The 140,510-nt window shown below is 34.4% G+C and overlaps 18 protein-coding genes across 23 annotated transcripts; 10 read left to right on the top strand and 8 right to left on the bottom strand.

The window, feature by feature from the left end:
- The first annotated feature begins 753 nt into the window (after positions 1 to 753).
- On the top strand, positions 754 to 5,318 carry LOC102616781 (BRAP2 RING ZnF UBP domain-containing protein 1). 2 transcript variants are annotated; one of them, XM_052442407.1, is made up of 12 exons: positions 754 to 912; positions 1,682 to 1,999; positions 2,281 to 2,389; positions 2,490 to 2,604; positions 2,772 to 2,869; positions 3,095 to 3,201; positions 3,350 to 3,599; positions 3,749 to 3,802; positions 4,204 to 4,347; positions 4,496 to 4,560; positions 4,804 to 4,858; positions 4,937 to 5,318. In XM_052442407.1, the coding sequence occupies exons 2-12, from the start codon at positions 1,701 to 1,703 to the stop codon at positions 5,093 to 5,095; spliced, it is 1,455 nt and encodes a 484-aa protein (XP_052298367.1). In that variant the 5' UTR covers positions 754 to 912; positions 1,682 to 1,700; the 3' UTR covers positions 5,096 to 5,318. The 2 variants fall into 2 exon arrangements, with proteins under 2 accessions (XP_052298367.1, XP_006475890.2); XM_006475827.3 differs by having other exon boundaries at positions 757 to 917.
- Positions 5,319 to 7,375: 2,057 nt separating this feature from the next.
- LOC102617078 (topless-related protein 4) lies at positions 7,376 to 16,622 on the bottom strand. The gene is made up of 26 exons (XM_006475828.4): positions 16,389 to 16,622; positions 16,094 to 16,183; positions 15,779 to 15,958; positions 15,509 to 15,622; positions 15,241 to 15,399; positions 14,964 to 15,141; positions 14,755 to 14,878; positions 14,341 to 14,456; positions 13,683 to 13,851; positions 13,444 to 13,553; positions 13,286 to 13,355; positions 13,104 to 13,177; positions 12,851 to 12,946; positions 12,674 to 12,769; positions 11,880 to 12,007; positions 11,535 to 11,769; positions 11,277 to 11,441; positions 11,116 to 11,208; positions 10,745 to 10,891; positions 9,824 to 9,934; positions 9,541 to 9,720; positions 9,132 to 9,260; positions 8,945 to 9,040; positions 8,469 to 8,657; positions 8,161 to 8,327; positions 7,376 to 7,952 (listed from the first exon to the last, which is right to left on the bottom strand). Exons 2-26 carry the CDS (start codon positions 16,171 to 16,173, stop codon positions 7,754 to 7,756), a joined length of 3,405 nt encoding a protein of 1,134 aa, XP_006475891.2. The 5' UTR covers positions 16,174 to 16,183; positions 16,389 to 16,622; the 3' UTR covers positions 7,376 to 7,753.
- Positions 16,623 to 23,667: 7,045 nt separating this feature from the next.
- On the bottom strand, positions 23,668 to 27,147 carry LOC102617379 (uncharacterized). The gene is made up of 2 exons (XM_006475829.4): positions 26,905 to 27,147; positions 23,668 to 25,195 (listed from the first exon to the last, which is right to left on the bottom strand). The coding sequence occupies exon 2, from the start codon at positions 25,141 to 25,143 to the stop codon at positions 24,025 to 24,027; it is 1,119 nt and encodes a 372-aa protein (XP_006475892.1). The 5' UTR covers positions 25,144 to 25,195; positions 26,905 to 27,147; the 3' UTR covers positions 23,668 to 24,024.
- A 6,889-nt stretch (positions 27,148 to 34,036) lies between these two features.
- LOC127901319 (zinc finger BED domain-containing protein RICESLEEPER 3-like) lies at positions 34,037 to 35,266 on the top strand. The gene is made up of 2 exons (XM_052438398.1): positions 34,037 to 34,526; positions 34,662 to 35,266. The coding sequence occupies exons 1-2, from the start codon at positions 34,037 to 34,039 to the stop codon at positions 35,264 to 35,266; spliced, it is 1,095 nt and encodes a 364-aa protein (XP_052294358.1).
- A 9-nt stretch (positions 35,267 to 35,275) lies between these two features.
- Positions 35,276 to 37,031, top strand: LOC112499317 (zinc finger BED domain-containing protein RICESLEEPER 1-like). The gene is made up of 3 exons (XM_052440353.1): positions 35,276 to 36,179; positions 36,290 to 36,360; positions 36,714 to 37,031. Exons 1-2 carry the CDS (start codon positions 35,417 to 35,419, stop codon positions 36,355 to 36,357), a joined length of 831 nt encoding a protein of 276 aa, XP_052296313.1. The 5' UTR covers positions 35,276 to 35,416; the 3' UTR covers positions 36,358 to 36,360; positions 36,714 to 37,031.
- A 4,509-nt stretch (positions 37,032 to 41,540) lies between these two features.
- Positions 41,541 to 43,186, bottom strand: LOC102617957 (auxin-responsive protein IAA29). Its single transcript, XM_006475831.4, has 4 exons — positions 42,636 to 43,186; positions 42,257 to 42,537; positions 42,039 to 42,120; positions 41,541 to 41,893 (listed from the first exon to the last, which is right to left on the bottom strand). The coding sequence occupies exons 1-4, from the start codon at positions 42,998 to 43,000 to the stop codon at positions 41,842 to 41,844; spliced, it is 780 nt and encodes a 259-aa protein (XP_006475894.1). The 5' UTR covers positions 43,001 to 43,186; the 3' UTR covers positions 41,541 to 41,841.
- Positions 43,187 to 54,720: 11,534 nt separating this feature from the next.
- Positions 54,721 to 55,891, top strand: LOC102618239 (transcription factor MYB82). The gene is given in 4 exon segments (XM_006475832.4): positions 54,721 to 54,936; positions 54,939 to 54,992; positions 55,113 to 55,242; positions 55,376 to 55,891. Coding segments are annotated over 4 exon segments (708 nt in total). The 5' UTR covers positions 54,721 to 54,848; the 3' UTR covers positions 55,812 to 55,891.
- A 541-nt stretch (positions 55,892 to 56,432) lies between these two features.
- Positions 56,433 to 64,915, bottom strand: LOC102618520 (uncharacterized). The gene is given in 21 exon segments (XM_006475833.4): positions 56,433 to 56,796; positions 56,799 to 56,887; positions 57,751 to 57,851; positions 58,109 to 58,258; positions 59,046 to 59,162; positions 59,270 to 59,322; positions 59,325 to 59,340; positions 59,916 to 60,026; positions 60,117 to 60,215; positions 60,912 to 60,947; positions 60,949 to 60,972; positions 62,408 to 62,485; positions 62,488 to 62,625; positions 62,627 to 62,683; positions 62,685 to 62,813; positions 63,220 to 63,274; positions 63,706 to 63,790; positions 63,924 to 64,031; positions 64,143 to 64,194; positions 64,301 to 64,474; positions 64,640 to 64,915. Coding segments are annotated over 21 exon segments (1,971 nt in total). The 5' UTR covers positions 64,703 to 64,915; the 3' UTR covers positions 56,433 to 56,560.
- A 3,685-nt stretch (positions 64,916 to 68,600) lies between these two features.
- Positions 68,601 to 72,790, top strand: LOC102618798 (mitochondrial carrier protein CoAc1). Its single transcript, XM_006475834.4, is given in 8 exon segments — positions 68,601 to 69,436; positions 69,880 to 69,965; positions 70,071 to 70,225; positions 70,228 to 70,277; positions 71,488 to 71,620; positions 71,898 to 72,082; positions 72,310 to 72,441; positions 72,547 to 72,790. Coding segments are annotated over 8 exon segments (1,035 nt in total). The 5' UTR covers positions 68,601 to 69,244; the 3' UTR covers positions 72,649 to 72,790.
- Positions 72,791 to 75,056: 2,266 nt separating this feature from the next.
- On the top strand, positions 75,057 to 78,769 carry LOC102619101 (hypothetical protein). 2 transcript variants are annotated; one of them, XM_006475835.4, is made up of 9 exons: positions 75,057 to 75,288; positions 75,737 to 76,175; positions 76,268 to 76,382; positions 76,481 to 76,546; positions 77,024 to 77,112; positions 77,213 to 77,300; positions 77,441 to 77,671; positions 77,751 to 77,852; positions 78,002 to 78,769. In XM_006475835.4, the coding sequence occupies exons 2-9, from the start codon at positions 75,754 to 75,756 to the stop codon at positions 78,452 to 78,454; spliced, it is 1,566 nt and encodes a 521-aa protein (XP_006475898.1). In that variant the 5' UTR covers positions 75,057 to 75,288; positions 75,737 to 75,753; the 3' UTR covers positions 78,455 to 78,769. The 2 variants fall into 2 exon arrangements, with proteins under 2 accessions (XP_006475898.1, XP_052299261.1); XM_052443301.1 differs by having other exon boundaries at positions 75,057 to 75,380.
- A 2,176-nt stretch (positions 78,770 to 80,945) lies between these two features.
- Positions 80,946 to 83,549, top strand: LOC102619590 (protein IQ-DOMAIN 6). The gene is made up of 5 exons (XM_006475837.4): positions 80,946 to 81,410; positions 81,497 to 81,748; positions 82,140 to 82,367; positions 82,456 to 82,569; positions 82,661 to 83,549. Exons 1-5 carry the CDS (start codon positions 81,342 to 81,344, stop codon positions 83,363 to 83,365), a joined length of 1,368 nt encoding a protein of 455 aa, XP_006475900.1. The 5' UTR covers positions 80,946 to 81,341; the 3' UTR covers positions 83,366 to 83,549.
- On the bottom strand, positions 83,510 to 87,033 carry LOC102619882 (cytochrome P450 711A1). The gene is made up of 5 exons (XM_006475838.4): positions 86,595 to 87,033; positions 85,269 to 85,421; positions 84,384 to 85,161; positions 84,202 to 84,297; positions 83,510 to 84,121 (listed from the first exon to the last, which is right to left on the bottom strand). The coding sequence occupies exons 1-5, from the start codon at positions 86,852 to 86,854 to the stop codon at positions 83,792 to 83,794; spliced, it is 1,617 nt and encodes a 538-aa protein (XP_006475901.1). The 5' UTR covers positions 86,855 to 87,033; the 3' UTR covers positions 83,510 to 83,791.
- Positions 87,034 to 88,478: 1,445 nt separating this feature from the next.
- On the bottom strand, positions 88,479 to 91,156 carry LOC102620157 (heat shock factor protein HSF30). Of its 2 annotated transcripts, none has more exons than XM_006475839.3 (3): positions 90,506 to 91,156; positions 89,015 to 89,929; positions 88,479 to 88,924 (listed from the first exon to the last, which is right to left on the bottom strand). In XM_006475839.3, the coding sequence occupies exons 1-2, from the start codon at positions 90,824 to 90,826 to the stop codon at positions 89,096 to 89,098; spliced, it is 1,155 nt and encodes a 384-aa protein (XP_006475902.1). In that variant the 5' UTR covers positions 90,827 to 91,156; the 3' UTR covers positions 88,479 to 88,924; positions 89,015 to 89,095. The 2 variants fall into 2 exon arrangements, with proteins under 2 accessions (XP_006475902.1, XP_024953000.1); XM_025097232.2 differs by having other exon boundaries at positions 88,479 to 88,760.
- A 13,955-nt stretch (positions 91,157 to 105,111) lies between these two features.
- LOC102620636 (glutaredoxin-C6) lies at positions 105,112 to 106,343 on the top strand. The gene has a single exon (XM_006475841.4). The coding sequence runs from the start codon at positions 105,309 to 105,311 to the stop codon at positions 105,732 to 105,734; it is 426 nt and encodes a 141-aa protein (XP_006475904.1). The 5' UTR covers positions 105,112 to 105,308; the 3' UTR covers positions 105,735 to 106,343.
- A 2,400-nt stretch (positions 106,344 to 108,743) lies between these two features.
- LOC102620903 (probable ADP,ATP carrier protein At5g56450) lies at positions 108,744 to 111,901 on the bottom strand. Its single transcript, XM_006475842.4, has 2 exons — positions 111,283 to 111,901; positions 108,744 to 109,597 (listed from the first exon to the last, which is right to left on the bottom strand). Exons 1-2 carry the CDS (start codon positions 111,610 to 111,612, stop codon positions 108,962 to 108,964), a joined length of 966 nt encoding a protein of 321 aa, XP_006475905.1. The 5' UTR covers positions 111,613 to 111,901; the 3' UTR covers positions 108,744 to 108,961.
- A 725-nt stretch (positions 111,902 to 112,626) lies between these two features.
- Positions 112,627 to 115,642, bottom strand: LOC102621187 (beta-fructofuranosidase, insoluble isoenzyme CWINV1). The gene is made up of 6 exons (XM_052443461.1): positions 114,922 to 115,642; positions 113,974 to 114,833; positions 113,685 to 113,843; positions 113,335 to 113,573; positions 113,148 to 113,238; positions 112,627 to 113,065 (listed from the first exon to the last, which is right to left on the bottom strand). Exons 1-6 carry the CDS (start codon positions 114,974 to 114,976, stop codon positions 112,865 to 112,867), a joined length of 1,605 nt encoding a protein of 534 aa, XP_052299421.1. The 5' UTR covers positions 114,977 to 115,642; the 3' UTR covers positions 112,627 to 112,864.
- A 6,958-nt stretch (positions 115,643 to 122,600) lies between these two features.
- Positions 122,601 to 125,511, top strand: LOC102621479 (protein indeterminate-domain 7). 3 transcript variants are annotated; one of them, XM_025097626.2, is made up of 4 exons: positions 122,601 to 123,290; positions 123,366 to 123,762; positions 124,152 to 124,756; positions 124,834 to 125,041. In XM_025097626.2, exons 1-4 carry the CDS (start codon positions 123,101 to 123,103, stop codon positions 124,893 to 124,895), a joined length of 1,254 nt encoding a protein of 417 aa, XP_024953394.1. In that variant the 5' UTR covers positions 122,601 to 123,100; the 3' UTR covers positions 124,896 to 125,041. The 3 variants fall into 3 exon arrangements, with proteins under 3 accessions (XP_024953394.1, XP_024953393.1, XP_006475907.1); XM_025097625.2 differs by having other exon boundaries at positions 122,606 to 123,290; positions 124,152 to 124,752; positions 124,834 to 125,511; XM_006475844.4 differs by having other exon boundaries at positions 122,610 to 123,290; positions 124,152 to 125,511.
- A 4,084-nt stretch (positions 125,512 to 129,595) lies between these two features.
- LOC102621961 (ATP-dependent zinc metalloprotease FTSH 4, mitochondrial) lies at positions 129,596 to 135,311 on the top strand. Its single transcript, XM_006475846.4, has 7 exons — positions 129,596 to 129,849; positions 130,810 to 130,897; positions 131,247 to 131,510; positions 131,730 to 131,966; positions 132,071 to 132,195; positions 133,380 to 133,856; positions 134,190 to 135,311. The coding sequence occupies exons 1-7, from the start codon at positions 129,823 to 129,825 to the stop codon at positions 135,117 to 135,119; spliced, it is 2,148 nt and encodes a 715-aa protein (XP_006475909.1). The 5' UTR covers positions 129,596 to 129,822; the 3' UTR covers positions 135,120 to 135,311.
- The last annotated feature ends 5,199 nt before the right edge of the window (positions 135,312 to 140,510 follow it).

Here is a 140,510-nt window from a genome sequence, read left to right as displayed (position 1 = left end):
GTTTTCTCATACTTTACTTTTTTTTTTTATATTTTCTTCCAATAAAAATAATTCTAAGAAATTCGCAATACAGCTTTTGCCGTAACTTTTAAATTGTATTCAGTAGCTTCAAAATTTTTACAAAAAAAAAGGAAAAAAAAAAACGTGAATGAAAGGATAAAATCGTGGGTGAAGATAGCTACTACACTACCAGAGATTTTCTCAAATAAAGTTAGAATTATCTCAAATTATATTTATCTAAACCGAATGGACCCCTATATAGTCATAATATATGGATGGTAAAATAACAAATTAAATTATTGGATAAAATTATCATTCATTCAATAAAAATATCACATCAAATGACACGTCATTTAAGAGAATTTTGTTTTTTTCATAAATTGTGGGATTGTTACAGTCAAATAGGTGGTTCATAAAAATAATACACATTTTTTTTAAAAGAAAGAATTATAGACAAAATTGACGGCTCTAAATTATGATAATTGAGAGTCATGATCAGGTTTAGGGACGCAGGTAAATTGGTAATTATGTAATGGAATTGAGTTGGGGAGGTAAATTTTCAGAACAATCCATAACACGTAAATGTCAATTTTCTTTGGGAAATTGACAAAAAATAACTTAAAAGTTTTGGGTACTTTCACAAATAGCCACGCTAATTTTTTTTCTCATTAGGCTAATTAATTTTTTATTTTTACCAAATATCCTTGCTTTTGAAACTAATAATTCACTCTCACTGTCGGTGGCTTGATCATCCCCTTTCGTCAGCGCTTTTCTGGTAAGATCGATGGAGATTCAATGGGCTTTTGATAGCAGTATCACTTTTGATAGGACGCAGCTGCATTTCCAACGATTGGACGATGATTTTTTTTCAGTAATTGGGTGACAACTGCATCTCAAGATTTTGACATCAAAGTAAGGTATTTTTTTCATAACATTGAATCATCAATTAAATGTAGTTCAGTGTATACTTGGGTATATTTTATGATAGATGAGCATTTGGTGAATATTATTTTGTGTTAAGTTTTTATATTACAAATGGCACGTTAGGTGTTCGGTAAAAATGTCTTTTATACTTTAGTTGCCTCATTTTTCATAGATTAAGATGTTATGGATTGATGGTGGCTTGGGGGGATTGTCGCACAGCAAGTGTTTTCGGCTGACAAGCTCTTGTCACACGAACACACTTACTGTATTATTGTGCGAGACTCGAGCAATACGACAGCAAGCGACTTTTGCAATAGGTGTTTGTCGCACATTTTCTAGGTTCATATCCTAATTTATTTTTACTTAAAATACCCGCATAAATTTAAAATAATCTAAAGTTAAAAATACAAATTGTGTAAAAACAAATACTGACCTTAACTTCTTATGTTCCAATTGATGTTTTGTGAGTTAAAGATGGTTAGTTTTGGTGAGTAGATGGTGCTGAGTTTTAGTGAGATTTGGCTGAAAATGTGATTTGTTAGGCATTTTGTTGATAGGTCTGAGGGTATTTAGGTTTGTAAATTACATTTGTGGGTAGACATAATAGAAAATCTTAGGGCGTCTAATTTTGAAAAATTACCAAAACTTTTGGGGTAATTTTGTAAACTTCCCATTTTCTTTTCAACGGCATTTTCTCGGACAACTTCCCGCGAACATTTTACAATTTCCCTCAACCGTGTCGACTCACCGATTCCAGGCGCCAGAGTGAAAAGACAATGTTCGTTCTCCGAGTCCACACAGTGGACGACAACCACCCTATCACGATTGAAGAAGCCGGCTTCTGCACCGTCTCCAGTACTGCCACCCGATCAAGGGCTAACCCTAACCCTAAATTCAGCGAGCGAAGAGGATTGGTGCACTTGTTTCGAGGAACGTCGCAGAGTTATCAACAGAACCCTAACTCGCGATCCACGTGTATCTTTGTGGTTGCTGTCCCCAACTACCTCTCCTCCGATGAATTCGTCCGTTTCTGTGGGTCTCACATCGACCACGTGGAGGAGCTCATTTTCATCAGGTAACTATTATGTTCATCGCTGATTCAATTCCAAATAAGACGAGAATGAATTGAACCTAGGGTTTTGGCACTAATTGCTAGAAAATTGAAGGAAGTTATAATTGAAATTGTAATTTTTACTTTTGTAATAAGAAAATATTTGATTTACAACTAAGATAGGCGCTTCAATTAGGTAAAGGTCCTGTCAAGGTTTCTGGATTTTAGATATTATTGAATTTATTTTTTATTACACTTTCTATTCCCTGAACAGTGTCAAAGTTAATGTCTTCTAATACTGTTAGGAATGATGCTATGGAAGATCGATACAGTGTTTTGATCAAGCTTGTTGATCAGTTGACTGCTGATGAATTTTATAGCAACCTCAATGGTAAAAGGTTTTCTCCTGCTGAGGTCAGTTTTCTTCACTTTTGCTGGTTTATTCGCATCTTCGACTGATTTAATCTGGTATGTGATTAAATTGGGAACATAATTCTGGGTATGGTTTTAATAGGCTGAGGTATGCCACATGCTATTTATGCTTTCTGTGGAGTACACAGAATTAGCTGAGATTGCTAGCACACCGCCAGCAGGATTTACCGAGCTTCCTACTTGTCCGATTTGTCTTGGTGAGTCACACATTTTCCTTCTTTTTGTAGATCACTTGGATTAAGTGGTTTTTCATATGAAGTTCTGATTTTTGTTTAGGGGATTAGTGAGCCTAATTCCCCCTCCCCCCCCCCCCCCCCCCCCCCCTCTCTTGGGGGTGTTCATATTATTTATTTTGATACTTCAGAAAGGTTGGACCCAGACACTAGTGGAATTCTCAGTACAATCTGTGACCATTCATTTCAATGTTCGTGTACTGCAAAATGGACTGTTTTATCTTGTCAGGTGAACTAGTTCTCTCTCACCCATCCCTCATTTCTCTTTATTCTGGAATGCATATGTTCCAGTTCAAAGATTTTGGTTTATCGAATGATTTTATGATGAGAATTTTCCCATTTATTCTCAATATAATTCGATAGTAGGAAAAATAATTCGAACATTCTGACATGTAGCATACTATCAAATATTGAATCCATCTATTCTATTCTTATCTACTTTCTATGCCCTCAGGTTTGTCGATTTTGTCACCAGCAGGATGAGAGACCAACTTGTTCTGTTTGTGGAACAGTGGAGAATCTTTGGGTCTGTTTGATATGTGGTTTTGTGGGATGTGGAAGGTAATGCATTTATTGTAGCATTCTTCTTATGCTGATAGTTTTCAGTTTGAAGACTTTATTACTCAAAGTTTGTTGCCTATTTGTGAATTACGCTTTTTCCCAAGTTTGGACTTTTATCAATTATTGTTGCTCTTGTTTATGGACTCAGATATAAGGAAGGGCATGCTGTGAGGCACTGGAAAGATACGCAGCACTGGTACTCTCTTGATTTAAGAACTCAACAAATTTGGGATTATGTTGGTGACAATTATGTTCATCGGCTAAACCAGTCAAAAGCTGATGGAAAGTTAGTCGAAATGAACTCTCCTTGCATGTCACATGAAGCGCATTGTGGTACATGTGAATGTAGTGAGGATTCTGGAATTAGTGGGGCTCTTTTCAACAGCAAAGTTGAAGCCGTATGTTCCGCTATTGCAAATTCTTTTGGAAATTGTGAATATATTATCTTTATAACTGAAAGAGACTTGATATGATTATTTAGTGTTGTTGATAATTATTGCTCTTGCTAAGCTATCCATTGATATCTGGTTCCCATTCTTGATAATAGATTGTAGATGAGTACAACCGCCTTCTTGCCACTCAACTAGAGACCCAAAGACAAGTAAGTACATCATTCCCGGATGTAAAAACCCCTACTTGATTAGACCTCTTCTCTCTATTTTATTTCTTACTTTGATTTTTCCATCCCTCTCTCAGCCCTCTTGCTTCTTTGTTGATCTCCGATATCTACTTATATGCGGGAATATCATGAAATATGTATGCTGTTATGTGTATTTCTGTGTTCCTGCATATTCTGAATTGTAGTCTGATTGAATACTTACGAAAGGATTATTCAATTATTTAGGTATATGGAATCCACCATTTGACAAATTTGCAGGAATTCCCAAATGAAAATTTTCTTGTTTGATTGAAATTTTTAATCCCTGCATTAGTTCATATCATTCGGATAGCTATACACTTGCATTATTATTCTTTTCTAAATTCTTTTTTTTTTCCCCCCAGTACTATGAATCTCTACTTGCAGAGGCCAAAAGTAAAAGGGAGAGTTTGATCCCAGAAACTGTGGAGAAAGCTGTGGCTTCCAAGATGCAGGATATTCAAAATGAGCTGGACATTTGTGAAGAGGCTAAAAAGGCAGTTGCAGATGTAAATCCGTTAACCACCCATTTCAGATCTGTTATCCTCTTTTTTTTTGGGGGGGTGGGGGGGTGTTATTTAATGCTTTTGATTGAAACTTTTTAATTGTTATCGTATTTCATAGCAAGTACTGTCATTTTTATTTTTTGGCTTGTAGGTCAACAGCAAACTCATTAAGAACCAAGAAATTATGCGGAAGAAGTTTAAGGAAATTGAAGAGAGGTAAATTGTCTTTTGCTTATAAATGCAGCACAACCAAAATTCTGTGCTTAAAGCAATATTTTGGGTGGGTTTGTCAGATTGGAATGAGCAATTATATGCTCTTATACCTTCGCAGATAGGCCATACAATAATACTTGCTCAGAAAAAATGAAATAACAAGTACCCTCAACTTGTTGGGGGCATTGAGTTTGTGTTATGTGTCTACAGTAAGATAAGGGAATCATAAATATTTGCTTTTTGCAGGGAAATAACATCACTAAGGTTGAGAGATGCGACAATACTTGATCTGGAAGAACAGGTACATCATTACCAAAAGTTTCTTGTATGTGGTTGATTGAATTTACTGGTTTTTTAACAAATTATCTGATGAATGCAGATTAGAGATTTGACAGTTTACATTGAAGCCCAGAAAACACTTACTAACATGACAGATTCCGATGGCATCAAAGGAGGAACTGTCTTGCCAGTATCCTATCAGCAATCGTCTCCAACCAACACCCGAAGGCACAAGAAATCAAGTCGAAGAAAGAACTAGTTGGATTGTTTCTCCCATGATAACTGAGACCTCTACAATGGGGGGGATAGTTCTCATCATTAGTATAGTACAAGCTTGTAAACCAGAAATATATATGTTTTGTAGTGATATTCAAAGGTTTATCTTCTTTCCTGTAAATGCAGATAGCTAGTTTTCTCTGCCAATATCAGGGGAAAATAAGGGGGGTGGTTGTTGGAATACGAAAAGAAGTCACTTGGGATCTCGGGCATTCCTTTTTTTTTTTTTCATTTTATTTTTCCTGATGCCTAAATTTGTGGTGAATTGTTCCACCATCACAAAATATCAATCCAGAATAAGTGTGTGTGTGTGTAGCGTGAGTTTTGAACTCTCCTACACTGTCCTAAAGGTCAGGGTCCTCAGGGAGCATCGTCCTTAAAGAGACTTGAGATTGGGATTTTTTGTTCTTTTAATTCAGAGTGGTGCGCTGGTGCTACTGGCACCTCTTTAATATCCTCATGAAACCCTTTTCTGAAGTTACAATTTAAATTCATATGTAAAACTACATGAAAGGCAACACATACGAGAGAACGATGGCAATTGGAAGTAATTTACATGTCATAAACAATTTAAGTTTAGCAAATAAAGATTGTGATGTCAAACTGTAGCAAAGAATTTGGATCATGAGTTCGTAGTTGTTTTCAAACCGTGACGAATAATTGCACGACCCGTATGAACGCAAAGTTTCAGTTATAGAAGCCCGCCACCTACTTTTTATTTGATAGACATCCATCTCTTTCTTTTCAAAATTACACCAACGTTAGCACCATCTTTGGACACCGTATTTTGAGTAAGGGAGGAAAAAAAAGATTGCGAAGGCATCTTTTTAGTTATTATTATTATTATTATTATTTTGTTACATGCACTTAATCATTATTAAGCAACACTTTGTATTCATAAATAAACAAAAGCAATAAAATTTCTCTTTCATACAATTATTTTAGACATCAATTGGATAGCGATTAATAAGTAAATTCAATTTATTTCATCTTATTTATTTATCTTTCATGTTAAGAAGTCTCGCTTGACAAACGAAAGTATAATTTATATTGAAGTGAAAAGAGTTTGAAAAAAGGTTTTTGAAAAGAGTTTTTTTTTTTTCAACGAAAATAATAAGAACTTAGTGGAAGTTTCTATTGATTATCTAAAATTTTTTTTTAAAATACGATCTCCAGTGGTCCTATTTTGAAGAAAATATATTGTTAAAAAATGCGCTTTAAGCGTGAGTCAGGAATTTAAAAGTGTTTCAATAAGCATGTTTTCTGAAGCAGTTTTATAAACTTTGAAAGATTAATTTTTGCCGAGACTTCTTTCTCTTTTCAACCATACCAATTTACTCTCCATACTTGAATTTAGTTGTCTTTTATTTTTTTTTTATTATTTACCCTAATGACAATTCAATCCCACCCGTATGAACATAATTGAACTCTACACCCCTTGTTTTCAACACAATAAATTTTACCATCTCACCTCGACTTTGGTTATACCTTTAGTTATTCTTAAATTATACAAGACTAATCAACCTTAATTATGTTCACTCAAATATATAGAACATTACTCTCAACCCACACTACCTTACCTTGATATAGACATTTGTTTCAAATTAAAAAGTAGGATACACATTTATCTTAGAATTAAATTTTATATTAGAAAATAATAGAAGTATACTGATAACTCCAAATAGAATAAATTTCTTTTAAAAAGTCAACATTCCTACAACCTAAATTTCTTTTATAAGACTTTCTACTATTTTGCCTATAAGGTTGTTTATAGGGTTGCTTATATCGTTTCTTATACTCTCTGTGTTTTTGTCGTTAGAATAGCTAGATAATTACATCCAAAGACTGTACTTCATGCACATCTACACACATTTTCTAAATCGGTGTTTTATTTGACTTTCATATTTTTTTCTTCACAGTATTCTCTAATTCGTCCTCTAATATATTCTATTACTAATAATAAAGTATTGTGTATTCAAGTTGTCTTATCTTTTTTTTTTTTTTAAATATCAGGGTAATATTCCCCTTGGTAGGGTTATTTACGGAAAACGATAGGTAATATTCACATGAAAAATAAAAAATAAAAAAGGTAAATCCTCTAACATAGTTTCATTAAAGTTCATTAATCTTTCCAAGTGCGCTGAGCCCCAAATTTACCGTTAAAGGGGAAAAACGAAAAAGGGCTAAAGAAAAAGGAATTCTTATTAAAAATCAACCATTAAAAAGGTCATTCTATATGAGTAGAAAATTTGGAGAGACTTAATAAAACTAAGATTGTAAGTAAATTGCCAAATAATGCATTCATCCACTAGAAAACTGACACTATCCTTTCCAAACTTGTAAACACTAAAATAGCCAGGACAGCCATAAAATTCTTCCTCGGATCATTTTTTCATTAACTTCTAAATTTACACCATACTTTAATCCTGAAGGGGTACCCAATGATGCCTTGGCCAGAAGACAGTCTTGATCTCACTTTAAATACAACTAACAGAATGAGCTGGATATCCTAAAACTGTGATGCCTAAATTCCGCAACTTTCCCTCGAAAATCACATTGTGGCGGGACCAGGAACGGGGACTGCTAGGAAGAAATGCTTACATTCTTGAGGACTTTGGCGAAAGACAATGACATCTACTTGTCACCTTTGGGATTGTTCTGCACCAGCTACACCAGCAGTTGTGCTAGGCCCAGCACCATTTTCATTTGGGGGAGAGGTGCCCCATCGCCCCTCAGCCTCTAATGGCTCTATTATATAAACTCCGCCATCTGTCAATCCTAATGCAAACTGATTTGGGTCGGTTGGATTTCCGGCAATGACAAGAGGATACACTCTTAAGCTGTTATATATTAAACTGTTAGTCCAAAAAATTGGATGGTAAACATTGAAAAACAAGATATAAATCTATTAGCTGAATAAGAAATTAAAACATGCATAAAAACAAACCTTGGATTGGGAGGTAGATAAGCAGTAGGATTTATGACATTGAAAAACAAGATATAAATCTATTAGCTGAATAAGAAATTAAAACACGCATAAAAACAAACCTTGGATTGGTAGGTAGATAAGCAGTAGGATTTATGCGACATCTCAATCTAAGTGTTGAAGCGGTGAGAACACCAACACTTCCCTCTTCAAAAGCCACATATATTGACTGGCTATCACAGGAATATGTAGCATGCGTGATTGGACCACTTGCTTCTCTAGGGACAAACTGTTCCAAAAATATATTTGATATCACCAAGTGTCATCATTTCTAATTATAAACAAATCCAAATCATGTAGATGGCAGGAAAAGTGAAAAACTAGACTAAGAAAAATGGCACCATCAACTTGTGCAAACTAACTAGCCCACCTGCTTAAGGCATTCCAATTTAGGTGCTTCGTATATAGCTATCTGAGTTTCATGGACTGCCAACAGATGTGTCTGATCTAGATGAAACTGAACACGGGTATCAGCAAGAGCAGATGCAGTTCGTCCATTTGGAATTGTCAAGAATTTGCTAGCCTGCTTCTCCCACCCGTCTGTGCTCCAAACACAAAGCTGCATCGGGAGAAAAAGGGAAAATGAGCAATAATGAATTTATGATACCACAAAGCAACTATTAGGACAGAATTGTAACATCCAATTTAGAGAATTATTCTCCAGTCAAGGCAACCTTCTATTCCATAACCTAGAAACCTCAACATCAATTAATAGCTTAAGTAGGCTAACCAAAAGAATCAAGCGAGTCCTTTTGGCTTCCTAATCAGAGATTACTTTAGTTTTAGAAATTCCTTTGTCAGACACGCATATTGGCATGCACGCAAGCCCAGTTAATTATTTCTCACCTGAGAATCAGCTCCAGAAGACACCAGCACATTTAGCGTGTTAGAGAACGCAAGGCCCGTTATTCTTTTCTGGTGACCCTTTAACTTTGTTTTAACCTGAGAAAATGAAACATCCAGCTTTTTCAAAAATCCCATTACTATTTATGTATAAACAGTAGATAAAGGTTCGATTAAGTCAGATTACAACCTCGTCGACCCGAACGTTATAGATTTGGATAGATGAATCTTCCATGCCTATGGCAATGATGTTATTGTCCTGAGGATGAAATGCCAGAAATGTTGCTGCTGGTGGTGGGGGCATGAATGTTGTCATTGTCTAAAGTCATTAAATCAAGAGTGTGAATGAATATAAAACAAAAATATTTAAGAAAATGTGCAAAAACAATGTAAAAAACATATCAAAATAATCTTATGAAATAGTCACTTTTCCTAGATCTCACATCAATATGCCAAAATATACAACTTAACATTGTTACTCAATGAGAACTACTTTGCATTAATCTTAGAAAACTAGCCCAACTAGTCAAAATTTTCTACAAGATGCATTGAAAATAACTAATGAAGTAGACATGGTGAAACTAAAAGAAGATAAAGACCTTAAATGTCATCATATTGAATAGAGAGATTTTCCCTCCTGAAGCAGACATAACATAAGAGTCATTCTTTGAGAGCGCAAAACATGGAACGGCATCTTCAGGGTTTGTATCACTAATATCATTAGTCATCAATATTCCACTTGGAGGTTGCCATAATTGCGGTGCTTGATTAGTTGTGGCCTATAGGAGACAAAAGCTTCGTTAATGATATGCTTAAGGATGCTAATACATCAAATTTAAAATTGAAGAAAGGCATGAATTCCTAAAAACTAAAATGCAATACCTTTCCAGTCGAGTTTCGCTCATTTCTTGGCCATTTCCAGAGCTTGTGTACAGCATTGGATGCTAAGGCCAATATGGCTAGTCCTGAATTTGTGTAAATTAATCTAGAAACCTGAAGTAATTATTACCATTCAAAACCATTAGTAGAAAGTAATAAAACACAAGTAAAAATAATAATAACTTTTGCTTGAAATGTTTTAGCAAAATGCAAACCTTCAAAGTTATTGAATTTACCAGTGAATCAAGTGAGTAATTCCCATATTTAATATGATTTAGCATATTGTCCCAACTAACGACAACTCTCTTTCAACGTGCAATTTCTCTCATTATTAAACTTTCAAACTATCCAGAAGTTCTGCTCATATAAACAGAACATATGATTGTAAAGAACATTTTTTCATGAAAATACATAGAATTTCACAAGCATGCCTGCACATGTCTGAGTTTATATCAGCGTGAAAGATGATGATACAAAGACCTCAATAATCATGAAAAAGATTGTCATAATTTTAGCTTTTTCAAAAGAAAGTATAACAGTGTATAGTTCTGAAAATCCCACATCCTAAATAAATTTACTTTTTTTGGAGCAAATTTGATGTAAAAGCTCGCAATTTAACACCATCATAACCTCAACTAAAAAAAATTAATTACAGGACGTAAATTGGTATCAGGATACACACATGTACCGTAAAAATGAACAAAAACTTGCAATTTTGAAATTCATGCACATGCATAAATTCGATGGAACTAAAACAAGCAAAAGATAAAAATTATGGAAGAAGGGAAATCTGTGAACAAAAAATTTTGTATCAGAAATACTCAGGAGCCAATCACTATTTACACAGTCCAAGAGATTGTAAAGTGCCACAAGAAATAATAATAACATTTAAGGAACCTAGAAAGATTACAAAGTAAAGCATACCCTCATTGCTGTTAAATTATCTGGAAGTCTAAGGGATCGACATTGTGATGGTTCAGTGATTTCGGTCAGTTTCCAGATCCTTGACTTTTCAACTGCTTCATCGGCAATTTTTGGTTTCACATCAGTGAAATTTCTACTATCATTGCTCTACAGAAACTCAAAATTGAAAAGGTTAGATCACTGAACATATTCTTTTTTATGCATATCTACAATTGAATAGAATATAAATTTGCACTACTATCAGATGGGGTGGGGAAGGTAAAAGTTCTTAATATTAAAACAGAGAGATGTTCCCTTAAAAAAAAAAAAACCAGAGAGATGAAGCCTGCCTAGAGAATCTGGAAAAACCCATGGCCAAGATATGCACTCACCATTCCAACCATTGCAGCAGCTGGAGCAGTTCGCTCCCCAAGGCTTGTTCCAACATTTGCATTTGCAGAACCAAATGTGCCTATTGCAGGGGCCTGCGTTCAACATTGCATTTAGAAAACATATTTGCACAAAACTGTCTGTTCAAAATAGTTTAGCCAACCTTCACTATAGCAGCAGAAGCAACTCTAGAAGCATCAAATGTACGACTTTCCACTGTTCGTAGCAGCCTAATCCCATCTGCATTTGCTAGAATTTTAATACCATTATCATTTGTTGAGACAGCTAACAGAATTCCTTCTTTGTTAAATCTTATACAAGGTGAAGCCTGCAAGCAAATTTTTCAAGGTAAGGAAAGTTAGTCTGAAGAAAGTATTGCATCAACTAGATTAGGATGGGGTTGGGGAAATCCAATCATTACCTGTAATCCACCATCCGCATCAATACTTGCCAACAGATTAACATTGTCCATGTCCCAGAATTTTATCATAAACTCATCACCAGCAGCCAAAAACCTATTTTTAGTCGTATCAAATTGCACAACCCCCACAGAACGCTTCCCAAGACCATGATATGTGCGCTTGACTGCTCCTTCACTTTCATTCCATTCAACCAAGTATGATTCTCCTTCTTTATTTGTACCACATGAGAACAACCTATGAATAGCATTGGAAATTTGAGTTGCAAATTTGTAGGAGAGCAGAAAGCAACCTCCCATCACCCAAAAGAAAGTCAGAACTGTAAAATGCACAAAACATAAACAAACCTAGCTCCATCAGCACTGTATGCCATCATTGTAGATGAATGACCCGGTGCATCATAGTCTACTCTTGAGCCCAGGTTATCATACAACCATGCCTTTATTTTCCCATCAGTTGCTGTTGAGAAGATAAACTGAGCAATAGAAGCGAGGAAGAAAATGGAAAATTTAAGCAATATTACAATTGCAATAGCATAAAATCTTAAATTGCAAAAATCAAGGAAAACCATAAAATATTTATGATAACAGCATAGGAAAAACAGAAAAGAATGCAGTTAATATGAGGGTAAGGACAAAAAAGAATTATGTCCCAAAACAATTGCTCCTTAATATGCAATCCAAAGAAAAAAAAGGATTTAATGTCTATAAAATAAAAATCTTACTAGTATATTGTAACGTGTTACAATTTCTTTGTTTCTAAAGCCTACAATGTCTCAGTAAGAAGGGGTCATTTAGACAAGACTTCAACAGCAGAGCAAAAGACTGGCAGCAGGACTTCTAAATTTACCTATATTTATTGACCCAAATCAAATGTAATTCAAGAAGTCAAATTGGCCATCAGTATTATCGTTATGCAAACTACCACATAATCTGCTTCATCAACAATCAGATTTCAACTGTAACTTAAACCCAAAATCAGAATATGATATGAAAGATTTAGAAGAAACAAGAACACAGCCAACCGTGAACATTGCTAATCACAATTACAAAATCCTACTCTTCTTCTGCTAAGAAAAAGAGCTGATCTAACAGAAGAATAACCAGTGTCAGTCGCATCATGTAGTCCTATAGTCCATTACCTGAATATTCTCCTTGTGATGAGGACATATTGAATATACAGGTGATTCATGGCCCTCAAAAATGTACTGCTTAGTCCCTGTAACTGCATCCCACACCTGCAATCATTTGAAAATATATAAATTCTTTCATTTGAGCAGACTCATAAAAAATTAATGAGCTAATGAAGCAAAGCAAACCTTAATGACTCTGTCCTCGCCACAAGTGACAACACTCAACTGTTTGTTTGGATATGAGAAGGCAAGATCATTAACACTGCCAACATGAGCCTCAATCTAACATCAAAAAGGATATTCATCACAAACGTTTAGCATATTATGAATCGTTCAATATGTTAAAAAAAGTATAACATTCATTAAATTCATAAAGAGGCTACTTAGGAAAATGGGCTTCAACCCAAAAAAAAAAAAGAGAGAGAACTGTGACACAAACCTCTAGGTGGTTTCTTAATTCATCCCCACCATGGTAGGTGTATAAATGCACAATATGCTTTGAGTATGCAACACCTGCAGTAAGGACAAAATAAATCCATTCAAGAATCATTCTTCTTTATTATTGATTGAAAAAGTTTTCATGTAAACAATCAGATAATCACATGTTTACTTGAAACATACCAAAAAGAGTTCCATCAGGACTCCACATCACACGGTTAACTGATGCTGTATAATCACTTGACAGAGATGCCTGTAAGAGGAACAGACGATTATGGTCAACCCTATAAGATACAATTTCAACAAGTTAGATAGATCCTGTCCGGAAATGAAGGCCCCACCTGAAGAGGCATTGAACATGCTCCAAGCTCCCAGACCTTAAAACTTTTTACAGCAATCCTCTCACGGCTACCAACCTCCCACAACATAACATCACCCATGTTTGTCCCAACTGAAATGATTGAACCATGAGAAAGGGGAGAGTATGGTCAACCCCACCATCCAAAAGCTGATTGATGTAAACAAGAGAACTAAAGCAGAAACTGAGAAAAAAGTGTCCACCATGCCAGTGGAGTCTTACCAACGAGTAATATTTGTTGTACTGGATGAAAATCCATGCTCTTGACAGCTGAACCCTGATTCAGAGTCATAACAACAGTCTTGGGCAAGTCATCAGTAGAGTAAGAACTCTGACCGTGACTTTGGGGAGTGTATGCAACAGGCAGGATATTTACCGACAGATTATTGACCTGGAAAAAGTATCACGTAAACAGACAGATTATAGACAATGTTAAAACATCTGTAAGATGTCCATTCAAGTAAAGGCTTCTAGGTGGCCACGGCATCAAAGTTTTAATCAATGTATTAGCTGCATTAAATACTTAAGCTGACATAAAATAAGCAAACATTCTGCAACTATAGAAACACCAAATATAGAATCTAGAATCTTCACCCTCTATCTTACTCATGGTGTAAGTGATATTTCTAGAGATTTCAGGTAATCTTCACGCTCAATAGCATAATGTACCATATCTAAACACCGCTAAGTACTCATTGTGTAAGTGATATTTCTAAAAGCCATTGGATTTAGTAATGAGAAGACCACCTAATTTTCCCTAATCATGACACAACTTATAGACACCTGAACAATTGTACAAAGAAATAAATGGTCATGAAACACTTTCCATCACTTGAACAATGATAAAATACAAAAGAATGCTAAAATTGACCAGTACTACCTCATCGGATATTCCAAAGGGCCTTGATCTCTTCAATACATGTTCAGAATCTGCTGTTTGATAGTCCATAGCTGAGTTATTTGTAGGCGGGGTCCTAGGGCGTTTTAAGATGGCAGCTATCATAAACAAGGAGTAAAAGTAAATAAATTGAATAATAAGGGACCAAGAACTTGTACCAAGAATGCCTCATAAAAAGATACTACGAGAAGAGAAAATAAAGATTCAGAAAACACTTATTATCCTATTATTAAAATGATCACGCCTTGACGTTCTTCCCCCTTTTTCCGTTTAGAAGATTTAGAAGATCATTCCCTTTTTTTCTTGGGGATAAGAATACTGGCATATATCTCCATCTTTTAAATCTCTGTAATTTGACCACTGTGAAATATGTAATACTTAGCATAAAATAATTACCTGCATTGTTAGCTGCAGTTAGAGCTATGGGCCCTGCAGAAGGTGAGGGGTGGGGGACAGGAGAGGGATTAGCCATCCATCCAGCAAGAGAAGTTGGGAGAGCAGCTGGGGTGGGCTGAAATGGCTGTACATACAAGCAAAATTAAAGTACAGAAAAGTCAGAATTCAGATCATTGTAATTTCCTGAAATCCTTAGAAAGATCACTTACACCATGAGCACTTAGCGGTGGGAAAGCCCCAGCCTTTGGAACAGCACCCATTAAGGGATTAGTAACAGGAGATGGAGCCCGAGCACCATTTGGCTGTCCACAGGTGTGGTCCACAAATAGGGTCTTTATGTCAGGATTGGCCCTCGGGTTCTTACACAGTTGATGCTGCCAATTTAAACTGCATTTCAAATGTTGAGAAATGTGAATATCATGGTCTGAAAGCAATAACTAAAGTATAAGGGTCTGGACATAAGAAAGGAAAGAAATTATAAGGCACCTCTGATTAATAAGAGTCCGAAGCCTCGAGTTCTTCAAGGAAGGAAATTGAAGCTTATCACGGAAAAGAGGGTTAGCCTCTATCAATTTTTTCAATTCAGCAAGCATTATACCCCTAGCTGACTTAGTATCTCCATATTTTGAAAGCTGTTCATTATCTCTGCAAAGTAATATTGACCCATACAATTCGATAATACCATATAATCACCAATATAAAAGATACAGTAGGCCACAAAAAACAACAATTCTGCAAGACATATCATATGTACCTAAAGTTTTCCAGCGTTAGTAGCTGTGTGATCTCCTTGAAAAGGTCCTCATTAAAGGCTGAAAACACTTTCAAGTCCTTAACTAAAATCTCCACCGCTTTTGCACGATCCCGCCTACATTATTATTATTATTATTATTATTATTATTATTATTATTATTATTATTTTTGTAATCAAGTAAGCAAGGTAGCAACGAACTTCGAAAGGCACTTTCAGGTTGTAACAGAACAAAACAGTAAAGTTGACATAAATGAACTTGAAGAAACCTACTTGTCTAAAGCTTCAAGGTACTTCTGCTTTCTAATCTCGAAGAAAATCTTCATCGAATATCTATTATCATCAACCTTTGTGAACCCAGATAAATACTTCTCTACTTCATCCCACTCGCCGTTTGTCACCATATCCTCAAAGTACCTCATGTTGAAGAAAAAACCCGAGTCTTGCTCCAACCTAAATAAAATAATCACCATTATATAATTAAACCCTTAACCTGAATAGAGCGTCAGCAAATTACAACATATTCACAGAAACACAAAACTATAACATTTAAAAAAATGATTAAAAACAGTATAACTTGTAGCGTACTTGTGAACAGTCTCTTTGAATTTCTCTTCATCGAGAAATTGAAGTATGAGAAACACGAGTTCTCTGCTAAGCGAAGACATAATTCTATGCCTGCAACAAAATTAAACATTACACAGATCCAATGTAATACTTCACAAACAACGATCTCTAAATTGCGAGCAATAATCATATTCCAGTTCAGCAGCCAAAAAAAATATAATAATAATAATAAAATAAAATAACGAAATTGAGAAATTAGTAGTCAAAAACCTAAAAAGAGAACAAAAATGAGAGAGTAAAGGCGAAGAGTTGTTACCTGGATGAAATTGATAGATCGGAGAATTTTGAAGAAAATAGAGAGATACACGATGTCGTTTCAGTGGATTTGTGCTTGTGTTTCTCTCTCCCAGCTTTTCTATTGTTGTTATTATTACTATTTTTTTTTCTTCTTTCTCTTTCTTTCTCTCTTCTCTGTCTTAGCTCTTCTGGTAAGTATTTATAGAGAAAATTGGCTAGGGATTTGAAGAGGAGAGAGATGCAAGCGAAGAAACAAAGGTATCACAGACCTATTTAATACCGTGAGCGAGAGATGAGATGAGATGAGTCGGTATGATAAGTGCCTTGATAAGTCATTCTATTTATCAATGTGATAGGTACGTCCTAAAGCGGTGATAAGCACTGGGCCTTATGAGAGTTATTATTATTATTATTATTTTTTTTTTAGCATAGGAGAGTTATTATTAAATACGCTTGATTAAGCTCTCTTTAATGTTTTTGAGTTTGCCCTCAGCGATCAAAGCTTTGGTTTGGGGCCCACTTAGTTTGAACAAAAGAAGAGATCTTTCTAGCAATTTAGTCCCGTTCTAATCCGCTTCGACGCAATTAATTCTCTTTATATTACCGGATTTTAAGTTTTAACAAAATATTCAGTAACGAAGAAAAATTTGTAATTTCTCCAAACATCGTCAAATTTCATTCAAATTTTATCAATAAAATCAATGATAGGATTATTATAATTTTGAAATTAACAACGATTTATTTAGGATTTTATTTATAAATATGGAAACTTACGTATTGTTAAGTCTTAAGTTAGTGAAAATTCTATTACTTCCATAAATACTGTTTACCAAACTACTAAATTTTGACTAGTAATATCTATTGATAAACCCAATTTTAGCATTTGCTTAATTCAAATTATTAATCATAAATGGGAGAATCTATTTTTGGGTGGTGGTATAATAAATATAGACAGATATGGATTTTGGATTTGGTGCACCAAAAACAGGCCGATGCTGTATTTAATAGGAAATTAGCCAACGAATATATTTTTTTTTATATAATTTCAGATGTTGTAGACTGAAATCACGTGATAATTACTTCAACAGCAAGTTAACCGAAAAAAACTTTAAAAAAAAATAAAAAGGAAATTTTATTTTTTTTTTAAGAAAAATCAAAATTGGAAGTAATTAAAGGTTGGCCAGCTACTAAGGCGACGTGGACCCGTCATTCATTTAAGGAAAGAGATGAATTAAACCACTAGTTTATGCCCGAATTTTACAAACATGCTTACATGTGATTTAAGACTACGTTGAAGCGGTGTCGCGTTGCGGCCAATCTCCACTCGGCACATGTTTCTTCCTAATCACCACTTGTCCTCTGTGCACGTCCCATCAACAAAAAATGTTGCTAGTTTGAAAAAAGGAGTTTTCTTTTTAAAAAAAAAAAATTTGATAAACGAAAAAAAGTAATAATACGGCTATAAATTATTTTATTTAAGTCGATATGATTCAATAAGAGTTGTTGAATGAAAGCATCCCTCAACTCATATCATACATTTTTCTATTAATTTACATAAATAATAACACAATAAATTATGTTATAACATTATTACATTAATTTGTACGAAAGAAATTTAGATAAATTTTATAACACTACTTCAAATAAAAAATAATTTTGACTCAAATTAATTAATGTAGAATTAATTATCACCGTCAACACTAGGTACAAAATTTTTATCTTCAAATTTATATTGTCATTTACTTGTTGTCTTAGTGGATTTTTGAATTGGAATTCTAATATGTCAAGGACTTCATTATTTCTTTCTACACATCACTATCAACCCATTTTGTGGTTTTAACAAAAAAAATATATTTAAATTCCACTGGTGATATTTTTTTTCTTTTTTTCTATTTTCACCATACAACGTGAGTAGAATTCATGTTCATGTCATTATCCAGACACTATATCACCAAATATAATACAATTTATCCCTAAATATTTTTCTACGAGTGTCCATCCCATGGCCACGACTACCTTAATTTAGTTTGTTTACACTAATTTTCCCTTCTTAACTAGCAGCCGTTCGATTGCTTACCTTTACATATATAGTAGTTAATATATATATATATATATACATGGACAAAGTTTGGAGTTTGCTACCCCTGAAGTATCATATTTTCATATCGGACCCTGTTGTATGCATTATCAACAAAACCTAATTATGAAAACAGCACTTAGAAAGAATGAGATGATATCATGAGACATTTGTAATGATACATTAAAAAAAAGTTCAATCAACTAAGTATTAATATTTTTATTGGCAAATAAACAGTTCAGATTAATGCTATCGTCTTTGAAACCCATCATTTAACAACGTACTATATTCGTAACATTATACAACATCCCCTTAGTAATAGCAGCATGTCAAATGTGTGTTCTAAGGATACGTTTAAAAAAAAAAAGATTAAAAGGAAATGATTAGTAATACTATTTGATTTGAATTACTTTCTATTTTTTGAATAAAATAAGCATTCAAAATTTTACTAGTAAAAATAAAAAGATGAACATAAACAACCCAATTACATGCAGGGTTTATAAAGATAAAATGGCATTTGAGAATAACTTAAGGGTGCGTTTGTGATTGAGGTATTGTAGCTTTTAAGATATAATTACTATGGAAAAAAATTATAATTGATGAAATTATTAAAGGTGTAATCTTGCCCAACTTTAATACCAAACACACCCTAAATGTCTTTATGTGAATTTCTTTTAATATCATTAAGCGGTTCACTCCACCATGTTAGATCCCAAAAAAAAAACTCAAACCACAATTTAGTGAATCATTTTGGTATTGAATTTTCTTCATGATAGATATGTGAGTAAATAAAATTAAGATTTTTAATTAAATTGTAGACAATTCATCCTGCTAGTACGTCGACACCATTGGTGGCTAATCAACAAATAGTCCAATGCCAACCAATCAAGCTTGTTTATAATAATTATTATTTTTTTAATCTTTGAACAAATATGTTTTGTAGTACGCACCTTACTATTAATATTGATTGTTAAGTATTTTGACTATTGTTATAAGAGTCTAAGTATTTTAATTATTATTATAAAAAGTCATTTTCTAATAAGAATATTCTTACTTACTGAAATATTTAAAAGAATATAAAATTTTAATGCGTTTGGTATTTATTTCTTTACAGATCAACGTAATAAAAATTTTATTTATTTTAAATATCCTCAAACTTACAAAGAGATTATCATTATCCTGTATTTTAGTCAAACACGACTGTCAAAATTGCCTAACTTACACGCACCCAGGGGAGCAGCGAGTACAAAAGCGTAAGATACTCGAGCGCGTGCAAACAAAACGGTTTTATCTGTTAATTTATTTTTTTTCGGTAGGCGTGTGACAGACGTCTAATTAAAGGATAAAGCAGAACACACACATGTTAAATCAGAGAAAGAAAAGGGTTGATCGTTTTCTTTATCATCATCTCGTAACTTATCGTCTTACGATATTATTTTGTTATTCTCAAAAATCCGTTTTCTCGTTTCACGTACAACCGGCACGTCAATTCACTCTGACGCACGACATTTTATTTTAAACGGTTGTAATCAGACCATGTTTTGTATTTATCTGAAATAAGAAAAAGCGATAATCACATGCGCGAGTCCTCTCGGTAAAATCAATGCACATCACTTAAATATTTTTAAAACGCCCTTTTGTCAATTAAACATTTTCCAGTTTTGACTTTCAAATTTTGAGACTTCGTGGGGTTCAGATGACGCCACGTGGGGATTTCTTTTTTTTTTTTTCATATATATATATATATAGTAATATTCCATTTTGGAACGTTACAGGGAACATGCATCAACTATACTTTTTACGTGCTTTCCTATTTGAAACGCTTGTCGAAAAGCAAAAGGCTTTGTTGGGTAATTTTATATTTTTCCTTGAAGGAATATTTTCCTGAAGTTTCTTTCAAAGATTTGAGTAAATTTAAAATCTCAAAATTAGATCATTGAATCTCAAATTTCTTCGAAGCAACTCAATAGTTTGGCAAATGGCAACTAAATCACTTTCATTTCGGTCTACATGAGTGGGTAGAGGTACAGTTCCTCGTACATACATATTTATAAAGGTTGGTTGAAATATTATTTAATTTATCTTAAACTTAAATAATCAATTTTTCTTATTATGTAGTTGATTTAAGATTGTTAAAAGTTCACTATTATAATTATCGGTAAATTTATAATAAAAAAAACTCATATTTAAAAAAAAAAAAGTGGTGATATAGTCAGCAACACTTTTATATAAATAATATTGTACAGATTGATATCACAAATTTTTATTGGATGAATTAAAACGCGGTTGGACCTATGTGACTTATTTATATTTATTTTTATTTTAATCAATTAATTATGTCTTATCACATCAATTTGCATAGAATTATTAGTACAAGTATTTGTGATTATATCCGTACTGAAAAGAAGGCTCGCATATTACCATGATCTATACGTGGTGAAGACTAAAATCACGTAAAGCAATTGTTTTAACTTTCATATGCTTGTAATGTAAGTCAAAAATATACTACTTTGATTTGAAAGGAATATCAATGAGATGGTGCAATATAGATACCGCAGTATCACATTTCTTCTTCTTTTTTTTTCTTTTTTTTTTTATATAAATGGATCTATTATAAGTCTTTAAAGTTTATTTTGACTAGCTAATTAACATGAAGCATGATCCATTCGTTTATTTTCTTGTCAAATTGTCTGCCACGATATCAACATTTCACAACAGTTTTGTCATTTGGAATGTTTTTCCAAGTCACATATTTTCTATGCTAAATCTTTTTTTCATCTTATTATTTTTCTTCAAAAAGATATCGGACGAAAGATTGTTCTATCAATACGTGAAGATTAATACAGATGGAAAGGCAAAAGGGAATATGATGAGAGCCTCATCTCGTGGGAGTATTTTTAGAGTGAACTGTTGTTTTACGGGTTGTGTTTGTTATGCTTTTGGGTGTAAAAATTAAAAGAGCATCATTTTTTATGCTAGCTTTATAGTTTATGCTATTATTACTGCTGCTTTGGAAGTGGCTGTTGATAAAGCATGGTCTCACATTTGGACTGTGAGTGCCAAAACGTCAACAACTGTTGCTGCCTATTATGTCTAGTTCCAAAATTTCAGCCCCACATGGTCCTTAACTACGAGTCTCGTTGGAGGAATTGGTCAAGTCTCTCATATTTTCTTAAAGGTATAGTTCAATTGCAGATTATTTTCTTGAATATGAGCTTGAGTTGTGATAGTTACACTTACACTCGGTGGGTGGGCTGGATTTTTTTTTTTTTTTTATATTTTTTAGTCAATGTTTTCTACTATACAAGATAACTTTATTAATAAGTTAACTAAAGATGCATCGAATAAGGGGAGATATAATGGAGATGAAAAAGTTAATTACTATAAAAATTCTTTCCTAGTAAAATTTTTGAATTACCCAAAAAAAAAGGTTATCCATATTTTTTAAAACTTTTCTTAAATCATTTTTTTTTTTAATTTAGCAGTGATTGATACGTGAAATGAGAATATTAGCCCAAGCAAAAGAGTTAATGTAATATATATATATATATATATATATATATAAATGGACAAATTAACATGAATGGAAGTGAGAAAGTGAAATCGCTTTCAAAAGGAAACAGCCAGCTGAATTATAAAAAATAAAAAAAAAGACGCAAAAATATGTCGGCTTCTGCTGGAGTTCTCTCGGATGCTTCCTCGCACCCGCAACTGCACCTGCGCTGCGTTTCTGATTAATTATTTATTATTCAGTTTCAAGTTTTATTATTCTGTTCAGCACTCGCACTTCTTTTCTTCAATCCGTCAAAGACGGGGACTCCATTGTCCCTATTCTCCATTGTCTCCCTATTTTTTAATTGTTTAATTGGATATTCCAAGAAGAAAAATATTGTGCGTCTTCCTTCTTTTAATATTCCATTAAAATAGTCCACCATTCTGATACAGTAGTGTACTCAATAAATGTTAAAAAAAGAAAGAAAAAAGTCAATATAAATCTGCTCCAACGAAGGATGATAACAAAGAGATGTATAAGAATTATAGATAAGGTAGAAATTTATTTACTCATATAAGGTCATGATATGCATACAGCTCAAACTCTGAGTCCCAAAAAGGTGTGATGACTACTAATCAAAGTGGGGTTGTCGAGAAAAAAATTATTTAAATATATAAAAATGGATATAAAAATACCCAGTAAAATAATTTTACTCCCCTAGTATTATGGGAATGAACAATGGAATATGATCATCTTTTGATATGAGCTCTACTTAGCTTTTAAAGATTTTCTGTCATATATCTTTTAGTGATAATATATTTGTAAGATTTAACTTCTTTTATTTTTTTTATTTATTAACAATCAATCAATAATTAAATTATTTGTTCAGAACATGATCAGATCAAGAGAGAATCTTATCTATGAAAAATAGTCACTAACGTTTTGATTAGGTAAGCACCAAGTAGCAATGAGAAATTGGAAGGGACACCCCACCAAATTTTGGTTGGCCACTAAAGTCAATCGTCATTTATTCATTTGGGTTGCGTCAGCATTGATCGACTAATTTTGAAGGATCCGAAAAATACAAGCGAGCACTTAAGTTGACTTTATTGCTCCAATTCAAAGTTGTATTTATTTTAGTGGGAAGTGGGAACCTGCCCTCGTTTATGTATGAATTATAATGTGTTGGCCGCTCATTCTTCAAACTACTTAGTAACGGGCCATTAGTTTTAGGCTAATGTTAAGTTACATGCATGTAACTTACAACCTTCTCACATGAATAATAAATTATGTGGACTCATTCACTATTTATATGAAAGGGTTATAAATTATATGTATGTAAATTAGGAGATCCTTAATTTTATCATTTATGCATGGGCCATTAATTTCGTGCATGAATTAAAAGTGCTTACTTTTTGACAACGTCTGACGAAGTCTGATCGAATAAAATCTAAATATCCCCTCTTTTTAGTATTTGCTACGCAATTAAAACTACAAAAGTGCTTCCAGGAATTGCTCTCAAAAGCAAAGCAAAAGCACCCATGCACCGCACAACTATGCAAGCCCTCCACATTGCACAATACATCATTAATAGCTTTTTGCAATACTTGCAATGAAAAATCCATCTCAACTTTTCACATTAAAGGCAGAGTGGGGCGCAAAAGCACCTTGTTCTTGCTGTCTGTATTTGTAAAAGCATTTCGAATAGTGATATTCTACAACAGTAGCTCAGAAAAGTGATTCCCATAATAAAGTTTGGACTAATAGGATCATTGAGGTTCACAACAAAGAAACCGGCCGGTTCACTGTATCAAAAACCACTTTTGTTTTTTTATTTGAACATTTATATTTCGCCTGAAACGAGATCATATAGAGCAGCTATACTCGGATTGGATGTACAAGTTGCTGTTTCCTCGTTGAACTGAAAACTCCATTGTTGACTGTTTTAGATAACAAACCAGTAACACCTTAATGGTGTGAAGGGTACATGTAAGAAAATTGCCGAACAAAGATGAAGGATACATACAGTTCTGCAACAACACCTCCATGCTTTTCACTCTCTATAGAGGTTTTGCCAAACTACCATCATTCTCGTAAACAGCCGCCAGGAAGGAGAAACTTGAATCTATCAGCATTCTCAATCAAATAGGCAGGGAGGTGGACTGCTGAAGCCGATCGCGGTATTGAACCCATCTTCTTAATCAACTCTTTGAAGGTGTACTCTTCCGGGAGCATATCAAAAAGATCATCTCCCCTACAAATGAGTTTCTGTATTCTAGAAGGATTTAAAAACTCCAAGCGTTTCACTCTATCTGCATGGCTATAAGCAGTCATCTTAAATACAATTTCGTGAAGGTGACGAAAACAGAAGCTACAGTGCCATCCTGCATCAGAAAGAATGAAGTTCGTTTGGCGTGAATGCCGATACAGGGTCCCAGGGCCGTAAATGTGAACACTCGCCCGCCAGCTGCTGTAATCCACAGGGAATTCAAATGAGTACATGTAGTTCTTCAACTCAAGATGTAGAATAGGGGGCACCCCATCACACCATTGCAGTAGTCTCATGGTGTGTCGGCTTGGGATCTCATCAGCATCTGACATAATGAGTAGATCATCGTTTGATATCCCAGCATAACAAAGCAATCCATTTATAGCCTTGCGCTGCTCTGATTCACGAACAAATGGGTCTTTATCTAAACCAACTGAAGAAGATCGACCAGAATATACACCATGGACAATCTTCCCCTCTGCAAAGGCATATCGAGCTCGGTTTAAGGAGAAGAAGAGAGGTTTTGGAATGCCTGTGAAAGTGGTGTTAGACTCAAGGATTACAAATTTTGTAACATATGGATTCAGCTCCCGCCACCTGATCTCCAGAAGGTCTACCTCATTGTTGAAGATGATGCCATCAAATAAACGCCGTGGTTGTGAACGTATGGACCAACCATGGAGTTTGCAAAGATGTTCAATTGAAACATTCTCTGCATAATAGTGAGGCAGGTATTGGAAAGGCGGAGGCGGCTTGTCCCAAAGTGGGCGGAAAAAGTAGGATATTTTCTCACGATAGGTAAAGAGTGAAATCATGCAAATGGGCCCAATCATAAGGAGCACAATAAATAGCAACTTCGGCACAGACCCTCTTGAGGTGAGGCGAAGAGGCCGTTTGCCCATGCTTTGGTGTAGGAGAGGGGCAGCTACAACCATGTTTGTTCAAATTCAATCACTAGAAAAAACACCGTTCAGATTGTCTCATCACCTGCGAAACATTCATACTTTCATTAAAAAATACCACAAGTGGTAAGTTCAGTTTTGAAGGAATTGTCATCCAACAAATTTAACAAAAAGTGTGACTGTTAAGTAGGAGATACAGAGAATTTATAGTCCTCGATTAAGAACTCCGAAGAACAGAACAGAAAGAGAAAAGAAAAAAATTCATGTAGAACCTGACTTCAACTGTAATAAATTGATTTATCATGAATGGTTTTGACTATTCATGATAAAACATACAATTTGGATTGGAAGAATTGAATAATACAAGTCCAAGTATACCTAGCAGAACTAAAATTTTATATCCTTAGAGAAGTACAAAACTCATGGTTTCAATGTGACCATGGGCAAAGTGTCAAGACTCAATATATATAACCAAATTCTTAGCATCAAGCCCCTAGAGACATTTTTGCTGAATGTTCATGATGGCATCATTTTTGCCACAGGCATAGAGCAAAGTTATGCACCCAAACAATCAGCACATTCACAAGCATAAAGTTTTCACTGCCAATACAAATCAATTTGTGGCTGACAAATCAGTTCCTGGTGACTACTGCAATTGCAAGTTTACAGATGAAAACAACATCCCAATTTCCATTACGATTGTTCCACGCTGCACATTTAAGTTTCGAATATGATATAAAAACTAATTCTCATCTATTTCATACTAGGATAGTATGGTACTGCAATGAATCCATTGCGGAATATATATACTAGGTGTTTCAAATTTGCCGTGAATGACAGAATGTCAATTGAACCAAAACTGTATGAGACAAGAAAACAGGAATAAAGTGTTAAGCTCGTACAAGGATGAATATGCAACATACAGCAAACCAAAAAAAATGCTCACAAATGTTCCAATGATTCAAGACATAACATCAATATAGATTTCAATGCAAGACATATTTACTTCCATGCAGCCTAATCTCCATCTGATAAACAAGCTAAGTAAGTATAACCTTTATTATGATTTAGAGAGGCTAAATCATGATCCAGAAGAGCCAGCAAATAGAATCTACTCACAGAATTCCAAGAAGACAGCCACAGTGTTGTCATCAGAGTTATTTTGACAGTTCAAGTAAGCATAGAACACATTTTACTTGGTCAAGTTATAACACAAACAAGTTATAAGTACGGGTCAGATTTGAATTCAACTAGCCCAAATAGATTTGAGTAGCTTCTGGGATTGAATTATACCCCGTCGATACCAACTGGAGAAAATGAGTTGCAATTAAATAAATCATAAGACAACAACAAAGTGAAATTGCACGGTAATAAGAACACATGGAAAGAATAAGAAACCTGGATCTAAAATAACCGATTCCTCATTGGATCTATAGCTTCCTTAACAAAACAAAGCTACATATAATCAACCAGATAAAATTAAAAAGCCAAAAAAAGGGGAAAAAGAAACCTTCTTCATTCACATCAAACAAAGGTTGTGCAAATGCGCAATGTAATCACACAGCTGTGCTTATAATAAAAGCTTTAATCGATTCAAAAATGCCATCAATAACTTTACCAAAGACAGAGAAATTTAAAACAAAACAAAACAAAAAAAAAAAAAACCCTAAAACTAATCGCTGAACAATAATGTCGAAAGAGCAACGTAATAGACAAGATTTCGATGATATTAACCCGATTTGTGAAAAATGCAATGTGAAGTATAAAAAAATAATATTTAGAAAACAAACATGCCTCTGCACTTTGTAGTGTAGTTCAGAGACTGAAAGCATTCCCGCCAGCTTATGCGAATTTACGACTCAATCCCTGCACCATTTTCAGTTGCTGAACTGATAGAGTGAAACTGATTGTTTAATTTTTTTTTTTCTTTGGAAAATTAAACAAAAAAATAATATTGTTCACTCTCAGTCACTAGTATCCCAGGAGTGAACCATGCTAAAAGGAGTTTGGGTTCTTGAATAGATACAATTTTGTACGCTCAAGTAGACGTTTTATTTTACATTAAGCGGTCGCAGGAGGACACGTGTAATAATGGACGCGACTAAGGACATTTGCTAGCAACGTGGCGGGTGATTTCCGGGGTTGGCTTGCAGGGGATTTCCAGCAGGCGAACGTTATGCTGGCGGGCTGTTTTTAAGTTTAACAATGACGTGTCACTCAGTCGCAAGATTCTCTTGGACGATGAATCGGACAGTTTTCATACAATTACGGATTTGCCCATTTCCGAACCGCCGCTTGTGGCTTTGCCCGCGCCCGGCTTATCGACGATTTTGTTTTTTTTTTTAAAAAAGAATTTATTAATATAAAATCCAACATTTCCAAAAAATGACCGCAATTAGAAACTTATATTTATATATATAACTTTATCAATTCTGAAATAATTTTAAAACTTTTTTATTAAGTTACTGACCATTATTATAAATACAGAACCAGATAAATTAATCGTATTTGAAAAAAATATTAATTAAATGAATGTTATTTATTTAAATTATAATTAAACACGTTGGTAAAATATATTATTTAATCAAAAATTTAATTTATCTAGTATTAATTTATTTTTGCATAACAAAAGCAACAAGGTGATTAGACAGTGGATATAAAATCTTCATACCTGATTTTCGGAGGAAGAAAATACTTTCACAGAATGTTTTTTAGTTTTAAATTGGACTATCTTTTTGCCAAAAAAATACAGGGAGGCTCATTAATTTTGCAGAGGGATTTAGAGGAATGGCGAGTCCAGATATGCTTAGTATTTTCCAAGAATTAGTTAAAGAAGTTGAGCAGAACAGAGTCTGAGCTCATGGTTAGGGATATAATGTGTTTTAGAATAATGTTAGGGATATAAATGTTTGAGCCTCTCAACTTGAGTTTTAATGTCACGTGTTACTCATTTATTCAATGATATATTTCATAGCTTGTAAAACTATGTAATCACCATCCAATAGATGAATAGTATTAGGGGTGGGCATAAACCCACAACCCATAGGTTTATCCAAACTCAAACCAAATTAAATGGTTTGGGTTGGGTAAATTATTAAAATGGGTTAGATGTGGGTTTTATGTAGAAAATCATTTCATTATGGTTTGGGTATGGTTTACCCATGGGTTATGGACAAAACCCCAACACTCAAATTTTCAAATGAAATAAATGAAAATAAAATAAATGAACACAAATAAGTGAAAGACCACCATTAAATTTTTTATGGCGTGATTAATTGTCAACAGTTAGAAAATGAAAATAACAGTAAAAATAAATTTAAATTAAATAAATATTGTTATAAATAACATAATTTTTTTTTCTTATTTACAAAAATAATTCCTCCCACATGGAAGGATCATCATAGAAAGAGCAGAAGACTCTACTAATGACCAATAATAACTCGGCTTCGACTGTGTCCGATATGCTAGATGACGGCTAATTTTTTATCAATAATTGAATGTAATACCCATATTAAGTATTAAAACAAGGAATATATGTTTTGATATGAGCAGAAAAATTAATAATAAAATTTTTTCTTGTAATTATTTATTTTGTGAACATTTTTTTATAATAAATATTTTGTAATATTTTAAAATTAAATGTAAAAAGTATAGGTAAAATATTTTATTATTTATCTTATAATAAATTTTTATTTGTCAATCAAGTTTTCTTATAATAATTTTTTTATCATTTGACTAATAATTTTCTTATATATTTATTATAAGAAAATTTTCACAAAATAAATAAGTATAAAAAAATTTATTATTAATTTTTTTGTTAATATCAAAACATATATTTCTTATTTTTAATGCTTTATTTTTTATTTAGTTTCTATTCATGTGATTTATTTTATTTAGAATAAATATAAATAAAAGAGTAGTTGAAAATAAGGGTAATATTGTAAACTTATACTATTAGAGGAGTTTTTGGCCATTATAAAAGCAGAATGGGGAAAAATAATATATGTTGATTACTATAGGGGGGAAACTGGCAATCTCCCTAAAATTAAACATATAAGTAGACAACATAACGCAAAATTACCAAAACGATAAATAAAAAAAATATTGCATAATTAAATAAATAACAAGTGGCAAAATTTATTATTAGATTGTTAATGTCATGTTTGTGAAAGTTTATTATTAAAGTGTACGTTCTTATTTATTGAGAAATAATAATTTTTGTGATTAAACTTTATTTTGATTTTCTAGTATTCTTTAATTTAAGGATTAAGTTATTGTAAAATTTATAATTTTTATCCACTATATTTTTATATATTTTAATATCAATTTAATAATTAATAACAGTTAATAATTATTATAATTTTGATATAATTAAATTTTATTAAAATAAAAATTATTTTGATAATAAAATTCAAACCAAACCCAAATGGTTTGGTTTGGTTTGGGTTAAAAATATTTGGGTTGGATTCAAATTTTTATAGTTTGGTTTGAGTTAACTTAAAATCCAACCCAAACCAACCCATGCCCACCCCTAAATAGTATATTATTTGTGATTCAATTGAAACTTAAGTGTTGAGATGCCCAGCATTACTCCGTCATTTAATACTTTGGTTTTGAATTCAAATCATATTTTCAAATGACTCATTATTAATATGATAAGATTTTTTATCCCAAAAAAAAAAGATAAGATTTTGTTAGGAAATTGAGCTTCCTCCCAAGATCTCTCCAATCAATTTATCAAGCAACAAAATAATAAGAAAAATTAAATGGAGAATATATCAATCATACAACACAAGATTTACGTGGAAAACTCCAAATCCGAAGAAAAACCACGGTCGTTGTCAAAAAGACAACCAGAGAAAAAATATTCACTATGTGAAAAATTATTACAACCATACTTTTAGAAATAATTTTCTCTCACCCACAAGAACTTTATAATTTTAATTCCTTAAAATTACTCAAGCTCTAAACTTTGTTTCTTCACAAAACTGGATACAGAAACCAAATGAGCAGCACCCCTTTTTATAGTCAAAATTGGCTATTAAAATACTATTATATTTTCCACCGCCATTATTTTCTTCAACTCTTCCTTTTTCTTCTTCCTTGTCAAAGTTGTTTGCTTCTTTTCTTCATTCAAAAATTTGAATGTTGAGGCTTGCTTCTTTTCTTCCTTCAAAGATTTGAATGTCAACATTCAAATCTTTGAATGTTGACAATGGCTGGCACCCCATCTAAAAGGGCGGTGCCAGCTTACCTCTTTTCACATTCTCCCACTTGGAGATTTGATTGAGAACCAATCAATCTCCACACCAAGCTTACTATTTTCACCTTAGTCATAATCCTCACGATAGAGAATTATCATACTCCACCATAAAAGAATATACCACTTAGAATTAATTACCAATTCTAAGAATTTTACTTTAGCACATGTCGAAATATCCTATTGAAATTTATGGTGCAACTTCCATGTTGGCCTTTCTGGAAGTTTGTCAACCATCGACATAAATTCCATCACACACTCTGCATTAATGCCAACCATGCCTTATGTGTAAATCTTGTGGACCCGCTAGTAGTAACATATCCCCTTTCATGGTACCAGTGATATACCATAAGGATGTCACCATTATCCATTTTATAAGGGACCATCGTCTCTCACGATAATGAGAGACTTACCACTAGCAATACTATCAGTATCTGATCTGGAGCCACTTGCCGATCCTGCTCCATTTCTATCATGACAATCTCTTTTTAAGTGCCCCGATTGTCCACACCCCCAGCAGACTCATTTCTTCTTAGATTTATCTTTTTTTCAATTACCTACAACTGCCAAAGTCGAGACATCTGTAGTTTCAGTACTTTCACCACTCCGTCTTCTTTCTTCTGAGAGTAAAGTACTAGTAACTTCTTCAAGATCTACTGTTTCCTTTCCATACATCAAAATATGTGACAGATGTTTGTAGAAAGTTGGAAATGACCATAGTAATCTAAGCGCCTTGTCCTCATCTTCAATTTTAACTCCAATGGCTTCTAGTTCTAACACAATACCATTAAGAACACTGAGTTAATCAGAAATTTTTGTACCTTCAGCCATTCGTAGTGTGTGAAATCACTCCTTCAGGTACAATCGATTTGAGATGCTCTTTGTCTAATACAACTTTTCTAGCTTCTCCCAAAGTTCTTTCGCTGTAGGAATTTTTCCTACATTTGCAAGAACATTCTTTGCTAGACACAGTCATATGACACTTGCAGCTCTATCATATAATTCTTCCCAATCTTCATCACTTATACTAACTTTTCCAGAGCTACTACTGGAAGTAGGGGATGGCTTCCCCTTCAATGCCTTGTGTAACCCAGATTAAATCAACACATCTTTGACTTGAACTTGCCACAAGCTAAAGTTAATTCTCCCATCAAATTTTTCTATTTCAAATTTCACCGGACTTGAAAATTTCAATCCTGACATATTTGTTTTGCAGATCAGCTTTTACTCTTCACCACAGACTGTTTGGATTGGCTCCCACTGCTTCACGTGAATAGTACCGTATACGTGAACAATGCCCCTACACCAAAACTTCAATCAATGGCTCTGATACCACTGTTAGGAAATTGAGCTTCTTCCCAATATCTCTCCAAACAATTTATCAAGCAACAAATTAATAAGAAAAATTAAATGGAGAATATATCAATCACACAATACAAGATTTACGTGGAAAACTTCAAATCCGGAGAAAAACTACGGCCGTTGTCAAAAAAATAACCAGAGGAAAAATATTCACTATGTGAAAAATTATTACAACCACACTCTCAGAAATAATTTTCTCTCACCCACAAGAACTTTATAATTTTAATTCCTTAAAATTACTCAAGCTCTAAACTTTGTTTCTTCACAAAACTGGATACAGAAACCAAATGAGCAGCACCCCTTTTTATAACCAAAATTGGCTATTAAAATACTATTATACTTTCCACCGCCATTATCTTATTCAACTCTTCCTTTTTTTTCTTCCTTGTCAAAGTTGTTTGCTTCTTTTCTTCATTCAAAGATTTGAATGTCAACATTCAAATTTTTGAATGTTGACAATGGCTGGCACTAGGGGTGGGCAAAATATCCGACCCGACCCGATCCGATCCGAAAAATTTCGGGTTCGGATCGGATCGGGTGGTGAACAAAACCCGATCGGGTGAAATTGTCTCAACCCGATCGGATCATGATCGGATCGGGTGAAACCCGATCCGATCCGAAAACCCGATCGGGTTGAGAAAAAAAATTTGGCAAATACAAATTAGTAACATAATACAAAATACAAATACACACTCACATGAGTATACAACACAATCACTGAATCAGACAATCAGTAACTCACTTACTCACAGAATACAGAATCTACAGATCACACATCACAGAGTCACAGACTTCACAGTGTTACACTTACACAGACTCACGGATTTGCATTTTACAGTAATTCACAAAGTATTCACCTCACCGCAACAAAATAATTCAATAATTCACAAGAACAGAACACGAGCAAAGCAAAGTTTCATTTTGGCTCACAAACCCTCACTCACTCAAACAGTCAAACACTCACCAGTCACTGCCTCACGATATCACAAACCCTCACTGTCACACACAAATCACTGAAAGTCTGAAATCAGCACTCAAGCCGTTAAGCACAAGCAGTCAACCCACACCCATTCCCGCCTCACGACCTCCGTCGCTCACCACACGCAGCAAATACACACGCACAGTTCACGGAGCTACCTTCAATCGGCCACCACACGCAGCAACCGCTGCCGAGAACGACCCGAACTGAAGCCGAAGCTGATTCGCGAAGATCGTGACTCGATCTACAGATCTGCTGCAACTAAGCTCCGGATCCAAGCCTTGAATCCTCCACTCCACCATCACTCAGTCCGATTGAAGATCCACCCGGCAAGCTGCCTCCGATCCGCTCGAGTCTCCACCATTGGCATTCACGAGTCACGCCTGTTGAGTGTTGACATCCGGCCACCACACCCTCACGGTCACGCCTCACGGTCACGGGTCACGGCTCCAGTCTCAAAACTCAAAAGGTCTCTTCACTCTTTGTTTTGGAAGTTGAAAGTTTGGATTTGGAACTTGAACTCTTGAAGCCCGAACCGAATAAGCAAATCCGGCTTTTGAAGTTTGAACTTGTTTAAGTGATGGTATATCCGTATATAATATATAGTTATATATGCATTAATGATTAATTATAATTGTTATTTTTTATATGTTATTTGAGAAATGTTAATTGTAAATGTTAATTATATATTGTTAAATGTTATCAATAAAATGAAAATAATCCGGCATTAATTTTCTGTTACTTATTAATAATTGATTTTTTGTATGAATAGTAATGTTAGATTAAAAATTAAAATTAAATATTATGTTACAATATAAATTATAATTATATATGTCATATGATATGTGTATTTGTAGAATAGTTTCAACTTCAACAAAAAATTAACCAATTTAATTGCAGTAGTTTCAAGTTTTAACTTCAACAAATAATTAATCAATTTAATTAATTGCATGATAACCATTAACCAATAAGTAAATATTAAGTGGTTAAGCACATATAATGTGGGCATAATAAGAATTAAGAATTTAAGATACGGATATGTAATTAATATTATTTATTTTGGCCAATGGATAATTAGATTTATAAATTAAATAATTACTTTAATTTCTTGGTTTTCTTTTATGGAATATGCATCTTGAATTCTTGATCATATATAAACATTATGGTGGAAAATTGGAAATATCGATTTCAAAAAGTTTCATAAATTAAATTAACAATTATTTGAATTAATTTGTAATACTAATATTAAGTAGATTTTTTTTAATAGTCTTTTTTTGTTTTAATTTATGAATTAATGATTAATAATTATTTATTTGTATGTTTAGATGTCTGGACACTCAAGATCGAATTCAATGAGTGATGATGATAATCAAAGTGTTCAAATGGAAGGAACTCAAAAGGCAAAGCGGAAAAGACCAGCGATGAAGAAAAGATCTGCGACGTGGAATCATTTTACTCTGCTCGAGGACAATCCAAACAAATGCAAGTGCAACTATTGTGGTAGACAATATCAATGTCATTCAAGGCGTGATGGGATTACAAATATGAGAAATCATATACTGGCTTGCCTTGCATACAAGACATTCCGGGAACAAGAAGAGGGAAGTCAACAAAACTTGACAACTGAGGGTGGGGAAGGAAATGCAAGTAATATGGTTTTGGCTAAAGGGTGGAGTCAAGACGCTTGTAGAAGGGCAGTCACCAAAATGATCATTATGGGTGAGTTGCCACTTAGTTTTGTGGATAACAAAGGGTTCAGGCATTTCTGTAGTGCAGCCATTCCACAGTTTGTTATGCCATCTCGGAGAACTGTTGGTAGGGATGTTATGGATTTATTTTTGGAAGAAAAGATAATGTTGAAGAGTTTGATTTGCAACAACAAACAGCGAGTGTCTCTTACCACTGATTTATGGACTTCTGTTCAAAACATGAGCTACATGGTGATCACAGCTCATTTTATTGATAGTGACTGGTGTTTGAACAGAAGGATTATTAGTTTCAGTGTGATTGAAGATCATAGAGGGAAAACGATCGGTAAAAAGATTGTAGCTTGTTTACAAGATTGGGGGATAGAGAGGTTGTTTGCAATAACTGTTGATAATGCCAGTACAAATGATGTTGCTGTTAATTATGTGACTATGCAATTACTTGGTTGGAGGAATGATGATGCAATTGTATTGGCGGGTCAGTATATGCATGTGCGTTGTTGTGCACATATTTTGAACTTGATTGTTGTTTCAGGGTTGAATGAATTGCATGCTAGTGTTGCCGCCATCCGGAATGCTGTGAAGTATGTGAGATCCTCCACAACGAGGCTACAGGCATTTAAACAGTGTGCTCAACAAGTGAAATGTCCAAATGGAACGGTTGTTTTAGATTGTCCTACTAGGTGGAATTCCACCTATTTAATGTTGATGACTGCGTTGAAGTTTCAGGCAGCATTTGATAGAATGGCAGAGGTGGATAAACCGTATGAGGCATATTTTCTTGAGAAAGAAAATAACGTTAAGAGGGTGGGCCCGCCTGGACCTGAGGATTGGGAGAGTGCAGGGTGAATTGTGAAGTTTTTGAAGGTATTTTATGATGCCACATTGTTATTTTCTGCTTCTTTGAGTGTGACTTCTAATCTTTGTTATGATACCATTGGCTTAATTGAGAGCTCATTGACTGCATTAGAAGGAAGTAGAGATCCTTGGGTGGTGGCTATGGCTTATCAAATGAGGGAAAAATTTGATAAATATTGGGAGTCTTCAGGGAAGATAAATAAAATGTTGATTGTTGCCTCTATTCTTGATCCACGAGCTAAAATGGACTTTGCCAAACATATTTTTGAGATCATTTTTGCCAATGATGGTTGGAAAGTTGAAGAAATGACCAAAGCAGTGAAAGATTTGTTGAATGAGCTTTATGATGCATATAGTGCAATGTGCTCTAGTTCCACACCATTGATGTGTAGTGAGAGTGCTCCTAGTGGCAGTTATGGTGGTACAAGTTATTCTCCTTATTTTACAAATGAGGTTGGTTTGTCAGAGGGTCCTAGTGGTGATGGTGATGACATTTTCCGAGTTTCTCGCCCTTTCTTTGGGTATGCTCAGAAAGTGTTTGTTCAGAATGAGGGCAAGAGAGTAGTATCTGAGGTGGAACGATATTTGAGTGACCCAGTTGAAGATCCAAGCAATCTTAAGCTCAATGTTTTGCTTTGGTGGAAGGTTAATGGATCGAAGTATCCAATATTAGAGAAAATTGCAAGGGATGTCCTCGCTGTTCCTGTTTCCACAGTGGCATCTGAATCTGCCTTTAGCACAGGGCGTCGCGTCATTGACGAATATCGGAGTTCTTTGACCCCTTGTATGGTTGAGGCATTGATATGTACCGAAAATTGGTTACAAGCTAAACTTTTTGCTAATCCTGTCTATAACCTTCAGGAAGATATTAAAGAGCAGATATTCCATATGGAGCTACAAGAAGGTAATATTTTTCTCATATTTTATAAATTTAAGATGTATTATAACTTTATAAATAGCATCTACATGTACTTAAGTTACTTACTAATTTCATTTTTTTTTAACATTTTAAAGAGTTTGTAAGATCACAAGCTTCAACGGTGGAAACAGTGAGCGCTGATATGGGTGTTATGGATATTTGAAAGGTAATTCTTAATATATATTATTATTTATAATTTCATATTATATGTTTAGGTTGTAATTTACACTATAATAATAGATAATAGTTGTTATAGTTTTAATTTATAATTGTTTCATTTATTTTAGACACATTGAAATTGTTGGAATGGTATTACCTAGGAATTAAGATTATTATTAAATTTACTTGATGATGAATGCCATGAAATAAGCCACAATTGACTTAATTTTTTTTCTTATATTTAATCAAGTACACACATGAATTGGGCATATGTGTTTGTGTTTAATGTCCCTTTATTTGTCATGTGGCTTAAAGAAAGTAGTTAAATGATTATCTATTATTTTTTCAATTTTTTCCTAGGGGATATATGCTTCAATTCTTCGACTTGGAGTAGAAGAAATTGAAGTTAAAAGTTGTCAAAGTGCTTGCGAGGAACGGTGGAGTCGTAGAGGAAGTTGATCTAGATTTACATTTAAATTTTGTTGTGTTTTGGATTTTGGAACTTTGTCATTTGTGTTTTGGAAAATGGAAACTATTTAATTATGTTTAATTTTGTGTTCTAAAGATTAATGTTTAGATTTTAGAATTGGACATTGCGCTTTGGATGGAGACTATTAAATTTAAACTTTGTGTTAATTTTAATTTTATGCTTTGTGTTAATTTTTAATTTTGAATCATTTGAATTTAATTCTATAGTAGTTTTCTTTTTTTGTTGGTTGAAATGAATGGATGAATGAATGAGGGAGGACAAGGAAGGTGGGAAAGAAATATCTTAGTTAGCAAGGTGACAATAGTGAAAGAGAAATGTCCTTGTTTTATAAAGGACATGCACGTTCATGTTGTTATTGCCAGAATAAAAATGAATCAATCCCTTACGTTTGTTGTGTTTGTCTTTTGGATTAGATAAAGTGTATGCAAATTGCAAAGTGTATGTAAGTTTTCTTTTAAATGGTTGTATCTCCACTTCTCTAGAGGTCCCCATGGCAAAAAGCCAAAAAGAAAAAAAAATAGAAAAAAAAATGTTTCTTATCAAGTATCAACGTGTGGCCCCAGGACAAAATTAATGTGGATTCTAGTCCACTGATTGAGTTATGCCATTTGGTAGAGGGTTTTCTTTTTTTGTGATTTATTATATTTTAATATTAGATTTAATGGGTTTTATCTTTTACTATAAGACATTAAGAGTTTAAGACTTATTATTGTGCCACATAGCAAGTTGTTAAGGTTTTCTTTGAATTTTGAACAAACATGACCATAGGATAAGATTAAAATTTGTAAAAAATAATTTATTTTTTGATTGTGAAAAAATTTTGGACTGGAGAAATTCTAGCGTGATGTTTTAGGTCTTTATAATCTAATATGAAACCATTAACAAATAATATTTTAACATATGTACATAATTTCTAAATTTATAAGTTATTTTATTAAAAGTCATACAATTTCTTTTTCCTCTCTTTCACTCTCTTCCCTCTAATTAAAGATAATTAATGGAGTAATTCAATTAAAGTTACGTTTGATCCCCAATTGTCAAATTGCCAAATTAATTAATTTTAACCCGAATTGACCCGAATTGATCCGAATAACCCGAATTTAATCCGAACCCGAATTAACCCGAATCCGATCCGATTTCACCCGACCCGAATTAACCCGATTTCATCCGAATAACCTGAATTTAATCCGAACCCGACTTAACCCGCATCCGATCCAATCCGAACTCCACCCGACTTTTTAACCCGATCCGATCCGATCCGAATTAATTTGGATCGGATCGGATCGGGTTTTAAGTTCGGGTGAAGTTCGGATCAATTTTTACCCAACCCGACCAACCCGAAACCCGATCGGGTTGATCCGAACCCGATCCGAACTTGATTTTGCCCACCCCTAGCTGGCACCCCATCTAGAAGGGCGTTACCAGCTTACCTCTTTTCACAAATTTGAACTTTAGCTCTTAAGAAAAGAGTGTTTTGAATGATGTGGTATGTAATTTGTCATTCATTAAATGGTTGATAATTCTTTACAAAAATCCAAATCTTAATTATATAACTTACTATCCAATTGATGAATGTTGCATAATTTAGGATGAAATTAAGATAACAATGTAGGATATGGTAGTTACTCCTTAAGTGAAATCAAAGTATTTGTGTGTGTTTGTGTCTGTGTGTGTGTGTGTGTGTGTGTGTGTGTGTGTCTATAAGGGAGTTTTCTTTAGTGAAAACATCCTTACTTTATCACTAAAATATAAAAAATACATATTTTAATACATTAAAAATTATTATTTTTAAATGTTAATGTATTAAAATCTGTTTTTTTTTTGTTCGTAGCATCCTCACTTTAAGTGAGAATGTTATTAAAATAAGTTGTATTTTTTGTCTGTTAGTACATAGAATTTTTTTTTTAATTTTTATTAGTATTGTCTTACTAAAAAACGATTATATATAGATATATGTATATGTATATGTGTATACACATAGAGTCCTCGAGTCTAGGGATTTTTATTTTTTTTATGTGAACACGCTTTTAAGTCATATGATTTAATAGAGTTAGTTTTTAATGCTATTAAATAACACGGCTTAACAGGATATCAACATTAAAAAAAAATGAGGGTGTTTATAACTGAAAATAATTTTATATATAATGTATGTATGTGTGCGCAAGCGCGCGCATATTAAATTAATTTGCCCAATTTGAGTAACGGGCATCAAGTTCTCTGCATTGAAAACCCCTGTTATCAAATTAGTTGAAAAAAATGTATTTTATCTTTATTAATTCTTGTTTTTACAGTGACTGAATCAGAAATTTAAAGTTAAGAAATAAACATATACGGTAAATGATTTTTTTTTTAACTTTGAGAAGAAGCATTTGTCTAAGAATATTTTGCTCTTTCTAATACTATTTTTTGTTTTCATTTTCACTATTATTATTAAAAAAATGCTTTGAAATAATTATTAAAAAAATATTTTAAAACTAAAATTTTTATACGAGAAATTAATAATATAATATAATTTTAGTGATGGATCGGGGAGGACATTACAAGGATCTCCTTTGTCCATGAGTTATTTAAACCGAGGCCCAAAAGAAAAAGCAAAAATGACAGGCCGGTCAAGATTCACGGAGCAAGTCTGACAATGGAAAGCTGAGTGCCGGTGGGTCTATTGACACCGCTGCTAAATTCCTCTTAAAATTCTTTTTTTTTTTAATTCTAATTAATAAATTACTTAAATTTATAAAAAACTTTTAATAATTTTTTTTCATCTATTCAATTTCATAATTTATATTTATTTAAAATAATCTTTTTAACTTATAAATATTTAGAGTTATAGAGATAAAAATTATGTAATTTAAAGAAAATAATTTAACAACTAGTAGGTCAGAGACGTGATCCTCATACAGCCCAATAAATGAGGAAGGATTGTTTATTTTTATGTTTGAAGTCTTAATTTGACTTAATTTAAGATATTTGATATTGAGTGGGGCTATTTGCGCACCAAAAATTACTTTGAACACTCTAATTTTAATAAAAAAATTATAAAAATATATGTAATATGAATTACTATTAAGGACAATTTATTATCAGTTAATACTATTTAATTACTTTGAAAACTTATATAGCATGCTCATTATTCAATGTATACTTCTCATGCCTTCAATCTAAAACTTTTGTTTCTATCATCTTGAATTGTTAATCAATACTTAGATGAACAATGATGAAATCAATATTTTTTGAAAATATTTTAACTACAAAACATGTGTAATGCTTTTTATTTTTTAAAAATGAAATAAAACAAAATTACCCTAAATCAAAATTATAAAAATTTGATAACACTATTACATTCGGGGAAGAGTCAAGCGAGAACTCTCGACTCTCCAACCGAGTTGGTGGTGGTCGAAAAGCTTTAGCATAGCCTGGAAATTGTGGCAGTCTCCACCATTAGAAATATTCTTTTGAAATATCAGATCACCACCAAAATAAAAACAATTCTTTTTGAGTCCCAAAAACTCATTAATTGAGACAAAGAATGAAATCATTGCAAAAGAAACACACTTCATTCTCCTCCTCAAAATTGTGCACCATATGAGCAATTATCCAACAATCGTAATCATCATAATCCTTCTCATCAAGGTCCTTCCCAATATCCAATTATTGAACATAAATAAATAAATAATTAACAACTAAAATAGCCTTAAAAAATTCGATTACAACTTGACTTGAATATATTGTTATAAATATATATTAGACCTTCTAAAATTAGGTGTAGCGAGTAATTTTGCTGATATTTTTAAGTAATAATGTTAAACAATTTAAATAGTTTGAATAAGGATTTTTTTAGAATTTTAAAGAGTGTACAAAGTAAAATTTAATTTTTTAAATTAGTATATGAGTATACAAAGTAATAGAGTGTTCAAAGTAATTTTTAGAGTACAAATAACCCCACCCTTTGATATTTTATCTTGTTTGTTCTTGTATTTGAATTCTTAGTGTAAGACATTTGTATCTATATGGAAAAAAAAAATTCCTTTTTTTTTTATTTGAATGATAAAATGTGTGATGGAGAATCATTTTTCCCTCCTAGATACCCTTATTAAATGTATTTATTCCCCACCTACCTAATAGATGTCTATTATAAATTTCCTTGACCTCAAATTTTACTTGATATTAAATACTTAACATACATTCAGTTTGAATTTTAAATAAATTCTTTTATTATTAGATATCATCTCTTTTTTTGTATAAATGTTATATTAAATTGTAAAAAAATAACCAAAATTATTTTTATAAATTATATATTAAATGTTTGCCTTATAAATATTTATAACATATAAAATTGTTGTACTAGATAACACTATAAATATACACCTATTTAAACTTCAAGAATATATAACACTTTCAAGGTCTTAGGTGTAAAATTATTAGACTTAAGATGTTTTGAGTTTACAAAGACAAATAACTTATCGCTTAGACGTCAAGAGATTTAAAAAAAAAATTATTTTAATAAATTCATTCAGACCATTCAGACTTCAATAATATTCAAACTCATTTAGATTTGAGATTAAAGGGAAAAAAAAAAAAAATCGACCAAAGTCAGCATTTCTGAAACTGAAACCTTGCTGCGCTTTTCAGTAACTCAGAAAGTGTCATACATATCCACATAGCAAGTTTCACCCATGAAACAGATTGAAAACCTGAAGTGATAATAGAATAATAATAATAATTATTATTATTATTATAATATCAAAGGACAAAAGCAAATTATAATATAATAAGTTTGAGTCATGCTTTCTACATCAAGGTGAAAGATAATTCAAATGTTACAGAGCTAATTAATACTTGCAGAGTTGCTACTACACATTACATACAGTCATCCAAGACTAAACCGATTAAAAAAAAAAAAAAACCAGAAGGATGGGGTGGACTATCAAGGATTCAAATTAAGTATGCTGATAGGTGGCAGCGCATTTTCCATGTAATTAATGATCATCAATTAATGAATCAACCGCCGCTCCTGGACAAATTGAGGCGTTGCACTGTTTGAATGAAAGTTCTGCAATGCCAACATAACAAGAGTCCATGAATATTCTTGTTCGAAACTGCAATTAATTTTTGGGAAAAAAAAATGAAAATGGCTCATCTATCTTCATATTTCATATTCAAACATGCAAATGTTTGAATTTTTTAATCAAACACACCTCCAGGGGACATCTTTAGCAATAAGCCAATCTCCTTCTCTATCTTGATATGTGAGTTGATAATCGTAGGAATCTTCGAGCCCTGTTGTTACCAAACAGACAGCACACAAAATTACACGAACTTGTTAATTCATTGTTTCACAACAAATTAATTACTACAAAAAAGTATCATAGAAGAAGCGTAATCAGAGGGAGGCAGAGCTATAACAATGGCTTACATAGGCCAAACATGCCGATCAAGGTGTTTGTGAGCGTCTCAAAAGAATCGTAAAGGGTCAAGTCAATTTTCCTGGCAATGGCTACGCCCTCCATTTTCACCTTCACGTACATGGAATTCGACTGCCTCCCGCCACAAGCAGAGCCATTGTTTGCCACCACCGCCTGATTGTTCTTGACTCGGCCGCCAGGAATATGATGTTGTTGGTGACAAAGCTTCTTCCTCCAGTTCTTAATAGGCGGCCACCCAACCACATGTACACCATCTTCATCATCAACCGTCCTGAGAAATTAATCAAATAACTCAAAACCATCAATTTCCCAGAAGTAGCTAGACATGACATAAATAAGAAAATTTTAGAGAGAGTGAGTAGCAAGTACTTGTTACTGCCGAAGGAAGAGTTGTTGTCGAGGTCTCTGGGATCATCTTCATCATCAGGATACCTGCTGTTCCAGTTGAAAAGAGGCAGGGTTCGAGGAGGCACCGCTCTGACTTGCTCATAGTCGAAGGCATCATCGCAGCTGCGTTTCTTGTTGCCGTTACTACTATTAGTAGTACTGCATTTGCCAGGCACAGAAGCTGAGGAGCCAAAGTAACTGTTGATGTTCCATGAAGATGGGTCCGAGTCCTTGGGCTCGTACACGTAGCTGTTATTGAGGTCGAATTCGAAGCCTCTGACATGATGAGTAGTAGCAATGCTTGGAAGAGCGAGACCCAATTGAAGCTCCATCATCATGTGAATCATGTCTATAAAATCCAACAAACAACAAACAAAGATACGTCTTTGAGGTGAGAGCGAGAGTTTTGGGGTATAAGTGATCTGGGGGTTACTTGTTAAAATAAGTAAGATGATGGATGATGAATGATGAATGCTATATATGTGCAACGTGTGGGCGAGTTTTAATTAGTTAATTGAACGAGAGAGGAGATGAACACAATGGACACGGAGTGGAAAAAGAGGAAGGCGAGGTGGGCGGGTAAGCAGACAAGGTGCAGGCAACAGGTAACATATTGCTAAAGTGGGTCCGTCTCGATGTCCCCCTTTTAGCCGACCCCGTTGCCCGCCTTGTTTCCTTCCCTCTTGCCATTGTTTTCTGATCCCAAACACCCACTGTCAGTTTTACATGTGGTTGGTGCCCACGCGCACCAAAGCAAGAGCTTCACGGATTTTAGGTTTTAGCCCAGCCAAATTTCCAATAAACATTCATGTGCTCACTTTTTAAATATAAAATACCTTGGTCTTCCATTTTCTCTTCTTTTTTTTTTCCGTTATTATTACATGGATAGGTCTGAGTTGAAATTCATGCAATTATGTGATGTTTCGAAATTATAATTGAATTGAATTAATTCTTAGAATTAGCGCGAGAATAACAAATATTGACTACTTTTAATTTTATTAAATTATATACAAGTTGAAACTAATTTATATAAGTATTAGTTTGTTCTTGAGTTGATAAGATCTCTTAAAAAATATAAAAAAAAATTACGGATTAAAATTTTACCCACAATGAGTTAAAGGAAGATAAAAAAATAGTATATATTAAGCAAAGCATTATATATATGTGTGTGTGTATTTTTCTGTTACAGTTAGCGTAAATTTAGGGTGATAATTGCCCCTCAAATTGAGATTTTATTCAATAAAACAATAAAGGATAATTTTACTATAAATTGTTGAATTGATTAAAAAAATGTGATTTTGTCTTTGGTCAAAAAATCCCAAGGCGCAACTACGGTCTACCACACGCTCCGAAGGGGAGCGTGAATATGTTCAACATATTGGTCGCTGTCTCCCGTGGTGCCATAAAGATTGATATTTGATAGCACGTCTTAAAGCCAAAGTTGCCATTTGTATTAGGGTGAGAGATTTGATACTCGATAGTCAAAATCGTGGCCAAAATGCGTGGGCCCACCCCATTACCTCCCAGCTCATCTCTCCTTCGCATTTGAATTCCTAAACACGCCTTGGTTCGTGCCTTTCAATTTCACATCATTTGCGCAACCGGTACGCTTTCTTCATCGATCTCTCTCTATGACTCATCAAATGCAACGAACCTTCCCCCCCTTGCCGAAGCGAGAGATCCTTAATTAGAATTTAGAATCATATTACTTGTTTAATTTTTCCACTTTAATCCAATAACACGTGTTAGTTTAATTGTCACATTCGGAAATTCGTGAACGTGGCTACTGTATATTCACATTTGTAATTTATTATTCTAATCGAAGTACTTAAATGGAGATCATTTCCTCGGCCATTTTTTTTATGTAGTTCTTTTTGTCTTGTTTTAGCTTTTCAGACAGGAAGAAGAAAGATCAGCCTGGACAATGAAACCAAAAAAGCAAAATATGTCCCTATGTCTTATCCAAAACCTTACTAAATATACTCAACAATATCATAAAACAAATGAAAGAACAAAAAACCCATGTCCCTATGGGCTTTGTTTTGTTTATGTTTGGTTTTAAAATAAACAGAAATCATAAGATGCAACTGAAATTGTATGATTTTTGCTTCCATTTGAAGGAAATTAAAAAAAAAAAGCAAAAGCAAAAGCGGCCACCTAGACCCGGAAACACACTTCACTGTTCAGTCTATGTCAGTGGTACGCTCAACACGATTGAAAGTGAACCACTCGGATGTCACGTGATCAAGAGCCCCCCGCAACAGCCAGCAATCCCACGAGACGAATAGGACCGGGCAAGATGCACGTGGGCGGTACATGGTGCCACCCATGTTCGAACATCGGAGTCCATACGTGCCGTGCTATCAAGCTGGTTCCAGCCCACGTGTACAACTGGTCCGGTACCCAATTACTTCCCATGAATTGTAGCTAGGCTGTTGAGGACAACACAGCAGAGTGGCCCAAATATTTACCTGCCTTTCGTTAATGCACAGTTTGGCGTACCCGTTTGGTTCGATTTCAATCAATTATTTGAAAATAGACTCGACTTATTTAAGATTAAAAATATTAAGGTTTTGTTATTAAAAAAAAAAAAAAAAAACCACCCAATGTAGCTCTTGAGTGCAGGTGAACTAATTGTGAGTTCGAATAATAATAATAAAGAGCATGAATTGATATTTTAATAGGTAAAATTTTTTGAGACGTACAAACTTTGTTCTTCAATTTTGCATTATAGCCTTATAAATAGTTGTTCCATTGATATTTGAATCTGTACATTGGATTCTCCGAATAGAAGATGCCATTATTTGTAATTGAATTGCAGCACACGAGGGGTAGTGTGGGGTCAAAGCGAAGACTATTTCGATCATGGTAGGGCCATCTGACGGCTCGTGATCGTTGAATTTCGGCTGCCAAAATGTGTGTGTGTGTGTGTGTGTGTGTCATGTGGATTGTTTTAGTTTCTGGTACTCGGAGTCATTTGCTGACGACAGAGGCTTGTTAGAATGTTGGTCAATTTTACGGAAATTGGTTTACACGATTATTTAAGAGCTGAAAATTGCTAACAATCAGCCAGCACTTGGTTTGTTGTCGTGTTTCTTTACAATGAAGATTTTGGCCTTTTTATGGTGACAAGTTTTGGACCACCTTTGACAATTTTGTTAAATCTGAAATGTGGAGTGGATACGCAACTGGACTACAGCTGCAACCAAATTTCAAGCATGGTGTAGTTGGTTAATTTTGGAAGCCACTAAAGTGTTGTCACGTGTCTTAAAAAATAAGAACAACGTCTGGAATTCTTGAAGTATTAGAAATGACAGACTTCCAAACGTTACTTAAATTATAAGAACTCCTTTAATCATAAAAAATATCTAAGTCATAGTTGGGAAATTAAAGGAAAATTTGCCTCTTAGTATTGATGTGACAGGGCCTCTACTGTATTTGCGCCAGCTCATGCTATGGATCACCTACCAACAATAAGGATATCAACTCATGTGATAATCCTAAGGAGACCATTAGACCTGACTAGCCCATAAAAATGAATGAGTAGTTAACTTCGTTGAACTCTTTAAACAACCAATGAAGAGGCACCACCTATAAAAGAGCCCTAGAGCCCATTTGCCAAAAGAAGCTACCAATTGGGGAGCCACACGTGTTGTTCAAGGAAAAATAATTTAAATGACCTAATATTTGATCCAAAGACACAAGTAACATATTGCCACTACTTGAGGAGGGCGTGGGCTAGTGGGTCTCCTCTATGTGTCCATATGGACTCTAAGATGCTCTCAGGAAACTCCATATGAAAGGTCAAGTATATGACTAACTATAGCAATTATCATTTTTAAGAAGATCCTTAGGATCCTTATGAGATGATTTTTTTGGGGTATACCCATGGCGATTATCCTTCTTTGAGAGGATCCTTTTAACATATATTGATAGTCATTATCCTTTTTAAGAGGTTTCTTAAAATTTTGATGAAGATAATTCTTTTAGAGAATCTTTATGGCGAATACCCTTCTTGAGGAGCTCTTTAGAGCATTCAAAGGAGGTCTTTCAAGAAAAGAAACTTAAAATTAGTGGACCTATATTTTCTTAGTTTATTATTTTTTATTTAACACGTGTCTCCTTCGTATTGTTTGATCAAATTTATCCACCAACAGTATCAAAGGTAAACCTTACTAGTTCGGAGTTCCGTTGTGTGTGTGAAAAAAGTATTTAAAGACCTTTTTGGTATTCGTCACAAAAAAATGAGTGCATAACCAGCAGACGGACCGACATTGTCAGGGGTCGCAATAGAGCACCGGCATCCTCTGAAACAGGCAAATCATTTCATGTTTGCCTATCCCAAAGTAATCTATTTTAACCGGACAATCGAAGTCAGTGTATCAACACTCAAAAGTACAGTGATTCGAAAGAGTTTTTGACTAAAAGAATCCGGAACACATTTCGACTCACAACGCAAACGAATGAAATGTTATGAATAACACCGATGACAGATTAAGGACCGCTTTCGTCACACTTAAACACCTCAGGGGACAGTCACTCGAAATTAGTGCAGCAATAAAATAGTTCAGATATTCAACGGACAAGATACACTTGATTCTCTCTTATCCAATTCTGACGACCCTGTCGAGACACTCCTTTTAGACAATTCACCACACTCCATCAGACGCGGCACAAATAGAGCAACAGAAAGAGAAGAGCTAGTGGACCTAGGAAACGGTCCGTTATGCTCCATCTATCGCATTTATTTATTCTGAGATACTGGAGCGCTTCCAGGTGGGTCTCTAGGAATCTTCTGGAAGATAAAACTCAGTGATTTGAGTTTGTTAATGAATCTAATTTTCACTGAAAGTCATTAGATCGAGGAGCTGCCTTTTGATTGGTTACGGCTGTGTACTCTTCTTGGATCCTTGGAAGTTCATTGCAGGCTGTGTCCATCCCGTTGGGTTTTATTAGCCGAAAAGAAAATTCAAGCCGTAAATTGCAGGCTTGCACAAGCTTCCCTCTATTACGTGCCGCAGGATCAGGTTGTTGGTTATTGATTTGCATCTATCGATTGTTGTTTCCACGCTGGTTGAATGGGTCACGAAGACCTAAACTTAGTGCTTGGAGGTTTTCGGACAGGGCATTAACTTTCTCATCAAACTGTTTAGTCAACTGGTGAGTCAATTGTTGAGCCAATTGCTTGTCCTCGTCTTCAAGTTCCTTAACAGTCACGATGCCCAAGAACTCGCTCTGATGCCAGATGATAAGCTGCTACTAACAGTAAAACTAGTTAACTAAAATTGTCCGACTTTGGTCAAATAATTTAAAAGTCTAATTTATTTTCGCCGGCCCGAAAATTTTTTGAAGAATTTTGGGCGCCCGTAGTGAGTCTACGGCAATTTTTGTCGTTCCTAATCTCGAGCCTGGTATGGCAATAGCCCCAAGAGTCTCCACTGTCGGCCTTCTAGACAAGGCTGTTGGGCAAATTATGATTTTCAATGCGCAGCATTAAATGACAGAAAAACAACGAACAAAAGAGAAATTTGTGGGCAGAATTATATAATCTTTTTGGAAATTGAAAAACAAAAAATGTGTCATCATATGCGGTTCGACCGGAGCAACCACCCGAATGTACAATGCCAATTTGAAACCCTTTCTCATTCTTCGAAAGAAAAAAGTTAATCCATGCCCCGGGGCCCGGGGGGGACAAAAAGCCTTTCATACCATAATCGCAAAGAATTATCAGCCACCAAGGCCCGAATTTTGTACGGACGAGTTGTTTGGGCCCGGGTTCGCGTTTTCAGCACTCAGTGCAAAATCACTTAATAGACACTGGAGCACTACTGATATCATCATCAAGCTGCTGGTATTATTGGGCCTGCTGCTGTTGCTGTTGTAAGAACCCAATCACGGCCTGCTGCTGCTTTCGCGCGTTGCTCAAGTCCAATGGCGACCTCTCGTTGTAACAGTAGCAAAATCTCAGTCAGATCTTGCGGCTGTTGTTGGGCCTCCTGCTGCTGCTGCTGTTGTTGCGGTTGTGAAAATCTTATTTAAATCTCATAAGTGACCGCTGCGGTAATGACCCCTAATCATGGCCTGCTGCTGCTGTTGGACTTGATGTTGTAGCTGCTGGGCCAATCCCATCACGGCCTGCTGCTATTGCTGATGTAAAACTTGAACACGGCCTCATGTGGCCGTGCTAGCAACTGGACCTCGGCCGAAAAGGCGAGGAACTTATTCTATAAGTAATTTGCTAATTGGGTAATCTCTACTGCAAAGTTAGCTATGCCGCGGTTCATGCTGAATTTCAAGTTACTCTACTCAAAACTTAGCCATTTTTGCCTCTTAAAAAAGATTAAATTACCATAATTACTCTTTTTCTAATAAAATTAAGAAATTCTGCCACTAATAGATTGATTTGTCTGTGCAAGAAGCGATGGTGTCTGAATATTAATCACTACCTCTTATAACAATTCCGCTACTAATTCAATTTTATAATCAAACGGATAGGTAATTTGCTAAGTTATATAGGTAGGGGCGATGCTTAATTTTAAAAATTTTGAACGTCTTTTAATTTTAAGGTTATCAGTTATTACAATGCCCTGTAAGCAAATTAATGCTACACAAGTTTGAATCATTATCAAAATCATCCTCTTTTTCAAGTTATAGCTACTTACCTAAGTCCTGTTAATTTTTAGTTATGATAAAATTTTAGAACCCAATTTACATCCCTTCCCAAGTTCTTCATCTCTATTTTTCATTTTTTTTTAAATACTAATATATTATAATCAGAACTTTATTTATATTTACAGTTAAATAGCGATTGAGAATCTCCTTTGTAATTCTAGTATGATATAGTCCGAACAACGACCCTTACTTAATACTGGAGGGAAATCTATTATACCCTCAAATCGGGAAGCCAAATAAAGTTCTATTAGAAGGGGAAGCGAGTCCTAGTCATTGATGGGATTTAAACTCGTGTGCCTAAAATTATTGGGTGCATGAGTTACCAATGGGTTACGAGCTCATTGGCTTTCACTTTCTTTCTTTCATGCACACTGATTAGTGACGGCAACGACTTTAGCATTCATTTTAATTTTTTTAATATTTTATAATAATAATTATTATTTATTTAGTGAGTTGGATTCACAAGATAAGTTTCAAAAGTAACCCTCAAATATTAGTTTAATGTTTAATGCATTTACTTTTATTTTTTATTTTTTATTATTGCATTCATAATTCCCAACTCTTTAAGTATTGTGTTAGGCACAACTTTAGTAGTGTTTAATTATATCGGTATTCTTTTTTTTTTTTAACTTTTTGTTTCTGAATAAAAAAACTTGCATTTTTGGGATAATGAATACTGTATTCCCCATTGACTAAGTTTATATATATATATTCTTACATATTGATGAAATGTTATTTGAAAGTTTTGCAACAATTTTTTTTTATGAGATAAATAGTATACAGTAAGTGCTTATAAGTGTGGGAATCCATTTAAGACTATTGGATGAATTTGCTTTCCCTATTTGGTTTTTCTTTTAGAACAATGATAGAGATTCTAATAATTGAGTTTTAAATTTATAATCATATAGTACATGTATTAAATAAGTGCAAGAATTCATATCTATATGATATAATATGGATGATCCATCCTAAATTATCAAGTGTCAAATGAGTTTCTTAGTGTGTACCATTTGTTGTTTAACTTTTTTGAAGAATACATGTTTGACCTACCAATGGGGATAAGAAATTTGCAGGTATAGCACTCGAATGTATATGTGGGTTAAACAACTCTACATCAGTGTTGATGTTGATGTATGATGTAATGTTAAAAAATTGTTGCATCGGCGCTCATTTTCCCTATCTCGACCAAACCCTTGTGCTGCTGTTTTAGAAACTCATACAACAGATTTCTTTGGATTTGGACCAAGAGAAACATAGTTGGTAGAGGAATAATTCCTCTAGAACAAATGTTGTGATGTGCGGAAGCTTGAAGAATACTACATGGAGCAGGAGCGACTTTACTATATCTTCCAGAAGCCTATTGATATAATTCATCGGACGTTTGTTCTCAACATTCCTGGACCAGTAGCAGAGATGATGGAAGTTGAGTTCAAAGCTGATGCAGTTGCAGATTTGACAAACTATAGCTTGGACTAGTAGCTGAGATGATCGAGACATCTAAAGAATAAATCTTCATTGTGGTCGACAGAAGCGACAAATGCGGTAAAAGAACTAAAGCAAAAGTGTCAGTCACTTCCACCATTAAAAATACCTTATAAGGGACACCTCATCTTGCAAACATATGCTAGTAATCATTATTGGGGTGTTATACTGATTGAAGAATCCAATGAAAATAGGAGAGTTTGTGACTATAAATCAAGACAGTTCAGTGAAGCTCAACATCACTACCCATCCAAAAAAAAAGAAGCCCTAACAGTAATCAAAGGAATCGATAAGTTCCAATTATTGTAATTGACGTTAACACAAGGGGGGAATCCTTGTATGTGACTTTGCCTTGAGTTTGGGTTAGTGGGAAATATGAAAAGCCATATTTATCTAATATAAAAGTTTTGTATCAAGAATGTTCACTACTCTTTCATTTTTTTCAAAAAAATAAAATAAAATCTTCAAACTCTGGCCATAGCAGCTTCTAGCCTTGTGTATGATACGCCCCTGCATATAGAGTCCAATGGAGACGGGTTTAAAGATGTGCCCGAAAGCTACAATACATAACCACAACTCTTGTTTCTTGAATCACTTATCTCCTCGATCTAGAAAAATAAGTTGTCACGTTAGAAAATGTATACTGCCTATCAATATTATAAAGAATTAATTAGGGTTTTACAACTTTCAAATTTGGAAATCTACCGGGCCCGATAATCATAGAGCTCTTTTTGATTATTTTCTAATTAACTTCTGATTACTTTTTTATTTAATTAATAGCTTGACGCCACGCAATTTCCTTCTCAATCAAATGACCAAGAGATGAACGAATCCCATAATTAATCGGAAAATGAAGGTGAGAATGATTGGATTAATGATGATAGTTGATAGGGGCTTCAGCTTTCACTTTCCATTGTGGGTTCGTGTGATTTCCAACCCTTCCACAAACAAACAAACCAAAAAAACAAAAATCTTAAAAAGGAAGGTAAGCCAAGAATCACAATCACGAGTACTCCATTATGCCAACTTTATTAAAGTGAACCACGTACGGTTGTGATTGCTGAATAAATTTCTGCAACATCAGTCCGTCCCCCCGTTAAAAAATTTTGTTCTTAACCTCGAATTTTCCTCTCTCCCTGTGGTTATGATATAAATGATATGATATGCTTTACTAGGTATTTTCAAGAAAACTCTTTCCCACATATGCTAGTGACTCGATGCCCTTCGAAATCGAAGGTGGTGACTCGAATGTTGTGTCCGTCAGTCCATGTTTGTAGAATTTAATTGTTAATTGAATAGTATGGTGAAACGTTCACATATATAATTGCAGTATACACATGCATGCATGACATGAAGAAATGGGCTCTAAATCCGAAGAGAGATATGAAAGCAGCTTTATTCTTCTGTAAAAGGAAAATATATGCATACGTATTTCCCACTACATCGAGGAATTAACCCAGGTATGAACTGTATCGTCCACAAAGACTCGTCATTTTCTACCAAGCCCTCAGAACCGTGCTGGACTTAAGGACACGACAGGTTGTTTTACAATGTGATAACGGCTGATATTGATAAAGCAACAATAATGCACCCACAAGTCCTGCCAAAATCTAAGGATCAAGTTGGAGCATTTTTTTTTGTTTGAACAATAATGAATTAATTATCATCTTTGTCGGCCAAGTGACAACTTTTTTGTCGTTCAAAACTGTTCAAGCTCAATGATTCAATTAATCATTTGGTTTTTTTAATCTAAATATCTTTAACATTTCACATAATTTCTTTTCAGTTTAATTTGCTTTCATCATCTCCGCTTATTTTGATCGAAACCATCCATTAAGAGATCCTTATACTTCTATGTGGGAGTGAGTCCAAATCTTCCGTTTGTACTGATATGAAAAATTTTTATTTCTCAATATTTAAAAGTAAATTCAGTCTCTTCCAAACTCAAATATCTAAACCGAGCCACATTCAAAAAAACAAAAACAAAAAAAAAGAAAGAGATTATCGACAAAAACAAAAAGAATTAATAAATAAAGTTAAAGAGTTGCACTGATCAGACCCCATCTATTCGAGGCATGATCCATGCGATCGACAATGTTAAAGAAAAATGCATGGCAGTTGGGCAAAGTTAAAACTTAAAAGGAGACTTTGGCATCCACAAAGATGGAAGTGGTAGCTACTGTAGAAATTTTACAGCACTTACGAGATAGTGCAGGTGACAAGAACGATGCATGTAACTCGAAAATAAATGACTTTATATAATTCAAATATGTTCTTAATATTTTTAATTTCTAGTCGAACTTCGACGGTGCGAAAAAATTCATTAATTAAATTAGAAGACACATGGTTAGAGGACATAATAAATTTTATATCTCTTAAAATAATCATGCTATAAAAACAGAAAAGAAAAAACAACAAATACCATTGAAAACAAATACAGCTAATTCAAATCCTTGTTCTCCTTCAGAATCTTTAATACTGAGGGAGCATGATGATGAAAGCCTTTTGTGAGGGCATGTACTTGTTGTAGAATGTTCAGGAAAAGTATGAGCTTGTGTATAAGAGATTTATAATCCCACTCTGCATGAGACATAATCCCACCAAGAGTGAAGGACTCAAAATAAAAAATACATCACGCGCCGCAAGTAATAATCCTATGAGAGAGGGATTCGTCACACCCATAATATTCCATCATAAGATTTTCAATATAAATTGCTTGATTGCTCACCTCTTCCTCGATTGATTATCAACATTTGAAAATAAGTTCTTTGTTGTTATTATTATTATTATTATTATGTTAGTGTTATATATTTTGGTGGGTACAATTTCGACGCGTCACATGCATTTAAAACTACCAGTCAAATGACAAGGAATATGACTGTTTTTATTTGGCCATGAGACTGAGACAACAAACCTGATGGTGAATCCATTAAAGCTGAAGGAGCTGATGAAAAAGGAGAAATAATACCCCGAAAAGCAAAATTATATGACAGGGATGTCAAGAGAGAAAATTAATTTGAAACACAAAAAATAGCTCTCTTCAGTCTTCCCTGTCCTGTTCAAACGCAAATATTCCACCTGAAAAAGTCTTGCTCACCTGAGCGATTGGTACGTACCTGTAGAAAGTGGATAAATTTTATACAACTCAAGATATGCATGGCATATATTTTTATATATTGTGGGACTTAAAAGGCTGCATTTTCTCAATTGGACAGGTATTGATGCGTTCTCCAATATATCATGATCTGCTCAATCAACCGAATATATTATGAGCGACTCTTGTTAATTTATCGCTTCAATTGCCACTGTTGAAACTCGAAAGATTTCAATTATTGAGCTGTTAATATTTAAAACCCCAAAATTTTGATCGTTACTCACTTACAGTACTCATGCAAAAGCTTAAACTCATCATCAGTGTCGGTACTGCCCACAACTGATCCCAAGTGGCTACACGTGCGTGTCGAAACTTAAGCTTCAATAACATAACATTAATTATTTAATAATAGAAAGGAGAATTATGTATTCACAATTCACACAGTAGCCAGCCATTTGCAACTGTTGAATGGGTCCTTAATTTTTCTTGCTCCTTCATTTCATAAAATGTAGGGTCGTAGGGAACAGAGAGAGTGAGAAGTGGAAGCCAGATTTGCTTTGCTTTTACTTTTAAACTGGAGAGCAATCTCAATCTCTATCTCTGGGAAAGCTAAAGTGACATTAATAAACCAGGGCGGCCCCCCACGTCAATCCTTTAACATAAGCACAAGTAGTGACATATCCTCATCATCTCATGCACGATCAATGTAATGTTGTGTTACTAGACGACAATTTTGGATTAGCCATTTTTCACAATTCCACATTCACACACATGTATATGCTTATATAACTACAAATGTTAAATTAATGCTCTTTCATACACTAAACTGTACTACATATATAACCCACTTACCCTACCTATATATATGTATATAACTTCCTGCTTTCACCACAAAAATCCTAGTGAAAGAGTAAGTAGCTAGGCAGATGGGAGTCAATTTTAATTAAATGGGAAATAATAAACAAGTGAAAGTGAAACGACAGGAGGGCAAGGCTAAGAGAGGTTTGTGGAAACCAGAAGAGGACTTGATTCTGAAAATTATGTAGAGACTCATGGTGAGGGCAATTGGGCAGCTGTGTCCAAGAAGTTAGGTATGATTTATAATCAATTTACGGCAACGTGTATACATAATTTCCCCAAGTTCAGGTACATTAATCACTGTATATTTAATTAACATTTCTTTCTGTATCAATTAATTTGTCTCTCTGCAGGTTTGAAGAGGGGAGGGAAGAGTTGCAGACTCAGATGGAAGAATTACCTGAGACCAAACATCAAGCGCGGTGCCATCTCTCAACAAGAAGAAGACCTTATCATCCGAATGCATAAACTTCTTGGCAACCGGTGATTAATGTTCTTAATTACTTAATTAGTACACTTTAATTACTTTTTTTATTAAATTTTTTCCTTTGTTTTGGCTTTTTATTTTTATTTTCATTTCAAGATTATTATTGTTGATCTCGTGACATGCATGTAGATGGTCATTGATAGCGGGTCGACTTCCTGGTCGAACCGACAATGAAGTGAAGAACTACTGGAATACCCATTTGAACAAGAAATGCCGTTTTGGCAAAAGAAAAGCGACTGCCGTTGACATGGGCACCCACAACATTAATGGTGGTGACTGCAGGGAGAATAATGACGACGGCGGCAGCAACAGCAAACTCCCTGCCCCTCCAATGTGTCGCAATTCTCTAAACGCTTCTCAAGGATTCGAAGAAGAGAGAAATGACTACGATGCTAATACGTGGACTGAAGGTGATTGTGGAGGGAGCTTTAACAATTACTTAGAATGTGCGCTGATTCCTCCAATAATTCTACATTTGTATTTGATGATGAGCCTTTCATTGCCTATTTGGATTCCTTCCTTGTATTCGAGACCTTTGAGTGCAACCAGTAATCGCGTTCTCTAATGTCTCGAGTAGTGCATCTCCTCGTGCTTCAAAATAAATATATCTCGAGTCGTGCATCTCCTCATGCTTTAAAATAAAAATGTCTGCTTAGTACGTACTAGTGACTAGTGACCTAGCTAGGATTTTGCATCAGGTTACATACATTATTGTGTTTCTTCCTAAACCACTGATGCGTGGTTGCACTCTAATGTAATGTACGTAACGATGATTATGTAATGTAAAACAAGCACTGTCTATTCATCCCATGAAATCAGTCTCTTTCTCTCTGAATTGTGAACCATGTATCGGACTCAACAAAAGAGAGAGGAAAAAAAAAAACTTGAAGAAAATAATGCATGTCCTTTTACCCCACCGGGAAGGTGAAACTTAATGAAACCCTTTTATTTGATTGCACTCCACGCGCGCTGCAGTTTACAAATGAACAACTCGGCTAACACGAATAAATTTAAGAGCCAATTTTCAGAACTCGGAAAAACCCGTTAGAATCTGGCGCCTTTTGACCATTTCCAATTCAAAATATAGCGCTTTCGGCACACGAGCCAAAATAAAAATGCAGTAAGGACACAAACTGTTGGATACATCAAGGAATTTAAGCTAACGGAAGTTAATTAGGGCCCAGGATTTAATGGCAAAACATGGTTATTTTATCTGATATCTGTATTTTATAATGCTAAAACTGTCGAGAAAAATTAGCTAATTACATGATGCACTTAATATTTCCACATCCACAGACCCGAAAGGAATTTTATTCACAATACTTCATCTTCTTGTTGAGAATATAACAAACCATTGTCAATAGGCAATGAAGGCGGAGTTCCAGGAGGAATGCTCGCAGCACCGTTTTCGCCAGCACATATACACAAAGCCTCAGCATCTCTAAGGATTGCATCAAGGTCAATCCGACCACTCAGCTCATTAATAAATTTCAAGAGCGTGTCAAAGTCCATTTGCTCCCCCATTATCTTGTTGCGATACCGCTTCAAATTGCAACACATACATACAGGTGCAGATGCTCAGACAGATAATGAGTCCATAATACCTCCCACAATCGCATTGTTTTCTCATATTCAAATTCTCTGAAAAACATGAAATCATAAATCAGGAAAACTCTGGACATCATATTATCACATACAATTATCCATGCAATAAGAAAAATTAAGAATTCAGATGATTATGACGAGGTTAAGTGAGGGGCAAAAGCTCATATAGATATTTTAGCCCCCCTCCTCCCCTAAGATTTGAACTCGAATGGCCAACCAAAGAAAGTTACTTGAAATCCACTTGAGCAAGCCCTGGGAGCCAAAACAGTTAAAAAGCAAAGGGAAGTGACACTTTGGCAATAAAATTACAACTAAACTTGCTACCCAAGTTTCAAGGCACAATCAAATGCTCAATGACCATATTAGAACCAAGAAGCTCAAAACTCTTTTCTCTCTGTTGGTATCTACTCGGCAATCCATACACACAGAAAAGTCGTTAAGATAATTCCACTCAGGTAGCATGCTCTTTTCTATCCCCTCTTCACACAAGGCAAATACACTAACTTGTACAAAAATGCACACAATCATATACAGATAGCCACACAGCCAATGAAAAGTCTGATAGGGGATATCCTATTTCCACTCCCTCCTCTACAAGGATACTGAAATCGTGGAAATTCCTTTCACTGGTCTAGGACTTCTCTTTTTCCCTTTCCAATTACCTTGCAACCCAACCCCTCCCCACTCTCAAATTAAACATATCCCTTCAGACTTGAAAACTGGACCTCTTGCTTCCACTAGAAGAGGCTTATCAACTGGGCTATATTCATCAACCTAGGACCTGTTCAGAATATTATTCTATATTTGATGAAATAAAAAAGCTATCAGATATTACTTGAATGACATGTTCAAAGAACATATACATTATCAAACTGAACAATTTAATTCAGGCATCTGACCTTTTAAATTGTATTAGAACCCAGCGAAAGCAGAAGAAATAATTCAAGCAATCATTCTGCTTGAAATAGTTATGCAACGGATTGTCCAGCAACTCCACCAACTGCAACAAAAGTGATGATTAAAACTCGAAACTCATTCTGTTTGCCTAGCTAAAAAGTTAGTCAAGGAAAAGCTAAGACACCTAATCTCAATTCTTATAAAGCTGGTCACTAACAAATTATAGAATAATTGTCATCATTTGGAAAGGGAATCCAAGCGGAAAGTAGAGAATGTAAAATCTGATTTCAAATATTAAATGACAGATTATGCATATTCTTCTGTGGGTGAAACAAGAAGCTAAAAGATGAAGAGAGAGACCTTAGATAGTGCAAAAAGTTGGCTGTGCATGCCATTTTGGTCACGATTAAAATTAGGACCAAGGCGCTCCATCAATGCCACAAAACACCAAAATGATTGCGACTCATCCTCCATTACAAACAGTATTGGGGACAGCAGATCACTCATACCCTGTAAGACAGATAGCATAATATAAATGAAAAATCATGAGAGTACCAAACTGCATGCACGAACTGGTCATAGCCTATCTGATGCAGGATAGACAGTACCACAAAATAAAAATGATAAGGAATAATAGACAAGGGAGAAACAATAATATTCCATTCAATAATCATAAAATTTTGATTAAAAATGAAAAACGAAGCCCTATTTATGATGGCAAAACCCTAACTAAAACAAGAACTCAAAATCACAAGAAATCCACTTCTCATTATGTAATATAAAACCTACTCAAACAAAAAACTACTCTATAATACCAAAAACAATTGACTTTGAAGAAATAATTGCATACAGAATAGTTAATTTGGAAGATAATTCAAACAATCGAAAAGAAGGATTGATTATGCCAGTAATGCAGCTATAACTGCATTGGGAATTTCAGATAAAAGCCAGCCTTTGTTTCATATTTAACATGGATTTCAAAGCAAGACGTAAAAATAAGGATGCTACACTTGATCAATTTTCTTGTTTTACTTCAATATTTCTAAGTTACAAATAATAACCATGAAATTTTTCATGCTTATTCAATAGTTTTTGTGCATATGACACCAGCAGACTCAAAAGATTATCTGTCCAGCCTTCACTTCTGTTGCATTCCTAATGCTTTTCAATCATTCTTTGACTTATGCAAAGCAAATGACAATCACAGCTTGATGACTATACACAAGTGTAAAATCATACATTTTCATGCGACCACCAGCAAGGCTAAGAAAGATCACTCGATGTTAGAAGTAATTACCTGACAATAACCAAGATCAAAGTTATAGAAAGAGTATGTCAACAGAATATCACGTAGAAGATGCACATTTGGATTATCATCCCCATCGAAGAAAGTGACCGACCTATCAGTCCTCACCTAGAAAACAGAGAAAAAAACCCAATTAGAATCACCATTTCATTTTAAACTTCCTCCATAAAATAATTTACAAAGGTGGTGAATACTGGTTCTAGTTTCATACATACCACATCTTTATCTATAAGCCCTTTCCTCTCCCTGAATTTTGTAAACCTCTTGCCTGTTCAGGTGAGATACTCTGGCAGAAGAAATTATATCTGCATATTAAGCCTTCGAAAAACTCTCTAAAGAAAATCATAAATTCTAAACACACAAGAAACCATGAGAAGTGAAAAATAAGGTTGCTATCTAAAAACAGGTCCATAAAACCACAAAAACAACATTGAACAACACAACGTACTTACATTATATTTTCATCAAAAGGCTCAAAAAGCCATGGCACAAAGCAACGTGTTTACCTTAAAAGCAATGCATTAATTTCTCTCTCTCCCCCTCGGACAGTATATTAGCATTTTTCTTTATGAAAACGAAAGGAAAAGGAAACAACAAAGAGAAAAAGCAGAGCTAACTATAAAGATAGAGCACTAAAGCTGCAGACATAATGAAATGGAGAAATTTGAAGAGAGAAATAAAAATAATTATGACAAAGGAAAATATGACAACAAAAGAAAACCATCCAAAATTTGAGCTGATACAAGGGAGGGTTCTACAAAACATGACAGCACAAACACACAGATATACAAAATGAGAGAACAGCATTGAACAGGACGGAATGATTCTAAACAAAAGAATAAATGAATATTAACAGCGAACCTGCCACTGCCTCTTTATGTTCTCATACTCTGACTTCTTAATGCACCTAAGATACTCCCTCTCAGCATATGTTGAATCATATGCATAGTATCCCAACAAGAACGCCCAAACCTACAAACATAATCAAGGGCTTCATGAACAAGATACAAAATTAATGAAAACCAAATACTCAGCAGAATGTCCCCTACTAAGGATTCAAACCTCTCTCCGTAATTTGTGATCAACTCCCCCATAGAATATTCTTTTCCTTAAAGCATTTGAATCCATAACTCGCCCCTCATTGTCCAAAAAAGTTGTCCACTGAACATATAAAAGATATCAGCACAGCAACAATGATGCATATAAATACAACATCTGGCAAATATTTCAGGGATTCCAAAATTTTAAATCAAACATGTATTGACAATTTGGTGCAATTGCCTTAAAATATTTAGGTGTCATGGTTGCCATGTTCAAAGAATTAAAAATAAATAAATAAATAAAAGACCCACTTATCTAATGAGCAATACCTAATTACAAAGCAAACACTCAAAACAAAAGGGGTCATATGCAAACCTCTCACATTCATTTTCATAAAAAGTAAACATTCATGTTTTTTATACAATTTTGATCAAGTAACTCCGATTCTCCAAGAATATAGAAGTCATATTTTTTATTTGAAAAATAAATCCTCATATGATATCAAGCAGTGAAAATAAGAGACTTTGTGCCAGATGTAATTTGATTTTTGTCTCATATATAAACAAGAGGAGAATTGGATGTCATACACATCGCCGTGCACAAAAACAAAAGAATATGCATGTGCGTGTGTGCATTTGTGTGCGTGCGCTCTGCTGGACCTGCTTCAGGAAAACAGATGAAATAAATTCCTTTAAGGAGACAAAAGTATGACTGCCTTTAAGGAGACAAAAGTATGACTGATAGAAACTTCATGCTTACAGGGTCTATCCTCAAGAATTAAAGCTAGACAGAGAACTTAAAGAAGGCAGCCCTTACCTCTTCAGATCCCAAGGGAGGCTGTCGGGGTTTTCCCCCAAACTAGTGTTAGTTTATCGAACTGCCAAAATGAAACATAAACAAAAGCACACATGTCCACTCTCTAACATGAAAAGCCACAGATTAAAGCAATCAAAACATATCAAGCCATCTAACAAACGAAAACCAATTGGCACCATTGTCTATAGTCCCACAGTCAACAGTTACCAAACTACCAATGGGATTACTTTATACGCCTAACATCCCATAGAAATCAAATTTTGTTTTCTCATAGTTGAGTAGAAATCAGGTTACTTCAGCCTAAGCTGATGCAGAGGAAGATTTTAGGTTCAAAATTATCCAAGATCATCACCATTTTGTCATTCAAACAATGGGATGTTGCACTTGAGCTTCTGTACAATATTGGAGTCATATGTTGAGGAACATAGTAATCTTGGTCAGTCACTTTGCAATAACACGGACAGATTAAAAAGAGATTTGGCCTAAAAAAGAAAAAAGAAAAGGTCCACATGTATCCAAGACAGATAAGTAACTACAAGCATGCATGACTGTATATGCACCATGAACCAATCATGATTCTTAAAAATGGGTGGAAACACTGAAAGGAAGAAAAAAAATCCAAAACTAATAAGACATAAAGCTCCTTTCTATACCTCCTTACAATCAATTAGCTCAAAAGTTCCCACATTGGTGACAGCTTCTTCATCATGAATGTGTTTCCTAGATGAAATTTTCTGTTTTAAAATGGATAAATGTCTACATCAGATGGCCTTGGAAAAGAAGTCTGTATTCTTTTTCCAACTACAATATGCAAGTGGCCTGAGACCTGAGTTGCACAGAGTGCAAAAGCTCTGAACCAAATTTCAACCATACTAATAAAAATAATGAATAATCCTATACTGATATGGCAAAAGTAGAGGCATGTAGTGTAGTCCCAACCCAATAAAAGCTTCGAAAATGATCTGGACCCCAGAAAGTACATCTTAGCATCGCATCATGCGTCCTTTTTGCTGTCGTCCATTGCATGCACCTTGCATTCACTGTTGCTAAGGACACTAAGCATTCTACTATGCCCAAAATGCCTCACAGATAACATGAATAATAATAATTTATCAAGCAGTGAACCTATAAAAGTTGACCCACACTAAAAAGCTGGGTTTGAGATTTTATTGTGGATTCTCATTATATAAGAAAGCTATTCGCCCAAAGGCCAAAACCTAGCAGCTAAATGGACAGCCAACATCCAATTAACACGAAAATAAACAAAAGAAGAAATAACCTCATATCATGATAGTGGTAAGTCAGTTGATGCACACAATGGACATGATAACTTACTGTGGACAATATAATCAGCACCAGTAGAATAAATGAAGATGATGCAACAACCAATATAAAAATTTACAAGTGAAAAGTATTGAATCATTGAGGAATTACAGAAAGAGGAAGTCACAACTTAACCTGAAATAACTAAGAAGTTGCAAAAATCAAAGAATTACCTCCACAGGATCTGGGGCTACTGGGGATTTCATTAAACAATTGTCTCTGTATCATAGGATGCCTTGTGATCGAAATCTAGGGCAGACTGGCTATCAAATTTCTTCTCAAAAGCACCAAAGCCATTGCTATGATTTTCACGAAATAGTTGAGAAGTTGTTTCGCGGGCAAATTTCGTTACAAGAGAGAATTTTTCCAGTACTTGAATTGAAATATCCCGAGGCAGGATCTTGAGCCTTTTGCTTCTGTCTCCCATGGAATTGAGAAATACTGTGGACTATCATGGCCAAGGCCTCCATTGGTCCTCTCTAGGTTCACATTTGTAGGAGAGTCGCCAATTGAAACAGGTGTTGATGACCCACTTGCAATAGAAACTGCCCTAGGCAGCTCCAAAGAAGATAAAGTTCTCTGTTGCAAGCAATGAGAACATCCAGTGTTAATCATACCAAAACAAGACATAACGTTGATCGATCAAAGCGCGAAAATTTGAATAGCTAGGTAAACTTGACTAAATGAATTGTGTCGCTAATGAAAATGCAAAATAAAGAAATAAAGATATTTTTTCTAAAGACAAAACAACATAGATAATGGATATGTGCAGCTGAGCAGGTGCAAGTTTGTACATTCCTTTAGTTGGGAGAAAATTAAATTCAAAATCACAAGATTTTCACTGTTAAAAGAACCCATAATTCCCCATGTAAGAAATGTTTAACACCATATGTATGAAAATTGCAAGAGAGAGATGCATTGTACCAATGGATGAATATCTATTTAAACTGAGCGATTAAAACAAGTAAATTAGTTTGTTACATACCTGTAGACGGTTATCAAAATCATTAACAAGAAAGACATTTGCATCTTCTACTGACCTGGAAACATGATGTAAAGCAAGGGACATCAATGAATGGCATCATAGGCTTAAGATGAAAGTAATAGCCTTATAATAAATAAATAACCTAGATGGATTTATCTTCCGGCATTATACTCCAAAATGAGTTATGAGTTGGCCATACAGATTGTTAGTATAAGATATTCATATCCCACAGACACTCATATGATGCAACATTTCTGAACACGCAATCTAAACTGAACCAAAATTAACAGAAACTCTAGTCTGATGTCTACGTTTCACTTGAACAGTCATAGATGGATTTCAGATGCACAAGAACATATATGCATGTCAGCACATACTTGATTCGTTTAGAATCTAGTTCATAGACTAATATAATACAGATACACTATGCACATATACATATACGAGAAATTAAAGAAAATGGGAATATGATAATAAATCACCAACCTCACAAGTAAGACGTGTTGCTTTATGGTAGCGAGGAACTCCCTAACTCCTCCAGTGTAGAAGTAAAGAGGAGGAAAAGCAAGTCCTGGAAAAAGAGAACCCCATTCACTCCACTTATAGAGACAAAAAATAGTTCATATAGGCTTGTAAAGTGAAACAAAGAAATTTATTAAAGCTAAAATAATTTGAATTTATTAGAGCTAAAATAATTTGACAACCTGATGATAAAACAACAATTATGTACTGCCACCCAAAAGCCGGAGTGTGTCGGCGAATGGACCGCACTTCTGTAAATGGCACTGCCCTTATGGTATACAAATTCCTATCTACACATAAAAAGCAATAAAACAATAACAGTCAGCACTTATAAACATTTATACCTGAATTGCATACTCGATTAATTAATTTAATTATAACAAGTACAAAGCTAAACATACCTTTCTCAGATAGCCTAGTGTTGGAGTTTTGGCCTTTGTACGGAATCCAAGTCTATTGTAACACACAAAAACAAAAATTAAAAGAATAAAAGAAATTATAAGGATATCAGAGATAAACAACAAGTTAGTAATATTATAGTTAATTGCAAAATTGTTACCATGAAGAGAGAGGATCCTTGTTTAATTAGCTTTAATCTTCCGCTAATTCGTTCAGATGCAAACTGAGTAGGATGAATAGTCACGTTATCTTTCAAATAAACCAGTTCAGCGCCTTCCGATTCGCTCGACGAGCTTCTCTTGCTGCTATCGCTCCTCATCATGCTTGATGATCCCTATTTATAAACAAAAACCAAAAAAATAAAAAATAAATGTTCATCGAATCCCCGATTCATGGCAAAGTAAAATTCTTGTTTTGATTAAACGCGATCGGATCAAAACTAGCAAAAAACGAGAAAGCGATTGCCGTGTGTGAATGTGAATTAAAAGAAATTGCTTACTTGTTGCATAGACGCGGCGTAATCGGCGTCGTCTGATAAATCGTGTAGCTCCATTTCTTGCATGATTTTGCTGATTAATCAACTATATAGTGTAGGGATGAGAATGAGAGCGAGGGTACAGAGAGCAGTGATTTGATTTTGCTTCGTGATTAAGAATTGGGATCCTGGCCGATGCGAGAGGAGGGAGGAATAGCGAGGGAAGGTGTGGTGGGTCCCTGCTGCACAGTCATTTTCGGTATCTTCTCTTCTTCTTTTCTTTTTTTTCCTGAAAAATTACTATCCACTTATTTCAAAACTAAATAATAATTAATTAAGAAATTTATAAGTCTTAACTCTTACGTAAACTCAAACCGAAAGCTTGGTGACGTTCGAAAATTGAAGTATACAACGGGTTGCTGACTTACTGTTTACGTACTATGAAATTCTTGCTAACTGAGGTAACAATTATATTATAATTTAATACTTATATAAAGTTTAAAATAATAATATAATTTAATTTGAATATAAATTACAATATTTATAGTATTAATTAAATTAAAAATCGGATAGAGATAGATATAACAAATAATGACAACAATTAACTAAAGTTATTTTACTAGTTAATAACCTATTTTGATTCTAAGACAAACTAAACAAATTAATAATTATAAAGTTTATTTCAATTCTGATTTCTTTAGTTAAAGTGAACAATTTATTTAAATTATTCTTTACCGTTCCAATTCTAACTCATTTTAATTTCAGTGTATTTTTATTTCAACCAATTCTAATTACCGATTAATAAATACAGTAGCATTATTTTCAAATTTCAAAGTTTCGAGTGTCCATTAAACACTTACTAAAGATACTTGGAAACTCAAGTTAGCATTTAGTTAATAAGAAAAAAGATAAGGATTATAAAGAAGAAATGTAATTGAGCTGCTCTACAGGAGTATTAGAATCAATTTAGCATCTCTCTATAGCTGATGTGTTGGTCACAGAGAATTTGGGACGAGAGTCTAATGTGAGTCTTCAATAGACAGCATCCTTTTTTCATGATATATTGGCTCTTTATATAATGTGATATGCGAAGGGAAGTCACTCAAAATTTCCTTGAATTATCTAAGGCACTACCGATTATTAAGGTGCTATATTTTTTAAACTATAATTATTATAGGGAAAAAAATTGTAACCATAAAATAAAAAGTTAATAGAACATATAATTATGAGAAAAATAATAAAGATATTATAGATTTTTCGTCATATAAATGGTGGATCAAAGTAACTTAACTTACAAATTATAGTAATTAGTATTTACTAAATACTATAATGTTGTAGTTTAAAATTACGGTAATTCAACCTCAATATTATAAAGAACTTGAGTGTAACGAGTTTTATACTTATGGACACGTGGTAAAATAGGAAGGCCGAAGGTTTTTTTTCTTTTTTAAACCATTGGTGATGTAATGCAAAAGGTCTTGTGTTTTTTGTATTATGTTACAACTATTTTACACAAAGTCTATTAATAAAAGGACGAGGCTATTTAAACTCACTAATTTTTTTAACACTCACTTTTTTAATTAAAATAATTATTAAATTATAACTTATTATTTTAATTGACTATTTCTTAAAAATCATAAAATTACCTTTGATTAACTACTTTTTTCTATACTATAACTATGATAAAAGTTTGAACTATTTTTTTTTCTTTTCAATTGTTTCTATTTTTTCCGTTCTTCTTTTTTCTATTTTTTATTGCTGAATCAACTTTATCTTTTTCTCACTTTTTAGTGTAACATTATCAATTCTTACCTATTATTAACATTTAAAGTTTGTGCTTTTGAGATTTAACCAAAAAATTTCTAATAGATTTAAAATGGTACAAAAAATTTTATTTTTAATTTTTACATGATGGGTATTGTTATTTTCATTTTGTTTTAGATTATAATAGGGCCCAATTTATTAACTTTTTGACAATTTCGTTGTTTAATGCAAAATTTGTTTTCGTGTATCACAATAAATTTTGACGAGGGAAAGAGATGAAGGGACAGAACAAGGTCAAATAAGTTATTGATCAAATTATATTTTCACAATAAAAACTTTAACTTATGCAGTGATGGTATAGGACTTTATTTTTTAATTTTAGAATTTTGTTATTTCGGTATTTTAATATTTTCTATTCTTAATTAGATTCCATTATAGTATATGTATATGTATTTTATTTTTAGTTTTCTTTTTTAAGTTAATTTAATTCACCATAGTATATATATGGAACTATGGAAGTCTTGTTATTGTTTTTATGACTTCAATTATTCAATAAAATTCATCTTTTACAATTTCCCTTAGGAATAGATAAAAATCTATATTATAAGTTTATATTGTAAAGTGCTTTGAATTAGAGGGTCATTTAATTTTTATCTACATGTCAATTACTTCCCACTCCGTCGAGTGGAAAATTTAATAGGTTTAGATAATCCCATCTTTTATAAAATTAAGAGACATTCTACTCACAAAAACGCAATCAATACATATAAGAAAACCAATTACCGATTATTTTCATTGACAATTAAAATTTTTAATTAATATTTGGATTCTTTTTCATTCTTCAATCGAAATCCCCATGTCTATTATAGTATATGTAGTACTATTTTACCGATAAGTCACATACAAAATCTAATGGTTGGAACAATCCAACCAAGATTGAAATTCAATGTTTTATTATATAGCAGGCACAACGCACAACAACTACACTTTGACAACAATTCTAATTAATGCTGGACTTCATAATAAAGACGTAATCTCGTATGGACAAGTCAAAAGCTCACCAATTTGTGGATACACACATCACGCGCGTTTTAAAAAAAAAAAGAGAGAAATTATCTTGTACATTACTGTTTGTTTTGTTTGATGTACTTCTAATTATTAAAAATTTCTAATTTATTCTATGCATTATCTATATTTTTTTAATTTCTATTAATCAATTATTTTGTCACTAACACTGTTAAAAAATCTAAATAAAATGAGTATTTAATTTAGATTATTTCACTCTTAAATGTATTAAAAGACATTTCATCTTTTAAAACTTAATAAAATTCATAAATTTAATTAAAAGACCATTATTTAGAATAAAAAATAAAAAAATAAAGACGGCTATGTTTATAGTCATATTTCTTATGTAATTATAAATTTTGTTATTTTTCAAAGTTCCAAAGGGTAAAATAGTTTTTCAATGCATTCAATGATGAAATGTTAATTTTACTTAGATTTTTTAATTAATTTTTATGGTGTTAATGGTGAAGTAGTTGACTGATAATATAAGTGGTGCATAGAATATGTCTAAATTTTTTTATGGTTAGATGTATATATATGATAAAATAGAGAAAATGGAGAGATAATTTTAAAAAATTAATTTATTTTATAACTTCGTTAATAAAATAATGGTTAATTCCGCCCTGCCCCCAAATATTTCAACATTTTTCATCGTTCCCTCCAAATGTTTCAACAATTTCCACCTTGCACCTAAATCCGTTAATTTGACCGTTTATTCTAACGGTTAAAGGGTAAATTTGAAAGTTCATACCCTAAATATTATTTGATGATGATAAATTAATCTTATTTGATAAGTTAATTGATGGGATTATTGTTTAATTACCTTTAATTAATAATTTTTTAATGTAAAAATCAATTATTGGATTAGCATTTTACGTCATTTAATTCTTCTCCAATTCAAGATAAGGGGCATTTATGATATTTGATTAAATTTCAAATAGCTCCGTTAAAAATAACAGTTAAATTAACGGAAATGAGGATGCGGTGAAAATTATCAAAATATTTGGGGTGTAAAGTAAAAAACATCAACACATTTGGGGGCTGGGTGAAAATAACCCATAAAATAATCACGCGACTACATGGGAGCTCAAGTCATCAAAATTCACATGTGCCATGTGAGTTTTAATGTTGAAAAGAAGTGGTCAATTTTCAAACTAGAGCCCGTGACATGACACTCAATGTAAAAGGGCCTTCGAAGGAATCAAAGCAGTAGCCGATTCCAAACACGATTCGAAGAGTAAGGGCGAGAGTTCAAAGGGACCTTCCTCCTATTTGCCGTCTCAAAAGGAGAAGGAGAACGGCAATATAAAACATAGATTATAAATTCAAATAAAATAACCCCGTTCTCCGTTAGACGCAAATCAATTCAATTGATTTTCCGGTAGGTTCCGAAGCTCTCTCTGTGATCTGGATTCTGTTTGTGTGATTATTGATTAATTGTCTTAGCTGTGAATCTATTTGTGGGTATTGGATCTCGATATTTTTGTGATTGTGATATCATCATTTATGGAGGAAGAGTTTTGATTATTGAATCACTGGCGTTCAGTTTGTTGATGTATCTTCTTGTTATAGAAGAGAACTACCGGCTTGTGAACGTGCCCGAATTACTATTTCTGGGAGTTCTCAGGCCATTGGATTTTTCATTTGAAAGAAACGCCTATTGCTTTTGTGTCCCAAGAGATAGATGGGATAAGGAATTTTTTAAGCTGCAAAGTGGGTGATAAAAATTTAAATAATTTGTCCAATTCACAGAGGGTAAAGGTTACGTTTTAATTGGTTGAATTGGTTTGAGTCGGATTCATGGGTTCTCAGCAAGGCTCTACATTGTCAACGAATGTGGCTGGACTAGTTGATGGCTCGTCAGCTTGTAGAGAGGTTTCCTATGATGATAGTTTGCCTGTGTATGTTAAGGAGCTAATTGCTGGAGGTGCTGCAGGGGCATTTGCTAAGACGGCTGTTGCACCTTTTGAACGGACTAAAATACTCTTGCAGGTGAATACGGTTTTTCAGTTTCATTCACTCAATTTTTATGTTCCAGACAGTGTAAATATTTCTAAAGGATTGTATGAATGAGGGTAATTTTATCTGCATGGTATGTGCACATTTTATATTGTAGATTTTTTCTTTGGTTACATTGCATTTATTTGTGCTGATGGTTTGTTTATGTGTGGTTTTGATACTAATAGTTCTGGGGTCAATGTGTAAACATCAATTAAATGATCAAAATGTGTATTTAGCTTGGGATGAAAAAGTTTTATCTGTTAATGTAGTTGTGTTAGTTTATTACATTATGCTTTCTTATCTTTTGAGCGAGCTGGGCATATTGCATGTTAGCTCATTCTCATGTTGCTGAGTTATTTGTTTGAAGCTTATCATATATGATCTCTAAATAGTTCTAACTCTCTCATTATCACTTGCATTGACTGATTCTGTAGACTAGAACTGAAGGGTTCCAGTCTCGTGGAGTGTATCAATCCTTGAAGAAGTTATTGAAGCAAGAGGGCATTCTTGGATTTTATAAGTAAGATTGCAATTTTTGTCCTTCTTTTTGCAATTTTTTGCTTCCTTTTGAATATATATCCTTCCCACAGGAAAGTTAATATAATTTCTTATGTCTTAATTGCAGGGGAAATGGAGCTAGTGTTCTTCGGATTGTTCCTTATGCAGCCTTACATTTCATGACATATGAGGAGTATCGTGTTTGGATCATAAATAACTATCCGTCCATGGGATCAGGTCCTGTTATAGATCTATTAGCTGGTTCGCTAGCTGGAGGAACAGCAGTTTATGCACGTATCCTTTAGATCTGGCTCGTACAAAACTTGCTTATCAGGTGAGTGGTTTGCATAAGCGTTATTGAATCTTCTTACTCTTAGTTGAGCAAGTTGGAGGATATCATTGGATTTTGTGTTAATTGGAAATTGCAGATTGTGATTTATGATTAATGCTTAGATGTATGCCTTCCTTTGTTAATGATATTGTCATGTTGATATGTCGATACTGTAGGTGTAGTGTGCTAGCAAAGTCTTTTAACTGATATGCACCATAAATTACTGAAATATTCTACTGAAGGTTCAATATAGTTTTAAATATTTCATAATCCTATACGTCACTTTCTCTGGTAAGTTTACATGATTCATTTATCTTTCCACAATAATCGGTTGAAGGTAACAATTTTGTAGTTCAAGACGATAGTGGAGGCAGGAGCTCTAATTTTGGTGTTCCATGTTTTAGAACTTTGCTTAATACATATTGTTATGATGTGCATAATAACAGTATTTAATTAATTTGATTTATCATATACAGTTTGAACCTGTGAGAAGGGTACGGGGTAGACTATTGACCCAACATAAATGTAGGACAAATTCGCTTTCATTTCTTTTTCTTTTCTGGTATTTATGCTTTGTCAACTTTTGATCCTGTTAATCATTGTATGATGAGGCGTATATATAGGGTGAATGCATAATTAAATTTGTCGCTATATTTTAAAACCTTAGTGCTTCTAGATAACTTCAGCCCTATTTGATATAGAGGTTGGGCAGTTGTGGCTTTTACAGCACTAAGCTGTTTAGTAAACACTAATTACTGTAGTATCGAAGCTAAGTTAATTTGATCCACCACTTGTATGATGAAAACTTAAAATATCTTTATTATTTTTTGACAAAATTATTATTTAAAGTCTTATTTACTACACACTATTAACTTTTATTCCATAGTTATTAACTTATTTTTTCATCTCAATACCAAATAGGGTCTTAAGTTTTCATAAATCAGTCAGCTGGGCAAACGTAGCTTAGGTCGAACTAAGTTATGCCAGTAGTTCCCATTCTTTTTCTTCTGAAACTTGAAAGAAATGTTTATTTTTGTGTTATTTCTTTTGCTTCTTATAGAATAATTTATTTTTGAAATCATAAACACGTTTCAAGTAATATTTTGAAGACAGAAACTTTTTACTGATCAGCCAATTTTGTAAACAATATCCTCTTAATAGCAGAACATTTTATCTGTCCTTTGCTTGTAATCACTTTTAAATGGATATATAGGTCGTGGACACAGGAGGAAGTTTGAGGAGTGGTATTAGAAGTATATGTGCTCAGCCTGCATATAGTGGCGTAAAAGATGTACTTACAAGCGTCTATAAGGAAGGGGGGATACGTGCTCTATATCGAGGCATAGGTGCGTATGTCCTGTCCTGTTATGCTTTTTCTTTAAGATGGTTGGTTTTGCCACCAATACATGTAATCTTCAAATTTGGTAGGCTATATAGTTCTCTTGAACATTTGATTTTCCTTGTCTGTTCACGATTACTGCTTCGGTGAAAATTATCATCTTGTTTAAACTGTGCCTTTTCTTCCATGTGATGCCGTTGATATATTGCTAATTCACCCAAAAAAGGAATAAAAATAAAAAATTATTTTAAAAAAAAAAACTCAAGTTGTCTTTGTCTGAGCAGGTCCAACATTAGCTGGAATCCTCCCTTATGCTGGTCTGAAGTTCTATATATATGAGGAACTTAAGAGGCATGTCCCTGAGGAGCACCAGAAGTCCATTGTGATGCGCCTTTCTTGTGGAGCTATGGCTGGGTTATTCGGGCAGACATTCACATACCCCTTAGATGTTGTTAGGAGACAGATGCAGGTATCATATATATATAGTTGTTAGTCGGTGTTAGGGGTTGGTAATTCTATCTTCTCTAGTTATGAATATTATTGTTAAATGTAAATGATCAGATACCTTGCAGTAAGAAAGTTGAGGGTCCTGCCCAAAGACCATGTCAAATGGAATTATCAAGCAATAATTCTGGGTGTGGATGTATCTAAGTGGTATTGTAATTCTACATTATTTTGTGAAATGTTGTTTTGCAGGTCGAATACATGAAACCTTTAAGCAAAGGTGGTGATGTCAGATACAGGAACACATTTGAAGGCCTTGCCGCTATTGTCAGGAATCAAGGATGGAAACAGTTGTTTGCGGGCCTCAGCATTAATTATATCAAGGTAGTCATTTGAGATTATTCTGAGTTTGCTGTCACCTTAATCATGTAATCGTGCTTAAATTTGAAATGGCCTGTTTACCGACAGAGTTTCATGATTTTATTGTAGATTGTTCCTTCTGTGGCAATTGGTTTCACCGCATACGACATGATGAAGTCTTGGCTTTGCATACCACCTCGGCAGAAATCAAAATCAATCTCCGCCTCATAGATCCCTGTCTAAAGCTAAGACACACGCTGTAGCTAAGATTCATACCGACTAAAGAAGGCCCTCTACATAGGCATTAACATAATTTACATTGGCTCATTGAATGTTAAGAAATGAAATCTTTGATCTAATTTTTTTACCCTTATTATCCCTCCACGTTTTGAATGAAATTTACAGTTTTGGAGTTGGGCAAAAAATCTTGTTTGTAAAAGCACAACAGTCTCGAACATGTTACGTTACATGCCCTTGAATAAAAAAAATAAGTCGGCAATGGCACCAGCATTCAACATTCGAATCAGTTATTTGAGCGGTGCAATTTGCAAGAACCAGTTGTCTCGGATGCCAGTGGCATTGATTGATGCTACATCCGTATAATTAATAATGAACCGATTTAACATCTCCAACTAATGTACGCAGGATGGCTCGCCGTCAGGGCAGATGGGCATTTATAAAACATTAATACCTCACCTACTGCGAGTACGTGGATAGACAGATCATCTGTTAGGGCAAATGGGCATTTATAAAACATTAATGCCTCACCCAAGTCTAGGTGCTCTGATATACAGGAGAGGTGCCCTGATACGAAAGAAGAGGAAAGATGAAACAGAACGGCTAGATTAGAGTATTTCGAAAATATTTTATTAATTTTATTTTTTAAATATTTATTTACTTATTTATGTGGTAAAAAGGAGACGATCATTAATAAAATTTATAACTCTATATATAAAAGATAAAATTTAAAATTATACTTTACATATGACGAAAAGGCAACAATTAATTAAAATGTGAAAAGTAAAAGACTGATTAGTTACTGTTTTCTATACTGACTCATTGTCAGTAACAAAAGACAAAATAAAAAAGATTTTTTTACAGTTTTTCCCTTATCATGTACTGAGTAAAGGAAAGTCATCTGTAAAAACACAATGACTTTGACTGCTTTAACTTTGGTCTAATATTACTTGTATATTGCTGACTAACTGTACATTATGTTTTCTATGTTGTATGTTTCTTCACTTCCCAAATCATCCCACCATTCTGCTTTTCGTTTAACCTATTCCTACTGTTCTTTCTTAGCTCGAATTTCTGCTTTGAATTCTTTAACATAGTGCTTCAACCAATTTTGTCAATTTGGTTTTGGTGGAGAATGTTACTTCTGGGAGTGGATGCTTTGAGTAGATTTTTTGGGTTGCATCTTCAGTGATTAGGATATATTCTTCAAATTCAAAGTGACTCTAATGGAACGGTCTACCTATTACTTTATTAGTCCAGTGTTTAAGTTGTTGTTCTATACTAAATTGTTTACAGGATTAAGGACATTTTTTTTCATAAAGTGAACGTCTAAATTTATGAAATATGACTACTATTTTATGCTGGAGTGGTATAATTCTAAGCTCATCCCATTTCGGTGGTTTATTCTCTATGATTAATTCTACAAATGGGTCATTTGTTTTGGCAAAAGTGTTTAAGTCAACGGTTGCTATTTTTCTACCACTTAGAAGATGAGGAAAGAAAATATTTATAAAATCTAACTACGAATATAGGGATAGAGTCCGCAGCCGTACGTAAGGGGGTGCTGTCGTTGCGTCATTGATGATGAGATCTGTTACTAAGTCAACATATACAACGACACGAGTTGTGATTACAGCTTCGCGGTAACATACCATGAGAGGTAGTCAGTAAGTTGACTTTGAACGTTTTAAGTAATTCAAACCCCCATTCGCAAGATTATTATTAATTAAATTGTTTTTTTTCTTTCTTTCTTAAGTTCACTCAAATTATTAAACAGCCATTCTTTATTCCATTGATAGCTGTCATCTCTTCGATTTTTCTAGTGCTTTGTGCGAGAAAAATTTTCTCCTTGATCCTCTTCAGAGACAAGCTTTTACCAAACTATATGATATGATACGTTGGTAGTTTATTGAGAGCATAAGTAACACCAAATCTTTGAATAAAAAGTCTCAAAAAAAAGATCCGAACGTATTTTATATTATTTATTATTTTAATCGTGTAGTTGTTAAAAAATATTTCAATACAAAATACAGAATAATTTCAATATAGCCATGACCAACAAGTATGCATTTAAGAGGAGGCAAAGTCAAACGATTACGCGAGTCGTCAGAATTGAAATAACTCTGCACAGAGAAAGAAATGAACAGGACAGCAACCGCAATTGTATTTGCCCGTACAGTCGCATGCTGACTCACGAAAGGCCCACCTTGTCGCGACTTTGTTTTGTTTTGCCCATACAAAGCATGCTTGGCTTATTGGTGCTTCCTCTATCTTTCTCTTTAACTTCCTTGAAGCTACCCCGTTTGGCTAATCTGTTCACTTTTTTAGCCAAAAGATTACTTTGATTATTCAAGCTGCTGCAGAGCCCACCCCATATATATATATATATATATATGTATACATAAGTTGATCAACTTTGCCACTTCCACGTGCTTACTACTGTCTCTGCCCTCTCACCCTTTGCAGAGCCCACCCCATATATATATATATATATGTGTATACATAAGTTGATCAACTTTGCCACTTCCACGTGCTTACTACTGTCTCTCCCCTCTCACCCTTTTTGTAACTTGAGATAGAACTTGACACAGAGAGAGAGAGAGGTTTTTGGGAGCTCCTGGTGTCAAATTCTAGGTGCTCCACTCTTTTTCAATCCTCAATTTATATTGTAATGTTTATATGATATGTTCATTTCAACTGATTTGCATGTTCAGTAATCCGTTTGGGTATGTATTTATTTGGTCCATTGTTTCGTTAATTATTCTTGATAGGTTCAACTGTTCATCTTGTGTCATTTAATTATTCATGGATCAAGTGGATTATTGAAATGTCTCTTTAAATTATCTTACTTTTGAATATAACGTACAAAATAATTGAGCCATGAGAACGAACGATATTTGACTTTTCCAAAGTTGGTTTTTTTTTTCTTGCGTGTTTGAAAGGTTAGAAATTGTGCTGTATTTGTACGTAAGCGTTGTCACTGTCTGGTCCTGTATCCGTCATTAAAGAAGATGAATGAGCATCAAATTTGTTTTTTTATATAAATTTACTTATCACTTTATTTATTTATTGTGATGAGCAGGGTGGGTTCGATACTAAATGGGTCTTTCTCTGTCATTACTCGTTTCCACATGGAGTGAAATCTTGCAAAATTACTTTGGTTTCACGAACAGAGTTGAAAAAGTCATTAGAAGGTCCGCAAGCTTTGGAACCAAAAGCTTCAAGAAAGAAGATTTACAGACCCTTCACAAGTTTAAAGGGTCAGATATAATGATCATGGAGAGGTCCCTAAGCTTCAAGAATTGGGATTCAAACGTCCCTGAAAAAGAGAAGTCCAATTCAATTTCTTTCAAGGATAAAATGAATAAACCAACAATTTTGCTACCTGAGCCTGTCGTATTTCACTCTCCACGACCAGTTAGCGAGCTTGATGCTGCTGCTACTAAGCTTCAAAAAGTCTACAAGAGTTACCGTACAAGAAGGAACCTTGCAGATTGTGCTGTTGTGGTTGAGGAGCTATGGTATGTCTGTTGATAAAAATGAATTTCTTGGTGCTTGATTGAGTCTTTTTGTTATATTTTAATTGTTGCTTACATTGATTCGCATGCTGTAGGTGGAAAGCATTGGATTTTGCAGCTCTAAAACGAAGCTCAGTATCATTCTTTAACATTGAGAAGCCAGAAACTGCACTCTCACGTTGGGCACGGGCTAGAACAAGAGCGGCTAAGGTAATTTATTGGGTTTCCATAGCTAACAAGTTGCTGAAGCTAACATGCTTCTGTTGGTGATTTATGGAATTAATGATCCGGTCCTTCTCTGTTTGCAGGTAGGGAAAGGTCTATCCAAGGATGAGAACGCTCAAAAACTAGCCCTGCAACACTGGCTTGAAGCTGTAAGCCCACATGCTTCCATCAAAATTCTTATCAATTGCTCTGTCCTATTATTGTACAATTATTTGTCTCAAATTGTCTTATTCTTTTTTTTGAGTTGCCTTAGGAATAGTCCACTGGCGTAACTCAATTGAAAAGTCCTTCAAAAAGTCTTCAGAATTTGTTGCCCCAAAGCTGTGAAGTGGACTTCTAATATTTCATGAAACATTATGCTCTGAATTGTTTGAAACTCTATTCATTAAATCAATTGGAAATTGGCTGCTATAAACAAGTTTATCACTGTAATTTGATAATTTGATCTTTATTATAAATTTTCATAACTTTTATAGGCTTTTTGGAGGCTGGTAACTGATGTCTTTGCTAAATCCAAAACATTTTATGCAATTGGCTGGATTTGCATTCATGCCCTAGATTGTTACGCCTCAAGATTACGAATCACTAAAATTATGAGGCTTAATTGATTCTTTTTCATCATGCAGATTGATCCACGCCATCGTTATGGGCACAATTTACATTTCTACTATGATATCTGGTCTGACAGCAAGAGCACCCAACCTTTCTTCTATTGGTAAATATTCACATTCTAATAAACTTATTTAGCTATATGCAAGCGAAGCTTTCCCTTCTTTAACTATTCCATTCTGAACTTGATTGCCTTTAAACTGAAGGTTGGATGTCGGTGACGGCAAAGAAGTGAACCTTGAGAAGTGCCCAAGGAATGTTCTACAACGGCAATGCATTAAATATCTTGGACCTGTAAGTTTTGCCCCTATGCATCTTATCATGCATCTTATATTTTGACATGGATCCTCTTGCTCATAATCCAAACCCACCTACATGCATTCAAGTTCTAAAACCTTTTGTGAGTTCCATTAACCTGTATTTTGCACTTGCAGAAAGAAAGGGAAGAATTTGAAGTGGTTGTGGAAAGCGGAAAGCTTGTTTACCGACAAACTGGGATGTTTGTAAATACCAATGAGGATTCTAAGTGGATTTTTGTACTCAGCACTTCCAGAGCCTTGTATGTGGGGCAGAAGAAGAAAGGTGTCTTTCAGCACTCAAGTTTTCTGTCTGGAGGAGCTATTACCGCTGCTGGAAGGCTGGTAGCCCATGATGGGATTCTTGAGGTATGTTAGCTTACCTATCAACACTAATTTACTTCAGTTTTATTTGTTTTTTTGAGCTAATTTTTCTTGCCCTCTTCAGGCTATTTGGCCATATAGCGGTCACTATCTCCCAACTGAAGAAAACTTTAAAGAATTTGTTAGTTTCCTTGAGGAGCACAGTGTGGACTTGACCAATGTGAAGGTACTGTAATATCCAGGCCTAAAAACATCTCTTTTCTTGTTTGGCATGTGTATACCCATGTTTAAATTTTTATAAGACGTGTTTAATCATATTTTTGTTGATTACTTCAGAAAGTAACTTTGTGCTTATCATTCTTTTTCCTCTTGCAGAGATGTGCAATAGATGAAGACAGCTTCTCATTTAAAGCTACTTCTTCAGAGTCTATGCCAAAAGAAGCAGAGGTTCTTCCCACAATGGCAAAGTCAACAATTGCTGATACTGTGGATCTTATCCGAGCATGCACCACAGCTGATCGCCAACAAGTTAGTATCAGCACCAGTGCAGCCAACAAGGAAGCACCAGTGTATGACTTGTCCAAGCGTTTGTCTTGCAAGTGGACAAGTGGAGTTGGACCTCGCATTGGTTGTGTGAGAGACTATCCAACAAACCTTCAATTCCAGGCACTTGAGCAAGTCAATCTATCACCTAGAGTCACCCCGGGTGGCTCAAGGATCTCCGCTCCAATTCCTTCGCCGCGGCCTAGCCCGAAAATCCGTGTCTCGCCTAGGCTTGCATACATGGGACTTCCTAGCCCAAGGGTAGCCGTTGCTAACGCTAGTTAGACTTGTTGCGTTCAGAAAACAGCAAGTGGCCTTGGTTGGTTTTTGAGGATTTTGGCTGCTAAGTGGTTGAGCCTAAAAGGTTTAAGGCCTAAGACAAATTTAAGGCACTGCTCGTGCCAGTAGGTTGATCACATTCTTTGTTTCTATTGTTTGTAGTTAACATGACCATGAGTCCATGACCTTCATTCATTTATTTTATTTTTTTATTTTTTATTTTTTTTTTTCGTTTACTTAATTCTTTCTGCCATAAGTTGTGAATACGCTGTTGTAACAAGCATTGTAGTTGATAAAGCAAAGATATTTCCCTTCATGTTCCCTTGTCGCTGTCTTGACTTTTTAATAATTTCTTTGATTTTTTTTTTCTTTTTAATCTTTCTTTCAAGTTGACTAACTCGTGGTTTTCTAGAATCTAGGTGGCTGTTCAACAAAAGAAATCAAGAAATAAAAAGGGAAACATAATTTGGCACGTGAGAGAAAGACGGAACGTGTGGACCCCCACACGTGGACTTTCAATAGCACACTGTGTGAGTGGCTACGAGTAATTGACTCAAAAACATTGACCAACGGCGTGTTGATTTCTTTTGGGCCTTAAAGTTCCTGTCAACCTGGTCCAGGCCCAAATCAATAGCAGTCATAAACAAGTTCGATTGACATATAAAGAGTAAAGCGAGATTTGAGCCATATCAATTTCGAGTCCTTTCGTTGGGAGTATTCTTTTACCAGCTTAAAAAAATTTTATGCCACCCGTCTTAAGAAGATCATTTCATAAGAGAATCTTGATCTTATTTGTTAATGGGTGGTAGTGCTTCACTCCTGCCCCCGCGGTCCCACCCGTACAAAGATTGCAAATTTCTATTTTCACTTGAGATCAAAGCTTAAATAAGGAAATAAATTGAGAAGAGTGAGCGTACAAAATTGAAATCTTTGTAGGGATAAGAGTTAAAGGAAAACGACACTATGATCCTGTTTGTCTCAATACACAAGGGAGATTTCCAAAATTTAAATAATGGATATTTTAAGATTTTAATATACAGCCGACGACTGACTTTTATGACATATTTGGTTTGAAAAAATATAAAGAGAGAAAATGAGAAGAGAGAAAAGAAATAAAGGAAAAAATGTGAATTCCATATTCAATTAAATAATGAAAATGAGAGCGACATTTTTTTCATTCATTTTCTCTCTTCTTCTTCTTCTTCTTCTTTTTCTATTTCTCTTCCACTATTTCTTCCAAGACTTAGTCTCTTTATTTAGTTAAACATTTAAGTTTCTCTTTGTTTGGTTAATCACCTAATTTCGAATTTGAAAAAAAAAAAAAGACAGGAGTTAAAAATTATATTCAAGTTAGAATGCTCGTTTAAAAGTAATAATAAGGTACGTAGTTTATCCTTTTTTTTTTCCAAAATGGAGGAGATTAGGGACAAACCATGAGAGGTGGGTGTCTTTTTCCCAAAATCTAAATTGGACAATCTCGTTGTCACCGCCTCAAATGAAGTAAAGAACACAAAGCCCAACCCCTCAGCACTCGGCAGCACTCGGCAGCACTCAGCAGCACACAGTCTCTGTTTCTTTAAAATTAAAATTAAAATTAAATGCATCTTTTTTTCTTTTGTAATTCTCGAAGCCCATTCATTCATTACGCTGAACAGCGTTGTCGACACTGACTCCAGCTGATTCGTTGGTTTGGTTCGTGTAGAATCTTTTTTCCGCGAGGACTTGCATTGAAAGGGTAAACGTTATCAAATCAACTGCGACCTGCTCACCAGCTTTCATGCAACCTTTTTGTACTCTAGCTTTTAATTTAAAGCAGGCATTTATTACATTCAATTTCAAGGGGCAGCAAAAATATTCACACATTTTTCTTTGACAAGAAATACTCGCACATTTTATCCATTTCAAAAACTTTATACACCATCCACCATCTAAAAATTTTGGAAACACCAAGTTTTCTAACGGAAAGTGGGAATTGGTCATAGTTTAGTGAATAACAAAACCCATGTGCTATAATTTTTGCTAGGGGAAGTGTGAATGGAATTGTTATTTTTTTTTTTTAAAGATTTTTTCAAGAAAATTTCAAATTGCCAGCGATATAATGGCATTTTTCGAACATGCGACTCACGAATTCCTTCATTATTTAACTATGAGAACACCAATTGTTTTGAGTTCAAATTTTGTTTTGTCTCATATTAAAAAGGAAGATGTCAGCTACTGATTTGAATTTCCTACCAACGAAGACATGTGAACCGTCTGATTAAACGTGTCCAAACGAGCAGATCCAAAGTGGTCCCACGAAAAATCAAAAGCTCTACGAAGTAAATGTAAAATTGTATCATATTGCTGCAAAACACCGGATCTTTCACGCTGACTCGGGGAGATCCTTTGTCGGCTGGCACGTTGTCTTCATTTTGTATCTTTCCATGCACTGAGTGACTAAGAGGGAAAGTGATCGTGTCTTTTCATGGTTTCTTGCAAAGTTAGTGGGTCTAGTTTCGTAATTTTGCACAGAACACAGGGACAAAATGTCAAAAAAAAAAAAAAGGAGCCAACAGTTTTCCCAAGGAATTGGGCGGGACGAGAGTGCCATATCTCTCATCTCTGTGTTGTTTTTTCAATGTTTGAATTTCAAATATCAAACGGTTCAATATTTTTGGTCCGTGTACTGTGCAAGCGTAATCCACTAAGCCCACGAACATAACATAACATAACCCACTTCCTCTGTCTTGTCCTCTCTGGTTTTAGCGGTTTTTGAGAACAACCGGTTTTTCAACTTTCAACAATAATATTAATTTTTGAGCATTTCCCATTTTGTCTTTCTTTGTTTTGGTTTCAAAGTTTTAACCTTTCACCATAGCTACTTGAAAGTTGTAATCTTTCAGCTCTTTCGTTAATGGGCGCTTCAGGAGGAAAATGGGTTAAAGCTCTTATAGGTCTCAAAAAGCCTGAAAGAGATGATCAAGTAAGCTACACTTTCTTACATCCATTGCAAGTAAGCTCCAATATGTTCATGTACTTAGTGTCTGGTGCTTTATTTTGTACGTACAGGAGAAGGTGGGGAGCAAGGGCAAGAAATGGAGGCTGTGGAGGAGCTCTTCAGGGGAAATGGGGTCTTCATGGAGGAGTTTCAAAGGTATTAACCATAAAGCAGCAGCAGTATCAGAAGGGTCAGATTCACCAAGAACTGATGCATTCTCAGCTGCAATGGCCACTGTGGTTCGGGCTCCTCCTAAGGATTTCAGAGCTGTTAGGCAAGAATGGGCAGCTATTCGCATCCAAACTGCTTTTCGTGGCTTCTTGGTAATTGGGTTTCTCTCTGAGTGACTGTTAAGCAATCAAAGATAAGAAAGCTTCAGATTTGTTTAAAGTGAGTCTTTATGTACTGTGGAATATAATAAGTTTAGATAGATCTGCACAAGCACAACACTGTTGTAGATGTAATGGAAATAGAGTGGATCCTATCTTTGTAATTGAGGTTGTAATTGCGTTTTATGGGATATGCTGTTGTAAAACTATTTTATTCATACTCCATGGTTAAGGAATTAAAACTTTTAAGACATTTTAGCTCCTATTGTTCCATTTTATCATGGTGGGACGAGTTCAAAAATTAGGAGTAGGTATGAGTTGTGACTTAATGTGTCCACTGTTAAGCAATGTTGTTTCAATTGTGAGTATTGTCCAATATTTGTAGGCAAGAAGGGCTTTGAGAGCCCTGAAAGGTGTGGTGAGACTTCAAGCTCTTGTTCGTGGTAGACAAGTGAGGAAGCAGGCAGCTGTGACACTAAGATGCATGCAGGCTCTTGTTCGGGTTCAGGCCCGAGTTAGGGCACGTCGTGTCAGAATGTCCATAGAGGGGCAAGCTGTGCAGGACATGATGGATAAAAGACGCAGCCAAGCTGATATCTTAAAAGAAGCTGAGGTACCGTGGGCCTTGACTTTATTTCATAATTCATAAATTTCATGATGAATTTAGCAAGTTTTTAAGTTTTGGTCTTGTAAATTTTCAGGAAGGGTGGTGTGATAGTAAAGGAACATTGGAAGATGTTAAGACAAAGATTCAAATGAGGCAAGAAGGTGCATTCAAGAGAGAGAGAGCAATTGCATACTCTCTGGCTCAAAAGGTATAAACATCAAAACATGAGTATATATCCTTGAATTTTAAGTGCTATTCCTTTTCACCGGATTAAAAAAAATCTAATTCTTTGTTTTCAGCAATGGACTTCAAACCAAAATTCCAACAGCCGAACAAATGGCTCCATTTCCTCTCTAAAGAATCAAGAATTTGACAAGAATAGCTGGGGATGGAGCTGGCTGGAGCGTTGGATGGCTGCCAGGCCATGGGAGACTCGATTGATGGAACAATCGCAGGCTGATCCTTCAGACAGTATTCCACCCTTGAAGAGTTGTGCTGACTCACTTGTAGGTACACGTTCTAGATCTTCTGAACCATGCCCTGTGAAGATCAGAAAGAACAATGTCACCACCAGGATTTCTGCAAAACCTCCCCATATGGGACAAGCTACTCGTTCTTCTTCGAGCCCAAGTTCTGAGTTTCGATATGATGAGAGCTCAGCTTCATCTTCAATATGCACTTCTACAACTCCCATATCTGGAAACACTGGCTTAGCTTCTGAAAGAACAGAGGAGAGCGGTAATAGTAGACCAAACTACATGAACCTTACTGAGTCAACAAAGGCGAAGCAGAGAATCAATCAGCCATCCCACAGAGTTCAAAGGCAGTCCATGGATGAGTTTCAGTTCCTGAAAAGATCAGCTGCATTCTCTAATGCAGATTCAAAAAGTAGTGCTGGTTCTGAACCTTATTCTACCAATTTTTCTAGGCCATTATATCTGCCTACCCGATTGGATAAGAGTTCAGTGAGACCAAGGGAGCAGGGAAGTTGCTTGTATGATTAGATGGATTGATATGGTTTCTGAAGTTCAACAGCTTGTTGTTCTCTGCTTTTGAGAATGTGCATCAATGTTAGTGGCAGTTGTTCTATGATTAAGTTGTGTACTAAAACAGCCCAACAAGTTCTTTGGAAAAATATTTGAGAGCAGTTAGATTGTAAAATATTTCATTTATGGTGCTTGATTTAAATTTTTTTCCCCAACTTCTGCAATATAATTAGAATGAGCTTTTACAATTTGGCTGCCCAGTACTCAATCCATCAAAATGACTTATTGCTCCATCCCTGGTTTTATTTTAACATGACACAATTCCATGAAAGTTGCCTTGGATAGGGTTTGCATGCCATATCTATGATTCACAAAATTAAACTAGTTCTAAACAGCTTATGGCATGCAAGAGCTTGACAGAAAAGTTAATGTCATATAGTATCTTCATTTTCGATTTTTGACTGTTAGCTTTACCCCATGCTTGAAGTTGAGAACTATGCCGTATTCAAGTTCCAGAGGCTTTTCCATGTTGGGAGAATGTCGAAAAACACATTTCCTGTACAACTGTATCAGTGAGAGCTTTATTTCTTGTAAGGAAAATTTCTGACCAATGCATGCTCGGGGTCCAATTCCAAAGGGTATGAAGGCATAAGGATGCCTCCGTTTCTCTTCTTCACAATTTGGATCAAATCGCTCTGGCTTAAACTTGCATGGCTCTGGGAAGTTCTTAGGATCTTTTGCTAGAACTCCAAGCGCTAACCAGACCCAAGTGCCCTGTGCATCCAAAAATGTAAATTTACATCAATTTTGACTGAAGTATAATGCTGCTAATTGCTTAATGTGTTTGACAATACCTTGGGGAGATGGTAACCTCCTATCTTCACTTCCTTTGATGTTTCTCTAGCAACTAGTGGGGATACTAAGTAGACCCTCATTGCTTCTTTGATCACCTGCAATTTGAAACATTCGAGAATTTATGGCTTTCCATAACTGTACATTAGTATATTCTAATTCAAAATTCAATAATAAGACTTACCTGATTAAGATAGGGAAATTTGTGTTGAAGATCATGAGCTGTTGGCATCTGATCATGTGGACCAAATGCATCAATCTCTGCAAGCACCTTTTTCTCAACTTCAGGATGTCCAGCTACTAAGTATACGACTGAAGACAATGTAAAAGCTGTTGTTGCTGATCCAGCAAGCAGATGCTCATAGGTAACTGCACTAATGTAGTCCGGAGTAAAAATATTCTTTGACGCTGTCTCCGATTCCCTTGCCTTCAGTATTAGTGATAGGAAGTCCTTTGAACTGGTGTTGGTCTCTTCCATTCTCTTCGATACAATTTCCTCAAGCCGGCCGCTCAAATTCTTATTGGTCCTTGCAAATTTCCAGTCCATGGTGCCAGGTATTCTCTTAAGTATCTGTCTAAATGGCTCTTGAATTATGGGAAATAGTAGGCCTAATATGATCGAGAGAGAACCTGATAAATCCATCTTAAGCTGGGTTGTGGAGTAGATGTGCTGATTGATGAAGTCTGAAACTTCACTTGCATTGGCTGGAGTATCAACACTGGTAACTGAATCGCTGATAGGTTGTGGTTTTGACAGCCCAAAGTTGACTCCAAAGGCAGCTTGTCCTATCACATCCGTGGCCATTTTGAGAGACAGGTCGGAGAAAGTGATGTCCTCTGTAGAGTCAAGATTCTGAGTTGCAGATTCAATGAATGATTGCATGGTGGGCACCAAACTGGCCAAGTGAGATGGCTGGTAGACTGATAATATTGTGTTTCGCATGGTCGACCATCTCTCATTCCTGCAAGCTCAATAAGATTGCAATTAAAAAAGCCCATCTAGTAGTATGAATTCGTACACAATTGTATCGCCTATGATAAAATGTGTTTTAAAGGCAGAATTTAGTACTTGGTGAAAAAAAGCCCCTTCTGATGGAGAGGAGAAGCTGCAATGGGCGAGGGAATGCTTCTGTTTGGAATGTCTTTGAATTTCTTTATTCCAACTTCTCTACAAAGTTCTGCATCCGCTACAATTATCAGCGGTTGCCTACCCATATGAAACCTGTTTCATAGAAATAACAAGACCAATCTTTAGTTCCTTTTTATCACAATATTACTGTGTTACCTGAAAACAGAACCCCTCTTATCTTAAGATAGTCTTAAACTCATCAAATCTACATTCATGGTCTTTCACATTCCAATAAGAATTACACAGTTGTTCTAATCTGAAGAGGCATTATTTAGGGGTTGTCTTGATCATAAGATGACATAGTGTACATCATTGTTGACAGAGAACATCCTGCAAACACTCGTAGGAAATCAGAATGCGTTCTGATCATCAATTTGACGCACCGTGTTACATAAACAATCAACATTGCTGCTCAAAAGGCGACCTCGTGATGACTAGTTTAGCAATTTTGTAAGACGCAGACAAGTGGTAGAGGACAGACAAATTGCTCAATATACTTGGGCAAATCTAAGCAACCATGGAACACGGCAATGATATTAATGTCGAAGGACATTCTTATGAATGTTCGAAAGTCGACATGATTTTATCATGATTCTCTGACTCCTGTTTAATATTGAGGTTGGCAGTTATAGTTTATTGATCCACAATTTGTATGGTGAAAAATTTATTACATCTTTATTTTTTTTGTCAAAATTATTATTTAAAAATCATATTTACTATATAATTAATTTTTATTTCATAGTTATAATTTTTTTTTTATAATAACTGCATCTTTTAAATTACAACGCATCAATATCAAATAGAACCTCATCTTAGTGTATATGTATATATGTTTCCTTTGAATGTCAAGTTCCAATTATGTCAATTCCCATCCAGTTTTACCAAGCAAAGAGGATGGAGAAATTCAACTAATAATATCGCCCTATAATATCAAATTAAACATAAAAAAAATGAAGCAAAAGTTTTAAAATAGAGAATTCTTTGCAGTACTCCCCCCCCAAAAAAAAGAAAAAAAACAAAGTGTTATTCGATGCTTTTCTGAAAGTGTTCTGCTCATAAACATCCGCTCAAATGAAACAGTAATGGTCAACGAAAAAGTTATCATTAATCAACAAAGACTAGTCGCATGTATCATCAAAAATGCATCAGCAAAATAATAAAAAGGCAAAGAACAATGGAGTACTCCACTGAAACATTGACAACGACAATACCATCTTCCATCTGTTGCACAGAATTTTATGTCCCGAAGAAAAGCTGCAAACTGACCTGAAAATAGGACCATAACGTTTGGCAAGAATTGAAAACACGTCAGGGCCGTACTTTGCCATCAAGGGAATGTGTCCTACGAGAGGGATTGCTGGTGGGCCGGGGACCCTCCTAACTTTCCAATACGGTCCATACAGGTATCCCAAAACTCCAGCCAGAATTGCCAACACTGTGAAGATCATTGATCCTCCAAGATTACTCGTGAAGAACCACTCTCTGTTCATCAAAAACCTTTCAAGTATTTCACTCACCAAGGCCATGGTTTCTCCGCGCGTCTCTGGATGTTTTGAGGGAGATAAATGACAGGGTGTGTATGTTTATATATTCATTAAGGTTGAGATGGAAGCAAGGGAATTTTCACCAAGCATCTTTTTGAGCAATTGGCGTTTGTCACTTTGTCAGTTTATGATGATGACATTGGTGAGGTTGATACCCATTAGTTTAATTTTTTTAAAAGTTGGTACTTCACTTTCTGACTATATATATATATATTTGTATATTACATTCGAAAATATAATAATCAGGAGGTAGTCTTCTGAATCGTTAGATATGGTATTAAAAGATTGATGTCTACTGAATTCTTTAAAGAAATCAATCAAGTGCTTTATAAATCCTTTAATTTAAGAATTGAGAATCAGTAAAAATCCACTCAGACAAGTTGAATGTCTCTGTCAATAGATCTTGGGGTGTCCTGCACGCAAATGAGAATATGAGATGCCTTGTATTGCTCTGTTGGTGGAATTTTGCTCTATTTCCTTCCATGCAGTAGCAAATGTCAAACCAACTGATGTCAATCACTGTTATGATCTTCATTTTTTTTTATTCTTACATACAGTACATCCCTACTTTAATTACTCTGTGTGTGTGAGAGAGAGAGAGAGAGAGAGAGAGAGAGATCATGGGCATGATTTTTAACTTCTCTACGAATACAAAACAAAGACCAACGGCTATCATTACGCGACGACCCCTTTTTCTAGACCAATAATATATTCTCATGCTGGCATCAAGATCGATAAGAGTGGATGACCGTAGGCTTCTGCTAATTAAGCCACCTTCGATGAATCTACCCATCCGGTGGGGACAAAATTTGTGTAATCTTATCTTTTTCTTTCTTCGACTGCGGAGACGGGCATCCATGAGACTTCCTTCAGGCTTCAATTAATTTGTCTTTTTGGATAAGAATAAATAATCGTAGAGTAGCTAAAGCTTCGGTTTGTTTTTGTCTGAAATTACGTTTGCTATACGGTATGGCTTTTGGGATAAAAAGTTTAACTAAAGTTTTTGATTGAATTATAACCCTCATCAATGGATTGGGGGCCTTGAGTGTTCCATCTTCAACATGATTGTGTCTGAAGCCTCAATCTGTGGGTCAAATGGTCAGTGAAACAGCAAAGAAAACTTTATATTTTGAGAAGACAATGAAACAAGTAGAAAGTCCAGAGCAAGGAAGAGAACTGCGGCCGCCAAAGCCATAGAAATTGTTTGGGATTGACGTTCAACGGATTATAATTTAAAAATTACAATAATCAAATATTTAATAAATTATAACTTAAAAATTATTTATATAATGAAAAAATTATTATATTTTTAATAATTTTATTAAAATTATTATTTAAAAATTAAACCTACTATATATTATTAATTTTTATTTTATAACTATAATTTTTTCTTTTCACCACCTCAACCTCAATTATCAAATAGAACCATAATACCTCAATCTCAATTCTCAAACAGAACCATAATGGCATAGATCCTGATAATACGAAGCAATGAGTTGGTAATTGATGTTATAAATATTAGTTCACACAACAAGACGGGCCCTTTTTTTTTTTTTTTAATACTAGTCCTTTTTTAAAAAAAAATGTCAGATTCGAAGCATAGCAATTATATAAAGAAATCAATCGAATTTTTATTGAACACTATAAAATTGTGGAATTTCTCATTAATCCCAAAAGAAGTATTCAGCTATAGTAAAATCAAATTAGTCTGCACAAGCCCTTTGGTATTTACATATCTGTAATCTGACAGCTGATATAAACACAAGAACAAATATAATGGACAAGAAACTGCAAAAGTCCAGAGTGCAAGCAGATTAGGCAGCTGAACTTTGAGCATATCTCTGAAATCAATCACGGGTTGAAACTCCTCCTTTCTTTTGGAGTCCGCCTGCAACATGTGGCAAGAAAATATAAAACATTAAAGTGGTGCAAAGGATCAAAAAGGGAAACACTAGACATTACAAACAAAAAATCGAGACTCTATTATCACTTAAGGATACAGTAGAACAGGAACAAATATCGTTGGCCTCTTTGCAACTTCGCGACTTCCAGCTGCATGGAAAACCATGCACTTCTATCAGTCACAAAAAAATGAACACTTGAGGCAACATTAATCACCAAACAAAAATTATAAAGACATACCACTACAGAAACAGGAATGAAGTTGCAGAGACCAACTCAGCCTAGGGAAGTCTTTCAACAATTCTGTGCAGCAATAGTTTGTCACCTGAGATAACCCATCTGATCTACTAGGTCTTGCAATTCCTCACCCCAATCTGTAGGTGTTGCAACCAAATCCTCCAATTCCACCTCAGCCTCTGACTGATCCTTCACCACCACTTCTTCCGGATCGCCGGCAATCAGATCGTCAGCCATAAAATCCTCCCATATTGTCTCATTGACACTACTGAAATTGCCACCACTTGGGGCAGGTACTGAACCAGCATTTGGGTTGTCGATATCACTGCTTGATTCGTTGTCCACCGGCGAAGAAAGAAACGTCTCTATCTCAGTTTCCATGGAGGTCAATTCATTTTGATCTTGGACTGTGTAATCTACAACCGGACCACAATCCAGACCCACAGGTGCCACGGAAATTGTTTCTTGTAAGTTCTCCATGCTTGGTGTGGCCGTTAGTCTCCGCTTTCTCCCAGTTTGAACACCTCCCAGTTCTCTTCTGTGTGCATTACTCTGAGCTAATTGCTGGAAAAACGATGGGTTTTTGAGTGCTTTTGCAAGGAATGTCATCATCTGCTGCTGCTTCTTTTCTGTGCTTAATAACCTATCCTCCATTGCACTGAGTTGATCTCTTGATTGCTGCTGATGTTGCCTCAGCCTAACAATTTCTGCCATCAACACATTTCGGTCCCTCTTTAATCTTTCAAGCTCACCATCCAGTCCATATTGTCCCACCTCAAGACAAGCTTCTCCTCCTCGCTGTTGCATACTCTGTGAGACGTGTCGCCTTCTCTTGATTGTTTTCAGTAGATGCTTCTGCCCTCCCAAAAATCCTTCATTGGCAAATTCCCATCTATCAGGATCAACCTTTCTAAAACCCTGCATTCCAACATTATATTAATTAGAAACTTTTGAAAATCGACAAACAGAACAAGATTCTCAATAAAATCACCCCCCACTTCCAAGTAATCAGCCCCAAAGAAGAGGAGACAAATTACTTACGCTCTGACTAGCATTTGTCATGTTTCAATTGTTAGATACTATGGGTATGTCTCAAACAGAATATAGGTGAACATAACAAACTCAGGAAAACTTCAGAACAAACTTAAACGAACCCACAAAATATCAATCATTTAACTAAAGGAGACCATAAATCATTGGACCACTCATTAGCAGAACAAAATAGAGTGATGATTGAACACCTCACACTATCAAACCAGGAGAAAAAAAAAAAAGATAATGTACTCAAGAGGTGACCAAGTCATTTCGCGAACCCAGGAAACAAGAGACAAACTTAAAACATAATACTGCATTGATTAGTTAGATTAATTAACAACGTCTAAAAATTTCACCATTCTCGTAACAGAGAACAAACATCAAACACGTTGTAGGCAACCCGTGCCAAATTCAACAGAATCGAAAAAGCACAAAATTAAAGATGATCAGCATGCTTACATAAGTGTTGAGCTGGCGAATGAAGCTAGAAAAATTACTGTGCTTGAAATATTTCGGAAGCAAAGTAGTAGAGAACTGGTGAGAGTCCCACACAATGAAGCTATTGCGAGTTCTGCTCCAGGAAACGATCGCATCCGTTGATAGATCCTCGACCATTTCGTAGGTTTTCGTCAGAAACGGAGGCGGGCCTGCATCGTGCAAACCCTCCAACGGCTGCGGCATAAAGTTGGAAGACGACGAAGACGACGACGCTGATGCAGCAGTAGCTGTCGTCGCTGCGTACGTCACCGTCTCTTCTTCCTTCACCCTCACTCCCTCCATAGCTAATGCTAATATAGGTTTTAAACAGAGAGTTATTAATTAAGCGAGCTTTCAGTAGGCTTTAGTACGAATTTTGAGTTGTTTACGGACTTGATTGTAATTTTTCAGTAAGATCTCCAGGGGAGATTTGAGTGTCGAGTCTAAGTGTGGCAGCGAATTTAGGATTATAAGAGGGTGGAAGAGAAGGTTCCAGATAAAGAGATCATCTGTTATGTGGCAGGTTCTTCCGAAATTCTTCGAAGCTTTCCGCCATTTGTCAGATGTGGGTCAGGAAATGCAGACTAAACAAGTTCTAGAAAGTTCCCGATGGTTCGCATTTGTGACGAGAGGAGAGGGCCAGGGAAGGGCTGTGGAGAGCTGATTTGAGCCGTTCATTGTGGGTGATTTGACTGTTTGATGCCGTAATCTTATCTTCATCTCCTGTTAAAATGCGCCACGTCAGGGTATCGGATAACAGGAGAGCGCGATCGAGGTTTCTAATTTGTGATGAAGCTTATGGGCTGGGCTGGGCTATTAGGTTAAAGTTTGGATAGCGATATTTATATAAACCTCTAAATTTATCCAACTGTAATCAGCCTTACGTACTCTAATAATTAAAGATAAAAATATTGTTGTATTTTTTTCTTTTTTAAGAATTCAACATGACTTCCTTCTATTTGCGCACTGTGCTTCTTTCAATGGAGTCGTCAAGTCCAGTGTTGCACTTGCCCTAATTATTCTAAATAGTCGCCTGCCTAAAGCTTCTTCTTATCTGGTTTTTGATTGTTTGGTCGCCTGCTTTGGCGATTATTGATCACTTGCAGGGTAAATTTTATATGATCACCTCATGAATTGACTATCTTTAAATTACCCTCTTACATTTGAAAATATTAAATTACCTCAATATTTTGTCAAAAGATAAGGAAAAAAATAAAGGTGAGTTGATTTTGTTTTCCTAACAAAAATGAGGGTAGATTGAAATTTTAAAAAAAATAAGAGGTGTGAGTTGAAAATAATCAACTCATAAGAGTAGTCGTCTAAAATTAACTCCTTACATTTTTAGTATTGTGTTGAGTTGGTTGCTACTGTCAGCAATGAAAGGATATTGATTGTTCAAATTTACGCTTTTATTCTTTGAATGTTTGTATTTGAATATGATTCAAATAGTTAGGATATCCGGTTTTTGATTGTTTGGTCGCCTGCTTTGGCGATTATTGATCACTTGCAGGGTAAATTTTATATGATTACCTCATGAATTGACTATCTTTGCATCACTCTCTTACATTTGAAAAATATTAAATTACCTCAATATTTTGTCAAAAGATAAGGAAAAAAATGAAGGTGAGTTGATTTTTTTTTTCCTAACAAAAATGAGGGTAAATTGAAGTTTTAAAAAAAAATAAGAGGTGTGAGTTGAAGATAATCAACTCATAAGAGGAGTAGTCTAAAATTAACTCCTTACGTTTTTAGTATTATGTTGAGTTGGTTGCTACTGTCAACAACGAAAGGATATTGATTGTTCAAATTTACGCTTTTATTCTTTGAATGTTTGTATCTGAATATGATTCAAATAGTTTGGATATTATGTCATAAGTGGATGAATTTGTTAGGTACTTGATTGAGGAAATTTGCGAGTAAACTTTTGAATTTTATTACATTTAAATGCTTTTTTTTGGGGGGGGGGGATAAAAGCTGTTTAAAAGAAAATAATAAATAAGGATTATAAATAATTGAAATTAATTAAAAAGTAGATGCTGATGAGAGAATTTGAAGGAGTGAAACATTACATTTCAAATTTCAACATAAATATTTTATGTTGGACTATTGGCACTGCTTTCTTAGTACACCTTATTTATTTGAGATGGCTTGTAACGTGGGTAATCAAGTATTTTTCAGGTCCATCTCACCCATGACTTTATTGATGATGAAATTATGACTTTCACTTAAATATACGTACTGGTGTTATATGTATATATATATATATATATATATTTTACAATTGCAACTTATTTATTTGATTTGTGTTAAATAACCTAGTAGATATTATATCTTGTACTTAGTAATAATAGATTTCGAAACATTTACTTTAAAAAAATTATCACATTACAAACTTAAAGGAGAGTTAAAAAGTGATTTTTAAATGAAATATGCAACTCAAGTGAAATTGTTTCAAACTTTAAGGTTGGTCACAGTTGTTTTATAATTATTTTTCATAATTATTAACAAACTAGTTATAATTATTTTTTCTTTAATATAAATATTGTATATCACTTATTAAATCTAATTTTAAAGAATTAAATTATTGATGTTGTAAAATTACGGTATCATAGAGGAACCCCAACCAAAATATTTGTGGCCGAGGTGAGTACAAGAAAGGAAAAGCTTTGTTCCATAGTGCAGCTATTAGCACCCCTTTTGATCTCTTACAAAACCCTTTTTCTAAATCCACCTCCTCAAATAATTTTTAAAATATTTATTACTTTTTAATACACATATCCTAATTACATAAATATCCTTATTTACTATTTTTTTCCTCTCTCCTCTCAATTTTCCTTTTAGAACTTAATACAATTTCTTGATTCACCCTATCATTAACTTCTAAACAATGGGCAAATATATAATACTTCATTTGTAGTCTTGACTCTTATGTTTCTTGATTCACCCTATCATTAACTTCTAAACAATGGGCAAATATATAATACTTCGTTTGTAGTCTTGACTCTTGCATAAGAAAGTAAATCGGCAGAGAAAATAGTTTTAACCATGTGCGTATATATTATTTGCCGGAAGATAAAATATATTAAATTGTACTTGGATCATTCATCATCCCTAAATATTTTTGGAACAAAGTTGTTCATTGTCAATTTAGTAGAAAATTTGTTGGTCATTTCAAAGAAATAAGAAGTTGCTAAAGTAAAAGGTACTTAAATTGAAAACAGAGTTAGCAACATGGGGTGTCTGTAAAGAGCTTTAAATAAATAAAACTATGCGTCTCATTATGTAATTTTAAAGTACGTTCAAAATTGTAAACGCGAGAGATGGGTTTTATGAGGAACTTGGGGGGGTGCCAATAGCGCCACTTTTGTTTCCAAAGTGCACATCAGATTCAGTGGATATGTTCGGTTAAAATCTTCAACTCAGCCCAAGTTCCAGCTACGAAATGGAAAATCTAATGTGTCTACACGGATGGCCCAACGCTAACGGCCACACTATAGTCGAGGAGTAGTGTTCCCCCGTTCCGGAACTTAAATCAATTTAAGGATAAATTAAATTTTAATTAAACTATATTTTCTTCTTATTCAGACCATCTAAGCGACAACGATTTTATTGCCAATAATAAATTTAAATTAAACATATTTTTTTTTATAAACATATTTTAAATATTAGTTTAAAAGAAAATAGATGTAGAAATGAATAAAATTGCTTGTTGATTTTAAAACAAAAAGAAAAAAGCAACGAAAATGCTTTTTGATGATTGAAGAGTTTGCAGAAAAAATAAATTACACGACTTTGTTTGGACTAAAAATAAATGTAAACCGAGAATAAAAGATAGATAGTTTAATTAGACTTAATTTGTCCTTAGATACAACATCTATGAGAGTATGGTTTTATCAGAACATAAAAGGGGTGTTAAAAGAAGCAGTCCAAAATTAAACATCAACTTCTTCTTTTTTCCAAGAGTTGGGTTGTACCATGCGAGGATTTCTTTGGAGTTTTTTTGGTATAACATTAAAGGATTTCAGCTCATATTAACTATGATGACTGTGACTTGTGATTTATTTATTTATTTTTTAATTTAGCGTCCACTAAAAATTGAAAAAAAAAATAAAAAAAAAGAATGAAACAAAAGGTGAGCTGGGTATAATTAATTTGCAAGATCAATTTTCTTTTCTTGCATAAATTTTTAAAGGCGGGTAAAAAGTTATAGTAATATTAGGTTTTTTTTTTTTTTTTTTTTCTTGCATAAATGATTCCAAAGTAGAAATTGGGGAGAGTATCTTGCTTACACTAACCGAGGATCGAAAAAGCACCTGATTCACTCCACTTCGACTCCTTAAACTCAATAGTCGTCAATAGCCAGAAAATGTCAAAAAAGGGCTGTTGCGTAGCATGCATGACGATGAGTTAAAAGAGTGACGGACAGATGGATCCATTAATTTATAGAAATGAGATCAATCCAAACGAATGAAACAAGGCTAATAAGATTAGATCACTAAAGCTTCACACATCACAAATAGCACATGCACATGTACCAAACCCCGAATTATTATTATTATTATTGTTCCACGCATGAATTGAATCAGTCTCTTTCGCTTCAAATCAAAGCTGACATACGAAACTTCCACTCTCAATGAAATCAACAAACGATCGTCATTCTTTAATATTACTATATTTATACAGGGGCAGAGCTGAGAAATCGATTCACGAAGGGCAACATAATAATGAAATCAAATTATTTTGATAGAGATAAGCATCACATATATGATTATCTGGAGGAATTATGTGATGTGATTTCTGATTTCACAGAGAATTAATAGAACATCTATGCGTATTTAAGGGAAAATTAATTTTAGTAGGGTCGGAATCAATTGCAAATATGTGTGTGTTTATATATATATATATATATGGGAGCCGATTAGATGTGTGCAATCTTTTATATATGAAAGGAATTTATATCTATCGCATGTTGGCAATTAAAAATAAAAAATTAACAACTTAATTAATTTTCGGAAGTATTGTTCATGATTACTGTTCATCCGCATAAAAAATATTAATTTTCTAAAAACATAATAAATCATAGAAAATAAATGACATAGATTTTTACGTGGTTCGGATTAATCAATCCTACATCCATGAGGCCACGTCCCAATGAAAAGCAATTCACTAAGTTGAAATGTTACAACTTATGGATTTACCAACCTTTGATTGAATCTGCTTCTCTTGAATAATTGCTACCCCTCTTGATCCACGATCCTCAAGTCATTTCGCAAAGTAATCAATAGCAATTCTTCAATTATTCAATGTCTAGTGATCTAAGATCCACATAAACTCTCCACATAGATGAAAAAAGATAAATAAAAAAATCAACATAACATTATGCGCCAAATCTAGATTCCCTAGGGAGGAGGCCGAATTTTGCTTCTCTTCTTTATGCTTTGTGTTGTGTATGACTTCAATTGTGAAAATACCTCTCTATATATAAGCACTAGGGTTTCACCAAAACAACAAGTCTTAGATTCTTTTCAAATAAGAGTTTATTTCCTCTTATAATTCCCATGAATCTGAATAGGAATAAATATGATCTTTTTGTCTTGCTTGTCTCCCAAGAACATCTTGAGCATTTAATAAACTTCCTGTTTGAACCAACTTCTTGCTCTAAATAGATCTCATGAGCCAATTAGACATCTAATTAATTTAGGAAACAAATATTCCTAATAAATTGGAATCTCACTAAATTAAGGAATTAATAAATTAATCCTTATTACAAGATATGCAATAAATAAAATTTCAATTTAACTAGACTTGCCATAAAATGCCAACTTTATAAAAAATAGACTTAACAATATGTATATATAGTTATTCTCTATTGAGGGTATTCTCATTTTAATAAAGTAAGAGTGCACACAAAAATTTTAAAAAATACAAATTCTAATACATTAAACACTGTTTTTTTTTTGTCTGTTAGTGTTATTTTCATTTTGTTAAAATGAGGATGTCCTTATTAGAGAATTGTTATTGTTCTTCTTCTTCTTATTATTATTGTATAGCTAATACCTCTTTCAGTGGGGAAGCTTTTATTTTAATAAAATGAGAAACAATTCGAAATTATAAGAAAAAAAACCAACGACTTTCAATCTCCTAAAAAATAAAAAAAAATGTATGAAAATTATATTTTTCTTACCATAAAATTTGGTTCTTGTTATTATAATAAAATGAGTGCGTCCATAGTTTTAAACAGTGGCAAAGGATTTGATGCCGCCGACAGTGTTTGTATCATCATTGTGATTTTATGCTCATCATTTCTTGATTTGGAAAAGTCTCTGTTTCTAATTACAATTAGGGTACAGTTATGTTGGAACCGCTCTAACGTGGAGCTTGTCTTCATAATTACACGATTAAAGTTATAATGTAATTTTTTTTTATTTATCACTGCATATATGGCTGTGATTTGTACTCTATCTTGGAGCAGTTCCGAGACAGCCATTGCCTTACAATTAACAAATCAAATCACATCGTTGAAGTTTAATCTCAGCAATATATTTACTTTAGTTATAAATTAAACAATGGCAATGAATTTGATGCCGCTAAGAGTGTTTGTATCATCATTGTAATTTTTTGGAAAGGAAAAGTCTTTTCAAAAAGGAAATTATTGGAGACTCCTTTCGCCCGTTGTCAAGTACATTAGGGAGCTTTATTTAAAGTTCCTAGCTATGCATGCCTAGTCCCATATGAATTTTCTCCGAATGCAGCCCACCAAGATGACGTATATTTGTTGTCCATTATGTATTTGACATTATTTTGGGTCCCTTCCATTGAATGCCAAAATTTTTTCCTCTTTCTTTCTCTTTTGTACTAGAGGAATTCATTAATAATGGGATATTAAGTTGTGCGCGTGAGAACTTTTTAAAGGAGATTTTACTTTTTATTTGGAGAGCTACACCAATAATAAATATTTTAAAAAGTACTTTGAAATTATCTTTTTTATGTGTTATACATATTGAAAAGTAATTTCTCTTTTTTCAAATATTATTATGTTATTTTTTATATCATTGTCATTAAAGAGAGAGAAGTATTATGACTATATTATTGAAAAAAAATATTATTTTTTTAGAGTGGTGCTGCACATCCTAAATTTTAAATTATTTCAAATGATATAGCATTCATTAATTAGTTGGTGAAATAATACAATTAATTCACTTCAATCTTGTAATTCAATTAGTTGATGAGACATCCCGAACTTTTTTATTCCAAATTTGATTCCAAATAATGTGTTGTTAATTGAGTGGTTAATAATCTTTTACAAGATCCGATTAAATTAATTATATTATCTCTAGGGATGGCAATGGGGAGGGGAGGGGAGGGGACCAATCTCCCCGTACCCATCCCCGATATTTTGCATATGTCCCCGTCCCCTCCCCGTCCCCGTCAGAATTGCTTGAGAGAATCCCCATCCCCTCCCCGAATAATAACAGGGGATCCCCGAGGGTCCCTGGTCCCCGAATAACTAATAGTCTAATACATTTTTTTATTTTCGATTTTAAATTAATCATATTAAAATAAACTCATACCGCTATTGTAAGCTCGTAACCAACTTTGACAGCACATTAAGGCCTCCAATGTACTTGGATGAAGTTTGTTATGGTATGGGCTCACAACTCTACTACTAGTGTTAAAAGCTGATTCAGAAGCAACTATTGTAATTGGAATTGCCAAAACATCTCTAGCAATTCGAGCTAATGTAGGATACCTATTAGCATTTGTCTTCCACCAACTCAAAATATTAAAATCTTCCATCCGATGTATAACTTTCTCATCCAAATATGAATCTAATTCATCTGCAACAACTGCACAATCTCCATTGTTTACATAATCATCAAAACCTGTCATCCATTTGGTTGCTTTCTTATAAGAATCCCCTGTAGATCTAGTAGAAGAACTACTACAAGTATAATCAAAGCAATAAACAGTTGGTGAAAACTTCAATTAATACTCTTCAACTAATTACCGGCAAAGGGTGACCATTTTTCCAACATACAACTATTTTGATATTTATTATTTTTAACAATATTTATAATTTTGTTATTTATTTATTAGTAATTTTAAAAATAAAAATTAAAATTAAAATGGAGAAATGGGTAGGGGATGGGGATTCCACCTCATCCCCGTCCCCTCCCCGAATAAAAAGTTGGGTAAAAAATTTTCCCCGTCCCCTCCCCGAAAAAAAAATTGGGTATAAAATTATCCTCGTACCCTCCCCGAATGGGGAAAATCCCCAAAGGTACCCGTCCCCGTGGGAATTTTTGCCATCCCTAATTATCTCACCAACCAAGTGATAAAAGACACATCATTTGATATTAAAAAAAATAGGATGTGCTCTTTTTTTTAATAAAGAGGACATTTAATTATTGTGAAAGAATAATTTGATTAAAATAATATAATTTTTTTTAAAATTTTAAGAGTCTTTTAGGATAGTGTTTATTTTTTTTAGTCTTTCATTTATAAGTAAAGAAATAAAGAAGTATTTGGAAAATAAAATTAGACGGTTTTGGTAATGCTTTAACAACTAGCACAATCTTGAAGATATGACCAAATCCAAAAGATTGTCACCGATGTATATCCTCAACTACATTTATACTTTATAATTATTCGAACTCAATTCACTGCAAGCACGCAACGTATTGATGCACATTGCGCCTTATAAAGCTTTTTTTTTTTTTTTTGAGAAGGAAATAAACGATTTCATTAAATCAAAGATGATAACACAAATTCGACTTCTACTGGAATTGGTTCCAGCCACATAACAGTTTCATTGTTCCTTAGAGCTAACTTAGCTAAGGAAGGGCATGAGTATTACATGATCTAGAAGTGTGATAGCAGCTGATATTCTGAAAATTCTTGTTAAGACTTTGAATTTCTGAAATCACCCACATAATCTCTGTCCTACTGCGCTTTATAAAGCTTTAACATAGTATAATACAAGTCTATAAAAAGGTCATAAATAATTTTGAAATCTAATCAGTTTAATGATCGATAACAAAATTCAATCTTCAATAAGTATATACAATTTTCTCCAGAACAATTAATTAAAAAAAAAAAAAACTTGATTTATTTTTCCATTCTTGGAGAAGAAAACTCGTCTCCACACGCAATCAATGCAGCAGCCAGTAATCACTTCTCAATATCTCTTACAACGACTTGTCTCATTTTTGTGTGGCTTAAATTTCACCCAGACACACTATTTGATTGTCACATCGTATCTCCCGTACCATACAGGGCCATCACTGCTTGCACAAGCAACACATCATCACGCTGCCACGTGTACGGTCGGTAAGCAATTTAATTATAATGACCGTTGGATACTACGTACGTTGATGATGCAGGAAAGAGGATTCCCCTCCACTTCGAAAGGAAGGATACTGCATCACATTTACGAGCCGACAGAGATTCAGATCATGACATCAGTAGGGCCCAATTATGTCATCTGGCTGTCACGCCGGGTTACGTCACCCATGCGTCATTAACTTATTGTCAACGAGGTTGATTAATAAAATAAAAGCCAGCGGCGCCGACAACGGGTTGAGTGGAAACTTGCATAAAAACATGGGGCTGCATCCTAACGTGCGCGCCCATAGAGGATCGAGCCATCAAACCGTGCGGTGCCCACTATTAAAGAGTTAGCAATAAGGATAGGATCCATTTAAGACAGAAGTGAATCCGGATACGGAAACGGGTACGGGTACAACCAGGTAAGGACAACTAATAGAGTAATAGACAACTAATATCTAGTTTCTGGAAGGTACGGACATGTGGTTCCTCACGTGCGGATGATTGTTTCTTAACGAATCGCGTAAGGAGAGCAAGAATCAGTAATCACTCTGAAGCCACGCTCGAATGGAGCGCGTGGACTGAAGCATGATTTTTACTTATCCCCTGAGAGATTTTGCTTTAGTTAAATCAAGAGGAGCAAAATTTTATTAATCATGCGATGCAGCAAGATAATCTATGTTCCACGCGCGTCAGAAGATGTAATTTTATATTTGGGTGATGCACTGCTAGCTGATTTAGTCAACTTTAGTGTTGTTTCGAAGTGTGTTTAAAATTCTTGTTAGTCAAAGTTAGTGGCAGCTGCAATCAGGTACGAAGGGCCCGTGAAGAGTATCATAAGCTCAACTTTCCGGTCCACCATAACCATGGAAACTGAGCCAGCTCCTCAAATGTGATAACTGATCAGTTCAGAAATTATTCCGGACGGACCAGAATGGGAAAAATAACAAAAGATGCAAACTCGACTCTGGATTAGACGATAATTGAAGCTGGAGAAATAATAAATTCATCTGTAACTCTTGACAGAATCGCCGTCCTTTATGGTTCTTGTTTATTAAGTATTCGAAAGCTTTTGTCTGTGACCATGCAATAATTGTATGCAGGCTCTGAGAACACAATAAAAGACTACAAAACAAATATGTACTACAAGTGATGCTCGGTCATCTGCCATTGCTGTTTTTCTGCCGGTCCTTTGTACGGCATCTTCTGATTCAGCCCTTTATTTTGATTTTCCCTTGAACAGACAGCATAAAGTAGGTGTTGCAGAGGTGTAGGGATAGCCGCAGTGGCAATTAACCTTTGCCGTTAAGAACAGCTCGGCTAATGGCTGATGGCTGATGCTGAGCGTGACGACAATTTTCGATTTGATTTGGAGAATTGACCTTTTGCATGGTGACCACGAGTACCACTTCCACAAGCCATACATGAAGATCTCTGGTTCACGCTTCCATTTACTTCGTGATCATCAATCATCAATATATATAGGCAAACTCTATCTTACATGCATGTAAGATACATGCCTCTCACATGAATAGTGTATATATGGGACCCACACACTATTCATGTGAGAGGCATGTATCTTACATGCATGTAAGATAGGGGATCCCATATATATATATATATATATATATTTGCGCACACACACACACGCACATAGATAATATATCACAAACCACTCCCTTTGCTTTTGAATCTGTTCATCCAATCATTTATAAGCTTTCGGTTACGAAGATAAAGTCAAAAGGAGGCCACCTTTGTCATTTCACACTAACGTTTCCGGTAGTTTTTAGTTGACACGGATCTAAGTAAAGGTAATATTGAAGTTCCTTTTTTAAAAAAATATTAAAGTAAACACATAAAAAGACATAAAAAAGACTCTTTCTTTTTTTTAAAGTTTTATAATGTCAGAATGAATAAAGTTCAAATTATTTTTTATCTGAGGAACAACCACCTAAAAAAATTGAATATGAATGATCATCAAAATAAAAGTATTTAAAAATTATTCGGCCAAACCCAAAGAACACTTAATTTAAAATATATTGAAGCTCTTATTTCGAGTAAACTTTATCATCAATAAGCTAGAAGATTATACAATCAAGTCATTATAGCCCAATGATGAAATTGTGTCTTAAACAATTAAGGGGAATTAGTTTGAGCCTCCATTTTGTTCCGTAACTCATTTTTCAACTAATTATTACGGGGACTAGGTATATCTCCCTTTGTATAAGTATACAAGTCTCACCTCCTATTGGTGCAAGTTTTTTAGAGATACACTTTATAGATTTTTGGACTATACTTTAAATGTATTCATACTACTAATAGATTATAGATTGTAATATATTTTTGAAATGTAATAGCTTAAAACAAAAGGAACTAAATTAAAATGTTTGAAACGTATAAACATTCATTCATGTATGATTTGCAAATAATAATATATAACTAAGCTAGAATGATTACAATTCTATATTGCAATACAACAATTTATATATATTTGCAGCTTTTTTTGGAAAAACATATACTTTTTCGAAGTTTCCATACGGAATTTCAAATTTTATTTAGATCCCTTAATGCATGACATATATAATACACTACTCTAAATTTTTAAGGTATCAAGAACGAAAGATTAGAAATTTTCATTCAAGAGTTCGGGGCGTTGTATTAAGTAATAATGGCACTTCTATTGATATACCGTTCATGATTAGTGGTGCCAATTTTGCAAAAAATGGAAGTCGGGGGGTCAAGCGGACGGGAGAATGACTAAAAATGGGCAGGAGGAGCAGGACATTGGAATTTAGTGGGACGAGAACAATGGTGATGATGCAATCCCTCCTCATCACACAACGCAAAGCATTACACATGGCAGACACCATATTTACCACCACCAACGGTGCTCCTTTAAGGACTCTCCAAACCCCAAATTTATGATCGTAGGGACCACCTCCGAACAAAGCCCCCCACATATCACCATCACAACACATACTGTTATCACACGTGGTCGACTACGATTGGGTACCCTCATCAGACTCCAAAAGCCTGTAGGGGCCCAGTCATTTATCTCCGCAACCCCACTACCTCCATGCCTGAAGGAAAGTAAAGGAAACGGCCACGTGTCCGCTAGGAACGTCATGGTGACGAGGAAAGTCTAATATCATTCGATGATTACGTCATGGACATGGGGCCCGCGTACCTATGGCCTACTGTTCCACGTCAGATGACTTTCTTTTTTTACTGCACTTTGCTTTAGTATTCTGGATACGTCATGGTTCAATATTACGGTTCCACGTCGAATCAATATGACGTCACCGCCATTTACTAATTTCACCCCCCATGTGACAGCCCCACCCCATTTTCTTCGCCAAATATCCAGTATTTCGGAACTACCGTATTATGTGACAACAATATTTGACGCTTACAGCAGCGCTAGCTGCACGTGCACTCCACTCACCAATCATTCGCTCTCTTGTTTCCATTTTTACCCCTTTTTTTTTGTAAGATCAAGGTAAAGATCAATTTTTTTTCACCTTTAACCTTATCTCTTGACAATTCAAAGAAATTATGCGAAAATTATTCCATCGAGTTTTCTGGAGCCGACCATTTCTATCATTTTCATAAGAAAATTAAAAAAAATAATAGTATTTTTCAATAATATTTTGAGTTTGTAAATTTAAAGAAATTTTGAGTATACGCCAACGATATTATTATACTTTAAATACATTAAAACACAGGTTTGATTGCATCAACTGTGATTTTGCTTAATTTTTAAACTACAATAACAAATCACTTAGCAAATGTTCACTTTATTGATTTATACATTTGAGAGTCACCAATTTTATTTTTATGTATATTTGAAATGCTAATGACAATAATAAGTAAATATTTTCACATTTACATAAAATTTTTAGTGTGATTAAAACATATATTATTATTTTCAATCTATATAGTTAAAATCACTCGTGGAATGTATTGTTATCAATTAGTATTCGCTCAAGAACGATCATAATTATATAAGAATAATAATATATTTTCCTCAATTTTGTTCATTCATCCTTTAATAGTGAAATGGACTAATAAATAATTATTTTAAGTTACAAGAAAGTTATGCAAACTTGTCTATTAAACATGAGAAATTAGTTGATAGTAGAAGTTTATGATCTTGTTTGGGAATGAGGTGTTGTACCTTTTAAGCTAAAGTTATTGTGGAAAAAAAAAAAGGTATAACTATGACACAAAATTAAGGGTAAAAACTCATTTAGTCACTGTATTTTAAGATTAGTGTCCATTTAGTCCCCGTATTTTTAAAAATACCTCGAAACATATCTGCCGTTAAAGTATTGATACTCCTACCGTTACTTTTTATTTCTTTTGGCTTACTTTTACAATATTACCCTTTTATAATAATTTTTTTTTGTTTGGACATTAATAAAAAGAAAATAATTAAATTACCAATTTAACCCTAAAAAAAAAAAAATTATATTAATTTTTAATTGTCAAAAATTGTATGTAAACTATCAAGTGTGCAGATGGTGCTTGTAAAAAAATAATATAAATTTTTTATTATTTTTTAAGGTTAAATTGGTAATTTAATTATTTTATTTTTATTAATGTCCAAACAAAAAAATTATTATAAAAGGATAATATTATAAAAGTATGCCAAAAGAAATAAAAAATAATGATAGGGGTATCAATACTTTAACGGCAGGGATGTTTTGAGGTATTTTTAAAAATACGGGGACTAAATGGACGCTAATCTTAAAATACAGGGACTAAATAGGCTTTTACTCCAAAATTAATTATATGTAGTCCAAAATTATTTACTCCAAAAAATAATGATAGGGGTATCAATACTTTAACGGCAGGGATGTTTTGAGGTATTTTTAAAAATACGAGGACTAAATGGACGCTAATCTTAAAATACAGGGACTAAATAGGCTTTTACTCCAAAATTAATTATATGTAGTCGAAATTATTAAAGATATAATAGATTTTTTATCTTATAAGTAAAAAATTATATCAACATATCTTATAAGATATAACAAGTAGTATTTACTAAATACTTTAATACTGTAGCTTCTAAGATAGAGCGATCTAACCTCTAGTCCAGACACACTGTATATGATGGATATCTAAGAAGAAAAAAATATATATTATATATAGTGAGAGTGAGTTAAAAGAAAAAGAAAAAGGGGCTGCAAAGAATATTCTGTCATGTCAAAAGCACGTAAGAAACAGTCGAGTGAAAGGCGAGTGTGCTTCCAGAATTCCCCCAGAGAGCGATGATGTGAAAAAATGTAACACTGTACTTTGTGATGTAAGCAACCCCACCACCACTCCTCAACCTTGCTCTCTTTGTATAAAACTCCCACAAAAATAAAACACCCAAAACTCAACTTTGCTTCCGTTGACATCACACACACACAGCTTCCCCCAAGAATCTGTTTCTACTTTCTATAGAGAGGAGATGCAAGGCCTAAGGCGTTACCCAAACGACGTCGTCCACCTCGACCTCACCCCTCCCTCGTCAACCACTAACTTGTCCATCGACGGTGAAGAATCCTCGGAGGCAAGAATCCAACGCCTGATATCCGAGCACCCGGTGATAATATTCAGCCGGTCGTCTTGCTGCATGTGCCACGTCATGAAAACGCTCTTCGCCACCATCGGGGTGCACCCTACCGTCATCGAGCTCGATGATCACGAGATCTCAGCCCTCCCTCTTGTTGACCATGATGAGAGCGCTCACGCCGACTCCCCTCGTAATCCGGCGCCGGCGCCCGCAGTCTTCATCGGCGGCACGTGCGTCGGTGGCCTCGAGTCCCTCGTCGCCCTCCACATCGGCGGCCACCTCGTGCCCAAGCTTGTAGAAATTGGCGCTCTCTGGGTATGATAATTATTAGTTACTTTATTATTATTATTACTATAATATATCAAAATAATAATAATAATAAATCTATTATTACTACTATTATTATTAGTAGAATTAGAAAGGCACCCAATTCTGATTCTTATATATGTTATGTTAATTACTTAGTTTGGGTTCTTAATTACTCAAGTGTTCATTTAGGTCTCTCTTTTCTTATTGTAAGTGAACATAAACTTAGGAGATCAAAGGGAAAACAAAAAAAAAATAAAATTAATCTTCTTTCTCTTTGTATGATTGAGTATTGTGCGTATATAAAGTGATGAGTTTGGATTTTTAAAATAGCTAATACCAGCAGTAGTTTTGATGTTAAAATTCTCCCCTTCTCTGGGTTTGATCTATGTTGTTAGTTCAATCAATAATGGGGTGGGACCTACGGGTGGGGGACAATGATTGAGCAATCAGAGCCGTTGAAATTATTCTAGATAAAGAATGGTTAAGAATGTGATCTAAGTACCGGGGTTTAAGGAGGAGATCACTTTGCTGCTGACAATGACGAGGCAAAGTGGCAGTATCAGATGTATTGTTCTGGCAAAATTCTTCCAATTATTATTGAATCAAAATCTTCTTTTAGTACACCCCCTTCACCTTTTTTTTTTCATTTTTATTTTCTGCATATTGTGAAAAGCAAGTAATTCAATTTACCATCTGAATTTTTTTTTTCAAGAATTTTCAGACAATTTATCAGTATTTTGTGGTATTTCATGGTTTGACTAGGCTAGCAATACCATATAGTTGATTTGGTGTTGCGTGGCCATGGGTTGCCTTCAATTTTTCGTTGTGAAAACCACATTTTTTTTTTGCTTTTTTATAGGGTCACTGAGAATGAGATGCCATGATTTTTTAAAATTTAATGTTAAAATCATTTAACGTACCAACAAAGTATTGGCTTCACTGGCAATGGAGTCCCCTTAAGTGGCTTGACTGAGTTTGCTCCCCAGTTCGAGTCGTAGGAAAGTCGCCTTTGTTGGGAGAACCTGTGCCTTCCGATTCGAGCGGGGAATTCTAGTATGGGTTGTGGTACGGGCTTAAAGGTGCTTCCTATAGTTGGGGCCCTCCCCATTATACCTCGTGTTTAAAACAAAAAAAAAATCATTTAACGTTTGTTCGGAAAAATAATAAAAGAATAATAAATTTATTTATTTTTATAAGATTCATTTAAAAAAACTACTTTAGATCCCAGTTCAAAGGCTGCAACAAGAACAAGGATGATTGAATTTAGCTTTAAAATACTTTAAAGACAATTATTAATAATTAAATTAAATTTATTTTGTATACTTTCGCACAAATTGATGTGGAGATCTACTTGGAAATCTCTCAGCCAAAATTTTGAAAAAAAAAGAAAGGGTGCTCACCAAAATGATATATAATTAATTAAACTAAGCATTAAAATCACAAAATTCTTATTATAAGTGAAGCCGACGAAGAAAATGGGCTAAAAACAAAACCTTGGAAGGCAAAGAGAAGCTGAAATTGCCATTTGTCATCATGCAATCAGACAATATTTAGAGCTGCGTCACGCCTCGCCTCATCCTTGTAATATATTAATTTGTTCCTCTCAAGTAATGTGCAGCTGCATCACAATTATCATGTGAATCCTATAAACAATTGAATAATATCACCGTCATATATATATATGACGGTGCCGTTAAACGATCCCAACTGAGGAAAACAAGGTGGGGAGGAGGTAAGGGATGATCAAGTTTAGGGAGATCAAAAGAAGATTATTAGGATTTACGAGGCCGCTTCAAATTTGGGTGGGACCCCAGTTCCTTTGGGTTTGGAGATATTGGTGGTGTGATGGCGGTAACATCAACAAGCCACAGCCACGGCCACAGCGAGTGCGTCCTCACTTTCAACTCTTTCTTTTAATATTGAATCACGCGTGGCAAGCATGCAATGGTCTTGATTTATGATATTTAATCAACACCACTGATGGACCCCCCCCATTTGGAATCTTTTACTGCCATAGCGTAAGCAGAATCTGCCTGTTGATTCTCTCCATTAACACACTTAAGTTGGAAGAAAATTATAAGGGGGAATTGAATAATTTTTTTAGGGTATTTAATTATGAAAAAGGATGAAATAGGTATTTAATTTTTTTAGGGTATTGAATTATGATGGCAGGGATTTGAGATGCACTTTTTTTTGTATTAATAAAACTGATGAAGCAGACTCTAAAGTTCCAAAACCATCCTCAACTTACTTTATCGGTGAGTGAATCTGTCTTATTTTATTTTTCTTTCTCTTCTTGTTTTCACTTTTCATTGTTTGCTTTAGCTTTTTTATGCCACCGGGGGATCCCACCCCAACTTTGCTTGTGTGTATGCATGTGTTTGTATTTTTGTTGCCCCAACATATACCTAATTTATCATAATAATTTTATTAACTTTGGGTTGAATTGAAAGTTGAAAACCCACTGATTTTGGCTTTCCCCAGAATCCAGAACAGGGTCATCATTTTGCTGACTAGATTATATGTTTTGCCATTTCAGTCCATTACATCATGGCGTTAAGCTTACATCACTTTCTAAAAGAAAAAGAGAAGAATTGAATTATTATTAAAGTGTACAGCTGCTTCAAAATTCTTTTCTTTTTTTTTTAAAGGAAAAAAAAAAAAACAAAATAAAATATGATATGTTGCTTTGCCCGCACTGGGCTGCAGCACGGACAATGGGAGTGGGAACTTCACGAGTTCAAGAGCCCACTACCCTCCTGACCTGACTCCACCACTTCCTTTCTATTAATTCAACCCATGTTTTCCCACTAATAATTTGTTTTTGTTATTATATTATATAAGATTTTGTCATCAATAATGTTTAGCACACCGCACTGAAATCCAATCTTGCTACTCAACCAACAAGAATAAAGGCAAATTTTTACAGACATAATCATTGTATTAAAGTAACTACCCGAATTAATCCACAATAATTAAAAAAAAAAAAAAACAGGTATGGTTTTGACAAAAAGGGTTTTTTTTTTCATAAGATGGCAAGTAAATTTTTTTCAAATAACATTCCCACTCTTTTTATTTGTTGGCCAAAAAAATCATCTAGTTTGCATGTTACGTGTTAAGTGTATCAGTCTCATTTGCACTTTACAAAATTTTCCACCTGTAATTCTCGAACTCTAAACCTATATAATCCTTCTGTTGAAGTGTTGCGGTGATAAAACTGCCAAAAAAATTAGTTCCTTCTACAATCTACCCCAATTCATGAACTTCTTGACCTCATCATACAAAACCAAAATTGCAGCCGCGCCAGTACTCCGAAACATGTTTGAAACTGCTCCACGGTAAAACGAAGTCACCCCCTCTTTCCTATAGATGGTCCGCCAGCATTCCAGTGTGTTATGGTACATTGGTTGTTCCAAGCCAGATTGCATCATCATCCTCCTACGAACTGTATCCAATGGATACGACAACAACCCAGCAGATGTCGTGACTGCCTGAGCCACTACCCAACGTTTCCACAATGCCAATTCAGGTTTAGACTCTTCCGACAGTACCTCCTTCATTGTATCAAAGCCCCCAAAATATAGGCCACGGTGAACAACCATCCCCTGTAGAGAGGCAGGAAGTCCTCTATAAACTCCTCGAATACCATCTTTCTTGAATATGGTTGTCAGAAAATGGCAGAAGCCTCGGAATTGACGAGCATCAGTTCTTCCAACATCCGCAGCAAGACGGGTGTGGGCGATATCAAGTGGGTAGATTAAGATCAACGTTGTACAACCAGCTGCAGCCCCAGCAACAAAGTTGGCAGATGTACCAGACATGAAACTAGTACCATCTTGATAGTTGCCATTCCTTAAGACGTTTCGATAAAGATCCTGCAAATGGAACATTGACCATGAATATACATTATCCAGACTTAAAAGAAAACGATAACAGATGCATTCCTTGATTACTTGGTACCTTCCTTCAATTTGAAATACGGTCAGCATGACAAAATCAGTTTCCTAAGTCATGTCTTGCAGTTGAATACCATATGGGTACCAGGTTACCTACTAGGTAGAATAACATTAACTCATCTTTCCATTATAGGATACATATAATCTCAGATAATAACTTAAATGTTACAAAATTAAAGGTCATACTCTGATTACTGGAAGTTGATAACGATTCTTCCAATTAATATAATGTCACCAATTTACTACAACTCCACTACTATTTACCTGGAAACTGAAATCCACGATTTAATTCGTTAAAAATACAATAATTTTCTTGACTGTAGGATTAGAAAAGAACTAAGAACCTGCTACTCATGAAAATATTAAATAAACATGTAGACAAAGTCGAGCAAGAGCCCAAAACATAAAAATTCAGTACTACATTTGTATGCATCCTCTGTTACTGATTTTACAATGAGAGTAACTCTCTAATCCTGTCATCATCCTCTGGTACTGATTTTACAATAAGAGTAACTCTCAAATCCTGCCATCATCCTCATGACAATAATCAGTTTCCTATCATCCTCCGTTGAAGTTGTAATTGCAAGTAATAGTATTGCTTCATCTAAACCTTTCTTGTTAATATTTTACAATAAGAGTAACACTCTAATCCTGCCATCATCCCCAATATCTTCAAGAATATCGTACCTTACTTCCAGCAGAAATATCAGAGTATCCTAATTCCTGCCACAAACTTTCATTTGCTAAGTAATTATTCATCAACTCCGCACAACTATCTTTCTCTGTCTCTCGGACAATACCATTCAGCACAACCCAAAAAAAGTGAAAAAAAAAAAAACTCCTATGTATCCCAAATATATTTATGATGGATGATTAATGTCGTTACTTTTAAGATAGCCACCAACAAACTAATAAAAAAAATTATAAGCCAGTATGTTTGGGACTGAGGGTGAAGAAGTATGGAATAATTTAGAAAACCAATTGAGGCCAAAGAAACTCCTGTCCACATCCAAAGATTGCTAAGAAATATTTCTAAAAAATGTAGGTTTTAAACTATATTTCTGTTGAAATAACCAGAAACTATCATAATCCGTGTCAAAGCAAAACTTATCTATTTCTCAATAGCCAAAGCAGCAAATAAGCCTGGCCATGGAAGCAAGACCTCCATTTTAACTCAAGAAGTAGATATATGTATGTATCATATCATTCAATGATCCTATGTAATAAGGCACCTTTAGATAAGCAAGAGTTCAGCAAAGATAACAGATTCAATATGAATGAATACACATTGAGTAAGAATAAATCTTTGTCACATGAAAACTAATAACAACTGCATATATATGCTACTAAGAATCTTTCCAAAACTCAAGAATAAGTGACTCATCATCTATAAATCGTTATGACATGAAATGCTCAAAACTTGCCAACCAACTTCCACATTCGAACATTTCATCAATCAGTTCATATGCAAAACATAAATTTCCCAAGAATCCAATTTCTTAACAAACCCATCTCCAAGGATCTACCCAAATGAAAAGAACCGCTGAAGCAAATCAATTTAACTTAAAAAAAAAAAAGAACGTAAAAATGTGAAATCTTGATACCTTAAGAGAGAAGTTAAGCGCAACAGAAGGGTAATAACGAAGAACACTACTGCCATTGCCTCGCCAAAGAGATAAAATCCCTTCTTCTCTAACAGTACGGGCAATACAATCAAGCATGCCCTTGAATCTTCTCCGTCCACTCCCAACAATAGCCAAATTGCTCTCTTGGGTCTGCAACAGAAGCTTCGCCCTCTCGATTGGCGCCACAATCGTGTGCACAAAACCCCCCATCACAGCTCCCGCCATCAGATCACGCTGAAAGTTGGTGACCCATTTGTACGACCTCGACCCGCTTGTTAATCTTGCTGGCCCATCGTCATCTTTGCTCATTCTCTGAATAAAAAATATTTTCTCTCGTTGTGCCAGTTAAGAACAAAAACAGCAATTGGGTTCTGCTTTATAGTTATTAATTAGACTACCGCACTAATTAATATTTGGGAACATACTGTTGGTTATTGGTGCACCAAAAATGTAAAAAATCTGAATTTAATAATAATATAAAAAAAAATATGTGTGCTTGATTTTGGGATTGACTCTTCTCTTGCGATTGGTAATTTCATTCAGTTTCTTTTTCTTGTATCTCAATGGCCTGTTTGAAGAAAAATAACGGAGTTCGATGAACGCCGTTCCCTTCCAGAATTGTTCATGATCCAATCCGATACTTAGCTGACGTGTATTTTTGCATTTACTTTTAATATTCATCTTTCTTCTATCCTTTGGTTTTATGCCACGTGTGATCTTCGGGAATTAGAATTTATTTATTTATTTTACTGTTATAATTTGTAAAGAGGAGCTTCGACTGGTTCCCTGGGCTTTTAAATGGCCCAATCCGCGAAGGAACAAAGGACAAAATCTGAGAAATAGAGTATATGTGCTTGCTTTTGTTGCAATAATCCAATTACTTGCAATTACGACTTCACGTACACCATTCATTTACATTGTGAGCTATTGGTATGAACACATAAATGGATTCAACCCAATTTTAGATATCTTTATAACAGAACCTTTATCGCTTTCAAGCACTTTTTAAGTAATATTCTTTGCAGAAACAAATACAAGTGCTTTGACGGAATTTACAAGTTCCGAGATTGCCTTACAAGCTTCATCAAAGTAGAGGCTAATAAAATAAGTGCTTCCCAGTTTGGTGCGCATTCAAAATACAACTTTAGTCCTAATAAACCAAGGAATCATAGCAAAAATAGAGCTTTGTTAGTTGGATTAGTACCCTGGCAGCACAAAGCATGTATCCTTATGCCAGATGTCTCCATTAGATGTTTAATTTCTGGTTAATAGCTCTATGTTAATTAAATACTCATAACGAGCGCCCTTCCAAAAGTAATCAAGTGTCTAAGGTAATTGAAATTGAAACCACCTCTTGATCATCTTGCTTCCTCAGGGTGTATGAAGTGCATTAGCATACAATTATCAAATGATTTATTTATCTGTTTACTCTGAGAAAGCAACACCAATGACATCCAACAAAGAATCTCTGAAGACTCTGCCAATTTCTCTGGCTACAAGTGTGAATTTTATTTGCAACAATGCCGAAAGTTGTCCACTTACTAATGGACATATATATCTGCTATAATTTAAAACTTTCTTCTTCACTGAGGCGGGCTTGATTCATGTTCCAGGCATTCAAACTTGATATAACAACACTCTGAGTGCCATTATTAAATGCAAAAAGGTGGGCTTCATTTTCAACAGCTACCTTTGGATAAACTCTTGTTGTGATACAAGTTTTTCCTCTTGCTGCGAAACTCTCAACAATGGAGTGGTCTACCTGCAATAGTTAAAAAGCCAATTACATTAGAGCCAGAGAGAAGACGAACCAGGAGAACATGTGATCAGTTTAGTAAACATACCAAACTCCTTAATGAAACTTTTCCATGGTGAGGATCAATATCTACAAAAGCTCCATATGTGGTTTTATCAAGATCTTCCTTTAGAGAAGACCTGTCAGCAGTATGTGTAAAGTTTTGAACATCAAGCTCAAATTACATAAAAATGATATAAAACAATGGCTTGTCGCATTTAAGATAAGAAATGGACCTGCTATGATCACTGCACATGAGTACTACATATTTGTTTTGGCCCTTGAAAATTCGGAAGAAAATTGCCGTTTTTTCAGTCAAGTCCTCTGTGGCCAAAATTAGCAAACCGAAAGGTCCGAATCTGCCTTGGATTGATGCATTTTTATCATTGCATAGTTGTTGTGGATCAACCCAAGCAGGGTCAAAGAGCTCAGCCTCTTCCAATTCAGGCAATTCAAAATCAATTTCAACATCAACCTTTACAGAGTAAAAATATCATGAAAATGCTAAAACACTTTTGGTTGGTTAAGCAATCACAGAAGCGTAAATAGGAGATATGTATAACAAAATGCAGTGAAAGCTGTTTACCTGTGAAGCAGTGATGCCTGAAACTTCAACTATGGACCCACTTCCAAGTTCCTTATCATGGATACTGACTTGCTTGCCTCGTAGTGTTTCAATTTCTTCAACGGGCCACTGGACTAATTGTTTTCCACTTTTATCAAGCCAAATAGCTCTGGGAACCGTCTGCACAGCAGAGTACAGATACCATTAATGTTCATCAAGCTTTGAACTAGTAGCTTAATAGCTCTTATAAATTTTCGAGTCACCTCGCTATAAAAACTGTAAATTATATTTCAAGTTTAACTTAAATTACCTGGACGCCAGACCATCCTTTGTCTATATCATCTTGTGTACTATCAGACTCATTTGCCCAAGCCCACAATACCCTTCTGTTCTTGGCACTGTCAAAGAATGTTTTGGAAGCATAAAACTTCCCATAATCGTACCTCAAATCGTTACTGTTTCCATGGAAGTCAGTGTCGGGAGAAAATATATCCATTTGAGGATCATAAGTTCCTAGGACATAGTAATCATGTTTATCGGAAAATAAACTTGTCTTTAACACATGCTTCACACCCGGATTCAGAACCGAAGTGTCAACCCCAATTGTGCCATTAATAGACACAGGAAAAATATCCGGACACTCCCACATCCCAGTCTCTTGCACTGAATAAAGAGGGTGGTCCAATTTGGTCCAGTGAATGAAATCCCAACTCCAATAGACAAATGCCATTCCTTCATTATCAATCTGACCTCCAACAAGCACTCTCCATCTTCCATCAGGGGCTTGCCATGCAGTTGTAGGGTCTCTAAACATGTCATCCTTAACACCATTTGGTGGAGTCATCACGGGATTCCCAGAAAATTTGACCCAATCTTTGAGTAATGGATCAGATAGATTCTCGGGCATTGCTAAGTTCTGAACTTGTTGACCACTAGCATCAATTCCAGTGTAGAGGATGAAAGGCTTATCCCCTGGAAGGATTGTAACAGAACCAGACCAGCAACTGTTGATGTCGTATGGGCCCGATGGACAAAGAGCATGACTGAGATGAATCCAATTGATGAGATCATATGATACAGAATGTGCCCATATCATTTTATCACCAAACAGGGGTCCCAGTGGATTGTACTGATAGAACAAATGATAAACTCCCTTGTAATACATTGGCCCTGAATTTGATCCAAAAAAAGCATGAGCTTATTGGATGTATGGAATAAAAGGGTCACGTGTAGGAGTAAATGTAATGCATAAACTTACCATTAGGATCTGCACGGTCAAGCCACCAATTTGCACATTCCACCACGACCATCATAAATAAAAATTGGATTAGTAACGAAGACAGAATAAGAAAATGAGGATGATTAAGAGGGAAATAAAATAAATCACTAAAGATTCATTACCATTGATCCAATTTTGGGGTGGCCGGAAGTGATAAGAAGTTAAGTAAGGCTGGTTTGCTGGAGCCGAAACCTGGAGAGACTGCAACTTCTGATTTGTCCCGTAACAAGCTTCGGATTGATGTGCTCCGTTGGCAATTAGCAGAAAACAACATAACAAAACCATTAAAGCTGGAGATGTCATCGTGTTGCTTACAAGGAATGCCATGAGAAACCGAAGTGGGCCTCTGTGGAGCGATCATTGACCAGTATACAACTCTTGGTCAGTAGCTTATACAAGAAAAACTGCAAGTAAAAAAGAATCTTGTCATTTTGGAGGATCTGTATAGGTGCCAACTAGCGCAAAAGTGTACTGATTAGCCAACTGATCGATGCTCCAACTCAAGTCAACTGAAGAAGCAGCTGAGTTATCAAATTTTATATTAATTTGTTTGGTTAAAAATGAATCGTATTGGCAGTAGATTTGCACTAAAATACTGTCAAGCGGCAGGTGGGTGCCTCGTGATATGCCAAGCGTCGTTTCTAAGTCCCCATTTGTCGTTGTTTAACATGGGCTTAACCCTCTCTTGCCAAGTAAAGAAACCTCCCAATTGCCAACCAAACGTGGTGAAGAATTCATTATTTTTTTTATGGGTCCTGCTATGGTGGAGTTCCTCCACCGTGCTTAATATCCACACAATCGGTTTTTATTATTTATCATTTTGATCCTCTAATAATATAGTTATTAAGCAGTGCTCTATGGTGAAGTAACTTTATCATAACCACTACCTTTATATATATATATATATTTCCTGGCACACCATGTCCTAGAAATCAAACTTGTAAACATACATTCTTACCATTAATAGCTTTTTTTTTATTTACATAATTCCCAAAAGGAAATTGAATTTCCGGTTCACCGTCGCAAATTTTGTATCTTGTGAAGTAAAAAACAACGTTAGGTACACAGTTTTAGTTGCAAGGCTAGTTTTACTGAAACATAAAATTTTCTCAATTTTAGTTACTGATTTTACAAAGATTTAACAGAAAACATATGAGCCCATACAGTTTCTATTCGATGGATTCAGTATCCGAGTTGCTTCTTGATATGTAGAGACTTAAAAATTTGATGAGTCTGCTGTGAAAGGAAAAAAAAATGAGAACAAAATTATCTCATTATTATTCATTGTAAATAAAGTAATCAGTATTTCAACTATATATGGCCCAACGGGAATGGGCCATGAGGAATTTCTCTCATTTTAAGAGGGTACAAGGACATTTTTATACTTGATTTCTTATTTGGAAGGGACAAATATAATTTAATATCCAGTATCTCAAATGGGAAGGAGATTTGGTAAAACCCCCATTTTTATTTTTAACTTGTAATTTTTATTTTATTTCTTCTAAAATTTTTAATAAACATATTTACCATTTAAATTGTAACAATGTAGATGTAAATAACAAGTACCATAATATTTATAAAAGAAAAATTATAAATAAAAGCCAATACAAACACTTAAAGATTGACAATGATAATTTTGTTGATGATTCATATACCATATGACTTTTATAGATGTGTTCAACCTTGAAACTCTACTTTTGCTTAATTTCATACACTATCTTGTAATTTTGATAACATTGATTTAGTTAGATGGAAATGATTTTAATTACTTTAATTTATTTTGATGTTTTTTGTGTTGGGAATATGATTTTATATTTTTACTTAATATGATAATGTCAAGTTTCAACAATAAAAGTATCAATTATGTGGAAATTGGGTATCCTGAGGAACCTTTAATTATTCAAAGATTCTCATTCTCTCTCCTTAAGCAATTTTGAACTGGATGGAGAGGGTATGAAAATATAAATAAGGTATTCCCCTCCCCTTCTCCATTGTAATCCAAAATTTCAACCGTTAAACTCTTCCCATGAAAGCAAGCCCTTGTTGACTAGCTTAATTACAACTAAAAAAAAAAAAGTTGCGTATGCATATAAAGTGTTTATCATTTTCATTAAAAAAAAAAAAGTTTTTTTTTTACCATAAGATATGATATAACCGTAAGATATGAAAAAAAAAAATTGTAATCTCAACATTGCGATTAATGATTATTGGGTCCACAAACTAATAAAATATAGGAGTGGTGATATTTAACTGTTTGGATTACCTTATTATCCTTTATTTCCCAATTCACATTAAACCCTTAGTTAACCCCACTTGAGGAACCTTAACCCATAAGGGAATACCTTGTGAAACGAGTTAGTGGATAACCAATTATTATAAAATAATAATAATAATAATAATAATAAGAAACTTAGTTTAGAACACTAAATCCTAAATCGCATACTTACAGTTTGATGCACATGTATCGGGGTTTTTTTTTTTGTTTTAGATTAAAAACGAAGGAGCTAGTAGTTAATTATTGGCTAAAGAGACTCACTTTGGTGAGTATATATCACGATTGAATGCACATGGTTGACAATGTACACTGCATACGGATTAGATGTATGGACAAACATGCATTGATATTTAATGTAAATGCATTATAATTGATGTTAAGCACGCATTGATATTTAATGTAAGAGCATGCATTATAATTAATATTAAGAATGCATTGATATTCAATGTAAAAACATCCAATAGAATTAATGTTAAGCATGCATTAAAATTAATAGAAATGAGGAAATGAAGCCTATAAATAGTAAGCTTCGTCATTTTTGAAAATATTCCCAAAGAACAAATTCCAAGAAAACATTTTTTTTATTCTGCCAAAAACAATTTATGAGAAAACATTTTCAATGTTCTACCAAAAACATTTTTGAGAAAATATTTTCAATGTTCTTCCAAAAATATTTATGAGAAAATATTTTCAAAATTCTTTCAAAAAACATTTCCAAATTCATTTCAAGAAACATTTCCTAAAATTGTTTCCAAACATATTTTCATATTCATTTTTCAAAAATATTCAATTTTCTCACATTTTTCCTAATTTTACCTTTATCGCTATAACAATCCTTGAAAATTAATATTAAACTACTGATTCTCCATTATTCAAATACTGATTCTCTATTATTCATTAGTATATTCCACTCCCACATCACAATTCACAACAAGTATCATTATTGTTTAGTCTAAATCTGTTACTTAACAAAATAATAGCCATAATCAAAGTTGTAGCATGAGTTTATTTAGGCTATATTTAGGGCCATATTAATGTCTGAATATGCTTTTGGACTTTACTCTCCAAATCTCATAATAGAATCAGACAGATCGAAGACTGCTAAGTCCAAAATTTCAATCAACCCCAACTTTATTTCAATCGAGAAAAAGCATATTCCTGCGATAGTGGCCTAGTGAAATTTCTGTTCCAAACACAAGAAAGTTTTCAACATTTAAGAGAATTTTGAGATATTGTTCGTTATAGTGAGTACAACACAACCTGGGAAGCGTAGTGAAATTTCTATTATAAAATGAAGACAAAGCAAGTACTTTTCTTCGTTTTTGCTATAATACAAAGCTCAAACCAAAGCCTTATTTATGACTAAAGTTTGAGTGTTATAGTGTTGGCTAAGGATAAAACTGATAATCAAGGTAAATTAGGGATTATATGAGAAGTCGGAGCTAGTGAAATAAATTGAAAAGATCAATCATCATCATCATTCTTAAATAGCTTGATCCCAAACATCTCACCGAAAATGAATGTGTGGGGTGGGGGAAGCAATAGCTATCAAATCTCAATAAGATGAAAATTTAAACGAATAGATTGATTGATGTCAATATGATTTTTATGATGACTATTTAAAAAATTATGGTAAGTAGCTATAGGATATAATTGTATAGATAATTAAAAGTTTAAATAATGCATGCATGACAAAAGATTATTAAAAGAATGGGAGTATTCACGTGAATACTCATACTTTTATAAAATTTTATAGTACAAAAACACTCGCAATGGCAATTACCATTAACTACTTTTTAATATAAATAAATAAGTATAATTACCCTTGACACTCATTCAATTAAACGTAACTATAATACTTATAGCAAATTGAAAAACTGTAGTTGCAGGGGCTGAGTGTATTTAGTAAAGAATAAAGATAAATTTTACTCTAAACAACAATGTATAAGCATTATAAAAGGACAAAATAATTCAAAGATCAACAAATATCTATTTTAATATTTTCGATAAAAGTAAATGTGTAAAAATCTAAAGGTACAATATTGTAAGTGACTAGACTATTTACCATAATAATTAGTATATATTATTACAATATAGTAAATACTAATTAGTTTAGGGACATTTTTCAACTTCTATGGTAAAATATACTGGTTGAATTGAATTAAAAATTTTCAACCCAACCCAATCCGCAAACAACCCATATATTTTATGGAATTTTCAATTAGTTTAGGGACGTTCCGGATTGAGACTTTAACAACCAAACCTATCATTAGGATCTGGATTGTGGCACAAATTTGCACAATCCGTGTAATGGATTGCTAACTTATAATTGGCTAATCTGGGCATTAGCAGCTATGTCACAAAATCTAGGAAACGTATCTAACGTTGAATTGTGACGTTGTCATGTAGCCGTGAAAATAAATTTGGTTACTGTGTTATCTATTGCATGTTTGGGAATTGGGATTGCGGTAGGTTCTTAAATAAATGATTATTTTTATCAAACATAGTTGGTTAATTGTTCTTTTAGATCCAAATTCACTGTTAAAAATAAGTGGTTATCAATCATAATCTGGGGACCCCATAATCCTGAATAAGCATTTAATCATCATCACCCATTTGGAATCTATCTGATTCAACGATTAAAATGAAGCAATATTCTAAAATCTCGAATATAATTAACTTGTGCATCAGATCTTATGGCTTCAGCTTGAGAAAATTAATTCGACATCCATGAGTGGCTTCACCATTGGAGCTGTGATTACAATACCCAGACCTGCCAATTTCCTAGATTTTGTGACAAAGGAAATTTAAGCCCCCTAGATAAGAGAATTTGACAAAATTAGATGAACAACATACTAATTACTCTCGTCGAAAGTTAGGAAACAAGTTATTACTTGCCCAAATGTCCAACACACGATGACTTAATTAATTTCTTAAGTGATAAAATATAACTATATAAACTTACGTTAACTCTCAAATCATCAATTAATTTTTAATATTAATTTGGCACACATATTCATCCCCCCATAAAATAGTCATCTGGGTTGGTTTTAAACAATGTCTACGGCCACAGCCCACGGGCCCATGGCCATGTATCTTTAAAGTAGTGTTCGGTGTTCCTAGCTCCTACCAAAGCTCAAGCAAACAATAATGAAAATGTGACACATGATGATCTCAATTATTTTGTTAATCAAATCCACAGGAAAATCATGGAGCAAATCTTTGGCAACAGCAACCATAATAATTCAGCCCTTTTTCATTGATTATTTAATTTGTTCTAAGCTGATAAAAAAACACATGGACTCTTGTCCTTCATAATAATAAAATAATTAAAAGTAAGGGAATGATGAGCTGTGAGCATATAATGGGTGCAAACAAAACTCTGTTAGTTAAGATATAAAAATGTAATGTATAATATCAAGGGACAGAGTAATTGAATTTTGAACATGACATTTATCATTACATCCCTTTTGGTAGAATGAAGACAAAACCTACTGAAAACATTGAACAAGCATAAAGACAGTGTATCTCCAAGTCTCATTATTTGTAGCATTAATTTAGTATTACTTAGCCCCTATTTAGTATTGAGGTGTCATAATTTAAAACTACAATTGTTATTGAAAAAATTTGTAATGATAAAATAAAATTTACTAATATGTAGTAAATATAATTTTTAAATAATAATTTTAATAAAATTAGTAAAGATATAATATATTTTATCAAATCAACTTGGCTTTTAAAATACAATACTTTAGTACTATCTTTTTTAAATTATAATTACCCAACCTCAATTTTAAACAGAGCTTTATGTGTGCGGTGGGGGGTCCAACTTGTTTTCCAAATTTGGTCTGACCATATTCAGATGAAGATTAGTTTTCTAACTTGTTGGAAAACTAGTTGAAAAATAATTTGCCATATCACTATATATTAAGATGCTTTATCAAAGATAAACAAATAGTCCTAACTCTTGAAATACTTTAAATGACATGCTTCTTAATCTCCTGCAAACAATCGGAAAAACTGGATTACTAATTAATCGCAGTTTTTTCTGTTTTCTTTTTAATAAATTTATAAGCTAATTAACTAGCTGATTTTATTAATAATAAAAAAAGAAGTGATTTAAATGTCCAGAATTACGAAAAGATCCCAACAACTGTTAAGGAAAAAAGAAAAAAGAAAAAAAAAACCCCATATTTCACTTCCAATTCTCACAGAGTTAGTTAAATAACTTTCAACATTCTTTCTTCTTTCGAAATAGCGCCCTGACAAATTATTGACTGGTGACGAGTTTATTAAAAGTGACGATAAGAACCAATAAAGTGTTGGCTCCACTGGTAATGGAGTTCCCTTAAGTATCTTGACTGAGTTTGCTTCCCAGTTCGAGTCGCAGGGAAGTCGCCACTTGTGCCTCTCGGTTCGAGCGGGGACTTATAATCTGAGTTGTGGTACGAACTTAAAAGTGCCTCCCACAGTTGGGGCCCTCCCCAAGATACCTCGTGGCCAAAACCAAAAAAAAAAAAAGTGACGATAAGAAGCCGGCTAGATTTCTCAACCCCAAATTTAATTTCGTGCTTCCTGAAAGAATTACCTAAAATCTAAAAAATTCAAGCAGCCAATGATTGTACGTTCATTTCTCTTCTTCAATAGTAAAAATTAACATAAAATTAATATCATTTACTTTGAACTGATCGTCAAGAAATTATTCAACTACTCGTGGATCGAATGATATAGCTTTGACGAATTTCTCTCTCTCTCTCTTTCTTTCTCTCTCAGTATGCATATAAAACAAGTGATGATGGGTTGGGCAGCACCGGGGACCGACCTACCACCTATATATACCTTTTCTATATGCTTCACTTTTTTAATTAATTTTGAAAATCATAAAAAGAAAGAAAGGTGATGATTTAGATTTCTCTAATGAAGTAAGTTGATTGTTCTATGTGTGTGTGTGTGTATATAACGATACTTTAATGGATTAAACAACTGTAAAAAGAACAGAATAATAGAGAACTGTTTTCGATGAGCATGTCTGCTGTAATTCAATCACTGAACCAATCATGCTCGTGTGGTGTAAGTGCACAGAGAGCAAAGAGATTTTGCTTTTTCAACTCTGTTAAAAAGTCTGTAATTACTCGGCCTCTTTACATCCATAATTTTTTTTATTATTTTTTTATTTTTTTATTTTTTAATGAGGTTGGTGTGTAATGTTCTAAAACATGAATTTATTTACCAGCAGAGAGCGTTAAAAACTGTAGAAAAATAATTTGAAAAAGCAAATTAAGTACAGAATAATTATTTTTTTTAATAAAAGACGTACTGGGAAGAGAACAAAGGAAAAGACAGAAAGTGCAACGTCAGAACAAGAAGCCCTGTTACCCTTTTGGTTTTGTTTTGTTTTTAGATGAGTGGATGACTTCGAAGGAATCTCTCTTCTCATATCCTCATCCCTCTTTCTCTCTCTCTCTCTCTCTCTCTCTCTCTCTTTCTCTTTCTCTTTCTGTTTCTCTCTCATTTTCTTTCTTTTTTTTTGATTTTTTGATTCATTTTCTGATTAATTAATATGGGAATTGGGTTTGTTTAATCTTCTTGGTGTCATGTCAGCAAAGAATTTTGTTGAAATAAAGAGGAGATGAGATGATGACTAGTGAGTTTAAGTTTTGCTTTGAATGTTATTAATTTGTTCCTTTTGTAACATTTATTTCTTATGGTTTTTGTCTGCTTGAAATCATCTTTCTTATCTACTTTCCAAATTAGGGTTTTCTTTTAGATCTTAGGACGACCTGTCAGAGATTTAAAAAAGTTGATCCATTTTACCATCTCATCATCAGTGAATCTTGTGATTCTGTGTCACCTCAAACACCAAATCCTCATTTAAATTAGTTGATGAAGATGATGAAAGGTCTTCTAGTAGAAGAGAATATGTCAAATTTGACTTCAGCTTCTGGTGAAGTAACTGCTTCTTCGGGTTCAAGAGTTGAAACTGGCACCAACTTTTACGCACAACATTCTTTTTCTTCAACAAACGAAGCAACACCACCATCAAAGAAAAAAAGAAGCCTTCCAGGCAACCCAGGTATAAATTTCTCATTGTTTAATTTCATTTTTTTTCAATTCTGGGGGTTAATTGATTTTGTACTGTTCGAATCAGACCCAGATGCAGAAGTCATAGCCTTGTCTCCCAAAAGTTTGATGGCCACAAACAGATTCTTATGTGAGATCTGTAACAAGGGGTTTCAAAGAGACCAGAATCTTCAGCTTCATAGAAGAGGACATAACCTGCCGTGGAAGTTAAAGCAAAGAACAAACAAAGTGGAGAGGAAGAAGGTTTATGTCTGTCCTGAGCCCACATGTGTTCATCATGATCCATCAAGGGCTCTTGGGGACCTCACTGGGATTAAGAAGCACTTTAGCAGAAAGCATGGTGAAAAAAAGTGGAAATGTGAAAAGTGCTCTAAGAAATATGCAGTTCAATCAGATTGGAAAGCTCACTCCAAGATTTGTGGCACAAGAGAGTATAAATGTGACTGCGGAAAACTTTTCTCTAGGTAAGGCACAACATGATAATAAAGAATAAATTATATATGTTGACATTTTAAGAACACATTTAAGATTTTTTTCCCCTAATATTTACGTGATCCTTGAGTGAGAAGAAGAAGAGAGACAGATGAAACTTTTTGATGAATTTTAATATATGTCTAATGGATCGATCATACCGCAAGGGGCTTTGATTATTAGGAAAACGTTTAATGGCTGCATCTACTATCTGTCTTTTGTGCTTGGAGAAGAAAATTAAAAGAATGAAAATACAAAAAGTTGACATGTGAGAGAGAGAAAGAGAGAGTATACTTTCGGTTTGGGACACTGTTAATTTATTCTGTATTTTGATGTGGTTCTCTTTTTGTTCTTTTGTGGTATGGTTTTTTTTGGGTTACAGAAGGGACAGTTTCATCACCCACAGAGCCTTCTGTGACGTTTTAGCTGAAGAGAGTGCAAGGACAATAACAGTAAACCCACTTTTCTCTCCATCGCAACAACAACCAAATTCCTCGGCAACCCACATGTTGAATTTCCCTTCCCATCATCATCATCAGCTCCAAAGCCAAGGCCTCCAAGCCCTACAACTACAAGCCGTGAAAATAGAAGACAACAATCAGCAGCACCATATTCCACCTTGGTTAGCTTGCCCTTCTTCAATTGACCTCTCTTCACAGTTATTTTCAGGAAACATTTTTTCACGGTCTTTACTTCACAACGAAAACCAAAGCGCTAGCCCTAGCCCTAACCCTAATTCTACTTCGTTCGCACCATTTGAGCCACCCGGCACCACAGGTTCACAACACACGTCTGCAACAGCACTTCTGCAAAAAGCAGCACAAATGGGGGCGACTATGAGCACACAGCCATCTGCATTACCTGCACCCGTGCTTAGAGTACCAGTACCCCACCAAACTCATCACATGCCTGCTGGTTCCGCATCTACAGCTGGAGCTGCTGGTTCTTCTTCTGGTCTGGGTTTGTCATCACGTGAAGACTTGGCAAGTGGGTTTGTTCATAATAACTTGTCATCTTTTGGGAATAAAGCTGCTGCTGCTGCTAACCCTGCTTACATGGAACAGTTTGCTGCAAGTACTACAACTACTACAACAGGCCCTGGGACAGCTCCATCTCTTCTGCATGATATGATGATGAGTTCTTTTTCTTGTACAAATGGGTTTGATGGGTCATCGTCATCTTTTGATGATGCATTGAATGGGATACTGAATCCAAAAGGATACGGCGATTTTCACCATGCCCAACTTAGCAGAAATAATCATGAAACTAGAGACAATAATGGTGGCGGTGCTGGCGGTAGCAACGCTGGAGGGAGTGATGGTTTGACAAGAGATTTTTTGGGACTAAAAACATTTCCTCATAGTCATAGAGATTTTGTCAATATAGCAGGCCTTGATCAAATTAATCCTTCTTCTTCTTCAACGTTTGGACCGCAGAATCAGAACCCAAGAACTTGGCAAGGTTAGCTTATGGGTTAGCTGATTAATTAAATTTCCCTATAAAGAGAGCTACAGAGAGAGAAAAGAAAAATCCTGCTGTGGCATTTTAAATATGTTCGGATACTTAATGGTGCTTTCCAGTTTCCACCGTGTTTCCTTGGGTTAAATTCGTATAATTGTTCAGTTTCTGTCATTTTGCTTTACATATAGTTAATTTGGTTGTAATTCATCATCAACTGTTCATCTTCGATTAAAAAAATTAATCAGCAAGTATAATGGAACCAAAATATGCTATTATGTTTATTTTGATTAATGCATTTTGAGTTGGACTTGATGATAATAGATAGTAATTGAACATCATATGGGGATGGCAAATGGGCACCACTTAGTGCGGATTTGCCATTACCAAACCCCCATATGTAAAAAGTTTAAATTACTAAGACTGCTCGCAACCCACAGGAGGTTTTTATTTTTTAAAAAAATCCACCCGCTATAGGTTTTAACAATTATCAAACCCATCCGCCACTTGTAGTAAATTTTTTTGCGGGCCTTGTCATTTAAAATCACGAATATTAAAAAATACTTTAATAATATATAAAAATAAAATTATATAATTCAAACTATAAATTTATAATAATAACCTAAAAAATCTACATATAATACTCAATTTTAGATTTTATCAATGGGAATAAGAAATTAAAATTTCAACATTAAAACAAATACACAAAATACATTAATTTAACACAAAATATTTCTGTTATAAGCAAATCATCATATCTAATATCAATGCCTTGCTACATATTTTCATCAATATACAAGTATTATTAACAATACTAACAAGTAAATTTTGTACAACTATTGTTAACAATTAATTAAACAAATAAATAACCCAACTTTAGTAACCAATCATTTGGTTCCAGTCATTAAAGTAAAACAAAAAAATTAATCAATTAAAATAAAATATCTATAATATTATACTTGAAAATTATAAAATTTATAGTTATTAAAGCTTGTGTGTGTGTGTGTGTGTGTGTGTGGACTTAAAAACTTTAACTTACACATATTTATGATTAATTTTTTAAAATATATTTTTTATGATTAAAATTAAAAATGTATATAATTAAAATAAAGAATGCGGGTTGACTGATACATGCTTGATCAGTATCCGATAAAATTTTTTCTCAATACCAAACTCAACCACAACCTGCAAAATTACCCGCAACGGGCAGATTTGGGGGTTGGCAGGTAATTTTGCCATCCCTAAACATTGGAGAGTTTATTAATTGAAAGGATCATGCATTGTGATCTTAAAACTATAATTTATCTATACTTATTTGATGAAAAAAAATTGATGGTGGATGCATAGCATGATATACCATTTGCATTAGACCCTATTTTAAGGGACACTGTCAGTCTTCCCTTGATAGAAATCAATATATACCACTTGTTTCCTTAATGTTTTTATAATACCCAATAACTGCCTTGATACTACAATTTTATAGTATCACCCTTGATTTTAAATGCAATTTTATTCATATTTTTTTTATGAATTGAATAAATCATATAAATTAAATTAAAAATTAAAATATTGATAAGAATATATTTTTCTTTTATTTTTTTGTTATTTCTAAACATTTTTTTATAATCAACATGTATTTTATATTCGCAAGATGATATATCAAGCAAATGACCCATTTATTTGTCTTTTCCTTGAACTTTTTTTTTTTTTTGTAAGGATGTTATGAAAATAATAGGAGAATAATTGGTATATTTTAATTTAAGCAGAGGAAAACTTACAAACTACCCGATTTTAACTCTCATTAGACAACAAACCGAAACACCTATACATTATCTTATATTTCACAGGAATTATGACTTCAAAACTGTGAAACCAAAATAGCAAATGAGGCTATTAAGAGACAAAATTAGGTCGGTCTAAATTAAACAATTCTTGATTGAGTAACATCCACTTGTACTTTCCAAAAATCTTAATTCAATGGTAACCTTCATGGGATGCCTACTTAAGTGGTCGTCGAGTCCTAGCTCGAAGTTGATAATTACAGAACTGAAGATCTCAATGAAATTAATAACCCGGAGAGCACACTTCGACGCCCGTACGTGTACTCATACATAATTACATCTCTAATCATTGTGCAATAGGTGTCTCACTGAAATTTCTATTCCAAAGTCCAGCAAGCACTAGACTGTAACACTAACACAATATCTCGAACATTTTTATTTTTTATTTTTTCACATTTAAAGTTTGATGTGATGCATGATTATTGATGAACTGGGGGGTTTGGTCCTTTGGACATACGCTGCCGACTAATTGAGACAGATTCGGGGACTGGTGCTGCAGTGCACAGACGTCACTGTTTCGTGGTTTTGGATGCTGTTTTGTAGTCGTAATAAAAAGTAGATGCTTTTTGACACCTTAATTGCTGCTAATGTTCTTAATCCCGAGGAGGAGGATCAAGCCTATTCATTTATTCTTCTTTCAAGTTGAAACTCGGTCAATCTTCTTTCTTAATTAGCTAATTTGCCTTAGACTTTTCCTTCTAAAATATATAGATAAATCCATTTCAATTCGGTGAGGTCAAAGGTAACGGGTACATGATTCCAAAAAAAAAAAAAAAAATCAGTTTCTATTGACGTGGTCTGTGATTTTGTGATAAGATATCAATCAAAGAGGCCAATATAAAAATACGATTATGTGAGTTAACTTTGTTGACCTTTTCTGAAATTCCGATTTTTTTTTTTTGTTTGTTTGGAAAATTAGAACATAGCTTGGGATCTATTGAGCACGTCTGAGGGGTATATTATTATAAAGGTGAGATCTACCCTACGTTCACATAATATAGTCGTAGAATTTGCATGAAGTTGAGCATAAACCTACATCGAATGAATACAAAATTTGTTTCGTTAATTATAAACACTTATAAGTGATACTATAAATTGCTTTAATTTAATTACCTCCCGTTTGTATTGCGAAGTTGGTTTACAGTTCGTAATAGTGATATGCTTGCCTTTGAATTGAGAAAGGAAAGCACTGAGGAAACAAAATATAGACAAAAATAACCATAAAAATGGGTAATTTTATTGCGAATTGTTATGTGACTAAAATGAGCTTGTTTAAAGTTTTGAATGGTGCTATTGGCACCCTCAATAATTCTCTCATAAGTCATAACCCCTTCTATAAATATACCCAATATAATAATTTCAAAACTGACTTTGCTTCTTAAAACATCACCTTCGATCCCCTCAATACCCTTGATCACTATTAAAAGAAGAAGAAGAAGAAGAAGAAGAAGAAGAAAAAGTCTATATAAATCTGATAATCTATTTTAAAGCCTGAATTTGCCTAAAAAAGAGGTGGGGTTTGATAAATTAGAAGACAATATAAAGAATTTTAGCAAAGTAATCCATTTGTATATGTAGGAAATCGTATTTTCCAGTACAAAGAGGAGTGGAGAAACTTTAGCAAAATAAGGAACCTCGCCCTAGAAGCAAAAATGATGATATCTTTGTCATGAGGAGATTTCTTTTTCGTACAAATTTCTTATTTTTAGAATACCTGAAACAGAAAAGTTCCATGGATGCTCCAAATTGCATGCGTCAATGAAGCATCAAATATATATATATATATATAAAAGAAATAATATACGACATGGTGAGTTTCGAAAGAGAAAGATGTATTTATAAACATTAAAAAAATTAACTCATCAAAATTTTTTTTTGGGTTCATTAACTCATCAAATTTGACCGAACAATTTACAATCTTGAGGTAGACTAAAATAATAGTAAGAATTTTTGAACATATATAATCAATTGTTTATTAATTCAAGCTTTTTCTCTATTATTTTCAATGGTTGCTGAGAAGAGAAGGTTTTTTTTATCTAAATTCCAACGCGAAATTGTGCAGGATCCATGCAAGAGTTTCATTAGACTTTTATTTGTAACTTCCGGTATGGTTAAAATTGTAAAAGCCGAAAAGGGGTTTCTACGAGATTATTGAGGAGTGCCAATAGTGCTAATCAAAAAGATTTCCCCCGGCCCCGTTTGTGGACTGAGCCTCATTTGTAAGTCCGTGTAAGCTTACAACAGTTGTTGGGCTCATAAAATTTGGGCCTAACGTATGTATCAAAAGTCAAACATTCTTCCCAAAGAAAGATCAGCAGTATCTGTCAAAGATATAAAGACTCAGATTATTATTTTTTTTTTTAAGTGAAGTCTCCGTAAACTGGTGTCGCCGCGTCGGTTTTTAATTTTTTTTATCATTTTTTTGGTTTCCTTAAAAATAAGTTGATTCTTCAAACAGATTGGACCATACGAGCCCATACATATTAGTACCGAGGGCAGTATCGACATTTAAATACCACGTGTTCCCGTATTTTTAACACGCTCTCCCCATCCGAACCCCTGTGTACACCTCTCTCTCTCGCACATATTTTCCTGCGTTTTCTCGCTAACCAAACGCGCCTCAAAAGAGACCATACATCACAATATATTATTGTATTTTGTAGAAGATAAACAGAGATTTAGAGAGAGTGTTTTTGGATTAAAAAAAAATCAGATTTTTTTTTTTTTTTAATTTTGTGAGTCTCTGAAGAGGCTATGGCTTGGAGGCGCCTAATCACAGAGGTCAGTTGCATTTCTTCACACGATTTATTGATTAATAATTGTTTTTTCATATGCTGCGTTCCTTCATATTCTTGACATATATAGAAAGTTAGCTTGTTTTGGGTCTGCAATAACCCTAGTTTTAATTTTAGCGAGGCTTTAGTTTAGGTTGGTCAGAAAACCCAATTTACAATTTCAGCTTTGGTTAATGTTGATTCTGATAATTTTCATTATTTAGTCAAAACTATAGCTGTACTCAAAATTATAGTTGTGTTAAGGTAGGGAATGAAGCTAAAGCTGTGTTTTGAACCATTGATTCATTGCATTTTAGACACCAGGAGAGAGGGAATGAGAGACACATCACTGGATCTTGTTTACAAGAATTTTTTATGTGTATCTTTTGAATTAGTCTGTTCATGGGCAAATATTGTCCTGTACTGAATCTTCATTGAATAACCACATTGTGAAGCTGGTATCTTGAAAGTTGTCCCTGTTCCTAGTTTTGTTGCAAAGCCAGTTTTTGCAGTATTGTTTTTTCTCCTTATGTTCGTTGATTATTTTGGGGGTGTAGAAGATTTGAAAGGAGTAAAAGAGGACAGGGCTAATTTTTTCCCCTCAATTTGCAGATCATGAAGAAAATTTAGAAACTATTGCTTAATTCTTATTATTTGTTTTCTTTGTATTATGTGTTCATCACATTTGAAATGTCCCTGCCTTTAGTTGCTGTACTGGTAGTATCACTATAGGTTCTTTAGCTCTTGTTTCTAAATAATGCATGCTTATATTAGTACATGTTCTCACATGAGTATAAAGGAAGAATCTTTTGGCATCAAAGTCTTTGTGGTTGGTTTTGGGTGTACCAACTTCTTTTATTATCAGTTTAAATCGTCGAATCTCATTCTTTTGTATGGCATAGGATTTATCCTTTCTCAATTCTCCTTTTACTCTTTATTACTAAAACTCTGTGTTTTTCTTCAATAGGTTTCAAGGCACCGAACAGAGTTGGTGCCGGTCAAAAATTTGTTTGTTAGGACTTATTTTCAAGTGAACAAACTTGGAGGTACCGGAGGTATGCATTCTGTGCACTCTGAAGTTGCGCATTTATATCTACGTCCTTTTGTTTTAGAACTACTAATGATATTTATCTTGAAGGAGCTGCTGATAGTCTCTTAAGAGTTAAAGAGTATGTAACTTTATTTCAGGTCAAATGAAATGATTTAGGAATTTTCAAACAACAACTTTGCATTACTATGCTTTCACTGCATAATAAAAAAGTACTTGCTTAGCCTTAATGAGTTGAGCTAGTTTTCCATCTGAATAACTTTTTGCCCTTTTGGGAGGATGTATAACAAAAGAGAGAGCTTTCTTCTCTGTTTATCACTGTCATGTGCTAATGTTTTCCTTTTTCTTTTCTTTAGGGAATGGGTTTTCCAACACACAAAGGAGGTTTCAGTCAAACTACGTTGGTAGTTTGGCTCGCAGAGTACGCGATGCTGATGAAGCCAGCGAGGTTGCCCATCTCCGAGAACTTTACCGCCGAAATGATCCTGAGGCAGTGATTAGACTTTTTGAAAGCCAACCATCATTACATTCTAACCAGTCAGCACTCTCTGAATACGTTAAAGCATTAGTGAAAGTTGACCGGCTAGATGATAGTGAGCTGCTCAAGACATTACAAAAAGGTGGGTGTATATAATTCTAAAAGTGTTGCAAATTGTGGTCATGGAATTCAAAGATGGTCATACTGAAACTGGAAAATCAGCAAATAAGGCAGAGATTTATAATCTGAATCCATTGCAGAATTTATTTGTTTGGATTTTGGAGCACATATACTTTGTCAGAAATGTCTGTCAAGCATAATTTTTGATATACTAAGCAAGAGTCTTCTATGAAACTCACAGGTATCGCCAACTCGGCTAGGGACGAAGAAAGTATAGGAGGCATTTCAGCTTTTAAGAATGTCGGCAAACCAACAAAAGATGGCGTGCTTGGAACTGCCAGTGCACCTATCCACATGGTGGCAGCTGAAGGAGGGCACTTTAAAGAGCAACTGTGGCGTACAATTCGCACTATTGCACTGGGCTTTCTGTTGATTTCTGGTGTAGGAGCACTTATTGAGGATAGGGGAATCAGCAAAGGTATAATTATATCCTAATACTTTTTAAGTGTGTCCGTAATTTCCTCCTGATACAAATTTTATTGTTGTGAAACCTTCTACATATATTTTATTTTTATTTTTCAGGACTTGGTTTGCATGAAGAGGTGCAACCTAGCTTGGAATCGAACACAAAATTCAGTGATGTGAAAGGTGTTGATGAGGCAAAACAAGAGCTTGAAGAGATTGTCCACTACCTTCGAGATCCAAAAGTAAATGCTTGATAATGACCTGTGCATGTGCACTTCTATCTCTCTTTATCTTCTTGTTAGCTTTCTGTGTGCATTTTTGTCACATGGATACTGGGTGTAAATGTGTGTGCCACCTGTGGAATCTCCTGTTCTGGGTTATACACCCAAAAGATGCATCAAATATAGGAGAGATATGTAATCTTTCCTTTCTATGAAGTATATAATTTTCTCTATTCATTGCCTGGATATCTCCTCCACAAATATTTACATTTCATTCCGAATTGGGGAATAAAGAACCAATTTTGAAAGCTTCATTGCTTTGGCTTTCACCTAATAGCTTCTGTCATGAGATACTCTTAGACTAATATGACCCGTAGTTATGTTCCTGCTCTCTGCTTTTCAGTACCAAACTATGTGTAACTAAGCTCTTGTGTGCATGTAGTTACTAGATATCTATATCTTGAGACATCAATGATGAGTTTATTTGGTTTGCTTGATGGTTTTCCATCTGACCAGGTGATTATGTAATTATTGCTCTGCTATTTTATCTTTTCATTTCAATTTGTAAGCAATGAGCGAACTGATGTCTGAAACATTGTGAATCAATTTATTTTTTTAATTTGCATTTATTGTTAGTTTCAATTGAACATTGACGCTGTTTCTATGTGCTAAGTTGGGCATGTTCCTCATTTTTGGTGGTTTTAGTAATTCTAAAATTAACATCCTTACATTGGAAGGTGGAAATTTTGTTTAGGGAAGTAAAGTCATTCCTTTTTTACATACCAGCTGTCTTTTTAAAAAAAAGAGAATTTCTGTTTGTTGAGAACACATTAGTTCTCTTTGTAAGAGGCTGGATAAGGACAATATCTTCTTGATGACATTGTCCAACCTGGATTGTTCCTTCTTGGCAGATGATGGCATAAAATCCTGTTCACAAACACCTGTGTATAATAGCAGTTTCAATGCACAGAGTGGTTTAAGATCATGCACTAAGATTCAAGTCTGTAAAAGGTTGTGATTTGAGAGTGGAATGTTCTTTGATATCAGGGATCAAGAATTGTTGGCAGCCATAGATCTTCATTAATGCTGATACTAGTTGAATGGCCCGTTACTTATGGCTTTTTCTTTCCTTTGAATTTATGTTCCTTAACCACCTAATGGAATATTAATTTTGATTCCTGGGTATTTGGCTTTTCTTGTTACAGCGCTTCACTCGTTTAGGTGGGAAGCTTCCAAAAGGTGTTTTGCTTGTTGGCCCACCTGGCACTGGCAAAACTATGTTGGCAAGAGCTATTGCTGGAGAAGCTGGTGTTCCTTTCTTCTCTTGCAGCGGCAGTGAGTTTGAAGAGATGTTTGTTGGAGTTGGAGCCCGGAGAGTAAGAGATCTTTTTTCTGCTGCAAAGAAGCGATCTCCGTGTATAATATTTATTGATGAGATAGATGCCATTGGAGGAAGCCGAAACCCTAAAGACCAACAATACATGAAGATGACTTTGAATCAGCTGTTAGTCGAGCTGGATGGTTTCAAGCAAAATGAAGGAATAATTGTGATTGCTGCTACTAATTTCCCAGAGTCATTAGACAAGGCACTGGTGCGACCTGGACGATTTGACCGCCACATTGTTGTTCCAAATCCAGATGTAGAAGGGCGGCGGCAGATCATGGAATCCCACATGTCGAAGGTATTGCTTACTCCTTGTTTAGAATCGAAGTCTGAGGTTGAATTGGCAAAGGCTAAACAATCGCTGTCGTGGTCTTTTGTTATTCTTCAGTGGGAAATGTCTACTTGATGAGCCTGACTTAAGCCTGTCTAATTCATATGTCTTTGTTCTTATATTTCTTGTCGGTATACAATTAAACCATTACCATCATCATCATAACCTAGTCCTTTAGTTGATGCACTATGTATGTCAACATTGGCTTTTGTAAGATTTTTATATTAGATTTATGTGACACAATAGGAATAATCATATACCAATACCCATGCATTACCATTGATTGTGGTGCAATTACAGGTGTTGAAGGCGGATGATGTTGATCTGATGATCATTGCTAGAGGGACTCCCGGGTTCTCTGGTGCGGATCTTGCAAACCTAGTCAACATCGCTGCACTCAAGGCAGCAATGGACGGTGCCAAAGCTGTGACAATGGCTGATCTGGAGTATGCAAAGGACAAGATTATGATGGGAAGTGAACGCAAGTCAGCTGTGATTTCTGATGAGTCAAGAAAGCTGACGGCTTTCCATGAGGGTGGGCATGCCCTTGTGGCTGTCCATACTGATGGGGCTCTTCCAGTTCACAAAGCAACAATTGTTCCCCGTGGGATGTCTTTAGGCATGGTTGCTCAATTGCCAGACAAGGATGAAACGAGCATCTCACGGAAGCAGATGCTTGCCAGGCTTGATGTTTGCATGGGTGGAAGGGTCGCAGAAGAGCTTATCTTTGGAGAAAATGAAGTTACTTCTGGTGCATCCTCTGATCTTCAACAAGCCACTAAGCTAGCTAGAGCAATGGTTACAAAGTATGGCATGAGCAAAGAGGTTGGGGTTGTCACTCACAATTATGATGACAATGGGAAGAGCATGAGCACTGAGACTAGGCTGCTTATTGAGAAAGAAGTTAGGAACTTTCTGGATAGGGCTTACAACAATGCAAAAACTATTCTCACTATGCATAGCAAGGAGCTCCATGCACTTGCTAATGCTTTGCTTGAGCATGAGACTCTTTCAGGAAGTCAGATCAAGGCTCTACTCGCCCAAGTCAACTCTCAGCAGCAGCAGCAACATCAGCAGATAGTTCAATCACAAAACAATTCACAATCAAACCCGGTGCCTCCACCATCAACACCCAATCCAGCTGCATCTGCTGCCGCTGCAGCGGCTGCTGCTGCCGCAGCTGCAAAGGCTGCAGCTCAAGCCAAAGGAATTGCTCCTGTGGGATCATAACCTTAGAGAGGTTGGTAAGACCTCCTGCATGGTTATAAATTGAATTGATTGTGCATAATTTAGTTAATCACAGGCCTGTTTTCCGAGAACTGTAGTATGATTGCTGCTAGACTGTTTATGTATCACAAATTTGAACAGAAGTTATAGAAGAATTTACCGGCAGTAGAATCGCGCTGTCAATTGTAGCTGCAATTTTAAGCTCTCTGGGATGTGTATGCTCTCCCTCCCTCTTTCTCTCTCTCTTTCCTTTTTAAAATCATTCCGTCACCTTCAACTGTTTTATACAGTGGAGAATAATGTTCAACTTAAATTTTGCTGCTCCTGGATAATGTTGAGATCAAATTTTGCTTCTCTGAAAGTAAGATGGAAGGTTCTTGTTTTCATTTGATTAATCTGTGAGCCTTGCTTTTCAACTTAAGCTTTTGTAATTTTGTACTAGAAGCAAATTCAAATACCCATCAATTGGAAGATTTTAGGCAAATTTGAACATGGAGATGTCACCAAGTTACAGTACATTCTTGGATAATTTTCATCCTCAGTGTGTGCTAATACCGAGGGTTTCTAGCTTTCTATGGTTAATTTGAAATAACTAGAAGGGAATCTTAGGCTTCTTTTGGCATTAAAGTGTTGTGTTTTAAAAATAAAAATTAAGAGTTATGGTTATGGTATTGTAAATATTATTTTTAAATAAAATTATGACATAAATAGTTAAGATATTATAAGTTTTTCATTATATAAGTATTACGAACCGGAGCATTTGGACATCAATACATATTAATGCACTTTGAGAAGAATCTGCAGTTGGGCAAGTTATGGCTTTCTTTTCAAAAGAAGCATCTCCGTTCTCGAGCCTTGCAACATGTTGAGATGTATGAGAAATACCATTTAAAGTGGCAAGAAGACAAGGTCGAAATCATGAAAAGCAAAAAGAAACCCAAGAAAAAGAAACCCAAGAAGACGGAAGCCCCAGCACCAAGGGAACCTCAAGTACAAAGCCCGCCACATGTTATCCCGCACAAATGAGGGTACAACACTCTTGGTGTTTCTACGGTACCCTATCTTCCTAGATCATTGTCGCCGGAACAACGAGAGCCACTACCGAAACTTTGGTACGAATCCCACCATCAGTTGAATCGTTCCCCCGATCTTTTACCAGATTCAAGATAGTGGCCTACTCCGACTACCAAAGCCAATGAAGAAGTACCCCAACATGAAGCGCAATCTAATGCTTGTGTATGTAGTAAGCCACGTAGATTACCCCAGATACCTTGTGGTGGTCAGTTGCAATTTTAGAATTCCTTGAGTCCCCCAAATGAAAGAGTAGGAGGTCTTACGATCATTTATTCTCCTTAGGATAACATAGCTGAGTCATGTATTGATCAATGCTTTCGTAATCTATAAATGCATTTTCTTCTCAACATTATGATGTGCATTCGTCTTTTTATTATTCGACTTTTCAATCGCAAAATGTGGGTAATATTCATTTCTTGCCATTAATTTGACTTCATATTTGATGATGTGTAACTTTTGCCATACGCTTGTCAATTATGATTAACTTATTATAGGACCAGCTGAGGTACCTGACCTACCCAGATTGTGACAATCTACTTAAGACCAAAATAAGCAAAAGGGGAATAAACATGCCATTGGTAGCCTTTCAGTAGGAGCATGATAAGGCTGCCTAAATAGTATACTGTAGTGTCATGATGTTCCATTTAGGTATGTGTACACCCACACCTCAATTCTCTTAATTGAGCATAGTAACCAATAAACTCTATGAAATGACAGTTATCATTACACTTTTAGACTTAACTTAGTAGTACTTAGATAGTAAATGATGTGTTTTTATTGTATTATAGTTATATTTTGCATGAACATCCATCTTAGTTTATTTTTAAGAAATTTAGTTTGTTTTAGAATAATTTGTGTACTTAGATCATATGCATAATTATAGGTGACCGAAAGCTTAAATTTTAAGGAAGGAATGCTGCCGCAACAAACTTGCAGAGACAAACAAAGAACTTGGCTATAGAAGAATTAAAACAAATAAGAAACAATGAAGATGCTGGAGCCGTTGCTGTAGCAATCCTGGAGCATTGACATAGGAGATTTCGTGCGAGACAACTAGAAGATTGCGATTTGAAGTTTCTAAAAATGGAATATATGCGCCCTAGACCTTCGGTTGCCCTAATTCTAAGTTAAAAAATGAGCACACATGCAAAGAAAAAAGAGAGAGTCGTCACTTAAGGAAAAAAACCACAGAGAAAAACAAAACAAAAATAGAAATCGAGAGATAGATTGAAGGCTGACATAGGAGAAATCACAGAGATCAAACGAAAATAAGTTTTTCTTATTATCTTCTTGTTTTCTATATATCTATGGGGATATATTTTATGGTTGAAACTATTTTCTTTACTATTTTATCACAAATCATGAACTCAATTTGATTTTAGTTGAGTAATAAACGAACTTAATGACGGGTATTCGCACATTGCTCTGTGTTTGCTATAACAATTTGTCTTAATTGTGCTTAATTTAATTCTCTATTTCGGTTGGCCACTCATTTAGAGATACTAGTTAAGAGAGAGCCTAAAAAATGTCTGACTTAGTGGATCTCACTAAGATAATACTTAGTTTTACATTGGGTTTCCCAAGTTGAGTAATCTCAATTTGAGTAAGGTCATGCTTGATTCAAAATTAGTGATGAATTAGATATAGAGATTCACCTTGTAGGGTAAATGGAACCTAGATCTTTTAATGCTATATTTAATGTTGGCGTAATAATTGGTCACTATTAGGTTGCATTAGATATAAAATATCCAACAAGCAACAACTGAGGATGCATGAGAGATTCTGCCTAATGTTGTAGTAGATGTTCTAGCAACGATACTGTAATTGAAAAATAGTCAATGCCATTAAGTGAGTTTATTCACTCAACTATTTTATTCTCATTGGATTAATTGTAACACCCTAAAAATTACCCATGAAAACACAAGGGTAAAATTTGAAATGAGATCTCGCATCATTTATTCTTATTAATAAATCTCAAGATAAACAATCATTATTCATGCTCCAATTGAATCCTTACATAAAACATCTAAAATAAAGTCTCCAAAGAAAAGTCTCTAATCTAAAATAAAAAGTCTAGCCAAATTTAATCTTTAAAACAACTCCAAAGATCCACTAAGAAAATTCTCCATCTAAGAACCCAAGCCACATCTTTAATCAATCTGCAAAATATTGGAGACGAGGGCAATTCTTGAACAAAACATAATGCAAATCTTAAACGAATTTAAAGCAATAATAAGTAAATCAACCAAAATATAAAACGTTAAGCAAAGAGAGATTCAAACACAAAGATTTTTACGTCGTTCGGCCAACCTTGCCTATGTCCATGCCTCGAAGCACACCGAGCTTGAGGATTCAACTTGTCAAGCCTTTAAGACTTCAAAAACACTTACAATTGACTTCTTAGGTGTCAATCAACCTTTACATCCAGCGATTATCCCCAATCTCTTAACCCAAGTGTATTCCAACACTTACAATTACTCAAAACAAAGATTACAAATCAATACTTAATGTATTAATAAATGAGCAAGAGCCGTCAACTCGATAAGCAAATCCATGCACAATATTTGAAAACCTTGTCATTTAACGTTTAAACATTTTATAACATCTTCATTTAGCATAAGGGGTGGATTCATGTAAACGCATTAAAAACAATAAAACATTCATAAAAACATTAAAATATAAACATTGGTAGCTCATGCCTCGTAGTCATCATCATTCATCATTCATCATTTAGGGTGTTATACCCCGCATTGTTCCTCATTCTGAGTAGTATACCCCACATTATTCATAACATCTTTGTGCACAAGATCATCATCATACCAGCAAGCTGGCCATAGCATTTCATAACATCATAACATTAACATCATATACATTACTACGGACTATGAACCAAAATATTTTTGAATCCACCTTACATCTTTTTATAAACAGCATTTAAAGTCTTTTAAAACATTTAAGAATTTTTCTTTGAACATTTAATTCTTTTAGAAAATTCTTTAAGAAAATATTTGTTTTGAGAAAACTAATTTCTTAAGAAAAATTTGTTTTAAAATACATTTATATAAATTCATTTAAAAGCATTTTTATTTTCAAAAATTCATTTAAATATTTTAGAAATCAGTTTTGTAAAAACTTCCATTTAAACATAATTCTTATAACATAAATTGCATTTATTATAAAACACATCATGCATGAATCTACTTACCTCAATCCACAGAAATCAACTCAATACCTTAAGAACAAACCAACGAGCTCACCCACGTCCTATAATCATCATAAAAATATTTTTATCAATATCATCTCTAACCTTAAATATAATCCCAATCATCCTTAATTCATAGGCACTTATACTAGCTCAATACTTATTCATATTCTAGACATAAGTATGAATATCTTACACATGCTGATTTTTAATAACCTATACACATGTTGGAAAACCATGAAAATTTACAGAGGTACTATGAAAATCAAGCCAAAATACTGACCTTTCACCAGAGTAACAAAATTGTCCAGCATTGACCAAGTTAGACCTTTATCACTTAGTAAATTCATGAAATATTCTTTAGTACTTGAAATAATATTTTTCTTTTTTCCAATTACAGAATACATATTCAGAAAGCATATAATTAAAATTCATAATTTTTGGACGCCTGAAACTATTTTAAAAGCGTTTTATTTCCGAGATCATCTAACCTGTCCAGAAAATTCCAGATTTGAAAACAGAATTTCAAATTTCACATCTTTTATTTTACATGCCCAAAAGCTGCGATTCCAGTTTTTTAAAGACGGAGGAAAGATTGAAAATTCATTATAAAATCCTAACATGGCATGTAATATTCATAAATTAGCCCAAACTGTTACACGTATCAGCTTCTGCAATTTATGGAAAACAGTTTCTAGATCTGCAATAGTCGCATGTTTCAATTTTTAATAATTTAACCACAATGAATAAAATTACGAAATTAAACATGCAATTATATTAGACATAGATATGTGGATAAAAAAATCACCATAATTTATAAGGATGTGTAACCTTACGGAAAAAGTTCCAGAAGTGAGAACCGCTGCTGAAAGTCGGAATTTTCAAGCACCAGTAACCTAACTTCGAAAACCCATAACAATTTGCATACTCTGACGATTTCAACACAAGACCTATCAATGGAAATCTTAGGATGTCTAGTTCCATGATATGTAAGCATATTCACATGATTCTAAATAAAGAAAACGATTTCAAGCAAGGAATAGAGACTGTTTATATCATCACAACATTACAAACACACATATATTACGCAAATCATACTACAAGTAATTAAAGACAAA

This window comes from Citrus sinensis, chromosome 1, assembly GCF_022201045.2.
Source record: "Citrus sinensis cultivar Valencia sweet orange chromosome 1, DVS_A1.0, whole genome shotgun sequence".
Lineage (NCBI taxonomy): Eukaryota > Viridiplantae > Streptophyta > Magnoliopsida > Sapindales > Rutaceae > Citrus > Citrus sinensis.
This window is presented reverse-complemented; position numbering and strand designations above follow the sequence as displayed.

Excerpts from the sequence above, each read along its gene's own strand:
- LOC102616781 (XM_052442407.1), top strand. The coding sequence starts at position 1,701 with ATGTTCGTTCTCCGAGTCCACACAGTGGACGACAACCACCCTATCACG. Across the intron at positions 2,605-2,771 it reads TACTTGTCCGATTTGTCTTG|AAAGGTTGGACCCAGACACT; the intron begins GTGAGTCACACA and ends TTGATACTTCAG. Across the intron at positions 4,561-4,803 it reads TTTAAGGAAATTGAAGAGAG|GGAAATAACATCACTAAGGT; the intron begins GTAAATTGTCTT and ends TGCTTTTTGCAG.
- LOC102617078 (XM_006475828.4), bottom strand. The coding sequence starts at position 16,173 with ATGTCTTCGCTTAGCAGAGAACTCGTGTTTCTCATACTTCAATTTCTC. Across the intron at positions 11,442-11,534 it reads ATGCGGATGGTGGATTACAG|GCTTCACCTTGTATAAGATT; the intron begins GTAATGATTGGA and ends ATTTGCTTGCAG. Across the intron at positions 10,892-11,115 it reads CTGCTGCAATGGTTGGAATG|AGCAATGATAGTAGAAATTT; the intron begins GTGAGTGCATAT and ends GAGTTTCTGTAG.
- LOC102617379 (XM_006475829.4), bottom strand. The coding sequence starts at position 25,143 with ATGGTTGTAGCTGCCCCTCTCCTACACCAAAGCATGGGCAAACGGCCT.
- LOC127901319 (XM_052438398.1), top strand. The coding sequence starts at position 34,037 with ATGTCTGGACACTCAAGATCGAATTCAATGAGTGATGATGATAATCAA. Across the intron at positions 34,527-34,661 it reads GCCATCTCGGAGAACTGTTG|CTCATTTTATTGATAGTGAC; the intron begins GTAGGGATGTTA and ends TGGTGATCACAG.
- LOC112499317 (XM_052440353.1), top strand. The coding sequence starts at position 35,417 with ATGGCTTATCAAATGAGGGAAAAATTTGATAAATATTGGGAGTCTTCA. Across the intron at positions 36,180-36,289 it reads CCATATGGAGCTACAAGAAG|AGTTTGTAAGATCACAAGCT; the intron begins GTAATATTTTTC and ends AACATTTTAAAG.
- LOC102617957 (XM_006475831.4), bottom strand. The coding sequence starts at position 43,000 with ATGATTCACATGATGATGGAGCTTCAATTGGGTCTCGCTCTTCCAAGC. Across the intron at positions 42,538-42,635 it reads TCTTCCTTCGGCAGTAACAA|GACGGTTGATGATGAAGATG; the intron begins GTACTTGCTACT and ends TTAATTTCTCAG. Across the intron at positions 42,121-42,256 it reads GATCGGCATGTTTGGCCTAT|GGCTCGAAGATTCCTACGAT; the intron begins GTAAGCCATTGT and ends TGGTAACAACAG.
- LOC102619101 (XM_006475835.4), top strand. The coding sequence starts at position 75,754 with ATGGGTCTTTCTCTGTCATTACTCGTTTCCACATGGAGTGAAATCTTG. Across the intron at positions 77,301-77,440 it reads GCATTAAATATCTTGGACCT|AAAGAAAGGGAAGAATTTGA; the intron begins GTAAGTTTTGCC and ends TTGCACTTGCAG. Across the intron at positions 77,853-78,001 it reads TGGACTTGACCAATGTGAAG|AGATGTGCAATAGATGAAGA; the intron begins GTACTGTAATAT and ends TTCCTCTTGCAG.
- LOC102619590 (XM_006475837.4), top strand. The coding sequence starts at position 81,342 with ATGGGCGCTTCAGGAGGAAAATGGGTTAAAGCTCTTATAGGTCTCAAA. Across the intron at positions 81,749-82,139 it reads CTGCTTTTCGTGGCTTCTTG|GCAAGAAGGGCTTTGAGAGC; the intron begins GTAATTGGGTTT and ends CAATATTTGTAG. Across the intron at positions 82,368-82,455 it reads ATATCTTAAAAGAAGCTGAG|GAAGGGTGGTGTGATAGTAA; the intron begins GTACCGTGGGCC and ends GTAAATTTTCAG.
- LOC102619882 (XM_006475838.4), bottom strand. The coding sequence starts at position 86,854 with ATGGCCTTGGTGAGTGAAATACTTGAAAGGTTTTTGATGAACAGAGAG. Across the intron at positions 85,422-86,594 it reads CGTTATGGTCCTATTTTCAG|GTTTCATATGGGTAGGCAAC; the intron begins GTCAGTTTGCAG and ends TCTATGAAACAG. Across the intron at positions 85,162-85,268 it reads AAGGGGCTTTTTTTCACCAA|GAATGAGAGATGGTCGACCA; the intron begins GTACTAAATTCT and ends TTGAGCTTGCAG.
- LOC102620157 (XM_006475839.3), bottom strand. The coding sequence starts at position 90,826 with ATGGAGGGAGTGAGGGTGAAGGAAGAAGAGACGGTGACGTACGCAGCG. Across the intron at positions 89,930-90,505 it reads TTCGCCAGCTCAACACTTAT|GGTTTTAGAAAGGTTGATCC; the intron begins GTAAGCATGCTG and ends GTTGGAATGCAG.
- LOC102620636 (XM_006475841.4), top strand. The coding sequence starts at position 105,309 with ATGCAAGGCCTAAGGCGTTACCCAAACGACGTCGTCCACCTCGACCTC.
- LOC102620903 (XM_006475842.4), bottom strand. The coding sequence starts at position 111,612 with ATGAGCAAAGATGACGATGGGCCAGCAAGATTAACAAGCGGGTCGAGG. Across the intron at positions 109,598-111,282 it reads CGCTTAACTTCTCTCTTAAG|GATCTTTATCGAAACGTCTT; the intron begins GTATCAAGATTT and ends TTCCATTTGCAG.
- LOC102621187 (XM_052443461.1), bottom strand. The coding sequence starts at position 114,976 with ATGATGGTCGTGGTGGAATGTGCAAATTGGTGGCTTGACCGTGCAGAT. Across the intron at positions 114,834-114,921 it reads TGACCGTGCAGATCCTAATG|GGCCAATGTATTACAAGGGA; the intron begins GTAAGTTTATGC and ends GATCAAATTCAG. Across the intron at positions 113,844-113,973 it reads AAGGATGGTCTGGCGTCCAG|ACGGTTCCCAGAGCTATTTG; the intron begins GTAATTTAAGTT and ends TCTGCTGTGCAG.
- LOC102621479 (XM_006475844.4), top strand. The coding sequence starts at position 123,101 with ATGAAGATGATGAAAGGTCTTCTAGTAGAAGAGAATATGTCAAATTTG. Across the intron at positions 123,291-123,365 it reads AAGCCTTCCAGGCAACCCAG|ACCCAGATGCAGAAGTCATA; the intron begins GTATAAATTTCT and ends TGTTCGAATCAG. Across the intron at positions 123,763-124,151 it reads TGCGGAAAACTTTTCTCTAG|AAGGGACAGTTTCATCACCC; the intron begins GTAAGGCACAAC and ends TTTGGGTTACAG.
- LOC102621961 (XM_006475846.4), top strand. The coding sequence starts at position 129,823 with ATGGCTTGGAGGCGCCTAATCACAGAG. Across the intron at positions 129,850-130,809 it reads GGAGGCGCCTAATCACAGAG|GTTTCAAGGCACCGAACAGA; the intron begins GTCAGTTGCATT and ends TTTCTTCAATAG. Across the intron at positions 132,196-133,379 it reads ACTACCTTCGAGATCCAAAA|CGCTTCACTCGTTTAGGTGG; the intron begins GTAAATGCTTGA and ends TTCTTGTTACAG.